Below are 144,179 nucleotides of genomic sequence, written 5' to 3'. Positions count from 1 at the left end.
CGTATATGCCATAAATAAAGTTATAATTTCAATAAAATAAATACCTAACCTTAATAATAAATGCATGTGATATATAAAAATGTACAGTCATATAGTAAATAAAGGTACATAAAGTAGTAGTCATTAAAATAATGTTTATTTTAACATTTGTAGAACTTACCAAAAGTGTGAAAATGGACAACTGATGATAAATAATTCGGAACCGCTTTTAATATGTGTTGGAATTCCTTCTTCATCTGCATTTGTTCCGTCATCTTGATTATCAGTATTAAGATATAGCCGCCACATTCCCTTGTAATGCCCTCTAATGTCTAGGTCCCATATGCCTAGGCACTAAATATACAAGCAAATATAATTATATTCAATGGTAGTTAATTATAATTTATAGTTTATAACCAGGGATGGGTAAGATACCGAAAAACTAGTATCGTGATACTAGATAATTGATACATACTTACATTGTAAGTATTTAGATACTCGATATTCAATACCTAATTAAGTTTTAAATATTAAGATACTCGATACCTAATACTTTGAATAAAATAAGTCATGGAATTTTTTAAAAATTTTATTTATATACATCAGGTGCATATTATATTTTAATTGGTTAATGTACCTAGACTACAAAAATAAATAACTCAGTAGTAATAATAATATTCTACAGCACAATAATTAATTATTATTCATGTGTATAATTTTTTAGATAGACATAAACAACAGACTACAGCTAATAAGTAATAATTTAACTATAAACTAGTAGGTATTAGTTGGTATATCTTATTATACTAATAAACTATTATAATATTATTATCAGGGCTTAAACCCGTTCACAGATTTTTACCAAAAACCCATAAAACCATAAATAATGATTATTTTAATACTACTTTACTAATTACTTGGTATTGAATTATATTAATAAAACTAATTTTAGTAAGCACCTACCTATTAATATGTTATAAATGTTTAGTTATATAATAATTCGCAAAATAAATATTAATTGTGATGGTAAAAATCAGAATTGTAGATAGTTAGAAATTAATTAATACTGCAATTAAATTATGATATTCTTAAGTTTAAATTTGCAGCGTCTCTTTTGACACATGATTCAGTAACCCTACGTAAAACTTCCACCAGACGCACTACTGTCCAATGCCACTTTTCGTAAAAGCAACTGTAGGCCTTTGAAAATAATCGTAAAAAATTGATTTTTCAAAGTATCGCATTAATGTAGGTATTGAGCATCTTTTGTTAAAATTTTTTTATGAAAGATACTCGATACTTCTTATTATTGTATTGGGATACAAAATACAATTGTATCGAGGATACTGCCCAACCCTGTTTATAACTAAGATTGGGATTTTGATGCATTTTGCATTGTTTTCCGAATGTAGTAACACAATGCTCGTTTTATAACATGCATGTTTCATGTATTTTTGAATCAGAATAAGAAGTTTTTTTGCATTTTTCATTTTCTTAAAAACCATTAAACAGTTTTTCAAAAATTACTTATTTACCTTTGCCAAAGGAATCCAAGCAACATTTGCTGCATTTCTATTGCCTCCAGATGGATCATCCATTTTTATGTATAATACAAATAATTTTTTAGATCTAATTGTATTGTCATTATTCTTCATTTCATCAATAACAAAAAATTCTTCGTCTGATTGATAATAGTTTCTATTTCCTGCATCATGCACTCCTCTATTATCATTATGTTTGCTACCTTCGTTATTCCACTGTTTTTTTCGGCATGGCCACCTACTGTGATCTAACAGTTGGCCTTCTGTCATGATCCTACGTTCCATCCACCCAAGGTATGTTATTCGAGTCATCCTATACATATAACACATACAAACTGTAATTAATATACTCATTTTATACGTATTGTAGAATTAGAGATTTAAACTAAACAATGTGTGAGAAAGTAAACCGCCAGTAAATACCATAATACAAAAGCATTATTTGATTTTTAATATACTGACTTGTCAATGTTCTTGAAACGAATCAGACCCCCTCTATCGTCATATTCTCCTCCAGTTCCACCACTATGAGATCCAGCACTTGCCCCATTTGTAGCAGCATTAGGGTTATAGAATGCATGACGACCAAAGTATGTACGTTGAAAATATGGATTCACATTAACAGAACGAGATGATCCAAAATGAAATGTTCTGCTGACTTCTGGTACTATACATTGTCTACCACGTTGCACTTTGGTTGATCGCATCCACATATCCCAATCCCAGGGCTAAAATATCATGTTGATACCAGTTAATTATTAGTTGACAGAAGAATTAGTAATTGTAAGTTTTTATGGGGTAAAATATACAAGTTAATAAGCCATATAATAAAATATTTGTCTTAAAAGATAAAAATATACAGCGATTAAAAAACAAAACTAAGAAATACTCCAAATTTGTAGTGATATTATAAAATTCTGGGGATTTAAAAATATTTAAAGAAAAAAGCATAAACTTAAAATAAGATTGTTTGAGATCAATATAATATATTATAATCAATATACTAACTTTCTCTACTGTTGGCCATTCTGATTCTAGTTGGTCCTTGTACAAGGACCTTTTAAGCATCCATCCTAATCCTGGCATCCAATCGATACGGTATAATACATCTGGTCGACTAGCAGTGTGCTCATATCCCTGGTCATTCCATGCAGAAACACAGTACAGCGATCCAGAACCACTACCACCATCTGTAGAGTCATCAGGTACTGCCAACAGTGGAAGAGTCTGACTGAAGAAACTAAGAAGCACAATAAAAATTTCACAATAATATATGAGAGTATAAATCAGTTAAATTCATACGACTGATCAATGTTAATATTAAGCCAATTTTCTTACCATCAGTAATTTATTATTTTAAATAATATATTTAATAGAATAATATAAGTACACACCTAAAAAAGTCAACAGAAACATCAAGGTCGTCTTCCAACACAATAGCATAATCAGCCTGCGGGAACAGTGAACCAAATGTGTTTGTTAACGCTGATTTGTAATGCTGTGTAACTCGACGGCGACGAGAATTAGTATTGCTTGCAATTTGCCCTCCACCAACTCCATTGACTGAATCACCTACAGCAGGCATATGTTGTACAGCCCTCACACCCAACAGCCGAGCTACTTCAACTGGTTCATCGTAATATCCGTCCACATGAACGGTAACCATATGTCGTTGAACGCCTCGAGCATTCAGCACAGATTTTATTGTCCTATTAATTATTAACACAATCATTTCCAATCATAGAGAATATTATACTGAAATTATATTACTTCCATAACAATATAATATAATAAACAGTAATACATAATAAGCATATAATATAAATCACTTAGTATGCCTACAAAGAATAATTGTTATACCTGTAAAGATAGTCAGCTCGATTACCAGCTATTATTACCACAGGCACTCGGTCAATATTTGAATCTGGTATCTGCATAAAAATAATTAAATTTATTATTATTTTCTATTCATTTTATTGAATTTATTCTAATATAAAATTATTCTGTACTCACAGGCAATGGATGGAAGTCTAGAGGAGCAGGATGTACACAGCTACATACATCACCATACCCCTCGATACGGCTACAGAATCGTTGTCGTCGTGCCAGTGGTGATTCAACTATAATGTCATCATCAATAATGGAGCCACTGTCCACAAAATCACCACCATCATCATTGTTATCTTCAGAAGCACCAGCTGTTATCCATGAATCACACCACTCGTCATCTACAAATCAAACATTTAATGTAAGACATAAAAATTAAATGTAAAGGCTAATTATGCTAAGATTATATTTAAATACTTACTTTGATTGTTATGACTACGATTTAGATCAAGTGGAACTTGTACGCGAAGTAAAACATCAGTGCCCCAAGAAGATATAGCTGGCGCACTCTTACTATTATGCTGTAAGACTAAGCTCGGGTTACTGTTATAGCTCTCACCATATACACGACCACCAATACCATCAACATTTCTTTCTCCTTCTGGATCATTGTTATGATGTTTAGCTACCATTGCCCACATATCACGCCAACCAAGTTCAGACAGCCACAATGATCCACCTGCAGCAGATCCAGATCCACTTCTACTAGCACTGCCACCGCTTGCACCAGTATGCATTTGCATTGCACGCCTGCCTTCGTTGGTGAGGTGGAATGACGCCTCATCCTAATAAGTGGCATAGAAAGATTAAATTAAATTCAAAAAATAAGAGTTAGGTACTATAATTTCACAATTTTACTTAGCTAACACAGTACTAACATATTGGTAGTAACTTAGCATGAATAGAACATTGAGAAGCTTTCAAATTACAAGTTTTATTTTTATTTATTAAGATACGCAACTATCAGTTAACACTGGAGTCAAAATATCATTTTTTTACATTAGACGGTAGTGGACTTGTTATTATCAATTAGGCAAGTTACGTGTTGATGTATGTTAAGCTAATTGACAAACTGAACGGTCTATATACTCATAATGATTTGGTGACAGTTAATGCTATCTAGTATTGACTTGTATATGTTTTCCTTATTAAGCACTATAACAGTAATTGTATTTACAATTTCTTTAAATAATTATGTCTACTCATCATTATTCATTTTTAATATCATATTCTCAGATTTTTCTCTATTACACTTTGTACAAAGCTAACTATTCTATGATTGTCATTGTTTTTAATAAATACGAGTAATTTTCATAAGTATTAGAGCAATTTTATTACTATTAAATTTTGAGAACAACTAATGATGTTTTAGATTGCAAGTGTAAATGACAAAAATAAAAAGGCACATTTTGAAAAAAAATGATTGAAACTAATATATACACTGTAAACTGTATTCAATCTCAAAGTGTATGATTATCATTCATTAAGTAGACATAATTATATTAATTATTCATGGAATGTTTTGTGCTTAGATAAATAAAAATGGTTTTGTGAAATAAAAATAAATTGTGGTGGACATTCAGTAAAGGAAAATTAAACACGATAAGTTAAAATATTACCCTATGGATAATTAATACGACCACTAGATTGCGTTAAGAGCTACTGAATTATCATTAGCACATTATTCTGCCACCTGAAATTGTATCGACGCGTAACCATTCTATCTTAAACTGTGTGCAGTACTAACTTTAACAGCAAATATCATTATACGGCCAGAGGACACACGATGCAAAAAACTAATGAGTGGTTCATCATCCATGTATGTATCAAATACCCGTTGAGCCATCACCATACCAGTGTGTTGATTCAGGACGACAACATGCATGCCTCTATTGTTTAATGGATCACTATCGTCAATCACCTGAAAATTAATAAATAAATATTTTTTTTTCTTAATAAATTTATTTTATGCTGTAAAGCTTTAAAGATGATGTCAGCGCACTAGTTAGATTCTCTCTTTGACCCTTACACAACATAGTAAATTTGTGTTCAGCTAAACCAATATTTTGTGGTTAGCTTTAATAATAAACCTGAGTATGTTATCGCGTTTATATTTTAAGTTTTTACGTTATTTAAGTTGTTTTGCAATAGGTGTATGAGCATTTTTAAGTTATAATACATACTTATAACTTACATAAAATTCTCAAAACTTATTAATTATTAGTTATAACTATAAAATGTTTATTTTGTGTTCTACTCAGTGCCGTATTAGAAGCTAGCATTTGAGTTACATTATAATTGTTTTTTTTCTCATAAATTATTTAAAGTTTTATTATGACTCATTAACTATAACAACTTAAAAATGTAAAAAATATAGCAGTAATTTGAACGTAATAATATAATAATATTATAAAAATTATACTAATAAAATGAAACAAAAATCAGCGCCAAAATAAAATTTGGGAAAGGCGCCACAGAGTGTAGTTACAGCACTAGTTCAACTTTAAGGTTAAATTATATTAAAAAGTATTGTATCATACAATATATTAATTATTATATATTAATTAAATAAAAAAAATTCAAATAAATTTATTTAAAAATGTGAAAAGCAACGTTGAGTGTTGAGTTGACACCGTTAACACAACATTTAAATTCATTACTGGAACTTGCTTTGTGTACCTACTTCAAAACTTAACTGTACCTACCTAATATTATTATACATTTTCAAAAAATAAAAATTAGTATTTTTTTTATCTATGCCCTATGGTTTCAATATAACAGTGTACACTATAAATGTGGGTAAATTTTACAAAGCATTTCTTATGCATAAGTTATGCCAGAACAATATTGATGTGTAAATAAAGTGTAAATTACCGTTGCATCGTCCACACATATCCTCACACGATTTTTACTAGACAGCACCTCTATAGATATGTACTTTGCTGTATCGCCTTGAACCCATTTACTACTGCTGTTGTAACCGATACCTGCTGCAGAAGTGGCAGAATCGACAGTTTGGCGGTTAGCGGTGAGCAAAGTCAGTATCACGTTGACCAGGACAAACAGGATGACAGAGCACACGAGTAACATCTGCAAGCAAAACAGACATTAGACACGCTGTTTTGTATAGTATTAATATATTATAATACTACAACTACAATGAACTGGCGGATACTCACCCTGACGCGCTTCCAGCAACAACAGTTGCGGCGCATGGCGGTTGCTGCCATGGTCTTTGTATAAATGCGCACGGAGAAATCGCTCATTGCTACGTTTCACCAGACCACTATAGAGGAGTCTTCTCCTGAGACCGGACTAGCTTCGGCACCACATCACTTGGAACAGTAGGACCAAATGCACGTGTGATGGTACGTGGATCCGGATTGTTTTGTCTTGTGTTTTCAAAAATATTTCGCCCTAGGTATACGTTATCTCTTCCGATTTGTGTTGGCACTCGGTACCTACGTATTTTTTTTTACCGATTCGAGCCACAGGACTTAAACCAGAGACGGACGCGGTAACGACGGTAGACGATACGAAATCCTAATCCTACCGATTGCTCAATAGTCAGTACTCACAATACGGTTAGACCACCACCACCACCACCACCGTCACCACCGTCACCGGCGCCGTAGATCGTCGTTCGTGCCCGTCAGTACGCGGCGGACGAATCAGTGATCACAAAGATTACGTCATGTCCACAGGGATCGTACGTACCTGTGATATAGTGTTTTGAACGGTTCTCGATTCAACGACAACAACAATAACAAGCAACAATAATATCAGTTTAGTGTTATTATCTAGTCTTACCCGCGGGAGTCGGTCGGTCGGTCGTGGTCTGTAGTATCGATAACCGCCAATAGTAAACAACTACACACTTTTTTGTTACTGCTGATAAGAGTGACATTAGCAAGGGCCCGGATGGCCAACTCCGACAGATGTCGCGTCACGTAATGCATGTTGACGGCGAAGACGCCTAGGTACGGACAGTCAGCCCTAACACCAGTTAACGTTTAAAATCGTGTAACTCGTAAAATGTAAGTTGTGAATACCAAGTACTTGGCTAATGCTAAGGTTGTGGTAAATATGTGGATACGACATGGCATGCATATGTGCTAGTCATCTCCCATCGGCATATTATAATAAATTATTGTGTCTTTATTTTAATTTCCATTAATTAACAACTTATAATAGGAACGTTGTATTCCATTTTCAAGTTTTTTGACTGAATGAACATTTTTTTATAGACAATCATTTGAAAAAAAGGTGGACAAGTGAATGTCACTGTGCTGTACAGTAGGTTCCAAGTGGCTCACTCTAATGAATGGTGTTAAATTTGAATTCAATGATATACCTAATTCTAATATAATTTTTCATCTGATATTTAAGTAATATATCAAGAGTCTTGTATTAAATTTTCACGCTTTTTTACACAACAAATAAAATATTATTGACAGTTATAGAAAAAAAATGTCCGTAAACAGCTCAAAAAGAGTCAAAATATTTTCAAAATGTTATGGTGTACCTATAGAAAATGAAAATATAAACATTCAGTGAAATTTCTATGTATCTACATTTATTTGTTTTTGAATTACAATCAAATAACAAAATCGCTACATACGAAATCGAGTAAATATCCAATCTTGTAAAAATATGAACTTCAAACGCTTCCGACGCTTGAAAACTATTGGGTGTTTTTAAATTTTAAACCTCTAAAGTACCAACTTGTTCCAATTTCCTGCCAGAAAAGATGCTGTTGTATACAGGGTGATTCATAAAGCGTAAAACACTCATTATCTCAAAAAGTGTTAATGTTTTTGAAAATATTTTTTTACATAGTTTCAAGTTGTTAAAACAATTATATTTTTAAATATTTTTTATCTATATTTTTTTAAGTTTTTACTTTTTTGAATGACAGCATAGAGTTTTAAATTCATATTCCAAAGCAGAATATTTTTCTAAGTATTTTGATTCATAAAAATCTAATTTAGGGTGAGTAGTTTATGAGGTATAAGCATTTAAAGTTTAGATGGACGGAGTGGAGTGGTATGGGGTTACCCCGCAAATGTGTGTCCACTACTCCGCTTGTCTTAACCTTAAATACTTATAACTCATAAACTACTCATCCTAAATTCGATATTTATGTATTAAAATACTTAGAAAAATATTCTGCTTTGGAAAATGAAATTAAAACTCCATGCTGTCATTCAAAAAAGAAAAAAAAATTAAAAAATTATAAAGATAAAAAATATTACAAATATAATTTTTTAATAAAAATGTTGTTTTTTAACAACTTGAAACTAAGTAAAAAAATATTTTCAAAAACATTAGTACTGTTTGAGATAATGAGTGTTTTACGCTTAATAAATCACCCTGTATATATAAAAATATATTATTTTATTTAATATATATAAAATATTTAATAATATATAATTTTTTCTGTCCCAAAAGTCAATGATCCAAAAAAAAAACACATAGGTACGTATCATTGTAATTTAAGAACATTCATCGGCACGCTGAGAATCTAAATAGACTGTTATATAAAAACTTTTTGGTAAATAATTCTTTTTTTTTATTAGGTAAATATTTTGATACAAATAACAATATAAATATTTTAGTATTTACATATTTTGACTTATTTATACATAATAACCCGTGCCCTAGACTTATATACAACTAAAATTAATTTTAAAATCATAGTCATTAGAAGTGTTGTTCCTGAGAAATTTAGATAGGGACTACCCACGTCATTATATTTACTACAATGGTACTTTTATACATTATATAATATCATTGATCATTATTATTTCCTTCAATTCACAGTCGTATTGATGAACTATCTATGTAGTAGGTAACTTCTACTGTTATATTATTTTCTGTCTACATTGTGTTTTTTAATCTATATTTTATTGCTGTATCAGTTGAATATACAAAGAGTTTTCAATATTTTTTTCATTTTTTGTGTATTTAACTGATTTGTTAATTTGTTTTTGTGTGTTATTATACACAACAAGATTTTTTAAAACTGTTGTCTTGTATGCAGTTTAATTGGCTTATATGGTATCGGGTGCTCAGCAAAGAAAATATAATACACAATTATGTTTCCGATCGGTCATTTAGAAGGTAACGGCAATCACATTCAAGGACAATTTTCTTGATCTCAAAATTATTTTTCAGCAGACGGCTGGAGTGGCAGGATTCTGCTGCGTTCCGTAGACCTATTATCTCTCAGCCGTCAGTATTTAGTCGGCATCCTATATTAATTGTAAAATCTACATTTCCCTTTTTGACAACGCCGTAATATTAATCACTGCTGTTCATCATTGACGCCTGACAGCAAATCTGTAACATATACACAGTCACACAGATATATATATATAAGACACATTATAATAATATTTAATTATTTATGTAGGTACCTTAATTATATATACCGTGCCTAATACCTATACATAGTATTATGACGCAAGTTGCTTATAAATAAAAATGTACTTTATTTTACAAGGATCTGTAAATATCAAATTGAAGAAATCCAATAAATTTCACTCTCAATAAATTCTCGTTAGACATATTCGTCAGTTGCAGTTCATCGGTATTTATTATATAATATTATTATATGTACGCGAGTTCGCGATATTATTGTAGCTGATATATAATATGTGCAAATAATATTTATTTTATATTTTTATTTACAATATCGTTTGTAATTTTGTAATTATCATAGTAGAATAAATACTTGTTTGTGTGCAAGTTATGAGTACCTATATAAAATATTACAATTTATAAGTGCATTTAGAATTACATTTGAATACATTTAAAATCAAATTTGCTTTCTTCCACAAAAACAAAAACAAACTCTACTGACATCCTCTTAATACCTACTTTTCGGTACTTATATGTAATATTATATTGTTTTATTTGTACAACATAATAACTTACCATATTATTATTAAGTTTTTATACTTAAATGAATGCATATTATTATATTATACGTATATTAATAAATTATTGATCAGTCCAGTTAAAATAATAGTTAATAATGACCAATGAGTCATGTGAGTCAGTGGCGTATTTACTGGTGGAGGGAGCAATGGGATAAATATCCCCCTCCCAATAGGCTGTATATAATGTGCAACATTTTTCGGAGTTAACTTAGGGTCTCTAGCTTTAAGAGCGGAGTGACTGGAGAAAATCATATCCCCCCCCCCCCCCCCCCATGAAACCAAAAACCTAAATACGCCACTGATGTGAGTAATCACTAATCAATGATAATAATATTAGGTACCTATTTTATGTTATTTTAGAGTATATTTATGCCATTATTATTAAAATCATAATAATTTATTATTATAGGTTATAACTAATGCGGTTTTTCGATTATTGCCTATTATGTTTTAAAATATTAAAAACAAAATTATTATTAGCAAGTACGATTTACTAAAGTGATTGTCTTGAAGAAACGAAAAGTAGGTACCTACCTATAACTAAAAACTAAAACTATATACCCACCCATATAATCCATAAACTAATATTATAAAATATGTGAAAGTTAAAATAATCAATATTCATTAATTTTGATATAGAGACCTTGGAGAAAAACATAGGCTTCTTCTTCTTTTTGTCGCAAAAATAAAACTCGAATGTAATGAAATAGGAGATGGTGAAATATGGAAATCCAATATTTTTTTGTTCACCTATATAAATGGTACATCTATAATGGCTATATAATGGTTCTCTATATTAATGGTTACAAATTATGATAATAATTAATAATAATAGAAATTAGTAGAAATTATTATTTTTTGTAAGTAACATTCATAATTTACAAACGTTATCTCTCCGTCATTGTGTCATGGAATAAATGTTATAAGGGTTTAATGGTTTATAAGGTATAATGGGTATAAGGCGTTGGGTAAGTAACCAACTAGGACACTAGGTGGTACTTTGAAAAAGATCCTTGGCGGAAAATATCCTTTTTGAATTTTTTTTTTAATTTCTTTACGTCATTTTTAAAATTTCCTACTATTAAAATTAATTTTAACATAGATTTAAAAATATTTTTACATACTAAGCTATATAATAAGCAAATATGATATATGGTATGGAGAATAACTTAGTATTTACAATGATATTACCATGAGGAGGCAGTCGAGGGACAGAACCTTCACACATTTTTATATTCTCTTCTTTTTAATTTAAACTAACCTATTAATTATATATTTTTAATGTAATATTTGTTACAAAATAAACTTTCATAATCGGTACTGTATGTTGATGCTAATATTAAAATTATGGAATGAGACATTATTTTAAAGTAGAAAATATGTTTGGAAGTGAGTATTGAATTTTCAAAATTGTGTAACTAGTAATTATATTATTTATATTTTAGAAATATTAAAGAATTTATTTTTAACTTTAATTTTTTATTGAATTAATAATTTAATGTTGGAATACAAATATTTCCACGCGCTGTAATAATTCGACCAACCTATCTATGGTATAAGAGGTACACACAATAAAAATCATTCGGCCAACTGCAGTCATTATTATCTCTTAAAAACCAAGTGTCCTAGTCTTTTATCGTACCGATTTAACGTATGGTATAAATGTATTATAAATACGGATTATCACTTAGGTAGGTACCTACTAATAATTTCAGATACCTATCTCATGGTTATTATACTTACCATATAAAGACTATAACGAGTCACTAATCACTATTCACCACAGCGATTGAAATGTGTAGTTCAGCCCTTGAGTCGTTTTGGTGAGACGTAGAGTTTGTGCACATATACCTATACTGTACCTATAGTACCTATAATATATATACATAGTAGTTATTGTGTGTACAATGCGCACTATGTACATAACACAACTATATATATTATACCTATATTGTATATACTTACTTCACCAATGTTTATGCATTATTTCGACAAAGCAATAATTATTTGCTGAATATAATTTACTTTGAAATAATAGGGATATAATTATTATAATTATATATATTATGTCAGTCATATAGGCAACGTATTATTATGTATTCAACGTCTCAACGAAACTCGTTTCTGGTTAGGTAGAGTTTTGATTTATTTCTAGAGGAAAATAACATAATTTAATTCTGCTAAATATTAAATGAGTAATGCCCGTATGCTAATTTCTTAGTCAAGTATGTGTCACATAAGACATGTTAAGCTATGCCTTATGTGAATATGTGATACATAAATTGATTATTCATATGGACATAAGTATAGTGGTAATAGCTGGTAATTATTGTCAATGTAACTATAAACAATGTAATATTATTTTGAAGTTTTGTCGTTTAAAAAACGACGGAGTGCAAGTTTCGAGATTTTTATTAAAATTAATTTATTTTTGCCCCTTATAATATATGTCACAGTATCCTCCATCTATAAAAATATTATTAAGAAAAACTAACTAGCTAGCTTGCTAACGACCGTGATTATTATCGAAGGTCTAAGTATTTCTGTAGGTACATGTATAGTATATATATTATATATTTCTGGGACGGCCCATTAAGTGACAACGAACACAATTTTTTAGCTGCTAGGTATTACAATTTACGAATCTATGTTATACTGCGACATTGCGATTGTGATGTTTTTATGTGATTCTAAAAAACGGCGTTTCTAATGTTTGTATGGCTTTTAATTGGTTTTGAGGATTTACCAATACAATTTTTCTACTGTCAATGATTTGTCTTTTTTTATTGCCACGTATTTTCTTAGTATACTAAAATATATTTTACTGTACAGTGTCTAACTTTATTGAAATAAGTCGTCTGCAGTAGAGAACAGTAATGTATATTACTATAATGGACGTTCAACATGTCTGGGAATAATATCCACGAGGCATTCTGAAATATAATATATGGAAACAAAGTTACGGAACAAAAATATATATCCACCGAGTAACAGCATATGTATATATTTTTTTCCGTCACGAAGGGATTGGGGGTGGATATAAACAGCCCACTTTAACCCCTGCGAACACGTCACTGCCAGTAGTGCACGATAAGTGAAAGTTCTGAACGAGTATTGGAAATAATCATTTATAAAAAGGAGTCTCGCTAATTTGATATACAATATAAAATTATCATTATAATTTTATATTTTTAGTGATAGAGTATATAATATATATAATATATAATGTTTGTACACATAATTTAGAGTTCACCTCTATAACCTTTCTATACCTACCACCCACCACCACTCCTTAAACTTGAAAACTTATACTAAACGTATATTTTGAATACTTAATGGAAATTAATAATTTCACTTTTAAAATACCTAATCACATAAATTAGGTAAACAAATTTCGTTTTTTGGAAATACGGAAATGAGGCCTAATACCTACCTAATCGTCAAACTGTTTTAAAGAAATTTTGGTTAGACTGCTAAATGTAGTTTTTATTAAACTTCGTTTAGAATCTCTTTGATCTATTGTTGTTATTCAATTATTTTATCATAGCCCACTGGATACCACCATTATATTGTGTGCTATAATTAAGACTTAATATCCGCACTTTTTCTTGTCAGGCTTTTTTTTAAAAATGTAAAACCACACAAATGGTATCACTAGGTAATAACAATACTAGTTTAATGCGTCAGGTTAATTATTATGTGATGACTGATGATTTAAAATATTGTTCAGATTTCAAAGACACGAAAGGGCCAGTTGAGGAGATGTATCTATTTGTCTACGCTGACACTATTAATTATATAACTGATCACTTATAGGTACGTTTTGAATTTTTCATAATACGATAATTTTATGCAAGAGAATATACCAAAGAGTATAACTTTTATTTAAATATATAATCATACTATAAAAACAACGATTTTGATTCGGATATAACTTAATTGAGCATCATTACACCAACACAAATTGTTCAATCGAATTAACGAGATACACCCGACGGCTGTAATAATGCTATGTAGGTACCTATATATAGATGTTTGAACATAATATGTAGTATAATAATATAATTTAAATCTGTATTGAGTATTATATATGCATATAATATTATTTAGACATTTGGTACATCGACCGCCAGCCACGATTGCCTTAGTTGTATTAACTTTTATGTCTTATCGAATAGGTACATCGAGTATGAGCATGTATAAATAATTATTAATAACATTATTGGTTTACATATTTTGTAGTATTATAATGTTTTTTTCGATAATAATCCAAAAATGTGTGTGTGGTTTAGATGTAAAAAATTGAATACACAGTTAAAACAAGAAATTACTTATAGTATCGTTTCCATAATATTATATAATATTATTTTAATATGCAAATAAATCTTACACACGGTAAACGTAAACCTTATATTGTATGACCTTATTCTCGTAACTATAACATAATATAGTAACATATTATGTACTGAATTACTCAAACATAATAACAGCCAATGAAGAAAATAAGCAATACAATTATATTTCAAAAAACTGTTAGTTTTATGTAAGTAAGTTCTTTAATACCTAATATTGTTTGTTTACGTGAAATCAATATAATTTATATATGAATAATAAATATCAAATAATATTATTACCGTCATCAGCGTAACTTGGAGATTTATTTATTCGATTGATAATTTTTATGACATTATGTGACTTTATTTATCAGAAAATACTTTTAGGTGAGTAAGAATAGTTAAAATGTTTAATGAGCATGGATTAGAAATCAAAAATTATGGAAGTTCGGTACATTAAATAGAGCTATTTGAGATTTCTATATATTTTTTAAAAAGACAACAATAAGCACCAGTTTCTAGACAAATATTGACTATTTATGTGCCATTGCTCTTAAATTCAAGGACACTCATTATAGCAGACGATTTATTTCTCATAACAGCTACTTTAAATGCAATTGAACATTGAACAATCATTGTGTTTCGGAGAAAAATTGAATACCATCACGTAAATACAAGTGTATTGGTATACTGATACCGCTACTTATTATTATCATAGTTAAATACAATATCTCAATATACTCAAATAGTCAAATGTATAAAACTTTAAATGAACAAAGGTTTAATTTATCACATTCAGTAATAAAATTATGATACGTTTAACAATTAAAACGCCTTATTTTATTAGGGGATTCGTTTATAGTTTGTAGAACATTAATATACCTGTTAGGTTGTTAGGTATAGTAAAAACTAAGGTTTATATTATAGTACATATACCTTGTCCAATGGTGTATTGGATTTCAGTAGGTACCGATATCCTCGTTTTGTTTAGTCTAGTGTTTTGACCCATATTTTACCACTTACGTTTACTCACGCTAGTCATTATGGTTAACTATATACGAAAGATGAGCGATGGCAATTACGGTCAAAACGTAAGACTAAACAAAACATATTATATTACACTACATTATAATATTATTATTAATTAGTATGATAATTAATAACTGCAAGGCATGTAACATAATCGAATAACTTTTTTAAATGAAAAAAACCTTAAATATATTGATTTTTTTGTTTTTTTAACATTTATATGTTTTTGAGCTGGGTACACATATTTTGACTTTTTACCAATTTTTCGTAAGACGTTCGTTGTTATGGTTACTGTTATTAACAAAAACATATATATGATTAACACATTTTCCTTGGAGTGAAAAATATCGAGTGGTTTTTTTATCAAGGGACTTCTACTACTAGGTAGTATGTTAAAAATTAAGTATAACAATTTTTGGTAGTTAACTATTTGTTTAATCAATTTAAATAAAATAATACGTGCTAGCTACAGTAGTGGGGGCATTGGGTCCGCCCCCCCCATTGCCCCATAAATACCTATTTAAACATCTAATATAGGTATATATAATTATATATTCTGTAACAGAGCCCCCCACTTAAATATATTTGGAAAATTAGCTAACTCCCTCCATGAAAAATCCCCAAATATGCCACTAACCAGCGACTGCAATAATATGGTAGTTATGAAAAATCCAGATAATTTAATTCTGTAAATATCAATAGACAGAAGGAACCCAACTTTCTATTTACATAGTTATTATAGGTATACCTATTTACCTATAGGTAACTATTAAACTATTCGTTAGATATAAGCTATATATCATAAATTATTTAAAAAAATGTACGACTTAAAAGAAACCGGTTGTAACGTTTCTTTTCTACTACCGAGATAATTCTATTCTAGTAATGTCATACCTATACTTATTAGTTATTACTATAGTTAGTGGTTAGGGACTTATAATAATAACCCTAACACGAACAAATATATATGGCAGACAATAAGATATGCAAGGGCACCCACAGGAGGTTTGTCTCCTGGGAATTTTTAACTGCATGTACTTTAATATCAATATCGCTATAGCTAATAGTAGATTATAATTTATAAGTAATTTTTACCTTGTCTTATAAGGTATTCTGCGGTCGCGCTTGATGGAGTTCTCCAAAAAATTACAAAATATAAGCCGTAAAGCGTGTAAAAATTTGTTTGTTCAGAAATGTTTGTTTTATTTTATTTAATATAAATTATTTTATTTTTGTATAATTTATTAATCCATGCAATATTAACAATATGCAATACTTACAAAAAAAATATAGTAAGTCAATATATTATGAAGATAGTATTCGCCGTAGTAAGAAGCGCAAATCTGATAGCAATGAAAAGCGCACACTATCTAATAGAGCCGGTATATTAATAATATACATTTTATAATATTATAGGCATTTACATTTTAGTATTACATTTTTAAGAACAATTGTTTTTTTGTTTTCTTTTTTGATAAAGCACCAAAAATCTAGATGATAATTTATAATGCATACGTAAATATGCTCTAATGAGCAAAATCCTTGAAGTATGCAAAAATGTGTGTACAAAATGTTTGATTTAGATTTTTTAGATTTCTTAATACCTTAGGTATATTCCAAATGGAATTTTTATTTGACGACCCAGCTATTTGTTTATCAAAAAACAAAAACATACAATAAGTTCGAAAGACTATATTATTTAGGTAGCTACAAAATTAAAATCCATGATATATTGATCCATGATTGTTTATCAGTGAACAATTTAATCTATAGACTTTATATTAGATATTATATGTATTATGATATTATATTATATTATTATTATGTATATTATGTATTATTTTGATATTAGTAGATAAGTTTTTTTTCTTTTCATTTTAAGGTAGGGAATCGTAAGCATTAAGCGTTCTCTGTGTAGTTGCTCGTATAAAATCACCACAATATGAATCAGTTCAATAGTATAAACTATAAAGTATTGACTATAAAATAGGTATGGTTGATTATTGAAAAACAAAATACTTACACTTTAATAATAAAAATATATATGGGTAACTATAAAACATTATGAGTAATGATAATAAATTATTCAGTGCATAACTAAATGAACCTATAAATATTAGTCACAGAAACCACCCACATTTTCATTATTTGGTTGATCTTTAAAGAAACCATATTATAGTTTTAAAATATATTTGAAACCTCGTCAACCCGTACGATTACATAAAAAATTTTGAACATTGCTCAGTCATATTTTCTGCTAGCAATCTATCAGTCGAGTATTATCACGTCGTCTTCGTCGTCGTTGTTCTCAACGGCTCGGTTGTTGTTCACCTGAGTGGCGACCGTGTTGACGGATTCGTTGTCGACGCGTTGTGAATCATTACTATTGCTCGGTCGGTTGTTCCTCGTGATGTTTCTCCGGCCTTCTTCTAGTCTATCCCGGTCCAGAGGCATGTAATACTCGACATTTGGTAAATCTTTCATGACGCACGCCGACAGCGCCGACCTGTACACTTGCATGCTTTTAGCCTCGAACCTTTATAATATTAGGTAAGAAATAAAACAATTAAATATTCCGATATTGATAGCGTATACGCAATGATCCATTTAAGCGGCAACTTCTTTGTATGCTTTTATGTGTTGAATAAAAAACCAAACAATTTACGCAGTCTGAAATATTGTTGTACTTATTATACATTACGTTTTATGTACATATATCCTATATTCCTATACAAAAATGATGAGACGTTTTATTTGATGCTCCAGAAAAACTATGCCCGTTATTTAGTTCCACATGGGGTATGTAGACATTTCTCAACTCAGAGCTATAACATACTTGGGAAACGTATGATCGGCAAGTTTAAAAAACGAAATAATATTATGTATTATTTAAAAATTTAAAGATCAAGTGTATATGTACTCTTACGCGTTTATTGAGTGAGTTTGAAGTTTAGGTTCCCCACAAATTATCAAAATAATCATCTATCATAGTTGAACACTCACCGTATGAATAATTAAACAACGGTCATGGTAATTTTTCGTGGAAGAGAAAATTAAGATAGCCTATTGTGTCTTATATTAGATCGGTTGGGAGAAGATGACATTTTAACCATTTACAAATTTAATTAATTTATGTGACGCAATATACCAGTAAGCTTAGCATATATATATATCAGCTTATGCCTTATATAAATGTTGATACTTATATGATAATATGAAATAGTAGGTATTAGATTTAGGTAGTAGTGTAGTACCTTCTGTAGTCTATAATAGTTGTCTTATAACAGAGAATGCGTGAATCGTAATATTATATAAAATTAAATAATATGTAAGTTTGTATTATGATTTACGAGGTATTGCGGCAATAGATATTTTATGAAAATGTGTATTTTTATAGATATATGAAAATATTTTATAGTTAACTCCATATTTTTACACTTACAAATATTAAAGGCAATAAAATGGCTAATAAATAATTTATAAGAAGTGAATTTTTACAAAACAAGATTGTGAAATGCTGAAAAATCGACTCTAAGATAGACATTTATTACTTACATATTATACCCACCGTACAGATATAAGTAGATACTTATACTTTATTTACAATGTTATACTTGCATTAATAATTATTGTTTAATGTGATACACTTAGCTCATTATATATATTTTAATAATTTAGTCCATTGTTATATTAGTTTTTGTACTGACTACCTACTCGTATGTATACAGTCTACTGCAGGGCTCGAAACCGTTTCAAATATTAATTACGGTTTCGGTTTTGAGAACGATTTTTTAAATTCTCATTATTTTGGTTTAGTTTCTAAAAAACAGTTTCAACCCTCGCTTTCTAGAGAAAAAAATCGTATTCGCCTATACATTTATCCGTCAAATCCATTCATCATATTATCTATCCATCCATTCAATTCATACCATCCATCTCGTTCTCACCATTCGTCCGTGCGGTCGTTGTAACACTCCACCTGCGCTATGGTGGTCACCCCGTTGAAACCACCAGCCACAAATATCATGTCGTCCAGCACCTCGACCGCAAAGTTACTCCGGGGATTGCACATGTCCACCACCGTCGACCAGTGGTTCGTGGTCGGGTCGAACTTTTCGCCGCTGTTCATTCTCACCAGCCCGTTGAAACCACCGATCACGTACAGACAGTTGTGATACGTTATGCAAGAAACGCCGCTGCGTCTGGTGTGCATGGCTGGTATTAGCGTCCACTCGTTGGTTTCCACGTTATAAGACTCGGCCGTATTCATACACTCTTGTCCGTTGAACCCACCGGTAATGTATATTTTGCCTGTGCGATTATGTTATATACTTGTAATTGTATGACGATTATGACGTAGGTACCTATCGTTGTCATTATTATTATTATTGGATGGTAGGCACTAGGCAATATACAGCGTATAATGTAGTAGTTACAACTTTCTGTAGTCTTAACACCAAGATAACTGCAATAGCTAACAAAGAAAGTTAAATGGTAGTAGGTATTTAGACATTATTGCCTGACAAAATTGGATTGATAAAGTTAGATGAATAAATTTTAATTTTGAAAACAGATTTTGATTTAACAAGGTAACTGTTATTTAAAATTATTATTATACTATTATACATCATACTTAGTGCTACCTTTTTACTGGATTTTTAAAAAGTGTCATTCGTTTCAAGTTTTGTCTTGTTTAGTAAGGACAAAATATTAAATACTTTCTAAAATAAAAATTTAAAAGTGGTAAAAAGCAAAAATGCCGAAAAAAGATTTAATAAAATATTATATCATCATACCTATATTTTATAATTATTATACTCTTATCTTTATTACTATCGTTATCTTTCTAGTTTTCCTATACTAAATAGGTAACTAAATTTTTCTTTACAGTTTATAATTATATATTTGATTTTATTCACAAATATTGGTGTTTAGCCGATATAGTTATCATGAATTACTTGAATTATCCAACGTTGCGCAAGTGGAGTTATATTATCAAAATTTAATTTATTTAATTAAGCACGGTACATATTATTTTAAATAGTTTAATTATCATCAAATAGGTTGTATAGCCGTATAGGTAGAAATAAATGAAAATTTTTCTACGCTTACACTACATTTCTAGTGCGCTATAGTATAGGTATTTTCACTATTTTGCTACATTGTGTGTACCGTAGCGTTGTTACAAATAAAGAAGATAGTGTTATACTAGAGCGTCGCTTCAATTAGCGCTACTCCAGGCCACAGCTAATAATTAACAAATTAACATAATTATTAATTATTTTACGTACTGAACGTATGCCTTTTTTTAAGGATTTAAGGATTTAAAGATTTAATTCCCCTTAATTTTAAAATATTATATTAGCTATAAAATATGTACCAATATTTATAAAAAATACAGCTTCCAATAACATGCGATGAAGATAGATTTTTCATACTTGGTACATAATATACTTACCATTCATCACGGCTGCACAAGCGTCACTCCTCTGAGAAGTCATCGGTGCTATCATTGTCCACTGGTTTCGTTCGAAATTATACTTTTCTGCGGAGCCTAGCCGGTGATGGCCGTCGAATCCACCCATTGCATAAATAATTCCGTTTAACAATGCAACGCTTACATAACATCTGCGTCGGTTAATTATAATCAATAATAATATTATAAACATTCATAATATCTTATTTATTGTTGCACCCATTTTTTTATATTGCTATAAAATATGTACTTTAATATAAAAGAAAAAAAATGGTGGGCATGTTAGTGTCGTTCTATTGTACAGTAAGTTAGTAAGTGGATCACTGTTATGAATAGTGATCAATTTGAATCCAATGATGTAATATCATTGTATACAAAAAATGATTCTGGTCAGTCAGCCTATGATATTACTAAGTATATTATATTTTGATGACATTGTGATTAAAGTAATTTATTAACCTATTTTCGTGGAACCTTGTTATACATTTTCAACCCTTAGCTATAAAAGTTGAACATTTTATACATTTTTAACTACAAAATAATAATTAAATTTAAAATTTGATAAATTTTGTAAAAAATTGAACTTTAAAATTTAAATGCTCATAAAAAAAAATTGTGCCTATGTATTTTTAATATTTTTCAAATTTCATTGTAACATTTTATTAGAATTCTTGTGTTGAATTTTCAAGCTTTTTGACTCAATGAAAAAACTTTTATTGACATTCATATTTTTAGTTTTAAAATAGGGCTGCCCAATTTTTTACCAGGCCACATTTTTCTACCACCAGGCTACAGACCTACAGTTATTACAATGAAAATTGAAATGTAGCCATGTTGGAGTTATTTCTAACCTTACTATTAGGGATGAAAAATAATTAATATTTTAAGTGATAATAACACCATGGTAAAAGTATAATATCATTATTCATTGATATACATTTTCTTTCTATAATATTTATATTCTTTCTTTAATATCTAAGTATATCTAAAATATTAAAAATACATAGGCACAATTTTTTTTTAAAAGCATTTAAAGTTCAAATTTTGACAACATTTATCAAATTTATAATTTATTAATTATTTTGTATTTATTTAATTGTATTTATTTAATTTCACCATTTCGGTCTTCGCCCTTCGGTGTTAAAATTTAAAATGAAAAGAACTACGCTGGACTACTTTTTTAAGCCACAAGAAAAGAAATCGAATATTTATGTGGAAATCAAAGATGTAAGATAAATTAAAATAAATTAAAAAACTATAATAAATAAACTAAAATAAATTCAATAATAATTATAAATTATCTCGTTATTAAAACGTATATAATATCATAATTATATTATAATATATAATGTAATACATTATTAATTATTTGTATTGTCCTTAGGAACGTCTTAATGGACTAGCACTATTATCTGTTCATCGTGTATCAATGAAGTAATTGATTAACTAGCAATAAAACAAAGAAAACATGATTTTGTACTACCATAAGTATATTAGTATAAAGTAAGTACAAGTATGAGTATGTAATTATTATTATTTATTATAGTAAAAATAAATATTTATGATACTATTATTTTTGTACTAAATGTATTATTGTGTTATTGAACATAGGTGGTGATAGTAGGATGGTAATTGTTAAAGAGTTAATTCTCTAAGAATATTTTTTGAGTGTAAATTAAAAATTGAAATTTATTTCAAATCTAATGAAAAATAATCAATAATATGTTATTGTTATTCACTAAAATTAATGATTAATAATTGGTATTAAATGTTGTGTAAACTGTACAGTATGTAGTGAGTAAGTATAGGAAACCTCAAAGGGTGGTGTGGGGGGCAAAGCCCTCCCCCACTATTACATATGTCATTCAGTGCCTCATCCCCTCTCTTTAGCATTTCCTAAATACGTCGCTGCCAGACGTACTCGTTTGCTGCAGGTATACACAAGAAATGACTTACATAATATTATTATAGTTTCATTATACAATAACGTTACCGCACCTCTTACAGTTCATCGGCGCTACTTCCTCCCAGATTTTCGTCTCTGTGTTGAACTTCCTACAAGAGTTGAAATACTCCAACCCGTCAAAGCCTCCAATTATGTAGATGTACGGCCCCATGACGATCGTACCATGGTACGCTCTCGGCCCGTGCGTGTCCTCTTGGAATATCCTCGTCCACCGGTCAGACTTTGTGTCGTACGTTTCAATAATTGCGGTCGGGCTGCCACCGCTCCATCCACCGATGGCGAACAATACTTCGAACGGGTACCTGGGACGTGCGAGAGTTGGAGCTATGGAATCGGTCATGTTCGACGTCAGCTGTAGGTCGTACATGAACTTCAAGGTCTCAATTATGTAAGGCCTACAATCGTCTCGGTTTTGTATATAATGGTGGTCCTTGACCTGCAATGATGTTATAAACACATTGCCACGTGATAATTAATACACCTAAGATACATATTAGTACTGCCGGACGATCAAGGATGGCCCTTTTCGCCACAAAGCGAAATTATTTACAAATTCTAATAAATCCTTATATTTTAAAAATTGTATTCTAAAAAATACAAATATATTTTAAACATGACAACATGTCATTTATTAAACTATTAATACGAAAAAATGGTTTTAGAGTTGGACAGTGCGGTCAAGCGGGGGCAAGGGGAGGATGAGGGGAATAGATCCCCCATGACCTATTTGTTTAAGATCTGATAATCATAAATTATATTTTTAATAACCAAATAGTGCATGTTCACAAATTAGTCATATCCCCACCCCCCATGATAAAATCATTTGACCGCCACTGAAGTCAAGACTGTAGTTATAGTAATATAATTTATATTAAATATTTATATTCAATTAAAAAAAACTTATATCACACTTAAGTTTATGTTGAATATTAATTAACAATGGCATGTAATTTCTAACGTATTTTAGGTAGTTGATTTTAAGGTCAGATTTATAACATGAATTGTACTAGCAAATTTTTTCAGCCGGTTAAAATAAATGTAATCTCCATCCATGTACAACTTACTATACACATACATATATAACTCCACCGATATTATAAAACAAATAATATATTATGTATTATATAAATAATAAAAATAATGGAATTTAAACTAAATTTTTCAACTATAGGTTACTATGGGAAAATGTAGTATTACGCTTTATATGCTTTATCCAAATTAAACGTAAACTTTACAAAATATGTACCACACGCATCATAATCTAAAGTGTTCTTAACCGGTGGTTCATGGACGACTAAAGAGGAGTCTGTAGAAGGGTTACTCAGGGGTCCACTGAGTAAATTTGAATTTTTTTTCAAATTTACAGAAAATTAATTTTATAAAATAATTACATTTTAATGATTACGATAACAATAATAATTACTCGCCTGTATTCCGCTATTAATAAATTACAAGGCTACAAATTGGTCACTATATACGATGCACATAGCCAATATAACAATAAAATACAATATAATTTTAAATTTAGATGTACAAAATGTTAAAATGCCGATACCAAAATTCAAAAAAAGATTACAACGCTATACACATGCGTCAGATAGGGTAGATTTGGTTTTTGGTGTTGGACAGTGCAATTAAAGCTCCTCAGTCCTCTTGTCCTCTATTTTAGTCAAAATATGATATTATACACTCCAGAATTTCTGATACGTCAACTGATATTTTAAAACAAATAATTTTGAATATAATTGCAACACATTTTCTACGCAGTATGCAATTGGATGATAATACTGATATCTTCTTAATGCAGCCAATTACTAGTTTTCTTGCGTTATATTTGTTCTTACAATTATAGTAAAGTAAAACTTTTATTTTGTAAACCACTTTTGAAAAATACAAATAGGCAGTAGATGTATTTAAAATAATCACAAATTTGTTTTTCAAACACGACCTTAATTATTCAGATAAACTTGGTTCGCTTTGATGGTTGATAAATCACCTGGTATTACATATTTGTTAAGGAAAGAAATTCCAGACATAATCATCGATCATTGCTTTCTTCAACGGCACGCGTTGGCATAAAAAATTCTAACAAAAGTTTTGAGCTTCATCAAAGTAAGAGCCTTATATCACCAAATTCTGCACGACAATAACCAAAAAAAATCAAATATTTAAGCAATACAATGATAGTCTATGACATTGAACGCGTTGTGTAATTAATTTTAACCTTAAATTTAAAAGGAAAACGAGTGTCAGAATAATTAAATTTAGTTATATTTCACAATAATTAAAAATAAAAATAATAAATGGTAAAATTAAATTGGTCAAACAATAATATCAGTGGAGTCATGAGCATCTATAGAGTTAAAATGTTGGTTGCAAAAATAGTTGGTTAGACCTGGTATAAGATCAACAAAAAGTTTAAATTTTGTTTATTTTTCGAAAGTGAAACAATTGTTCACTTGCCATAATATAAGTAAACCTGTACCTTCTTAACATTTTATATTCAAATACAATTAATTTCATACCATTGCAATATTGTCGGTACTTCAACCCATATTTTATAATCTAAAATTTAAATATTAACTGCATATTTGTGCAGAACAGCAGTAAAGCACGTAGTTAATAAGAAAAAAAGGTAAATTTACATGGTTAAAAATCAGTTACAATTTTAATAATAATAAAATTATTTTTTTATCATTAGCAACTTAACTATGAATAAATTACAATGAGTGAGCGAAAGTGTATGGGATTAAATTTTGTGATTAGATACTGTGATTAGTTGCATTTTTCTTTTCTCAATAATGTTTAGCCTTATAGGCTACAACCCTTCTGATTAATAACCATTATCTATACATATTATTATGTGTTGTGGATATACAGAAATTACACTATTATTATAAATTATATTACTTAATTCTTATAAGTTATAAGTTGTAACATTTTAGTTATTATATACTATACAGTATACATTGTATACGTACCAATACCTTATTTACTCGTTTCACATATTTTGTATAAATTTGTATTTATGCAAGGTATAGGTACGTTATTTTGATCATTTAATCACTACCTATTATAGAATTTAGAAATAGTTGGAAACAATGGACAGTACAAAGTAGGAGTTTATTGAGTATACATAATATAGGTAACATTATAATCTATGAAAAAAATTAATTGAAATTTCTGATTGTTAATTTTTTTTTATAAAAAATTTAAAAAACAAATTATATTGTAAATCCTAAGGGTTCTTAACTTTTATATCTGTATTACGAAAAAAAAATGAACTTAACGTGACAATAAAATTAATTATGTGATAAGTTAATGCATAACATGGAAAAAATTAATTCAGTAAGTTAGAAGTTACTTCTAAAAAAAAGTACACTCCGTACATTTCCTAAAAATTAAAACCATTAGTTTCCAAACTTTTTTTGGCGGAAACAACCAGTGGTTAAACAGTCAATATTATTTTTGCAAAAACGGGTATCCCCGAACGATCGCTATGTAAACACTAACACATGTATAATTACGTTATCGATGAAATATTTGGAGTCCATGAGGCCAAAACGGACTTTGGGCAGCAGAAACAACAAATCGTTTTTCCTATTTTCAGGATCCTGGTCCACCCATTTCAGTAGCACGTCCCAAACACACTCTTCCCGTTTCACATTCAGCTGATTATCTTCGATTATAAGTCTGAATTCTTCCTTTCGGAGTTTCATCAACTCGTCGCCTTGTTCCGCAATAGTCATAAATTCTTTGACGATGTATTTGTGCGCCGCATTTGTCAACGCTCCAAAGTAATAGTAGCTGCCAGATTATTATTATTATTAAAAGGAATGTTGTTGGTAATAATCTAAATTGTAACGTGATTCCGTGGGATTAAAGCGGTGTTTCTTTTTTATTAGGTTTACACATACTCGGCAAATTGCAACACAGAAACACAATTGTCAGGTCCTAAACATTCGACGACAAATTCATGACAGAGTTGCACCAAACCGTCTATGCACAAATAATCAGCTGTCCGCATAATATCCATTACATTTTCATAGTTTATATCAATTTGTCTCATATAAATGTACTGCAAAATAAATTCCATCGTAGTACTTTCAATCGATTTTAGGTTTATTTTCGTATATTCTCCTTCGTGCAACGTAGTGGTGAAGAGTATTCTAAAAACATGTCAAGTACAATAAACCTTTAAAACTCGGTTTAAACTTTAAAATATTACACTTTTAAGTGTAACCTTACCTTAAAATACCATACCTACATTACCTTAAAATAATCAATTGAACTACACAATAATCGTCCTTATATTGTATTCATTTTATTATTCTACGAAACCTAAATGTTACGTATGAAACAACAATGAAAGTAGGTCAGTTATACATAATAAATGTATAAGTACTAATAGCAAGTAATATGTAGGTACTAGAGGAAGCAATTTATGCTTAAAAAAGTTGGGTAAGTGGATGTCACTCTGCTGTACAGTAGATCACAAGTGTTTTTACTGTATAATGGATGGTATTAAATTTGAATTCAATGATAATATAATATGATTGTATACGAAAAACGATTGTGAGTGGTGATGGTTTGCCAGTGTGGATATTTTATATTATATTTATATTGTTATTACTTATTATTAAGACGGTAGCCGGTAAGTTGAATTAATATTATAAAATTACAACAAAATAACTATAATAATCGTTATTCTTGGTTATTTAATATGTTAATATGTAATTTCCTCCAAATTTGAACATAAAATAACTATAAAAAAAACTGTGCTTTTATATTTTTGAGATTTTTTTGGTTACGGAATCACCTACTTACGTGGAACCTTGTTGTAAATTTTCAATCCTTAGCTATAAAAGTTAAACATTTTATAAATGTTAAGCTATAAAATCATTAAATTTTAAATTTGATAAATGTTGTCAAAAATCAAACTTTAAATGCTTATAAAAAAAAAAACTGTGCCAATGTAATTTTAAAGTGTCTACGGTTATTCGATTTTGAATTACAACAAAATAAAAAAATCGCTACATGAGAAATCGAGTGAATATCCAATGTTGCAAAAAAATCAACTTCAAACGATCATAAAAATTTAATTTGACTTTCTTATAGACAATTTTTTTTTGATAAAGGTAAATTTCAATTTAAGGAATCTTGTATTACATTTTAAAATCTTATATTTAAAAAGAAAAATTTTTAGGAATTTCTATCTCAAAATAATTTACAAATTTTTGTGATTTTTACGACTCTTGTCAACATTTGAACTTTAAATACTTATAAAAAATAATTGTGATTTTTAATATATTTCAAAAGTCATTGTAAAAATCTATTACGAGCCTTATATTAAATTTTCAAGCTTTTTTACCCAATAAATAAAATTTAATTAACATTCATAGAAAAATAATTTTAAAAAGGTGGGACAATGGGTGTTGCTTTGCTATACAGTAGGTTACAAGTGGGTCACTGTAATGGATGGTGTTAAATTTGAATTCAATGATATAATATCATTCTATTAGAAAAACGATACTGAGCGTAAAAGACGGTCAGACAGCCTATGATATTACTAAGTATATTTGATGATATTATTGTGAATTATAAGTAAAAAATTTATATAAAACCTATTTACGTGAAACCTTGTTTTAAATTCTCAATCCTTAGCTGTAAAAGTTGAACATTTTATACATTTTTAACAACAAATTAATTATTAAATTTTAAATTTGATAATTTTGTAAGAAATCGATTTTTAAAGACTCATAAAAAAGAATTGTACCTATATATTTTTAATATTTTTAACCGGATATTGTAAAAATATATCACGAGGATTTCATTGATATATTATATAGAAAAATATAATTGAAAAATTTGAAATTAAAATGTCCGTAAACAGCTCAAAATATCTTAAAATCATTTGAAAATTTTAACAAGTATATTATTTGATAAAATAAACATACATTTTATATGATGTATATAAAAATTTTTTTTGAATTACAACATAATAAGGAAATTGTTACATGTAAAATTGAGTGAATATCCAATGTTGTAAAAAGTTTGAACCTCAATGGCTCATAAAAATTTAATTTGACTTTCCAACAAACATTTTTTTTTTTGATAAAGATAGAGAAACTTATATTGTATTCCTTTTAAAATCTTAGATTTATTAAGAAAAATTTTTATGAATTTCGATCTCAGAATAATTTGAAAATGTTCATGATTTTAACGTATTTTGTCAAACTCTGAAATTTAAATGCTTATAAAACAAAATTGTGTCTATGTAGTTTTGTTTTGTTTCAATTTTACTGACATTCGTAGAAAAAAAAAACTAAAAAATTGGAAACTGAAAATGTTCATTAACAGTTCAAAACAAATCAAAATATTTTGAAAATTTTATCGTCTACAGAAAATGTTAATATAAATAACCAGTGAAAATTTCATGTTATAGAGTTACACCAAAAACCAAATACGATTTGTCAAAAACTGATTTTGAGTACAAATTCCCTGTTTTCTTTATTTTTTTTTCTCGGCGCTTTTGAAAACTACTGGAAATTTTAAATGTTGACCTCCCTAATGCTCCAACTAGATTCACTTTCCCATCGAACAAGATACTGAAGTAGCATTATTTCAATTACTTAAAGTGTACAAAGACAAAACAAAATTATTTAAAAAGTTTAAAAATAAACTCATATCATTGTAAGGCTCCGTACAGAATTCAAAATATGAATGTTAGCAGTAGTATCTCTAAGCAGTAGTATCAATAATATCTCTAAGACTTACGCAATAATGTTTAAGTGAACAGGTGACTAATATAAAAATCGTATAAGTCACAGAGCCTTGGTAATCTAAAGTGATAGCCTTGATAGCCAAATTTGGTCAACCCTTAAAAACTGAACTATTTCAATAGAAGTATCATTTTTTAAAACTACTTTAATATACTTTATACAAATTATAAAATATATCTGGCTAATAGATATGTTATGAATTTCGTATCATCACTTAGTACTATTATTTATCATAAAGTGTTTACTATATATAATCAATGCTATTCGTGGGTATTATAGTTTTAATAAAATAATAAAATCATAATAATTATTCAATACTTGCAAAAATAAACTATTTTCCTGAACGAATATTATTTATTGAAAATTATAATAACTAAATTTTGAATTGTCTGTTCAACAATATATAGGTCCTTTTAAGCCAGAATTGATTCAATACTATTGTTGGCATGTTATAACAATATAATATTATACACAACTTATGTATAAGTTATTGCAACCAAATTGTAGGTACCATAATATATTCCGATATAGTTGCCTACTACTAAAGCGTATCGTTTTTAAACACTATAAATTATCTATTGCCTATTAGATAGGTATTGAGTATGTTAATTAGAGTTGGTAGTACATAGGTTATAATTAGGGCAGAGGACTTGTAGCATTTGCATATTTTTTTTGCACAGTCACAAAAATAGCAGAGTGCGAAACAAATGCGTTTCATGCTACCACAAAGCTAGTTTTGAAATTTTATTGTGCATATAAATGCATATTTTGCGTTTTTTTGGTTTTTAGGGCATATTTTGCTTTTTTTTGGTTTTTAGGGCAAATTTTTTCCATTTTATACTTTTAGATGCATATTTTAAATAATTATTAGGTTTACCAATATTTTTTCTTCGACGTTTTTATTTATTTATTTATACATCCAAAATAACGTCGATATTATCGACGATATTTCTCGAGATTTGTCGATCTAATGCCGCAATTTGTCGGGTTATTAATTAATTATATTATCAAATAATTAATTGTAAGTTGTTAAATAAAGTTGTAAATAAAATTTTTTCATCAAAATAATAAGTATCAACAGAAAAATTCTTATTTTTTATTCAAAAATATCCACTTTAAAATGCATATTTTTATACTTAAGTGCATATTTTTAATGCATATTTTGTATATTTAAATGCATATTTGGTGACTTTTAGAGCTACAAGTCCTCTGCCCTAGTTATAATATAATATTAAATTAAAGGTGAAGTTCGACACTTCTATAAAATTGACGTATTGTTTTACAGTCCAGATTACCTATCTAAAATATTATAATACAGCGTCGCCAAACATAAAATTATGAACTATATACGATTTTTTGTTTGAACGGCCTTGTCTTGTAATTAAGGACTAGTATGTCTAGTGTAGTAATGGATCGAGTGGGTCGTTTGGTACTGACCTAAAGTAATCGCTTGAACCACTTAGCACCGATCGATGTATCGGAAACGTGTCTCCGTTATCGAGTATCAATGACGCGTCGCAGAGTTTGACGTTCAGCCGGAGTTCGTTGAAGCCATTTAGAGTGTGCATGGACACTTGCCGGGTCAGCCGACGTCTGTATGAATCATCTCCGTCGATTTTCTTAATAACATCTATCGTGTGTATAATTTAGTTTTTAAAAAAAATGTTCCATTTGTTATATAATATTGTACGTCTCAATAACTTACTGCTCATGCTATAAAGGCTAAAACTATTGACTCGATGTTTGTATATCTATACAATTTAAAATATCAAAATAATATCTCTGTCGGTTATATAATCGTATAAAATTGATGTTTGAAAATTATAAATTTTTATTTTTTCTAATACGAGTGTATAAACACTCTAGTTAATATAGAAACGAAAACATACATATACAGATACAGAAGATATTAATCTACATGTGTACTGTGTAGGTGTACTGAATTTATGTTTATGTAAACGTTATAAAGTCTACAATCTACACAGGTACCGTCGTTCCGTTAAATATATAATTGGTCACTGAAAATTTAAATAGGACCGTACGACGGTAATTTTATAAACTTATAGCTGGTTATCTAAAATTATTACGGCAACGTAAATTGAGGAGGAGCCTAAGCCTAACCCTCCAATATTTCCCAACTTTACTTCGTCTGAATAAGAAACTACGTTAATTGGTGTTAATATTTAATATTTCTAGCTATCTTCCCCCCAGATTTTTAACCATATTCACACCATTGTGAGATATACCATAATATTATTATACCGATTGTAAGAACATCCAACTCAGATTAACCGCACTATCTACGTCTGTACATAAAATTATATAAGTATAGCCTATAGTAGGTACAACCTATAATTGTGGTAACATAGTAAGAAACACGTATCTACTGCAACACATGTCACGCAAAATAATCTATCGATGCCGTTGGCTCCTCCGGTGGAACCGGATTGAGCACGGTCCGTATTTTTTAACAATCCGATAGAGCACGGTCAAACGAAGCAAAGTTGTACATTTTTCTGTCAGTATGTATTCTGCAGTTGTGCACCGCATATTCGTGTCTTATTAATCGCTACGTTACATGATGTACATGTACATTACGTAACGTTCATATTTTGTACTATTAGAACTTGATATTATTTGTTATCTACACGTATATTATTCTATTTTTGTGATTTTTGAAAACTATCAAGCTCGCCGATATTGAATTGGGTTTTTGGATTGTTAACCTAACCAAGAGTAACTTGGAGTTTAGACTCAACTATCAGTCGTTAGTTGTTGTTTATCGTTCCTCGTTTCACCATTTTATTTTAGTATGAATAGATCTTACACTTTTACAGTAGGTATCTATAAGAAAACTAATTTTTTTTTATATACGCCGTTGAAAAATTGTTATATTAAACTTAATATTAGAAAGCGGAAAATAATTGGAAAATGTTGAACCGAATGTTACGTGAAAAGTTATTTATGATACCTACAATCTACATACATTAATTTTTTTATGGTATTTTCTTAAATTTGTTAGCTTAATTTTCCTCTTTTTTTACCAATATATGTTATTGATGTTAGAAATCATTAATTTTGTATATTATATATATTAATATATTGATTCATATCATCTTTATATATATAATTCTACTGTACGTGTGTATATCACGGCTGGACCGATTTGAATGAAATTTGTTGTGTGTGCTTGAGTGGGTCCTTGAATGGTTTAGATTCACAATTGGACTCATTAAGCTCAACCTGAGGAGGTGCTCGCTCAAACAGGGATTTTGAGATTGACGATGGAAATATTTGTTTATAAATGGCTGCTATTGGTTATAGGAGAAATAATTAGTAGAAATTACTAATTAGTATTTTATTTATTGTTGGTGGCCATAAGTTATTCGGACAAGAATGCATCAAATCGAATTTTCACACATTGTCTACCAAGGTGGCTGAGTTGCACTTATAGCAAGTGGATTGCCTACTTGATATGTAGTCGCAAATTTTCCGCGATTATAATATTATTTTTAATCAATAGCAATCATTTAAATATACAAAAAACAAATAAAATTAATCTATATATATATATATAAATGGACTGTAAAAAATGTCGTTACCTCATCAATCGAGAACGGCTGGTCCGATTTGGCTCAATTTTTTTTAAGTTATTCGTAATTGTCAGGAGAAGGATTTTACGAAAGAAAATTGTAGGAAAATCCACTGGAAAAGTAGGAAATCTGGATGTAAAAAATACAACAGTGGCGCAACAGTGTATTAAACCAGTGGCCAAATGATTATTATTACAGAGAACAACGAAAATCGCAGTGTCTATAGTTTTTAGTGAATAGCGATAAATCAGTGGCACTACCGCAGTACCGTATTCTATACTAATCTATAGTTGGCACCGATTATACAATTGAAATATTTATGTTAATTAAATCTAAAAATATTTAAGACTGTGAGAAAAAAAATCTAGATTGTTCCGCATGAGTATAGTTCTGTATTACCTACGTTTCATATCATTTTAAAAATTTCAATTTTAGAAAAAAAAAATGTTTTTATTCTTACTTTTTTTCAAAATTAAATTAAAACAATATTTACAATCTATAATTGTATTTTTTATTCATTAAGTAAATTTGAGATAAACTATGGTACATTTTAGTATTTTAATATAGGTATACTGCGGTACAATGAATGTACATGAGGCGTTGAAAATGTTGGCTTTATAAGTTCATATCAGCCCCCCTCCTCCACAATAGGTTTCAGGTAGTAAATTAGTGGAAAAGTATTTTAATTAACGTGGAAACTTAAATATAAAATATAATTTTTAATTTTATAGAATTGCGGAGAAATTTGAAAAACCAGGCATTGGTCATCTTTTAACAAAAACATATTTATGATTCATAGATTTTCCTTGTAGAGGAAAAATATAGGAGTATTTAATTTAAAGATCAGACTAGTGTGCATTGCCATCCCTGGTAAAAGCTTGAGCAATGTCTTAGAATATACCCAGGAAATAATTTATTAAAAGTTGGGTAGATTGAGGATTGTTTTAGCACTAAGATCGAATGGGTATTTGTAATATTTATTTTGGGATTCAAGAATGTGTAGAATAAAAGCATGATTGTTATTTTTGGAAGGGGCTAAGTATTTTGATTGTTATTAGATCGTACCGGGTGTTTAATATTTTTTAAATGTTTCCTGACCTTATACCTGTCTGTTTTAACTTTTAAGTCATGAAAAAATCATTTAATTTTTATAAATTTTTAAATAAAGATTTTTTAATGTATCACGAGATTATATTTAGTGTGCTTAATCTATGAATTGTGTTTACAGTTTGACTCCACTCTTGGAGAAACAATCTATAATATTTAAAAACCATTAAGTTTGATATATTTTGTGGATGCCGTATAGTATATTGTCACATCGCATACAGACGAGTTATGATTTTAAACGTAGATATCACGCGATATTAGTTGCTTCTCTCAGTTAAGGACAAATATTTAGACATAAATTAGCTCCAAACAAAATCCAAGAGGCACTCAAATATTCAATGGACAATGTTTAAATAAATAGTTTTAATCCATATATATAGTATATACATAATTGTAGGTGTATAATATGATATTTATTATATCCAGTCTATAGATTAAATTGTTCGCAACTCGACAGTCGCTTCAAAGTCAATAACATTTGTTTTTTTTTTAATATAACTATCAACCGTATTTCACATTCGCGTTAATCATTGAAATGTAAATATAATGTAATGATAGGTAGGTACAATGGATAAAACTATATTTGGCGAAAAAAAAAAATATACACGGCGGTATTATAGACGGCCTCGTATAAAAATAAAAATAAATATAATTAGCCCACAGACACGGGGCAAGTTAGGATTTTGTTTGCTGAACTCATCGACGACCGTCTCCGCATCCGATCCCGTCCTCGGCGGTCGAATCTTTTAGGTACTCCCGGTACCCTTCGGCGCCAGTGAATATGACGTCCACCCACACTCGGACTGCTTGGCCAGTCGCCGCCGACAAGTAGAACGTCCGCTGGGCGGTCTTTACCACGAACGCGCACCCCTGTCCCTTGGTGCTGTTTGTGTGGTCGACGTACACTTCCTCAATGTCCTGTTTGTATCAACACAATGGAAACAATAATATTAATAAAACATAATAAATAGCTGGCAATGCGAATAATACACAACAATGGTAGGAAACTGTTTGCGCACATTTTCACAAAACGTAGCGCTCGCTTGTGCGAATTCGAGCAACCCTGAGAGCACTGCACAAAAACAAAACATACTTTTTGTTGAAAACGATTGAAAAAGTAGGTACCTAGGTAAGATACTTGTAATTATAACGAAATCAGAAAAATGCTGGTTTGAATTTATACTCAATAGTTTTTATATAATTACATCGCATTGTGAAATTCATATTCTACAAAAATACCAGAGCACATAGGTTACGTTGTCATTAACTTTTTGATCGAATCGAGAATGTATGAAATTGATAGAAATCTAAAAGGTACCCTATTTATACGTAGCACCAATGCACATTTACTTAATTCGGAAGTTAGTTAATCCGGGTACACATATATACAATAGACGCATTTTTAATACGCAGTAAATACCTACTTAAAATGTGGTTTGTCAAATTGAATTAACTATGAGTCCGGGATATGGATAAAATCGTATAAACGGTTCATTTATATTTTTAGCCGGTAGGTATTTCAAATTCTGAAATTCTATATCCTTATAATATATCAATTCTAATTTTTATATCATGCATGAAAAAAATATTTGGTTTTAAAAATAAAACATTTGAACGACCGGAATTACCGGAATAATGACAAAATATTATATTATGAGTACCTAGTTAATGTTCTTTAACCAGCGCGGTAGTTTTTAATTTTATCATTATTTTAAATTTAAAAAAAATTTTGGCCACAAAACTTATGTATAGGCCCATAAGCACAATAATTAGAATAAAACGATTTGGGAGGGGGGCGAGCTTAACTCCCCTAATTGATTTTCTCAGTCCTCCTAAACGGTAATGTGGTTTCATATACTTCCTTAGTACGTACTTACAAACCGTATGAGGCCGATTCGCATTGAGTTATAATATTCACATTTATAAATGCGTATAAACGCGGAATACAACAAAATACGCACAAGTTGCTATCGGGTGGAGAAAATTGTTCAGAAAATTGTCACAACACACACACACACACACCTGAAAACGGATGGACGCCCTTGGTGGGATTTTTTTCTCAGTCGCGGCGGCGGCGCCCGCTCGTTGGTTGGCGGCGTCGTCCGACCGGCGGCGATAATAGGACAGGGTCCTCGACCGCCGGTCGAACACGAACCATCTCTTCAGCCACTTGCGTCCGCCGCGGCGCGCGTTCTTGCCGCCGGCACCAGACAGCTTTTTCAAGTAGCCTCGGCACGACGCGCTGTCGATCCAGAAGTGCCGGTCCACGCCGCCGTTGTCGTCGTCCAACTGGTGTCCCGCCGACTCGATGTGCGCGCGCAAGTCGAACGCCATCCGGTTCTCGGTCGAGCCGTCACCGTCGTACCGGATCGGCAGATATCTAGTCAACGGCCTCTGCAGCGGTAACACAAAAAACGCATCGTATACTCATCATTTATATGACATTATAGGTAGCCACGCGCAAGCAAAACGTGCAGTTGCATCCGTCAACACGCGAGTTGTTTATCAAAATTAATATATAATATTTTAGATGGATGTATATTATCTATGAAGCCATATAAAGCAACCGTGTAAGTACGTCTTGTAGTCACTATATGAGTGCAGGTGGTACTAACTTTTGTGATGTCCGACGGAGACGTTTTGTTTTTTGGTCGGAGTTTGATCGTGGCCCCTCCGTCGAAGATGGTCGACATTGACATTCGTGAAATAGAGTCATCCGATATCGGTCTGGTACAACCATCCTCCTGCAATAACACACAACGCGGAAACATTAATCTAATTTACAGTCGCCCGAGGCAATGGAATTTTGTAAATTGTAATTTATACATATTTCGTACATAATAATATAATACCATAAAGACATGCATAATACAAAAAGATTCTATTTCAATACGACGAGAAGAAGTTTCAGTGACAATTTAGTGTCACCGACTATATTCCCCTTTCAACGGGACTATTATAGCTGCAGGGGTAAGATCCGACCGATGGATGTCTATTTAACCGGAAGTAACCAGAAGTAACTGGTAGGTAACGAAAACAATTATTACCTCGCCACCACTGCTGCCTATACTGCTACAGCACGTAGTCGTCATGCTACCAGTCATCAAGCTATTGATATTATTGGCCGTCGTGTCTTCCGTCACGGGAGTGGCTGTCGAAAACCACGGTGACCTTGATGGCTGCATGTCCCACGACAACGACGACGGAGACCTCGATGACATAGGAGATTTTAATTGCTGGTCCCATGACCACTCCAAAGACTTGGGTGGTTGATGTTCCGCTCCTGATTGCATTTCGTAATGAAACTGATGGGGACGTCGGTATTGGTCTGATATGGCGTTTGTTGCAGTCGTCGTGCTGGCTACGGTGGCGTCCAGATCTTGCAGTTTCTTGTGACCCTATGATCACAATGATTGTACGTGAGACATTAAATAATAAGTTGTATATTAGCTATATATAATTTGGGGAATAATTTATTTGAATAACTTAATTATTTTTGACGAATTATCAAACAGATCAAGATAAACTTGTCTAATTTGTATTTTCAAAATATTATTATAATATTATTGCCAAAAGAAGTTTTTTATTATTTTCTTACACTTCAGACGAATTCAATTCCGCAATTTTTAACCAAGCATGTCAATAAAAACAGAGGGTTCTAAATAGTTAAAACAAACATTCGTTTACACTAAAAATAGATCATATTAATACACTATGCTCAAATTAAAATGTTCTATATCTATTCACCAAAACGATATCCTAAACTTTTGCCATAACGATATTGGTTATTTTTTAATTCGCCTAAATGAAATGCCCTCATAAAAGCGAATGCGACGTCGATCTATATAGTCAGTCCGGATTTAAGATAGTCTTTGCAGTCCATTGTAAACAATGATAATGTAAAAATTAAATCATAATTTATAAACCATGTATACATATCGTTTACCATACTACATATATTTTTTTGTTGAATTGTTAATATTACAACTATTTTAAGGTGTTGACATTTTTTACGTTCTTATAAACATTTTTCGCCGATATTAGTAATATGTTTTAAAAAGTCCAACGTAGAATTAGAATAGTGTTTTTCATTTATACAATTTTAATACGACGAGATTAAGTAGATAAACACAAAACACCCCCTCAAATAGTTTTGAAAACATCCAGTTTTAGGTTATTTGAACAAAAATCGTATATTCAGAAGAGAACTGCAGGACGTACAAATTACAGGATTTTTGATTTAAATCTAAGATAACCATACCACTATAAAACCACTTATAATACAGTCATAGTTATACAGACATCGACTTTATCATGCTTATATTATATATATTTATATTCTAATGACGGCTGTATTTTTATTATTTAACATTGAAATCGTAAAAGCGTGACTAAATTAGTTTTTTTTTGGAAAATGTCGATTGGCATTTGAGGGATATCGATTTTGAAAAGTCTAAATTATTATTTTTTTTTTTTTTTTAAGCGGGTTAAGGCTTCGACTACTAGGTCATTAGCCTGTGGTACTGTAGGGGAGGGTACTGTAGATTTGTTTACACGTGTGTGTTTGTTTTGGCAGAATTTATGATTTGGGCACCTGTAGGTATCTGCCATGCCCGGGTGGGAGATGGCGGCACTTATTCTCCGGACACCGTGACTTGCCCGAAGAAAAATGCCGCCCGCGACTGAGGTATCGAACTCGGGTCCGCCACTCCGTCCCCCTCTAAATTATTATTAGGTGCGTTTCGTAAAGTTTATAATCGGAAACTTCTATCCAAACAACATTCACGTGTGCTCAAAATACCTGTTGAATGGACAATGTCGCTGTGTTTATGTCAGTCCGCAGTGCTCGTAGCTGGTCATCGCCTACGCTTCGGAGCTGATCGAGCTGCGCGCGCAACCACTCGGCACGTGCCCGTCGAGCCCGCCTGACCGCCACGGCCGCGGCCCGGTCCCTGTGCAACTCTTCTCTGCGAGCCAGCCATCCGGCCTCCTCTTCAAGCAATCCGAATTCTACATCTTCGTACAACTGCAGGACACATATCAGCATTTCGTAAATATATATAATATAGGTACTATTAGACGAAAAAATAATCGTCTTAGTCATCGACCGTAACGTTGTTTTCATGAATCGTTACGATATAATGACGTGTTATATTATTTTGTAAAGTTGTTATTATTATTATATGTCTCACCTTCTGTTCGGCATCCAACAGTTCCGTCTGTTTGTCAATGGAAGCACGTATTTCAGTTTTCAGAACGTCGTTGTCCTCGATTGATTCTAACCGCTTCCGTAACCTATGACGATTACTGGTATATTATATTATATCAAAGTAGATTATTATTTGTAACTATAAACAACATGTACTACACTGTGGGTGTATACTATATGTAGACACTATAATTAGATTTTATAAATATGGTGTTGGGTGGGTAGTGTAATATAGGTAGTGGTGTAAACGACAATATTAGATCCATACGAGATAGTATCCGTAGCCCAATTATTATAAGGGAGCGGCTCGAGGGATGGATAAAAAAATAAAAAATGTTTTTAAAACAATTAACTATAAACACGATTATAAAGAACATAATATATTTCATTATAATCACGAGTAAAAAAATACCAGTGCGGGGTAAATAAACTATTTTTTTTAACTCGTTACTTAAGTAAATATACTATAGAAAAATATAAATTAAGTTCAAAGTTCACAGTTTCTTTTCTTTCATTTTAATTGATTGCCCTAATAACAGAAGTTATTTATTATTTAATTTAATTTTTCAAAAATATTATGGCACCAACACGTGAATATTGTTATCGGGTAGGCTGTGTTATTGTTGAAAGATTTGAAATTATTGTTTTTGGGTGAACTGTATTTTGCATGAAAATGTATATATAAAGTTGTGTTTGTATAGGTACTTACGTTATTTTGAACCCTGTAGAAATTCAGAGATAATAAATTCAACATTTCGACTATCTACAATTTAGTATTTTAGTATATTTACAATCGTTTACCTCTGATGCGATATTTTTTGTTCTTTGTTTTATTATACATGTTTAGCCCCCCCCCCCACCCGAAACTCGGGTAGTGGTTGTCTGTAGTTATGGACGACTACCTAGAGTATAATCATATTTTTACAAACTTTTTGTTATTTGAATATGTAATATTTTCCATCAATTCGTGTGCATGCACGTCCTTAAGTAGTATAATAACAATCAATTACCCTTGGAGTGTTCGCCGGTGTCCTGCCAACTGTGAATCAGCTGCTATCCTCTGATCCTGCTGTTTCACAGTACAGGCGTCCATTTTTTGCCGGCAATCAGCCACGGCCCGGTCCAAACCGTCTACGATGTTGTCCGACTGACGGGTTTCATCGTCGGCAACATCGAGTTCAGCACGCAGCAAAGCGGTCTCGATGATCAACTGTAATCACGCCGATGCAAATTTCATCTTATTAGTATCGCGAAAATTATACCAATTTTTTCCTCAGTCAAATTATTAACGAGGTAGATATTTTCTCACAATTATTGTTATTACTTATAAATAAAAACCAATAATGATGAGTTTTAAAATTTTTTAATCAAGACAATTAAGTGAATTTTGAAACTCTTTTTAGTGAGCACGGTGGGTTAAACTTTATTTAGGTAGAGTACACTCGTGATTATAAATGTATACAAAGGTACTTCACAGAAATATTTAATCAATAATAAATAATTATTTTAATATCGAATGGTGATTTCAAAGTTTAAGTTTAAATGCTATGTTTAAAAAAATATATTTATTTTAGTTTTTGGTATACCTAATTAATTACTATTATTTTATTTTTATCAGTTGATTTGATTGTTGCACTTGTGTCCACACAAACTGTTGTCACTGATTTATAGTAATATGAGCTCAAGTGCTATAGTGAAGGTTATGTGTAGATAAAAATATTTATTAATTGGTATAGTAAGAATAAACAGATAAAATACACAAACAACGAAATTATTATAAAAAATTTAGTGGCCATATTTTATATAAATTGCCAAATTTATTATTGAAATTGTTTACGATTTTCTATTTAAACGGTTCACGGTGTTGTTTAAAAGTATATTTTTTACCAAAATAAACGTATAGGTACTAAATATATTAGTCCTTGTATGACATACTAAAGTCAAGATTTTTTTTTAAATAATTTATTTCATACTGCAGTAAACTAAAATTTGAAAATTGATGAATAATTTAAAACGTGTATTATAAATTCAAATTAAGATGTGAATAAAACCCATGGCCACCGTATTATTGAGAGTGTACCTATCTATGTGAAAGAAATCATGTTTTTAAACAAAATCTAAGATTACGTCATCGACGCTGATTACATGATTAATCAGAAATGGTACGAATACAAAACTAGGTATAAATTACTGAATCGAAATAACGTCTTGATTATTCAATTCAATCGTAAATTCATATTATTTTAAAATATTTACTTTTACGGACTATTCTTATAGCTGCTGGGAGCGATACTTTTTTTTAATGTGTGTGTTAGAATACATTTAATTAGGTATGAAAAATGGCTAAATCAGAAATATTGTTATCGTTATTTCCTTATTTAAAAGACTCACAAAATAAAAATTGAATTATAAAAATAGGTTTAAAGTTTTATTTTTGTGACCTTTTAAAAACTATTTTAGTTTTCTAGGAAATATGTACTAAGTAGGTAGGTACTTAATAATAATAATAAAACGTTTATTTGATCTAATAAATCTGAAAAATCATTATCTTATGTGAATAGTAAAAAAAAGACTAAGGATTTCGGAATTGGATACATTCTCTTGTTCCTATTTTTGGTTTATTCGTGTATTATATGGCATTATAGCAATAAAATACTTTTAGGTACATCGATGGAAACACATTCATGTGGTAAGAGTAGGTATACGCACAGACAAACACACACACCAACGATAAATTTACTTATTACACAGTCGTCTAAATAGGTACTGTCTATATCGGACTCCACACGAAAACATTTTGCTTGCGATTCCGCTTGAGAATTCCCATACGAACGCGTTCAATTGAAATTTGAATAACAGCATAACAGGAGTATCGTCAAATATTACAATATATAATTTTTTTTAAATTCAAAACGAAGCTTCCATCGTATTTTCTCAATACGATATGCACTTACCTCCCGGTCGACTTCTTCGCGGCGCAAGTGCAACTCCACCAGCCGGGACTTGTGCGCGGACAATTCGACCAGCAGCTTCCGGCGTTGCTCGGCCACCTCGGCCACCCTGTCGGCAGCAGCAAACGAAACCGTCGGAGTTGTCGTCGTGTTACCTTCTTTGGAATCCACCGCAAACGGTGACGAACGCAGCCACATCGTCGTCGTCTGCCACGAAGGCGGCGGTGATGATTGGAGGAAAGGCGACTGCAATGACTGCAGCTTCATTTGTTGTAGCGGTCGGTCAGGCGATTTCGACAAGAGGTTATCTGCAGCGGTCGGTGACGTTTTGAAACGGTCGTCGGGGCCGTCGTGCCCGTTGAGCTGACTCTGACCGAGTTGATGGTCCTTGCCACTGTATAAATCATAATATTCAAAAACAGATGGATCGTTATACTCTCACTATCATATCCAGAAGCTAAGTAAACATAAAAATAAAAAAATAATTATGAAATGTAAACGTAAATACTCGTAAACAACGAGAGAGTGGACGCGTGCCTTGGTATATGTATTATAATATATTATAGCATTAATTTATATGCGCAACGAAGAAAAACAAGCCATATGTTCAATGTAAAGATAACACCTCTGGATAACGCTTCCGGTGGGCAAACGCTAACCGATGGTGATCGATTTCATTTTAAATCACGTGTACTTCGCTCGCGCACGTTGTCTATCGATTCTAATTTTGAAATAATCTTTTCTCGGTATAGCTCTGATGGCATCACAAGTATACATATATTAAAAAATGTATAAATTGTATATTTGTATCATAGGAACAAGCACGTGGGACGTTCAATTCAATCTAATAAGTATAGAGGGTTGGAGCAGCTTGCATGGCTCACCCATTATTGATCGTTTATCATATTATAAACTATACACAATAATAATATATTATACATACTATATTCTATAGTATATGTTGTAGTGAGTACAAATCGGGTTTACGAAAGTACAAAACACGTCGTTGAGATGAAACTTTTGTCAAAATCGAGGTAATATGGCTGATATCTCAAATACAAGTATAATAATTTGAATTCATATATTTTTCTATAGAAGCCAATATTATGTGCGGTAAACATTATGTTCTACTATTTCGTTCAACTATATTATAATAAAGTTTCTTGCTTTCAACGATATATTTGTGTCATTACTCATTGCAGATGCCGTTGTTGGGCGTCGCTCTAATATAATACATCGTTTTTACAATATTATTACAGTTGTTCCTGCAGATATACACCGATATATTATTATAATAGTTTTCGTGTAGTTGTTGTTACTTATGCAACAGGCGTCCCATGTAAGGTTATCCATGCGCTCATTATTATTTGTTCAACGTTCATATAAATATTAAATATATATAATAAAACACGTCGACTAGACAAGAAATACCCGCATGACACTGTGCCGCCGTGTGTATTGTGTATTTCATATTTTAAACAATAAAAAGAAATGATATCACACTAAAAACAATATATGTGTAAAAAAAATCTAAATAAAAACGAATCATTTAGCTATAACAAAGACGCAATAAAGTTGTGACAGTGACACCATTTTAAAAGTCAAAACTGAATATGAAACAATTCTTTTATGTTAGTTAATTATTATTTATTACACATATTTAGATAGGTATACAATATATATGATAAAAATAGCATTTAAAACATGGTGTGTTTTGTTAATGGTAATATTAAGTTTATAATTTTTTTAATGTACCTTCCAACTACGCTTTAGTGTACATAATTATTTATTTATTTGATACATTTTTTTTTATTTACTTCGCCGGGAACGTGCATATTTATTCAATACCAATAATACTTAATAGTCCCGACACAGTTAATACTATCTGGTATAAATAATATAATAAGATAAAGGCCATTAACTTACGTAAGCCATAATATATTGCAATTATTTAATTGCATTCAGAAAAATAAATTATTGAATGAAATCCATAAATAATTACACTTTAGCAAAACAGATTATGTAAATTTAAATTTATCCAAATATTATTAAATACTATACGTCTTTATCTGTTAAATAGGTGTAATAAATTTAATGTAATTATCTAAATAACATTAAATTACATTTTGTCATTTGAATGGGTGTAATTTAAACGTTGAAAATTGTTCTAATTAGGTATTAGCTTTGAAAATGTGTATTATCACTTGTTACAACTAATTGACGGGTCTAATTACTATAAAACAGTTTTTTTTTTTACACAAGGAGAGTTCATAGTGCATATTATTTAATGCGGGTGTGAACAATATGCGGTGTTAAGTTGCTGTGTAATATATTAAACTTTAATAATTAAAGGGCACCACCAGGCACCAGTCATAAGAAACGCTTATTACACCACACCACTGCCTTAATTATTTAGCCAGTTACAAAATATACAAAATAAATCTGGGAGGCTTATTTCAGAAAAGAAAATAATATATGATGATAAATATAATATAAATACACCTATTGAATATCCATTCTAACAATAACGTTGTAATAACATTTGAATATAGAAATTTCCATTTTGTGGCTATCATAACATTATTTACGGACTATAGTTTTGATTTATCTTCATACGTTAAGCCTCTCGAAGCTGCACTTAACCGGTATATGCAAGCCTCAGCAAGTTGATGATCATTTTTAATTGAGTTAAGTTAAGTTGATAGAAAACATTTTAAAAAGTTTAAAGTTTATAATTATTCTAAATTTTTTTTTAACTCATATTAGTTTAAAGTTATACGGAAACTTACAATTAACTTATTAATTTAAGTTAAGTTATTTATTTATTTTTAAAATAAATAACTAGCCAGTAATATGGTTTAAAATAGTAAAAAAGTCAATTATTATGCATTACATTATGTATCATCAATAATAATTGTATTATATTTATTATTTAATTATTTATAAATTAACGTAACTTGGAATCGATTAAAAGTAACTCGTTATTTATTAATTATATATGAATAAAAATCAGTTAAGTTATAAATTAAGTTAATGAATATTAACTTAATTTTAACTTTAATACTCGTTTATGCCCAGGCTTGGATATATGTAGTAATAATATACTAATAATAATCATTTTCCGCGTGCAAACAACTTACATATAAAGGTCACGGCCATCATGGGCCGGGCCATGTAATCACTAACCAGTTAATCAAATACAATTTTGAAATTTTGTTTGAACGTATACGAAAAAACTTATAAGGGATGCATATATACCGTACAGATAATCAAAAAATTCTTAGGACAAAACTGCACACGGTTTTTGATATGACTATAGGCCTATTACCACACGGTATAAACACAACACTTATCGAATTGTCATATAGATACTTATAATATTAGACACAATAATGATCGACTTATCTACCTCAACCCTCCACAAAAAATGTACCTGTTGTTGTATAAATCTTCGGTGACCGTCGTACAAGACGGGGCATGCATTCTTATTCTGGTCCTGGGACTTCCACAAGTTGCGGACGACGACGGAAGATTGTCGTTTTCCAAAAATACCGAGTCATTGTCTCCTCCAGCCACGCGCAATGACAACGGTGACAGTGTAGGGGGAGACGAGGTAGCCACGGACGGCCAGGTTGATGATGGGGATAGTGGCGACGTCATTGGCGATAGTGGCGATGTCATAGGCGATAGTGGAGATGTCATAGGCGATAGTGGCGATGTCGTAGGCGATAGTGGCGATGTCATCGGTGACAACGGTGACGTGGGTGAAGACGTTTCTGTGGAGGATTTCTTGCTATCTCGCGGGAGAGAACCGTTTGTTTTGATCCTAAAATTGGTGGAAAAAATATAGCATAATAGGTATAAGTTAGGTGGGTAACAGTTCAGTATGCCTACATATAATAAAAGGTAAATGACCTTTTTCCTGTATCAAATGCCAAAAAAGTATACAATTTTTATCAAGGGTCACAAAACAAAAAAAAAAGTAATATTTTATTTTTTTTATAGTTTGGAGGTGGTTATTTATACTTTATTTTTGTACGACAAACATGCATTTAACAAACTTTAGTTTACAGTAAACACTAAACGTGTGCACTACTACACACTGCAATAGAATACTATAAATTATTATGTATAATTACACTGCACGTCTGCACAAGTGCACAATTGAGTGCGTAAAGAAAATGATTTAGCAATACTGGTACAACATTAACAAAGATAACGTTACCTAGTCTATAGTTATGAACTATGTTTATTTGTATATAAATTATAAATTTATTACGTGGACTACAAAAAATATATTTTCAGGCTGCGGGTTGCCGACATCTGGTAGGCTAATTTTATCGGAAGTGTCCAAAGTTTTGTACATGGCCCACGAAAACATTTAGTACAGGGGCCCAAAATTGTATGTGGGTGGCCTGGGTATTAGTGGTACATAACACTTGGTCTTAGAAATTAGAATAGACACGATATCTGACAATTGGCATGCTTATCATGTATTGATGTACCTATAACAATTAATATTGATTCACGCAAAAGGCCAACGCGTGTCCATCGGATTCTATAGACTTAGTATAGTCTTATAGACTTATATATAACAATATGCTCTAATATAGTACACATAACTATACTAAACTACAACATTTCAAATAATGTTTTAAAATAACATTTATATGCGATCGTTATAGTGCGTTAGAATTAATTTGATTTCATCAATCGTATTAAATAATACACATTATTCTAATGCTAAATCCTATAACGATCCACTCCAAATTCACTTAAGCTAATGCATATTATATAGACGTGCGCGGGGTATATCACGATTGAAGAAATGGCCCATTTAATATTTGTGTCCCCCTATAAAGACCCTATATTCCGAAAAAAAAAACACAAAATATTTTTAAATTTGAAATATCGCTTGTCCTCGGAATTACCTATCAAAGAAGTTATAGACAAATTAAAATGCTGCTAAAAATTTGTTTTTTTCGATTTATTATTTTATAACAAATTTCATAGGTATTTCGAGGACGGTCATCTTGTATTTGTATACACTGCCCTACTGCACTTTTGTTTTCGGGGGCAATATTTTGTTTTGCACACCTGCCAATGAAGTCTGCACACGCTACATAATACGACGTAACTACATTACTGCATTAGCAATATTAGATGTATCTTACCGGTTTTGATACGGTGGCGTGGTCGTCGACGGCGCCGCATTGGCTGGCGACGTGTTCCCTGAGCTTTCAGACTGCGCCTGTTGCCGACTTTTGTTCCGCTCTTCGTAGTCCACACACGCCTGCAACACTTCGTCCAACTGCTGTTGCAGACATTCGGCTGTGTCCCGTTGCTTGATGTTTTCCTTGTCGTCGTCCCGCCCATCTGTCAAACCACCCGACTTGTAGTTGTGCCGCTGGTAGTAGTACTATAATATATATTAGGTTTACATAATATTATACACATACAAACATATTATTACAAGCAGATAAATGGTGAAGTACAAAATATGTTATATTATGAAGAACGTTTTTGGTTTTAATTTAAGCATTTTGTTTTTATATTTATTATGTAGGTACAGGTTTATAACATTAATGATTGACAAAAATATCGAAATTATGGAAGCCCGACGATTATACACTATTAAATGTGCGGATTGTTGGTTTATATAAAAATCGATATTTAATGGAACTTATATTCAAGTACAGAAAGAGCTAGGTCTGTTTTTTATAGTCGATGAAGAGCAAATAATTAATAATGAAACAATGAACAATAATGTACATTGATTTTATACATATATAGGTATTAGGTAGTAATAGAGCCGGTATCCGTATATTATTGTATTAATGAAATAATTCAGATATGAAATGTATATTAAAATTAATATAGGTATAGGTATAATAGATTCAATATATTTATGCGATTTACAGTGTGAATTATACATCCCGCACTATGTGGCCGATTATAAATATATATTTAAATTATATTTTCTAACTCCCATACAATTGTAATAACGGTATAGATGCGTAATAGCTATAGATTATAGGTACTAACTTAATTAATATAATCGAGTGATTTTTAATTTATAATTTTAAAGTCCTTTTTTAACTTGCAGGTTATGTTGTTTTTTCATACATGTTTATTGGAAGTAAATTGAAGAAAGTTTGGAAAAAATTATATTATCTATATTGCATTTTTGAAAAATAATAAGTACCTATAGACTATTAGACAAGCAAAACTTTAAATTACAATTTTTTTTTTTTTTTTTGGTAGTATATTATGTAAAGACTTGAAAATCTTAGATTTTAGATTTTGAATCGAAGAATATTAGCGCAAGTTGCAATGGAATTATATCAAAATAACATGTTCCTATATTCATGTACCAATTTCCAGTCTACTTTTGGACTGGAAATTTTCAAACCAACCACACCCTCTCTATAACTCTAAAAATCCCCCTTCTTATTTGTTACTCATAAATCAAACGCACCCACCAACTTAACATTTAGAAAGGGTGAAAATGAAGCCGATGAGGTGAATAAAAACTATATTAATATATTATGTTATAATAACTTGAAAGTTAATAACAATAGTAGATACTATTTAATATAGTAGAATAATTGGCATAACAATAAAGATGACTTTTTCTTTGAAATATAACAATGTGCACTATAAAATATGGTATAAGTTACATCAAACTTTAATTTAAGAAACTAATAAGTTCAATATATTTTTTTATTAACTCGTTTGAATTCAGATGAACGATATATAAATTTGGCATACTGAAATTTGTTAAGAATAGTAATATTTACATATTACTATTCAATATTATCTGTTTTAGGTTATAAACTGTACCTACGTTTTGCTATTAGTAGCTACTCGGTCTTACCTCCACTACGAGACACGCGTGGCGATGTGTAACGAACGAATAATTTTAAAAGAGTCCTGTGACTCACGAAACCCCTTTCACGCCGCCATACATACAACAACCCTAGCTATAACCGTTATCGACAAAATAGTCTAAATGACACGTAGTCAATCGTTATAAAATGTGTGTCCCTCCTATATAACAAAAATAAAATGCATTTCGATATTAGTCGTTCACTACTAATTTAACGGCGAATACAAATCCCGCATAATGTATTTACAGACGAAAATGGGCAGATATAATATATACCTATATATTATGAATAAAATTGTAAGTACCTCTATACAAGAGTTATTATCATAATATCCAAGAAATGTAAACGAGCAAAAACTTACTTTTGAACTGTTCGCGTGGTGCAGATCGTTGTGGTCCTGATGATCGCCGGTGGCGTACACGACGTTTTGCACGTTTCCCAGCGGTACGGTGGCGGTGATCGGCGGCGGCGACTTGGGGACATGGTGGTGGTGATGGTGGTGATGATGCACCGGGAAACCGATGACGGGATTCCGGTCGTAGTAAGGGCTGGGTAGTGACAAAGGTGACGGCGGCGGTGGGGTAGTAACCGCTTCGTCCTGCGGGCGTCCGGGTCGAGCGGCGGTGGCGGCGACTGTGGCGTCATCGGCTTCGGTCGGCGAACCGGTGACGTTGGAGGATACGTCCGACCGTCCGGCCCCGGTGGCCGGCGGACCCCGGCGGTGATGCGGGTGATCGTAGCGACTTGCCGTGTCGGTGACGCCGGTCGACCACGGCGACGTCCCGCCGGGCGGTGACGTCTCGGACACCGGCACCGGCTGGTCTAACAGGGCCTCGAACCCGGTGCGATCGTGCCGCCGTTGTGGTTGCTGCAGCTGCAGCTGCAATTGCATCTGTTGCTTTTTCACGTTCATCGAGACGGCGGTGGTGGCGGCGTGACTCTCTGCGTCTCGATACAATATTTTATGCCTACAGATTGAACGACGATTGTGTTATGTTATTATAGTAATAGTCTATTTTATACGTGCACAATAATATTATTGTTCACGCACGATGACCGACTGCGATGCATACATTATGCGACGACAGTTATATTATTATAATAAAGATCGTCTAAACTTAATAATAATAATAATAATAATAATATTATAATTGTAATAAAACGACGCGCACACGCACGCATACAATGATATGATATTTAATATTACGCGTGCGCGTCTACGGTACCTAATATGTACATTTAACAATAATTATTGCGTAATGATTTATGCGCAGACTTATCATACGCGTGTTTAATATTATATTATAATAATTATGATATTGTTATAACGACAATATATACCGTATCGTGTTAATATAATAAAACAATATTTATATAGGACATCGGGACTCGAGTACCGCTTGTGTGATGACGACAATAATGATAATATTAATAATAATATTATAGTGTTTTGTACTAATCGTCGACGGCTTTAATTACAACAACGACAGTTGTAAATTGTAATACAACGAGACCGATATAAATGATAAATTATAATGAATTCACCGACAACGCCCCGCCCGTCGTCTTCGTGTATTATAATATAAATATATACGCACGAATAAAAGTGACGAGCTGAATAAGAGATAACAATAATTATAACTATTTTATTGACGACGGCGGTACGTTTGACGACGATTGCAATATGAACGTTGTTTTTTTATTAATTTTTTTTTTTATTCGTACCTATATAATAATGTAATCGATTGGCGAAGACGCGGCACGTTTGCTAATAATATTTTATGTCTGCATCATGCCGCGCGGCTGCCACCACTTGAAAAAAAAATAATATTATATTATCTACATCAGAGACCAAACGTATACCTAATAATTTTATACCACGGGTGGTTTCGTATGGTTTTTCAAATGTCGTGAAATTATTCTACTCAAATGTAAAATCCCTCGGCAAACAAATTGGTTTTCAATTTTAAAACTATACAGGTATCTGTATGCTGCAATTTATAGTTCAGTGATACAATAAATTATAATATATCATTGTATACATTGGTAGGTACCTACATGTGTTTTTGGTATCACAAATATATCTTTTTCGAATTAAAAGGTTTTTATTTTGTAATCGTGGAAAATCTGTCGTGGCACTATTCTAATTTTATTAGTAACTTGTTAATGTCGTAATTTATATCGATAATAATATAAAATAAAAAAATTGTCACACATATAGTTGTTTATAGTAGGTAAGACTGTAATTTGCATACATACTGTAATAATAATTTATAATTATACATTACACATAACGAGGTGGAACATTTTTTATATTTTAACTTTTAAGGTTAACTGCCTACGTTTATTTCATAAAAAAAACATCTACTCAATACTAACTACTAACTATAGTGACTACAACGAAATACTAGAATTACAAATATATAGGTAGGTATTATAATATTATTACTATATTACAGACATTTGGCAAATCATTAAAATAATATGTTTTACGAAGAATGAATATTTTATATTTTAACTATTCATGAACATTCGTATAATAATTAAAACCGTAATTTTATAAGTATAATGTCTATACTCAGCATATGCTATAACAACAGTATACACACACTACGTCATATGCCGTCAGTATCTTTACGATAGGTCTGAGTAGTAACGACGATGATGGCTAAGTAAACGACAGTATAATATAACACAAACAACAACGCATACATAATTAATGTGGTTAAACGACGTTAATGTAATTACAGTGCATTTTTTTGTAAACGAGACACAATTAGTATAATATATACCTCCCACGGTTCTTCACGCATTATGTTATACATAGGCATTTATATAGGCACTAAAGAATATGCCTATAAGACTATAAACTGCTGTAATGCGCCATATATATTATATCATATTATATGTTAAATAATATTATATCATGAAGATTGCTGCGCACAATTGATAAATTAATTATTTGGCCGTCGCCCTCGCCGGTGCTGTGATCATGATTAATTGAAAAACCACGTCGTATTAGGTGCACACCGGTAGTCAGACACACGTCATGTAGTTTAATGTTGCTGGAAGACCACCCGTGTCTGTAGGTCCCCCCCGAAAACGGAACGATGGCTGCGTAGTATCCGACAATATTATGAACGAACCAAAATAGGTACATAGAAATATATTTTAAGCTACCAGCGTGCACCGGGTTGAGTGAAAATTTAGATCAAAAATATTTTCTAAAATATATATAATATATTATTCCCAATGTTTGTATACAATATACAACACCTCCGCAAAAAGTTACCGACCTATAAGCTTAGCCGGAATATCGTTGGTTTTCATTGCAAGTATTTTCGATCATCGCGTATACCAGAGCAACCGCGATCGAGTGCCAAACGATCGAATAATAATTATTGGCGCGTGCTGACCTATAATACGGATAATATCATTTACATATGTTCGCATATTATGTTAATGGGTATATACCTGATAATATATGTATATGATTCTCACACATTATTATAAATTATAATATACGGACTTGGGATTTATCACGTTGTTACATCCGTTCAGGAATTCTCTGCAGCACACATCTAGTTATTTTCAAAAGGTCTTTTGTCCCCGGCGGTGGATGTTGTGTACCTACCTACCTAAGTATATATAATTTACGTAGATATACGTGTACGTAAGAACATGTTACATTCGCCACGGACGGAATTTATAACACAGAATATATATACAAAGGACGGACAGACAAACAAACGCAAACGGAATTTATACATATTTACTTATCAATCGTCGACGGAATTTACACATATCCGAAGTGCATATTTGTTTATTATACTGCATCCGATAAACACAATCAATTACACCTATCTACGATGTTTTAATAATGAAATGTCGATTTTTGAATCCGATTGTTGTCTGCAGTTCCTCGTACGATTTGTTCGCGTGGGAACACTCGTCCGAGCTCTCTCACATGATATACATTCCGGGGGGATATTTTGATTTAGAATATCGTTTGGGAACGCGACCATAAACACGGTTTATACCTATATACGTGTATACTACAAAACCTCGCAGGCATTCCAGTCCGCCCGGCACACCTCCGTGTTTCGATACGCGTATAAAGGTTGCATTTATTTATTATATTACATTATTTATTTATTTTTGGGTTCTATGTACAGGGGCGAGGATTTAAACGCAGCGATGCGGTTCCCGGCCTGCAAGCGTTTACCACCGGAAACCCAACCTCGTCCACACGGTGCACATGCATTTTAAAAACAATAATATTGTGAATAGGTATACCACGCATAACCGTGGTAGCCACTTGTGGCTGTCGCCTATGGGCGCGAAATCAGTATTGGCCGCTTGTTCCCGCACGCATCGGCGTAGTGCAACGTATATTTTGTCGGTCGCCCGATTTGTGCTAACCGGTTCGTTTTGCCGCCCGCGCATCACCACCCCCCCCCCCCCCCTCTCCAGGGTCATCCGTCCCACGTGCGGGCTCGTTCTAAACAAACAAAATCGTGGGAAACGTCGTCGGAGCCGATACGGGAGCAGCCGCGGGGAACGCAGACGACAAATCGTTGTTATGAAAAAAACGATCCGCGGATCGCAAGAATCAGCGCGAAAACCGCAACGTCAGTCGTATAAAACTGCAGCAGCAACCGAGGTAATAACAATAACAATGTGGTACAACGATCGATTGTTATTGGAATGATAAATATTATGACGTATACGTAACGATGATGGTGTTGTTATTATTATATTGACATGGTCGCGAGACGGTTTTTTTTTTATTTTTCCGGAGCAACGGCTGTTATTGTTATACATATACCTACATAATACAACATGGCGCGATATTAGTTTTTGGTGTCCGCGGTAAGTGCGAGAAAAAAATCGTTTCGAGACGGCAAACAACGCAATCCGATCTGACAGTATATAACATAAAATATTACGGTTTTTTGCTTTTTTACAGAGGCCGTTTCGTTGTTGACCGCCCGCCTCCCGTCGTGATATATCATGTGTCACGACGATGGTAAAAAAGAGCGTTTTTTTTTAAAAATTAATTTTTAATAATATGCAAAAATTGAAACCTCGCTCGAGAGATTGCGTACGCTGCGTGTACCACACACTGTACACGCACTTTTAGTACCGCATTATGCCATATACGTATATAATATTGTGGTACTCGACTTTAACTCTTACAATAATAATAATAATAATAATAATAATAATATCGTCGTGCACGCACTAAAATAACGCGGGCCCCGTCATCGCCGCACGCCTCGCCGCGGTCGTTACGACCTAAATAAATCGTGTTAAAAATAATATAGATACCGGCGTTACCGTAGTAACAACTAGTTTTTACTAATTTTTTTTACATCTTGCGCGGGGACGCTCAATAAATAACGTTACGATCATACGCGCCGCCGATGTTAAATAATAATCGACCGAACAGCGGACGATCGTGACAATAATCAGTGGTGCGGCTAATAAAACATCAAATCGATGATACAAATCGACCGCCGAAAGAGACGGCCGTGTAAGTAACTGAGTAATAAGTGAAATGCAAGACGTGCAATACCTAAATAATTCGTATAATAAGTCAAAAATCGAGTAGAGAGGAAAGGCGTTATGGAGGTGGCCAAAAGGGGGCAGCGCTCGAGTCATTCGTGTCGAATCGTTTTTACGACGGTCTCAACAAATATATTATACGTATCAATTTTCAAACACAAACCCATAATCGTACCTATTCAAAAACTATGGTTTCGTCTCATATTGTTATAGTAACACAGTAAGTCGTCGTTAAACTACTCATTTAACGTCGTCTCGCTATTGCGTCGTAGGATTTCAAATCAAGTGTTCCGTTTGACAATTTATAAATCGACAGTTTTAGTGTACAACGTCGTTTATCAGATTAATATGTAATTTAATTTTAGTTTTTTATATCATGTAAACACATTTTACTTACAGTAAATGATTACAACAACGATGAAAATCGTTTCGATTTACGCGGTAAACTCGCGCGCGCGCGGTCCGGGAGGCGTATCCGATATAATAATTAATATTATATTATTGTCGCAGTGGTCGCGAGTCGTCGTGCAACAGCTGTCGGTCGGTTGTGCCGTCTCATGACTCGGCGGCGGCGGCGACGACGACGGCGATTTGAACGCGCGGACAGCAACGGAAAAGCCGGAGAATCGGCGCGGCGCGGACGGCGTGCGACTGGTGACAGACACGGTGCATCGGCGCCGTTGCTGGTTGCACACTGCTGTCCGCGGTCCGCGGTCCGCCGGTCGGCGGCGCAGCAACAAAACACCGCCGCCGACAAATATGCCTGTGAAACGCCTCTACGCGCGTGCGCGCCGCCGCCGCGGTAATAATAATATTTTCGTACCGCCGGCAAGGCAGCAGCAGCTGCCGCCGCGGACGCGGCAGCCGGTCCCACGCGGCGGCCCTACGGACGACGGACGGACGTCGACGCTGGCGCTCCTCCGCGAGTATAAAAAAAAAAAATAATAATAATAAGAATAACGAAGACGATCGCGGTCGGCGTCTACATTATTATTATTATTATTATCATATAGGTAGTGCGTGCGTGTTTGCGTGTGCGTGAGGTATGCGTGCGTGTGCGTGAGGTATGCGTGCGAGCAGTACGTGTGCGTGCGTGTGGTTGCATCCGTCACCGCTTTGTGTGCAGCGGCGGCAGCTGCGGAGATTATAGCGACGTAGTGCAATGCCGCCGCCGCCGACGGTGCAGCCCGTCGAAGAGAGGAATTTTCGTCGTCGCTGTGTGATAATATTATTATTATTGTCGACGACGGACGACGACGGGTCGCACCGGCAGACGATTTTACCAGCGAGATTGCAGGCAATTGGCACGACGCGTGGCGCGACAAGCTTGTCGACGGCGTTGACAATATTTTCTTTTACAATACTAATGTGTAAAATATGTTATAATATTATATTTTCATTATTTCTTTAATATCTACGGGATCTGTACGCGATCTTAATACCGTTATACCGCGGGTACATGGCGGCTGCATAGTTACTCACTTATCATAATATTAGGGATATATAGGTATGATTGGTATGAACCATGAGGTATAAATCATAAATGAATTATAATAAAATATTGTTATGGTATTTTATCGAGAAAAAATCGAGTATCCTTCACTCGCGTTTGGAAATATTTCGTTGGCAAACCACCACGACCTACAAATCGAAAGAAAATTGATTATTTTCCCCGCAAATTATAAATTAAACGAGTGAAAAAAGAATATATAATATGTAACTACTAACTACGCGTTTGAATTCGATTATAATATAATATTATAGTGTTTTCGAAACGAATTGGCCGAGATTACGTAATCGTCGATGATCACGAAGCAGAAATGCTAACGACGAAACGATTCGCGTTTGTTGAATAAAATAAATAACGATAAATAAATAGTTTTTTTTACGGACTGTGTATAATAATATAGTCTTGTTGAACACGTTGGTATTTGTATTGTTAATTAATTCTATTTATTTTTTATCATTTCAAGATTGGAGCCGGCATAAATAAAAGTAATAATATATTCACCAATTATACCTATACCTATAATAAAAAACATATTTTTCACCGTCGGTATAGAAAAGTCAAAGAACCTACCTAAGAAACACATTTGCATGCGTGACCCGTGTAAAATGTTATGCTATATTATAGTAGGTAGGTATACCTATTACTGTTATTACTACCTATTTAAACATCCATATTATATTTATAATATTATACTCGATGGCGAAGTTGTAAATATACATAATATATTCGTAGCCAAAAACCGATTACCTACTTTCCTCTAAAAATTGAATACATATACCAATTTACTGATACATGCTAATATTATGTATATTATATGATTATATATTTAAATGTACCCAAATTTAAACATTAAATAAAACCAAAAAAGTTTGCATTTAATTAACGAATGTTCAATCAAAAAATTTTTACTCAAAAATTCTTATAATTTTATGAATATAGGTAGTTGTGTTATGTTATATTATTGTAATAATAATTTTGTACGACCTATGATGTCGACGTACGCTAAACATACATTTCTTACAATAATAAGTTTAATACTTTAATGTATATTATACTATACGTAGGTATATAATGTGTTAATGCATCAAATGGAAAATTCCTTATTGGAATTTTGAAGCAGAAATAATTTTAAATGATAATAGTCGCATCGTGATTATCACAATAACAAATAACGAAAATAGAAAAGATTACCTATCGGTTATCGGTTTTATTGGTTTATAAACGATTGGTATATATTCTACACGTATATGGACTATAACGGTGAAAAGTTGAGCGCACGTGGTTAATGCGTAGGTATACAGTGTAGGTACTGCATAATATATAGTGATATGTAATAATAATAGAGGTATTGAGTATTAAGTATTAACTGTTATCAATAAGATATTCATGAAAAAAAAAGTACAAAAAAAATTTTGGATCATGCAATTTTTTTGATAAAGATAATCTACCAAGTTATAAAATGTTGTGTTAAGAATGTGCATGTATTAACGTTTTTATTAAACATTAATAAACGATGGCAGCAGAGTAGTAGTAGTGTTCACACAGATCCTCCTCTGCTATCGGTTTAAACGGAAAAAAAAAAAAGTTATAAAATGTTATCCTTATTTTAACTATTAATTTCAAGCCTCTTGCTAATTAAATAAATTAACCAAGAAGATCACTGATCAATTAATTAGGGTTCATATAATATTATATGACTAAAGAACATTTTTACATTTCCATATCTATTAAGTTTCCTCAAGCCCACTCATCTGCAGAGGTCTCTGGCCTCTGCACTCTGATGTCTGCGGTATAACTAGTAACACCGCACCAACTAATATTAATACCTACCAGTCCTTCATCAACATCTAGTAAGAAAATGTTCTCTCTAGATGATATCAAAATATCTATCATCAACCCACTTCTAACACTCTTAACCTCCGTAATTTCGAATAAACTAAATGGTTTATTTTAAATCATTCGTCTTTTCATACCCCACCCATGAGCACTCCTCATACTAATGATTCTAATCGTGTGGAGCAGGGGTCGACAGCCAGTTGATCGCGATTGACGGGTCGATCGTATTAAAAATAAATTATACCAATATCGATTGATCCCGTGATGCGTAATCTTAAACACACTTTTACGCTATATACAAAGTAAAATATAGACAAAAATGCAATTTTCCTAAGGGGAATATTAATAAAAGAAGAATATTATTATACAATTTTTTATTATACTGCATGTAAATATAAATAATATGCCTAAATAAATAGTGGTCGAACCCTGTTGTAGAGTATAAACGGTGTATCTATAATAATATACTTATACTAATCAATTATCATCTACGAATAAACTTAAATAAAAGGTGGAAAAGTGATGGGTGTCGCTCTGCTGTACAGTATGTTACAAACTTGGTTGGGCATATCATAGTTACATGTAATTAAGTTATGTAACTCGGATACTTTTGTAACTTGTAACTATATAAAAGTGTATAACTTTATATAAAAGCTACAAGTTCCAATTAAAAGTTACATTGTGCTTTTTGTGCTTTGATAATTCATAAGTGGGTCTGAAAAACAAAAATTAGGTAAACCCTCTGATGATCCATCATAAGTTTGTCTACCTTGATGAAAAAAATATCTACTGGAAAGTTTTAAATTACATTTTTACGAGCGCTTAAAGTTATACATCGGATATTTACTCGTAAATGAACAAATTCTCATACAACGATTTTCTTATTTTGTTGTTATGCAATATCTAATAACCGTAGATACTTGAAATTTACATCATAATATGTTAAATTTATCATTTTTATACTTGATATAATTTTCATAATCTTTTTGAGTTGCTTACGGAAATTAAAAATTTTTTTTTTATACATTTTATTCGTTTGGTCAAAATGCTTGAAAATGTAATACAAAGTTGAGGCTCCTCACACATTGGTATAATACCAGTTTAAAAATAATTGAAATACATGGTCGAGATTTTTTTTTTATATTCGGTCATTTTGGTTTTCACAATAATTAATCTGGCCGCTGGATATTCAGTGGTTGTACGATTATATTTGGTACATATTTTCCCCTAATACAACGACCATAACGTGATTTTACCTAGCCCTGGTCAGTCAATAATTCTTTATACATTTACCAATGTAACTTTTAACTTTAAATTTAACTTAGTTACATATATCTGTAGTCTGTAACTTGAATCTAGTTACTGAACATAATTGTATCTTGTAACTTGTAACCAGGACCGGCTCAAGCAAAAATAGTGAACAATACAAAATCAAATTTTGGCGCCCCTAACAATATAATATGATCAGTATTTTGAAAATACCGCCCTGGGCGTGGGCCTATGTCTCCTACCCCTTGAGCCCTAACCTAACCGGGCCTGCTTGTAACTAGTTACATAGTTTTTGAGTAACTTGTATAACTTACCCATTAACAATTAGTAAATTGAGTAACTTGTCCAACCCTAGTTACAAGTGGGTTATGGTAATGGATGGTGTTAAATTTGAATTCAATACGATGTAGGTAATAATATACTAAGTACTAACATACTAATATCATTGCATACAAAAAACAATTCTGAGCGAAGACGGTTAGTCAGCCAATGATATTACTAAGTATGTTACTATGACATTATTATAAGTATATATTTGATAATATTATTGTGAATAAATTTATTTATCTAACTATTTATATGGAACCTTGTTTCAAATTTTCAATCTTAGCTATAAAAGTTGAACATTTTATACATACTTAACTACAAAATCTTTTTAAAATTATAATTTTGGTAAATTTTGTCAAAATTCAAACTTTAAATGCCTATAAAAAGAATTGTAACTATGTATTTTTAATATTTTTCAACTTCCATTGTAATAATATATAGGAGTCTTGTATTATATTTTCAAGCGTTTTGATCCAAGGAATAACATATTATTGACTTCTATAGAAAAAAACTAAAATAATTGGAAACCGTAAACAGCTCAAAACAAGTCAAAATATTTTGAAAATTTTTTTTTTTTATTATTGATCTTGAGCCCGGCAGCTGAGGCCATTAGCTATTTTTGGTTTTTACTGTAGGTTATTAAGTCGGTAGGGGGAGGAACACGTATGTGTTTAGTTTGGCAGAATTTTTGATTGGGCACCCGTAGGTATCTGCCATGCCCGGGTGGGGGATGGCGACACTTGTTCTCCGGACACCGTGACTTGCAATGTCCGAAGAAAAATACCGCCCATGGCCTAGGAATCGAACTCGGGTCGACTGCGTCGCAGTCGACGCCTTAGTCCGCTCGGCCACTCCGTCCCCTTTGAAAATTTTATCATATATAGAAAATGCTATTATAAACATGCAGTGAAAGTTGCGGTCATTCGTTTTAGATTTACACTAAAAACCAAAATCGATTTTGTCAAAAACTAATTTTTGTGTTGGAATTCCCGTTTTTCTTTAATTTTTTTATTCCCCAGCGCTTTTGAAAACTACTGCAAGGAATTGGACCTCCTCAATACACCAACTAGATTCACTTTCCCATCGAACAACATAGGTACTAAAATTGAAGATCGAAGCATTATTTCGACTACTTATCGTGTATACACACTACACAAATAAAAATAAAAATAAACACACATCATTGTCACTCAATATAATATACATTTATCGCTTCTCTCAGAATCTAAAATAAAAATAGATGTATGGACATATGGCAACTTTAATAAACTAAACTTTAGGCGTTTCGCCAATGGTTTTTCTCTATTCATAAGTTATTTTCCGTATGCCTTATAAAATGTTAATTAATGAATCACATAATATATAATTTAGTACATGGTTAGGTATAATTATGTGTAGATTCTATATTTCTACAAATTATTATCAACTTTACAAAAATATGCATGTGATTAGAAGATATTTTATTTATTTTAAAAATGTCACTATGTCAGTACATGCAGTGTTCCTGCAGTGTATTTAAATTTTTAGTTGATATGTTTATTTAAATTTGGGTTTTACGCTAGGCGGTTTGACCGGCGGATTTATATTCACACCAAATAAAAAACATTTGTCTTTTGCTCACCAATAGCTAAATAATTATATGTCATGGGGTCAAATCCCATCTGTGTTTTCTACTAAAATAGACCTAAATTATGCCGATTATACTGACTATCCTAGTCATCAGATAAAACTTTTGAAAACGTATTTGAATTAGTCATGAAGTTCACTTGAAAACAAAATTTCCACTTTTTAAAGTTTGAATACTTAATTGTAAATAGTTTGAACACTTTTCAAAATTAAGTTTTAAAATGTTAATAATATTGAAGTAAAAAAATTAACTTTAACATGTAAGAAAGTTGTTTTCAAATAAATTTACTGACACAAAAAAACAAACTAATTAATATTCATGTAGGCGTGTAGCGCGTTATTGACACGTGCGTGCACATATTATACACTATTTCTTTTACATGCAGTCACACATAATATAACACACTAATGATCATTTACTACACGGTAATGTACAGTGTACACACACATAATATTTCACACGACCAGGTCGACGATCTTAGAAATTGCCTATATCGAACTCCTTAAAAACTAATGTTAACAAGTTAAGAAATTAGTTACATAACCATGGTGCAGTTATTTTACGAGGGATCTGCAAATGATCGTTTGAAATGTTAAAACAATTAATTTAAATCACGTGCAGTTATTTGAAATTAAAATATATGTATTAAAGAAGAAGGTGGTCTTAGAATATGAGGTGTTGGTTGTAGGTGTCGAGTTGGTCACTACTCACTGTAATGGATGTGTTAAAACCTAAATTATTTAAATCAACGAAATTCGATTCCGAGTGAATACGATCGATGATCCTATAATACTAAGTATATTTTATGATATTATATTATTATTGCTATTAAAGACATTTCTGTTACTACCTATTAATATTTGCCGAAAACATTGAATTTAAAAATGTCATTGTGTGTATAAAATATAATCATATACTTTAAAAGTTTCAAGTACTGACGAATAGTATTTTTAAAATATAACAAAATAGGTACCTACCAAACTAAAATCTTTTATTACTTCGTTAAAATGTATAGTTTCAGATTTTAAATTAAAATGTCTATAAAAACTGTGTTTATATATTTTTAGATTTTTAGAACAGTTTGAACTATTTATATGAGATACCATGTCTTATATTCTCAATCCTTAGTTATAAAAATTGAATATTTTATACATTTTTAACTACAAAATTATTTAAAATTTAAGTGATTTTGATAAATGTTGTCAACATTTGTAAATCAAATGCTTATAAAAGAAAATCCTTTATAATATAAAGTATATTATGTATCTTTAATATTTTTGAATTGCTATAATAATAACTTATAAGGAAACTTGTATAACATATTCAAGGTTTTTGATCCAATGAAAACAATTTTATCGATATTGTGAATTTGTTAATGGTAAATTTTTTCATTCGTTATAGATAGAAATATTATGTAACATTTTGTATTACATTTTCAAATCCTAGGTATAGAAATAATATTTTTATAAGCTTTAAACTATGATACATTCTGTACATTTTGGCAATTTTGACGACTTATGTCAACATTCTAAGTTGTGTAATGCTTATAATAAAATATTGTTTCTATATACTTATTTTCGATATTTTTAAAATGGTATAATATGGTATATGTACAACCTTATGTTAAATTTTCAAACTGTTGGATCTAGCGAAAAATGTTCATCGAAATTTAATGAAAAATAACTAAAATAAATTATACAGAAATTATCCCCAAAGCTGAAGTTGAAAGAATTTTTTCGTACAAAACACGTGTCTACCGATAAACAAAAAAAAATTGCGTACTTCATTTGTTATCAATACATTCATTGCTCCGCTCAGAATTTAAAAATGTTAAAATACAATTCATATATTACTGTACTGCAACTTTTAGTATCTACATTCTACAGTTATTCATTTTTGAGTAACAAAAAAAATAATAATACAAATTCGATTTTGTCGAAAACTGAATTCACGTACAATTGCCTAAATCAAATTCTCCTAACCTGACCTTAATTTATTGTTTATCTTCCTGGACTAGAGCGTTGTTTTAAGTTCTGGTAATTTTCAATTTTAACCGCTATCAAAAGTACCAACTAGATGCAATTAGCTATCAAAAGGATTTATTTCAATTACCTATAATTTTCGTGTATACATACAAAAAATACAAATACACTCACACACACAAAAACACACATAATTGTGAAATAAATAGGTACATTCATCCCTCCACCCAGAATCTGAAAGTACCTAGTGCTATTATATTTTTAAAACGATAAGCTATTTGAGCAAGTAAACAAAGATATTTTATTCATAGAAGATTGAGTAAGTTATTATTATTTAATATATATTATATTATTATATTATAAAATATTATATTAATAGTATTATATTATCATTAAGAAAACAATTCTCATTGATATTAAACTTATGGATGTTACATTGTATTAAATACTTATATACAAATCTGTGAGCCAACACAACTGGTACATTATCATTTATCATTACATCTCTTTTTGCCTTATTAGAATGTACGTTTCTTCATCGCTCAGAAGCTCTTATGCGAGTGAGAACCATAAATAGTTTATCTCTACGCCATGACGTCATGTTGGTCCAAAAGTGTTTAGTGATGATAGGGATGTCGTAACCATATGTTATATATCAGTGCGAATCGAGTCATCTTGGTTACACTTTTACTGATTGCTTATACCTATATAACTTATAAATAATTTTCATAATTTAATAAGCAGGATGAGACAATACAGTACCTACTATAACCTACGTAGAAAAAATTATAGAAACCATAATATATTAACATGGTAATAACTAATAACTAATCAAATATACTATTAATACTATCTGCATATTTTTTGTAAAATATACAATTTTATTCGATTGTTCTTGATTTTAATTGGGTGGAATACGAGCAGCGTGTTGAACGTCCGTCCATCGTATATAGCCACAAACTGTCAATAGCTTAATTTTATTGTATTTTTTGTTAAACCGGAAATATCAGTTTGAGTGACATTATTTCTACGTTCATTACTCATAATATAGTCAGAACCTTTAATATAGGTACTAGTTATTACAGAAAATTAATACTATTATTATTTTCTGTTATACATTTATAGTTGCATGGTTACATAATATATTTTATTATTAAGATACTGCAATGAATTACTTTGGGAGTTTAAATTACGTAGTACGAGATTTAGAGTACCTACCTACCTAATATAATTTGGTTGATTAAAGGTAGGAATTTGTAGGTGTTTAAGCTTTATGAAGATTTTTATCGGTGAAATACCACGGAGACGGTGTTATTATCATTATGTATTGTTAAAATTGAATTCATTGAAAATATTTTATAATTACTCTTTAAATTACTGCCATTAACTTAAAACTAATTGTGTTAGTGGTCAGTGGCGCCGAATGAAATTAAAACCGGCAGATCAAATTACAAATAATTTGATTGACCCACCCACCCCTCCAAATGACTGTGAAACGGGATAACTAATATATAAATAATTTAGTGACATTCCTGTGTTAAATAAAATGGATATTAGTTGTCATTATTATAGTGGTCTATAATTTAGAAATTCTAGTAGTCCGTCATCATTATCAAAGTTATAATATACCTAATATGGCGTATGGTGGTGCACAGTTTAATTAAGAACATTTATTATGTCTAAAAACAGTTCCTAAAAGAAACATGTATACCTATACAATAGTATACAATAATATTCAATATTGTACATAGTGTAAAAACCATAGCTATATAGCTGAAATATTGACAATATATCATATTTAATTGAGTTATATATTTTGATTATCATGTTTCTTAAATCTATACCCAATGTAGTAATGTATATATACTAATATACTGTATAGTATATAGGAATAGGATTTACAGTTTCTTGTGTGTATAGCGTAGATACATATAGCAAACAAGAGCCTACAAAATATCTGATTTAATTCAAAATTATTTTGGATAACACCAACGGTGTCGGTAAGTTGGTACATAATATAATACCTACCTACTTATATAGTATATTAGATTATTTTATCATCCTACTCTTTTGTTAATATTTTCAATATGTTATATTTATTGTTTATCTTAGGTAACTCAAACGTTTTTACATTTAAAATTCAAACAAAAAAAGCCAATTTATCAATGTATTAACGTGTCTATAATTTATTATAGTACTATGAATTATTATAATTGATGGTTTTGGGTTATAACAATATTGACAACTGAAAACTGATAATGTTACACCGGTGATGCGGTAGGTTAGGTTACTATAGACGTTCAGCCGATTGTCATCGATCGTAATGGTTAAATTGGCCTTCGGATGTATAGTCCGGAGGAAAAAGGTCCGAGGGAAAGAAAGTCCGAACAAAAATACAAAAAGTTCGGAATTATTATATCGTGTTTGAAAAAAGTTAATTATTTATTGACTGTTGGATGGAAAAATGTCATTATTCGGCAGCATTGTATTAAAAAATAAAATAAAATAGATTAAAACTGTATTATAATAATATATAATATGACTATTCAGACTTAATTGTTATTTTGTCTAATCACTTAAAATTTAACTTGCTAATTAAATATTAAATTACCGGGCCAAGGGACCTGCATATGTATAATATGTTTGGATGTATGTATGTATTTTTGCAGTCAACCCAGTGAGTATGATAAAAGTAAAAAAAATGCTAAAATTAGTTTAATTAAAACTAAAAAAGGTTTTTTAATTAAATTTAGTTATAATTATAAATGTAATTTAAATAATTTACAATAATAATATTTTATACGGTTGCATGTGATATAATATACGGTTAACGAGGTTGTCTTTTGAAAGTCAACCAAATCAAATTTTAGAAAAAGCTCTTAGTCATGCAAGACTAGAGATCAACCGGGTTCAGAATATACCAAGTTTATCCCTGTACGTTTAGCCGTTGTCGAAAAATCGCGTCGACTAACAGACAAGATTCGGAGTTAAATAACAACTTTAATAATCAATTAAAAACAAGTCTTCAAAAAATCAAATAAAGAAATTGCTCCTATATTATGGTCATACGTCCAAACGACGCGGACGTATGTATACATATTTTAAAACATGTATTTAATCCACGCTAAATAATAATAAAATAGCTAGAAAATAACATTCAGCCATAGCATAGAGAATGCATTTTACTTTAAATATATATAAGATGCCAAATGCCGTCAAATGCGTTGCTGATCGATCCTCATGACGCCAACTTTCGGCAGTACGCGGTCAACGTGTAAAAATAAGTTTTAACAAAAAATAGTGCCTGAATATGAGCTAGGTCGTTATATCCGTGGGCACTTGCTCCCAAATTGTTTTAAACTTAACCCAGAACCCCCCCTACCCCCACGCAAAGCAAATAATTTAAATTGCGTTCAAACATGTTATTCCATTCTATCTACAGGCTCATACAAAGTCTAATTATAATAATAAAATAAAATATAATAAATAATATTAAAATAATAATAATAATAATATATAATATAGTATAACAAAAAAAAAAAAATAATAATAATAATAATAATATAATTTCAAATAGTATTAAAATACCAAGAAAAAAACATACATCATTGTAAAACCATTTAAATCAATACTCCGCAGTCCGCATTATATCGCCGCTCATAATCTAGAACAATAAGAAACATAGAATAATAAAAAATGATAATCTTTAAGAAAAATGAATGCATTCAATAATAGGTAAGTTTATTTTATTCATTTATTGTATTGCTAGTCTAGTGATTCATTTTACTGCTAGTAATTCGATAGGTTGAATTCGTTTTTACCGAAAACATCGCATTCATTATAATATTATTATTGTTACCTATTACATTTTGACTTTTTGATTCAATGATCAAATACCATTATATTATAAGCTTACCGTAGAACGGTGTGAATAATTACAACTTAAATATAATAAATTAACAAAACCACCAACTACCAAGGTGGATTGATCAATGAATCCCCTTGGACAAAACCTTAAAATGGATCTAATATTTTGAAAATGTCATTGTTCATGGAAACCTAAAATTTTATATCAAGTATCAATACTTAAAAAAAATCAATACCTAAATTCTAAAAAATTAAATACTACATAATTAGTTCAAAACTGAGAAAGAATGAAGATTGGTGAGGATATAAAATGATAATTTAAATAGAAGTGGAATGTTTGAAGTTTCTACGATCAATATTTTTTTAATAGATACCTAATAAGAAAATATTAATATAATTGGCTCAGAATAAATCGTATTATATGTACATATATAGGTAGGTACATTTAAAATTTAGATATGCAAAATACTCACTCTTGAATTTCAATCGTACATAAAAAATTATTATGTCTAAGCTAAATTGTTATTATATTTAATTTCCAGTAAATAATCTTATGAGGAAAGGGAAACTTTTATCTATGGTTTATAACTTAAGGAAAAAAAAAACGGGTAAGTGGATTTTGATCTGCTGTAAGTACAGTAGGTTACAAGTACATGGGTCAATGTAATGGATGGTATTAAATTTGAATTCAATGATATAATATCATTGTATACGAAAAACGTATACAATCGTATACAGATACCTATACATGCAGTTTTCAGCGAACATTTATATTAGAATTTGCTATACACCATAAAATATTCAAAATATTTTGCCTTGTTTTGAAATGTTTACAGACATTATCAATTTTCAGTTTTTTTTGGTTTTTTTTTTTATGATTGTCAATAAAATTTTATTTGTTAGGTAAAAAAGCTTGAAAATTTAATACAAGGCTCTTAATATATTGTTACAATGTCATTTGAAAAATATTAAGAATCCTTTAGTCACAGTTTTTCTTTATAAGCATTTAATGTTCAAATCTTGACAAAATACGGAAAAGTCACAAAAATTGATAATTCATAAAAATTTTTCTTTTTAAATCTAAGATTTGAAAATGTAATACGAGATTCCTCATGAGTTTGTCTAATTTTATAAGAAAAAAAATCTCTACCGGAAATTCAAATTAAATTTTTATGAACGTTTGAAGTGTTCATATTTTTACAAGATTGGATATTCACTCGATTTCTCATGTAGTGATTTTCTTATATTGTCATAATTCAAAAAACGAATAATCGTTGACACATTGGATTTAGGTATATCATGTTTATTTTATCAATTCCTATACTTGATAAAATTTTCAAAATATTTTGAGCTGTTTACGAACAATTTCAAATTTCAATTTATTTAGTTTTTTTTCTATAAATATCAATAACATTTTATATTGGAATTTTTTCTTAGTTTACTTTGCCACAGTTTAGGTTGAACAATATTACTAATACATTTTTTTTTAACTACATTCCAATTGTTCCATATAATATTAAATTACTATTTCAAACAAATTACAATCTTGTAAAATTATTTTTAGTACAGATCTCAGAGGAATAAAATACATTTGAACCATTTTTGGCTCAAATAAAACCCGACCTCCCATTATTCTATCGTTTAATTCATACCCAATATCTACCATTCTAGATCTAACAAGAACACCCATTTAAATTCAAATTTATATAAGAAAAAGGATTTTCAAGGGAATCAAACATAAGCAACATATCTTCAAATAAAGTAATAACAAAATTATTGAGACTTATAATTTCGAAGAGTTTTTTTTTAAAGAGGTAAAAATGAATGATTAAATTGTTGTACCTATATCGTCAAACAAAACTTGTATTATTTTCCTGGGAATCACACTATTGTTGTAACCACTTAGATGCCAATAATATTGAGTTATAAATTATAAAACAATGTATTATTAAATTGTTTAACTGTTATTGGTTCTGTACAGTGCTGACTAGAAGAAATTTCATCATTTAAAATTGGGTGGCTGACAAGGTGTAAAGCTAAAATTTTGTGTTCTCTAGTAAAATTCAAATTATCATAAGAAGTTTAAATATCTAGTAAATTTGTATGCTGGGTCAAATGATTTTTATATGAGTGAAAAGTAGTTAAAACTCTATAAAAATTAGGCTCCAAATATTTGAGTTCTATCAACGATTTTGGATCATGAAAAATATTTAAATGAGTGATTAAATTAGAATTTAAATTGAATGTATTTTTACATATAAAACACAGAGGCATAATTGAGTGCTTAACTTGTGTTGTATATGTAAATATATTTAAAAAATAGATAATATGTTTATACTAATTAATAGTCTGTTCTTACACTGCAGGGTTAAGTATAGTTAAGACAGAATTGAAGTTAAATTTAGAATAACAAAAATAAATCTTTTTAATTATATAAGTAATATATAGTAATATATTTTAAGCAAACATCAATCACAAATGATGAAAATCATTTACCAAAGTTTTCACAGACAAAATGAATTTATCGGATCCAAGTTTCATTTCAAAAAAATAGTGTTGTATTCACTCATACCTGTTCACACTCAGCTGGATAGTGAATGTTCAATGAAAAGAATAACTTAAACATACATCCACTACTTTAATTAGTGTTTCTAATATGTAGTATGTATTATCAACCACAGTATAAAATTCAGTTGAATTAATAAAAATCACAATAACTTTAGCCCAAATTGAAAAACTTTGTCAACTTTTACTTTATGTGCTATTTTTAATTCACTTACATCCTAAAAATGTCCATTAAATATTAATTCTTGTACTATTTTTAAGTTAAATCATGTTTAGTATTACATACAGATATAAACGTGATAAATGCTCCAGCTTGCTCTGCTTTAGAAGGTCTCCAAACTGAGTTTATCCCATAAATTTTACGTTTTATGTGCTTAATGGTTGAAACAATAATAATGGTGGTAGTAATTTAAAAACTGCTATGTACTCATTACCTTAAAAATGCATAGTATCAATTAATTTTAAGAAAGTTAAATAAATAATATTTAAGATGTATGATTTTTTATTGTTAAATGATATGAAGGATTTTAATTAATATTTACCAGGCATTGATGGAGTTTGCAGTTATTTTATTACACTAGGTCCTTGGACTCCGAATTGAAAATTAGCACTTTTAATTTATTCATTTAGCTTTACTATGAAAACATCTATTTTATTTAGTATTTTGAAGTCTTTTTCTGGATATAAATGGTTAAAATCAAGTTCAATCTAAAATAAATATAATCAGTACATAAATATTATAAATCAGTAACTTAGATAATATACCTAGTATTCTAAAATATATGTATACTCATGAGTTATGAAAAACATTTTACACGATTTACAGGGTATGTCTATAGGTAACTAGTTAAAGTAAATTTAATTAATTGAGATTATTAACATTAAAATACCACACATATTAAGACAAGTAATTAAAATAGTAAATATTTGCTTTAATTTGTTAAAAGTATGCTACTAGTTAGAATTTTAGGGTTAAAAATCATAGGTATTATGCATTTAACTAATTATACTAAAACTAACCAATATTTTATCCTAAAGGTTTGTCTAGAGCAGGATATAGTTCCATTAAATCATGTTTTTTTATGATGCCGATATCTTACCGTTCCTACCCAATATGTCTGAAGTGTTTGGCTTGGTTGAGTATTATTTTTGAGTCGTAGAGTTTTATTCTCATAATCTATTAAGACATTAAGACATTAATACAAAATTAATATAAATCAAAGATGTATTTAAATCAACTTGAATCTATTAAGTTGTGATTATTATCATCAGCAGAATGCGTAGAAACATCATTGTTTGAGTTTATATTAATTTTTTTAATATGTTTTTTTTGATTACAATATTTATCATATAACTTAATGAATTTGATTGAAACAATATATTAGGAGCCTTCTATTATATTTTCAAGTTTTTTTAATGGGTAAAACTACATAATGTAAACTCAACAATCAACAATAATTCAATATGTAGTTTTACCCATTAAAAAAACTTGAAAATATAATAGAAGGCTCCTAATATATTGTTTCAAAGACAGATGGAAAATTTTAAAAATCCAGTCACAATTTTTTTTGATTAGCATTTAAAGTTTAAATATTGACAAAATACATACAATTCACGAAAATGTGCAAATTATATTGAGTTAGAAACTCATAAAAATTTTCCATTAAAATCTAAGATTTGAAAATGTAATACAAGATTCATAGGTTTGTCTACCTTTATCAAAAAAAATGTCTACAAACAAATCAATGTAAATTTTTATGAGTTCATATTTTTACAAGATTGGATATTTACTTGATTTCTCATGTAACGATTTTCTTATTTTGTTGTAATCAAAAACAAATAACTGTAAATACATGAAAATTTCACTGAATGTTTATATTTTCATTTTCTATACACCATACAATTTTAAAAATATTTTGACTCTTTTTGGACTGTCTCAATCTTAAATATTTTTAGTTTTTTTTTTCTATAATTGTCAATAAAATTTCATTTGTTTGGGTAAAAATGCGTGAAAATTTAATACAAGGCTCCTGATATATTGTTATGATAGCAGTTGAAAAATATTAAAAATACATAAGCACAATTTTTTTTATAAGTATTTAAAGTTCGGATTTGGATAAAATTTATCAAATTTAAAATTTAAAATTTATAATTATTTTATAGTTAAAAATGTATAAATTGTTCTACTTTTATATCCAAGGATTAAAAACTTAAAACAAGGTTCCACGTAAATAGGTTATATACAAATTACTTTATTCACGATATCATAAAATATACTTAGTAATATCATATAGGCTGACTGATACAATTGTTTTTAAATATATACAATATAGGTACAACACATTTTTAAAAATGTACTTAAAATAAATTAAAAAAATTAGTCAGATGTAGTGCTGGAGTCGCCTGATGATGTATCTCTGATTGTCGTCGTTTTTTTAGTTTTTACTTTTGCGGATAAAGCGTCATCTACAATGAAGTCAATTTTCCAAAGTTTGTCTTCTTCTACCTTTGTCTGACTGATAAAATTTTTCCAAATGTTTGGCGTTACACGTTCGACGCCCTCAATTAATAATTGTTCGACATCGGTTAATTTACTAGTTGTTTTGTTCATACTTACATAATTTTTAACCAATGGCCAAGCCAATTCAATTGGATTAAGATCGCAATGGTATGGCGGTAGTCTTAGTATAATACAATCATATTGTTTTGCTAGTTCATCAATTACATATTTATCATGATGCGGCTTTACCCTTTTTACTATTTCAAGAAGTTGTGGGATAACCATAGGTTCGTCTATAGTTTCATTCTTATCCTTCAACCAATTAATAATATCAGCTTTCTCGGTTTTCGATGTAGGTGCTTCGTCAATCTTTACAGAATTATATGAGGCATTGTCCATGATTATAACACATTTCTCTTTTAATCTAGGCAATACACTCTCCATCCAGTTGTTAAATATTTTGCTATCAATTTCATTGTGATAATTCTTAGTTTTCTTTTTCGATTTTAAACATAATAATGCGCCGGGAACAAATCCGTCTTCGGAACCTATGTTGAGAACTATAACACATTTATGTTTTCCCGATGAACTTACAGCTTTGGTTGTTGGGTTGTCTAAACAGGTGTCACCCAAGTAATATAAACGTCGACCCTCTTTTTGGTATTTTCGTAAATCTCCAAGAAACCGTCTACGCCACAAAACTATTTCAATATTTTCCGTCAGTGCACTGTTCCTGCCTCGTTTATTGTTCTTGAAACCCATATCTTTTAAAAGACGAAAAAGGTTGGGCTTTGAGATGGGTGGTAAAGACGCATCGCTAGAAACCGTTTTATATATTTTGTCGATAGTCGGAATTTGACGTTTAAACCAAAAACTATGGACGTGCCTACGAACCACATTTCTTTCGAACTCTTCAAATATCATGAGGGCGGATGCCTTAACTCGCGTTCTACTTGGAGATATCACAATTTTCGAACGGTTGTATACCATGATTGTTTTGGAAATTGTAGTTGTTCCAATACCTAGTTCTTTAGATATCTCTTGCCGGACTGTACTTATAGACTTTTCTGGATCTGCCTCCAATTTTGATTTGTACGCATTTATTATCGTTAGTCTTTTACTAGAATCTACTCGCTGAAATTGAAATAGTGTTTTATTATAAATACAGCATATTACATAATCTAGGACAATAAATAAATAATAAAACCAAAATATTTTTGTCTAGTAGGGGAGTGTGTTTTCTGTATTTTTTTTTCAATTACCGACTATTATGTACTTTGTTTGTTGTCCAATTAACGCCGTAAGCATTATTAAATAAATTACAAAATTAATTTTGTACTGACCTTTCCCTTTGCATTTTTTTTTACTGGAGAGCTGGAGCGACTGGAGTCTGTAGCTCGTAGATGTTTCAGGATCATCGAACAATTACAAGACATTGTCACAATAATAACAATTGGAATATTATAAAATATAATGTATAACGTGGAATGTAAACAGAAATCGTAAAATTGAACGTATCCAAGCGGGAGCACTGTTGCACGGATGAACACAGAACACGATGACGGTGATAATGTGCTACTAAAAAACCTCACTACGTATACGACTACCCTTATTACAATAGGCTGCCTGTGTATAATTACTGAGGTTGTCGTACACCTGCAGCCGCGTATTATAATTGTCCATTACACTTCGATGTGTGTCCTCTAAAATCCACTGATTTTACTGGCCGAATTCCGCGGCTTAACCTTAAATCAACTATTGTAATACGGGCCCCAAACGCAGCTGCAGGTGTACCACAACCACAGTAGTTATACACACACACACATCACTGTAATAATAATACACACCTGCATTGTAATGGCGGCTGATACTAACGCTCGAAGTGGGGTTCGTCTAGTCGTGGAGATGCGCTGGTGCGGTGAGTTTTGGTCATGGCTTTAGGTAAATTTATCTTAAGCCATGATATAGTTAAATATAAATAGAAAGATGAAAATTATATCAATTGACAATAATTATACCTATATCTATGAAGTATTCAAATATCTAAACGTACAACGGTACCTATAGGTATTATGATTAGGGGACGGATTTATTTGTGTGAAATATTTTTATCGATATTAACAGAAAAAAGAAATCACCTTAAAAGTTGAAGATGTAGTAGATATATTTCTACTACAAAATGTGTACACAAATGTGTATGCAACACACATCTTTGTAAAATAAATACTTATCTATTCTGAAATAGGTACTTAGTACAGGCAATAGTAGTTAAATAATAGTATAAATTATTGTATTAATAATATGTGTGTATAATATGTATTATGTTCCTTACACATACAATGAACGTCTGTAGACCACATATTATACACACACTACACACAACCTGACACCCATGTGTCTACAATCAACATATTCCATTTTTGTACTTAAAAACTATAAATATTATTCTAGTGACAATAATTAACTAATACTGTTGATTATAAATACTATAGTATTCAATGCTACCAATCTCACAATTATGTGGTACACACGTCAACCATAGATAATGGGCTTTATATTAGTGTATATTCTATTATACTCATATGTATAATGCAGCTTATAAATTAATTTATTCATAAATGGTAGTTTCAATGTTGATGGTGATAAATTTATTTAATAATTTATTAGCGTATGCAGTGTCTCTAACAATACGGAATAATATAGACCATATTTAATACTATGAAATGTAAATACGTTTGGAATTAAAGCTATACTTGAGTGTTTGCTGTTTAGCAGGCTATATCTGTTATAAAAACAGTGAAACCTAAAATGTCTTTTTTCGTTATCAATTTATGTGATATTAGAAGTGTAATGGTTTATAAAACTACATCAATTCATTGATATGACAAACAATGCATCGGCTAATGGGTGATAAATTTAAATTTAATAATTTATTTTTGGACACTATCTTACAAGCGAATAACATACCAAATTTATGTTATATAGTTGTGACCGTACAAGTGAAACACCTATTATCAAATATAAAACTTATCTGTATTCTCTCTGAGGTTTTTATAAAATATATATTTAATTTTTAACACGTTCACGACAGGGAGTAAATCCGAGTGCTCTTTAAAAGAACCACACATAAAATGGATTTTGACATAAACCCAATTTCAAAAATAACAAATAATAACTATATTATTGTCTCCAAAATTGAAACCATCTGTAAAAAAAAATTGTTAGAATAGACCACGTAAAATTGATATTTGTTAAAATAAACCAGTGAAAATCAATCCCATATAAAACAATATTTACCATGTCACAAAAATGTGACACCGGTCCACTAAAGATACCCCCATGTCACATATTTGTGAATGTGTTAAAGCAATTTATGAGTAATATTTTTAATATTTATTTATTAATAATTTTATATCTTACAAACGTGTAGCTCACTTAAAAGTTTATAATATTGAAACTTCTTTAGAAGACTAGAAATAATTTTTCTGTTTTTAAATTTGAGAAAAGGTTGTCATTTGATACTATGTTGAATGGCAGAATTCCTCTCAAAACTGAATGCATTGTGCTTACATGGTATTACAATATATTATAGGAACCTACCTACTTACAACCAAAATATAATTTAAGAAATCATTAAATTGTAAATCACATAATGTGAATTATGAGTTGTACTACTAGATAAGAAACAACAATTTAGCGTTAGAGTTATTAATTCAAAGAAAAATAAATCACATATTTTGGGTTTGCTTATATAATTGTGGAATTTATTTTTTATTGATGTATAACTCACATAACTCCACTTCGTATACAGTACATAAATATAAATAATATGTGGTCATTGTTAACATAGATACTAAACTATATAAAATATTAATACAATAATTATTTGTCTATAACAAAAATGTCAACAATATAATTAGACTTTAAAATTTTTCATGATTTTTTTTTTTTAGAAAATTAACTACCCTGTCTACCTAAAAAATGTCAGACTTAAAAAATTTTCTTTTTTTTTTTTTTTTTTATAACAATTTAACTACCTATCATTAAAACAATTATAATATAAATAACTGAATTCTAAGTACCCCATGGTTTAAGTATTTACTATTGCTAATCCCATTAGTAACATTGTTATTACAGGCATCTCTGTGTGCGTATTGTATTGAATAATTAAAACAATTTGTGTATAATTTTTTAAGAACGTTGAATATGTTTATGCTAAATCTGGCGTCTCATAATATGCCCACTTGATTCTGCTGACGTATAACATTGACTCTACTGCCTCCACCAACCCCGTAATATGCACTGGTTGAATTTAATAGTCCAATTCGTTGTCGCTGTTTTCGTTGTTCTGTCATCTAAATTATACAAAATAAGATGTAGAATAAAAAGACAAATAATACACATTTTTACAGGATGTAGTGGGTATTAAACAACAACAGAATCAAAACCACATTTCATTTAAAAACTCCCAGTAAAATAGACAGATAAAGATTTTATTAATGTAGTATGTCAATGGTGATTGGATCGGCAAATATATACCTGTTCTTTGAGTTCAGAAAGCTGTTGTGATAGTAACGCCACTAAAGTTTGTGTAGTTTCTAACTGTGTTTGTAAACCTCTAAGCTCAACCTGTTCGCCTTCGCTATCCACCTGGGCAGCCATCAGCAGTGACATTGCTCTTAAACGTGGAAACCAGTCTAAATTACGGTCCTGTTGGGATTTTTAACAACACGACAGATAAGAAATGTATATTAATTATAACTCGGAAAAATAATTTCTGCTTACTTTGACCATAGCGTACACATAACTTTCAGGGCCAGTGAACTCAGTAGGGTCCTTTACTTTTACCAAAACAATAAAATATAAATAGTGCCACATGTTGTGTTCGCACTTAATATGCTCTTCGAAACTCACGGTTTTATTGTCAAATGCGGATCTGTTGAGTCCTGAAACAAATTTTTTATACAAATGTATAATAAATATGATTAATTTTTAACCAAATGTTGTAACTTGTATTTATAAACATAACATTCATTATTATATAATAGAATAGTCATGTATGTATATAATAATAACAATTAGTCATAAGTGTATTTATTTTATATTTAAAGCAGGGCTTGAAACCGTAAATATTTTTTCCTATTTTGATTTCAGTTTAGGATATCGGTATTTATTTTTCCCGATTTCGATATCGGTTTTGAATACTGGTATTGGTTTTTTTCGATTTTGTTTTCGGTTTTGGTATCGATTATGGTTTTTGATGGATTAAATCGGTATTTAAAATCTGTATCAAATATCAGTTTTAAGCCCTGTTTTAAAGTATATGGGTGATATTGTATACTACATACCACACACAAAACATGTGTTTTTTAGTATCAGTTCTTTTTGTTGCTTTTCACTACGCAAGTCAGCAAATGTGTCGATTATGACACCAAAAATCAAGTTCAAAACGATAATGATGACAATGAAGAAGAATAGCAGATCATAAACAACGCGGGCCACAAAAAGGGGTTCCTGTATATTATAAAATAATGTTTTAATAATAAATTATGATGCAAAAACAAAATTATTCAAATCTTAATTTAGTTTTAAATGTACATAATATTAATTTTATATATATATTAATCAATGATACAATTATAATCGGTAATCACTATATACCTGACTGCTGGGCGCTCGAAGTATGTCACCTATGCCACCACCGTTCCTCAGACCCTGGTTTAATGTTGTTACTATGCACATGATTAACGAGTCACAAGCTCTTTCTTTACGGTCACCACCACCTGCATCTACAGACACCGAAGATCTTGTCAAGCTGCTACCACTATCGCCGCAGTCAATATCATCTCCTGCTGCTGCAGCTGCCGAACAAGCTTGCTGGTCGTCACCGCCATTGGTGTCTAGAAAAGCAACCGAGACAAAATTTGAAATGGTTATTAAAATACGAATATATATTATAAAATATATTGCGATCAATACTCAAGAGAGAACTGCAAAACCTCTTCAAAGCGCTAATTTTAATTTTTATAATAATGTTCAGGGGTGTTAAAACGTCTCTTAGCCATTTTATATTAGTATACTAATATTACATGATTTCATGATTATTGTCACTACAAGGAAGTTCAAAATAATCCAATGTATAAAGATAAGTAACACTCACCAAACACGACATCATCATCAACTTGCACAAGGAAATCGTCTTTGAAGAACATGTAGCCGATAATGGAGAATAAGTAGACCAGTATGAGAGCCAGAACCGCGGTCAATATTATAGACCGTCCATTTCGCGTAACTGAACGTATGACATTTAACAATGTTTCTTCGCGGTAAACAACATCCAATAACTAGAATACATGATAAATATAAATATACAATATGTAATAATAATATTATTATATATTATGGAACTAGAATTATTATGATAAAAATTAACACTCACAATCCTATATTATCATCATAATGATTCAGTATTATAAAATATAAATTATAATGTTGATGGCTTACCAATACGCTATAGAAAAACGGATGCATGCACAAGCCGAGTATGCAAAACATGATGTACATCAGATGGTAGAGTATTTCGGCTGAAGCCAAAATTTGACCCAGACGTTTGGTAAACGTACCCTGATTGCCCATGATACTGATAATGTGCACACTTTTCATAACTACCTGTAATCAAAAAAAAAATCTTTGTAAGAAATACTTTTTATTTTGTTAAGATACGAGTGAGCACCAATCAGCGGTATTAATTTAAAGATTGAAAGAAAGCAAAACTAAAGAAATTAAAATTAAACAAGGTGTGTCTAATGTTATTGTATGCGAAGTTTTTAATGATTATGGATTAAGGATTATTATCAATAATAATAAATTACATAAAATTTCATGTGTTCCTTATTTTTAAAGCTCAAGAAAGCGTATAATTTTTTCGTTGTTTTTTCTTGAATTTGGACCAACAAGCGGAAGAAAATTACTATCTAATCTAATTTTATTTATGTTATCCAAATAAAAAAAACGCTACAACACAGATAAAGTTGTTCCCTATGCTTTGTAGAATTTTGGTAATTCTACTATAAATCCCGAGGGAGTAGTTCTATCCTGCGCAAAACAGTTTTTTGCTATGTTGTACATTTGTAAGACAGAGACGCATGCGGGTATCAAGTCAACTTTGATATTGAAGAAACTGCATGATTAAACATTTTGAAATGATGATAAAAAATTTGCTAGTTAAAAACAAAAATACAATTCTTTTTTTGTTTTTTTTTTTTATAAAAACCAGTGGTCATTGAAAAACAACACTTACAACGACACTTTGTAATCTATATAATATAAACTATATTATTTAAGTAACAGGGGCGATGTGGTTACATACTGTAATCGCACCCAATAGCCAAAGTGTGGGTTCTGGGCCAACGGACAATATCAACCGAAGGATGGCAGTGACCACCAGAGTGGTGCGTACTGCAGCTGTCCACCTTCGTCGGCTTGTCCGGGTAGTCAGCAACGTACGTCTGCGCCTACGCCGGCGCTGCTGTCGGCGACGTCGAGTTGTTTTCCGCTGTTGTTGTTGGTCTCGGTCTCCTCCACCGCCAGTATCTTCGTCTTCATCGTCGTCGTCTTCGACATCGTCGACGTCATCAGCGTTATCATCGTCTCGAGCCCACACTAAAAACGCAGCTGCACAGACCGAAGCCAGTAGTCCGAGCCATACAGCCGCCGAAACGTGGCCACCCAAAGCTGCAAAAATGTAACACAAAATAATTAAACGTTAAATTATTACTTACTAAGAGGATGTCAGTGCACTATTTATTTTCTCTCTCTGGCCCACGAGCAGCATAGACAGAACGCATTAACGCAACATCATTTTATCTATGTTTATAAGTAGTCTTAGAGTAAAATCACCCATTGCAAACAAATAGAAAATAATATTTTGAGGGAATGCCATAACGATTTTATATTTTATTGTTATTTGACTTTGTAATCTACTTTCAAAATAAACAAAACATTTTTGTACATTTAAATGGTGTTTAAATTATTTTGAGACAATATTTAGACAAACCAATATGACATTCCCTCAAAAACATTATTTTCTATCTTTTTTGTAATGGGTGATTTTACTCTAAGAATACTAAAAAACATAGAAAAAATGATTCTGCGTAAATGAGTTTTGTCCATGTTATGCGTGGGCCAGAGAGAAAACAAATAGTGCGCTGATATCCTATTAAAGAAATTTTAAATTCTTGGTTTTTTAACCTTGGTTAACATAATATATCATGTTAACAATCGGCTAAAACATGTCGATTTAACCTTTGATTTATAATCTATCGGCTTTGTCATGACGTGAGAATAATATGCAAATTATCCTTATTATTATTTAGCATCGTTGATTTTTTATCAAATAAACGCTGACTTACCAGATATCATACGACGGCGTTGCCCATCGTCAACATTGCTGCTACTGCTACCACTACCACCGTTGTCAAATGGATAGAAAAATGCCACGATAAGATTAATGATCACGGCGCAATTAAACAAAATGTTACTCCACAAGGACATGAAGCTGCTAACCCAAAACAGCGACGACCGAGCTACACACAACGTCAATATTATTAATATTATTATTAAACGCATACTTAATATTAGTTATATAATGTAACTAATATAACTTAAATTATTAATACTTATATTTGATTAATTACCTCTCAGCTTCTTTTGCCACATCATTTCATTAAACATGTCGTCCGTCTTCTCGAAAAAGTCAGAAACTTTTGAACCTTGATCATCGCGTTCAGCTGTATTGTAGATCTTGACTTTAGTGTCGTGGGTCAAGTATTCACAAATCTCCGGTATAGGAAACACAATTTGTTCTAGGGTTCTATCATGCCGGACAATCTGCAAAAGAATTAAATTTAATCTACGAAATAATAAGGCCACCAAAATAGATACTATGACTAATTAGTGACAGAAAATTTAAAACAACTTAATTGCATGTAGTCTACATTACACTAAGTACTCATAATATGACCTAATCGATTTAATATACCTCTATTTGGGCAGTATGTGATGCATAATACACTAGGGCTCGGTTGACTCGAGGATCAACTTGGTTTTGTTGTTGTAAAAGCTGTTGCTGTTGCTGTTGCTGCTGTTGTTGATTTTGTCCGCCTGTTGCCTGAACGCCTTCGACTTCACTACAGTACAAGCTATTGGGTTTTAGCAAACCAGCCAACTCTTTATTATGCTGCGCTAGCTGGTGGCACAATATGTAAATGTTGTGGCCCACCTAAACCGTGTATAAAATGGTATTAATGTTTGTAAGTTTGTAACAAAAAATGTTATCTTAAAAAATTAGATAGATAGAAATGATGTAGAACATAAAAATAGACCGATACATCATATTATACTGAAGTATAATAAGTATTTGTGTAAAGCATTTTATATGTTATTGGTAAACTAGTTTTTAATTCGTACTTCTTTTGGCGACACACCGCTATCTTCGTCGTCATCGTCATCACAGTCACCGTCAACACCTCTTGTGACACCGGTACCACGACTACGGCCACTGCCTATGGACACTCCTTTGCCAAGTTGTACATCTTCAATATGGGAATCTTCTTCGTCACAGTCTTCTTGGTCATCGTCGTCTTCTTCATCTCCATCATCATCATCATCATCGTCGTCGTCATCACAATAATCGTCGTCAATACCGTACGCTAGCCTACCACCTCGACGCCGTCGGCGTGCCGACGATGCCGTCACGTCGTATTGCTGTTGATAGTACGCTCGACATGCCACATCCACCTATAAAGAAAAATTAATATTTCGAAGAAACAAAATGATAACATGACTGAGCCTGTGCAACGGTGTTGTAAATATACATTTGTCGGTTGTTGCACATTGTGTACCTTACACTAGTGGCATAATATGATTATCATTGGATAATATTAATTACCAACTGCTTAGGATTCATGTTGTAAAGAATTCGCTCAGCGTTTTCACCGTCTCCTCGGCTCTCCATGATGGCCAACAACAATTTAGATGCATTATTTTTCAGCTCCAGTACCAGGTCCATGCGCGTTTTGCCCAATGGATTAATGTCATTTAGTATAAGTGCTGTGATTATATCCAAACCATTAGATTCATGCGTAGCTATACAATTTTGATTGTCATGACAGGGTCCCTAAATAAAATGCCATTAAGTATATTATTTATATATATTGATAAATATACGAAGTACAATTATTAGTTGAGCCATGAAAAAACTAACCTGACAGTATTCTGTTAGCGTTTCAAGCGTTTGATTAATGAGTGACACATTGTTTTCGTTGATATATAGACCCAACAAGCCTAGGCCCCCAGTTGTCGACCCACATATGCAGTCCAAAAACATCAACGTTTCGGATACCAGGTTATAATTCACTTTGTTATTTTGATTTCGAAGCAAGTTCTGCAAAATACCATTATTGGTTCAAATCATGACAGCATAGTTAAAAACATTGCTTATGGTTACATTTGTAGGGACTTATATCCACCAATATGGGGTAAAAAGATACACAGATAGATACACGAAAGGTTATAAAAAAATTTTTTTTTTATAAAAACAAGTTGGTAGGCAATTATTAAAAAATATCATAATATATCCACTATCAGTTTGTTACCAATAACTCAGTTTATTTCAGATACAAAAATATCTATTAAACGATGATGTACTTTTTAAATGTCGAGGTCGACAATATATCGTGGATATGTAAAAAAGTGAATGTGGACAAAAATCATTAAAACACAATTAAAGAGACGAGTCAAACCTGTAGATCACGGTTGTGGTTTTCACATAGAAGTTGCAAGAAACGCAGTATAGGTTGCATGATCAGGATTTTAGGCGACAACAGCTGTTGCTGTTGTTGCTGTTGTTGTTGCAGGTACTGCTGTTGCTGTTCCTGCTGCCTATGGTAATAGTAGTAGTACGAATCATCAGCTCGCTGAAGTCTATCAGCTGCAGTGCTGTTACCATCATCAGCTATAGACGATAAGTGTCCTTCATCGTCGTCATCGTTGTCTCGTTCACCTACAATAATGAATTAGTTTGTTAAGTCTAAAGTTGTTATGACTTAATGAGTTACTTTTCATGTTAAAATATATGGAATTGTTTTTATATTTTATACAAGAATACATTAATAAAAATCATATACCTATATTATATAATATATTCTAATTATTAGGTAACCTTACTGACAATATAATTTTATAGTACACTATACATGATTTAAAACTTAAGTAATTTAAAAACACGTTCTAGGTAAAACTGTGAAAGAGGTTATTATTTTATTGTAATTAAATGAAGTATTTTACATACCAGTGGCAGAATTAATTGAAGACGCAACAGATAAATTTCGAGCACCAACTGCGTAAGCGTGGCTAGTGGCTGCTGCAGCTTGCGCCAGTTCTTCACGCAGCTCATCTGTCATTAATATTCGACGCGTCCCGCCAACACCTCTGGATCGTGATGTAGTTTTACCTATACGTATCAAAGTATCACAAAGACGAATTTTATATTTTACAACCATGAAATATAAATCTCATATCAAATCGTTGTACTTATGTTAGATGGCTATTATGGTATATGCGGCCCTCGAAGCCTTTTTTTTTTGACCCCCAACATTTAAATTAGTTATAACAAAATTGTACGTAATAATATGATCTTAAAAATTTTACATTTTATTGTTAAATGGTGGGAATTCCCAGGAGTCGGTTATATAAGACGCGATGAACGGCGTGATTACTATTCACAATCGCATAATCGCGAGCATTGAATATAAATAGGTAATAATATAATATTTTTTCTTCTGGCGGCCTTCGTTATTTTCATGAAAGTGTAGATTGGCCCGCCAACTAAAAAAGGTTGGACCACCCGGGTCTAAGGTATACTAACACTACTGAAAAACTACTGCAAAAATGTTATAGGTATAATAATGCGTACCTTTTTTACCGGAACTCCGATCAAAACGGTTGTTTTGCCGTCGCTGACCACCATGGTTTTGTTGACCACTCATAGCTGGCATACGTCGTCCACCTGCAGCCATCTCAGCTTCTTGCTGTTGCTGTTGGGCTGCTTGAGCTGCGGCTGTCGTAGCTGCTGTATTTACCGATACTATAACTGTTGACTTGATTTCGTTTTGGGCATCACGCATTTTGTCATAAAAAACTCGGAAAAATAGTTGGCAGCAGTTCACTGATGGGTCAGTTGGACTTGCGCCACCACTTCTTCCACCACCAGCACCACCACCGGCTGAAGCCGCAGCGGCAGCAGCAGCGGCCGTACCTGGCGGCAATGGTGACAATAGTTTGTTGTAAACGCTACGCTGAACAACGGGGTTGCCACCTTCCAACAGGGCAACGCCCAGCTGCACAGCTTCAACAAATATTGAGTAAGACGGGGACGCAGAGAGAGCTGCAGCTGCAGCCGAAGCTGATGGTCCAAAACCACTTGATCCCGCACCACTACCAAAGTAGTAATTGCTACCGAAAAAATTACCACCAACTCCACCGATGCCGATTGAACCAAAGAATCCACCGACAGAACCACCACCACCACCACCACCACCGCTTCCTGACATTGATGCCGCGGCTGCTGAAGCTGCAGCTGACTTTATAATGAGTTCAACGACCAAATCGGACGCCCCTTCTCTGTCTAGGTGTGTTTGTACTTCATGTAAAGTAAGCCCAGCTCGCTGCAAGAATTTTGCTGCAAATATAAATAAAAAATATGTCATTAGAATATAAAATATATTAAGGAATAGGTCTAACACTCTGACACATAAGCAGGTAATATAATATTATACAACCCGTGGTATTGTCTTATTGCCTATCACCATGTTATTTTTGTGTCAGTGTGTGAAGATCTCATACTCAGTTTTAGAAAGATAATAATTATTCACCACCCGGTCCATGAGTGACTCTGTGTTGTTGTTGCTGTTCAGATCTAAACGATATTGGGGGTGGGGGCGACCATGAAGTTGTTGATGGTGGTGGAGGTAAATGTTGCTGATGATTGGCAGTCACCGTTTTTGTCGAAGAATCTCCAGTAGCAGTGGAACCGATGAGGCGGCTGCCAGAAGTCGTAGACGCGTCATCATCATTACCTTCATCGTCATCAGTAGCATTGGTGCTGCCATCGTTGCCATCTAGCTCAGACGTGTCTATTCCGCTATCACTTGAACTATCCATACCTATTAAGCCTATGCCACCATTGAAGTACCTCACTAGCAAGCTTTGCCTCAGTGCATCACCCTGTAATCAACAAAAAAGTTATAAATTTCACAATAATCAAACATTTTTTTCCTGTCAGAATGACATTTAAATAAAGGAAAAAATATGACAATTTTCAGATCCACTGTTTAGAGTTAGTCAATAATTGATATTCTCAAGCATTTTTCATAATTATTTTTAGGTAGGGCTGGTATTTAAATTAATAATATATTAGTATAATATAGAACATTTAAGTGTTACAATTACTACTCAGTGATATAAATTAATGAAAGGAAATTATATATATATATATTATTAACATCAGCATAAATAAAAATTGAAGAATCACGACAATTTGAAATGAATACATTTGAGTAACGTGGAATTATATTTACACTACATAACTATATGTGTAAAAAAGAAGTATTTTTGCATAGTATATAATATTATGATGATGGAAGTATTAGGTTGTGGTGATAAATACTACGCTAAGGAGTGATTACCTTGTCACTGTAATCCAGGTCTATAGCCATCATTTCTTGTAAAGTTTTCAAGATTTTAACACATAATTTGTCTTCTTTTTCTTCTAACAACTGTTCTGTATGTTTAATGAGCCTAAGAAAAAAACAATTAGTACAGAAATATGATAAATATAAAACAAAAACAAAAAAATACAGAAGATGATTAAGAACAAATGGGATGTGTAATTTGTAATACCTGTTGATGAAACCAGTTACGCCACACGCTGCGGCAGCTATTGCTACTGAAGCTGTATCACCAACAGCTGCGGCTGCAGCGACGGTAGGAAATAAAAGTTCCGGGCGATATAGTATATCGACAAGTAGTGATAGTTCAGCTTGGACTAATGGCCTGAGTTGGTCTTCTAATACCAGAACTATGTCCTGCAGTCCCTCAACAATGCTCTTATCTAATCGGATTAACTGGAAAATAATAATTAATTATTTTTAAAATGATGATGATAGGTAGCCAATATGATTAATTATCTGATCATCAATCATCTTTGTAACATATATATATATATATATTGTTTGATTTATAAATGTTTTACCTGTGATTGTGATCTTTCAATCATCTTTTTGGGTGTTGACTTTGCAGCTTGCAACCATTTAGTTGTTTGTCTTCGCAGCAATAGCGCAGATGGTGACGAAGTTCCACCTGAGACACCTCCACCAGAGGTCTGTGATTGTTTGTTGAATATACCATTAATGTGAGTTTGCAATTGTGCAGGCAGGTCAATTGACATATTTTTGGCTATTTAAATAAAAATCTGAGCATTAAATAGTTTTCGTATTGTTTATAATTTAAAATAATTATAAGTAGTTGAATAGGTATTTTACAATGGATTGAATTCCATATGAAACTCACCGTAGTCCGAAAGTGTGCGTATCGTGTTTTCTACATTGAATCGCTGTTGGATGGTCAAATGGCCAGCAGCAGTCAGTTGCTGATGTACGCGAACTGCAGCTTGTAAGAGTTGCACGAATATTGGCTGCCTAGCCTACAAAGATGATGAAACGAACATCCAATTAATACTTGGAAAATGTTCACGTCTATCGTAAAACATAATTGAGTAAACGTTAAGCACTATTACTTGTACAACAGAGGCAGCATTAGTGTTGGCGGTAAATGTAGCAGACGATGTTATGGCCGACGAAGAACCACTGCCATTGTCGTCAGCACCAGTTTGCAGCCGGTGGTGGTGATGATGATGATCTGGTGATGATGCAGTTGATACAGCTGCTGCCGCAGCAGCTGCGGCAGCTGTCGATGAAAATGGACTACCGAAAAACGAACCAATAACAGTGATCAGAGCGTCGCATACGTATTTTACCAGCTTGCTATGTGATTTGGTACGGGTAACGCTGGCGATGGTTGGCGGCGAGGTGGTTATAGCTGCAGCGGCCACTTGGTCTGCCACACGGTTCATGTCAGGCAAGAAACTCTTTTCAAATACTGTCCACATGTGGTTGGATGCATAAATTTCTTTCATCTCAACCTCGGTGTCCACGTAACAGTGATTCAAAAAGTTGACATATGCCTCTTTTACCTGTTTCACAACAATTTATGTTTATAACTAATGAGCTAGAAAACACTTAAATTGTGATCACTACAACTGGAGTATGATTGAAAATCATAATTTACCTCTGGTATACAGTCTGGATGAGACACCATTGCGACAATATCGTCCAAAGGCAATAGGCTGTGACACTTGATTTCCGTGTACACGTTCTTACCCATAGTACAATAAGCTAACAGTTTAACTAACTCAACATGGTATCTGTAAAGGCAACATTTAAATTGTTAATATTATGTATAATATATTTTATAGAATAAATTGTGTAGAGATAATAATCACAACTTCCTGAATATCATTTTCAGAAATAATGTACACACTACATTAAAAAAACTGTTCAATAGATAAATAAACAAACCTCAAAGCATTATGATCGTTATTGTCTTCATTTTCCGATTCTTCAGCTGCCGTCACTCCTTCTTGTAAAGAACAGTCTTCTGTAGGCACAGCTTCCCCGACATCTATAGTTGACTTAGGTAAGTTTTGGTTGACTTCCTGTTGTTTATCAGTGGATCTTCTACAATCTACTGCTGTCACTACCAGCATTTGCACATCTTCTCGGTACTGTCGATCACGCTCACTTCGCATCATTTCCACAAATTGTTGGAACGATGCCTTATTGTCATTATAAAATACCAACACGTCCTCACCAGCATTAAGTAACTATTTATAAACACAGAATTTATTAAATTTTATGTAAGATTATAGTTAATGGAAAAATCTATATTGTAAGTGTAGCGATTATATTTTAATCTACTTACCAGGGCTTAGCAATCGAAAAAGGGTTTAGGATATTGGGTGCTGCATGTATTTGTTATTGTTATTTTTAATAAATACTTTTTCAAATTTTTAATTGTTTACCATAATGTCTTAATATTGTTATTATCAAACAAATAAAAAACTATAAAATTAAACTAGCTAACTAACTTTTCCCTAATGGGAACTCATGGGCCCCCACACGAAGAAATGAATAACAACAATAAAACCACATAAAATATATACCAAATAATATATCACATGAAGAAATAAAAAATTATTCGGGTTCCAGGTTAACCAGAATGTTTTATTTGGGTTTTGGTTACTTTGTGTGTTTTTAAAATAGAATATTTTGGGTTACATGGGTTTCATGTGTTTGATTTTTTAATGGTTTTTATGGTTCTGGTTAATTTGGGTGCAAGGCTCTGCTATAATAATAATTTAAAATATTATTGTAATACTAATATAAACGTACTTCTTGCATAACCATGTCCTGTGATTTCCTGATAAACTGCTGCTTCTGTATGGCAGCGGCCGCAGCTGCAGCTGCACCATGACGCTGCTTCATGCCACCACTACCATAGTAGTAATTTTCGGGTTCCTGTACCGAGGCATCAGACACTGAGGAGGACCCTGGAGCCGGCGAACAACAGCCTACTATTGTCTGAAAAAACTCCAAATACTCGACCCGTTTTCCCTGTGACTCAATGCAGTGTATAAAATGCTGGACGACTTTATCACCACCACCGCCACCAATCTCATTACACAACACTGGGTTGTCTTTAAATATAGCACACACGGTACGCGCATCCCGAATCTAATGAAACAATACAATAATTGGATAAATTATTTTGTAACGTTTAGTTACTATTTTTGACAATTAGTATACCTCAGGGTTAAGAAACAGGTCTAGGTGTGCATGCAGTAAATGCTGGTTTTGCGGGTTACCCAAGCAAAATGATTGAAGAAACTCATGTGCCAACTCCATTAGACCATCCATACGCCGGTCCCCTTTTCGATCGTACGGCACTTGCAGAAGGTCCAACACTACTGTATGTACGCCAACATTGCGTAATAGTCGTTGTTCGTGCTTTTTGGGTTTTTTTAATAGTGCTGTTGTGGCTAAGCTAGTTGGAGTTCCAATGGATAAATTTGATCTAGAAGATGATGTCTGTAGCCCAATACCCACTGATAAAGGAACGCGTGTAACACACAGTTCATTCATTCGAATCAGAATCTATAAAGCACAAAATCAACATATTTTCATTCATTAAAAAAAAATAACAATAGTTGATTTATCAATTATATAAGTATTATTATTACTATTATTATTGTTAATTAAAACACCAAAACGGCAATTTTAAAATAGTTTATAGTTGATATGGTAATAAGGTGTAGGTGTGATTATATAGTTACATAATTACATAATTAAATACAAAAATAATTTAGATAGCATAATTCAGAGTATACATATAATATGGTTAATAGTACTTTAGTAAAAGTAAAAGTAGAAATAGAGTAGTATTAATAATATTTAATTTATTTATACATTATACAATGTACATGCTTGTTTCACAATGTTTGTCCCTGTTAGAAACTTATCCAATTTATTATTTTTAAAATATGAGTGGGAAATGAAATAGAGAGCAATAACTTAAAATATTATAACTATAATATTTTAAGGCTTCCAAAATGTATTAAAAATGGTTTATAAAAGTTGTATTTATGTTTTTTAAGTTATGTACATGTAAGTAATTGTAAATTTTAAGTTCAATTTGTAACAAATGTTAAGTTTTGAATAGTAATGCTTCAAAAGTGTGGGCAGGGCCGCATTGGCTGCAGAGCAAGTAGGACCGAAGACATGCAAAGATAATCATGGAGAAACATTTATCAATCCCTACAACACTGGAAACTGTTACCTTTTGTATTTTTTTGTATTCATCATCTTCAAATTCTTCTTCACCACCGCCACCACCACTAACTTCAGCTGTAAAAATATCAAAGGATGCTTTTTCAGTAGTATTTGTAGGTTGTGCCACACGGGTGCCTTCCACTACTATCGGTTGTGATTGTGTAGTTTTGTTGGCATTCACAGATGACGACGAGACTACTGGTGTGGTACCATCTGTCGTCATCATAGGTATTTGGGTGGTAGACACAGATGTTTGTTGTTGATGTTCATCACTGCCATTATGTAACTGTTGGCTACCACTAGCAGCTACTGTAGCAGCAGTCGGTTTATTTGACTTGTAAACCCACAACTCAGATTTCTCGACACTTTGACGTAGCACATCTAGATCTGATTTTATCTGTTTATAGGATTCAACATCAGCGTCTGACACCAGAAGTTGGACCTGTTTTAATACACAAGCAGTTAGTATTAAATAAAAATATTATAATATACTTATATAAGATATTTTATATCCTTATGACTAGTATATCATTGTAACTATTATAAACATCATACTATATTTGTCAAACAAAATTAATCATTATATTAAATTTAATTTATACTGTGTATGTTATACACAAAATATTCAGAAATAATTTTGAAATTTTGATCCTGAAATTATCATTTTGAGACGTACCTGTTTGAATGCTTGTAACACTTCCTGCCGTTGGCTAAAATGCCGGAATAACAGGTGCAATGCTCCTGAGACTAGGGCAGGGTAATCATGCATGGTCAGGTGCAGGAGCACGCGCAAAAACATTCGGCCGCCGTTGTCGTCTAGGTCCAAAGCAGCACCACCACACTCTTCGCTATTGTTAAATTAATCACACACACACACACACACACACACACACACACACACACACACACACACACACATACACACACAAACGTTAGTCCATAGTTAGTTATCATGTTTGGGTAAAAGAATGGGACAAGAATGAGAATAAAAACTACTACTCAAAAATACCAAACCAAAAACTCCAGGATTAAGTAAGTCACAAGATAAATAAATACCTTTCACCAAATATTCCTTCGGCTTGAGCGCCTACCCGCTCCAAATCGATTGACTTATGGTAGTGATGATCGATAAATGCTGATGAAGATACAGATGATGATGATGTTGTGGAAGATGCCGTTGTAGGACTGGTAGATGTTGATGATGACCCTGTACCCGTTGTCGTCTGCTGTGATAGGCTTGAAATGGATGCTGCAGCAGCTACCGCAGACCTTTCAATTTCATCAAATTCCCGTTTGAAAATTGACAGCAAACATCCGATGCGGTAATCTAGGCGGACGTCTAATATAAACTGTAGACACAACATTTTTGACATGAGTAATATTATAATCACAATAAATATAATTTTTCAGTAGGGAACATATAATTAAAATTAAACATGAACCATAGCAATAATTATATAGTTAGCATATTTTAAATATAAATATCAAAATACAAAGAACACCAACCTGTAATATTTCAATAATTTTCAACTTTGTGTCCATGACCAGAGGATATGCTTCACCACTCACGATTGTTGAACCACTGCTCCCAGTCTGCTGGTGTAGTAGCGATGAGGATGATGAACCCGTCGTAGCAGTGGTAACCATACTCAATGTGGATTTTGATTTATTTAATAGCGGTGGGGGATGCCTGCGTCCACTACTTCCACCAAGCGTTAGTCCAGTAACTACAGCACCAACATCTCCAATCGCTGATCTCATAGCACCGATTCCTTCAGCTGTACAAAAGTTTGCAAGAGATTCCCAATTATGAACTTTTATGATAGATTTTTTTACAGAATTATGTCACATTTAGATACATATGTAATAACAACAGCTATGAAGTTAAGAATTGTATTGCTCCTTACCTTGCACATCTGCCGATGTTGTCGATGATGTTGTTGTAGCGGCAACTGCCGCTGAAACACTATTAACAATATCACTCCCATTACCACGGCCAACAGCAGCAAAGTCGTTTTCTGACACACAATCTAAAATGCTCAAAAGTGTTTTTGTGAGTCGGAGTAAGTCACCAAAACTGTAGAATCCAAAATAAATCAAGTCTCTGGCCAACTTGACAACCTGTATACATACAAAAATCATTTAAAACCAACAAATAGATTAATTAACATAAGATCTTAAAACTCATATTAACTATTAAAAACAGGACAAGAAAAAAATCTGAAAACCAAACTTTTAAAAAATCCAAAAACAACCCTGTATTCCAAAGACACTAATGAAATATTTAAATTTGTAACTTTGAATTTTTTAAAAAAGCCTAAAAATATTAATATAAATATATGTAAATAATAACCTTTTAATTGTCAGGATTTTTTTTAATAGATAACATGTAAATATTCATTATTATTTTCTTTATGATTTCTTTGGCTCTTGGTTATATTATTATGACAAATAATTACATTCTATTACTCAGCTTAATAAATAATTCTCAGATAAACATATAATATAAATTATATTAATTGATAACATTTTATTTTTATTTGTACAATATTATTTTAAATACTAAGTTAAATAAATAAAGGATTTGGACAATTTGTAATATAAATCTGGTTAAAAATATAATTTACACCTACATTTTATCATTTAAATAAATATCCATGTTCTAACGCTAGGGTGTCATAATTAATATTCAATAGATAAAAAAACAACTAACCTCAAAAGTTAACTTGTTTTGTTGAGCATCTTGGAAATTCCACATTTTTGCAACTACGTTGAACAAATAGTCTTCAACGAATGCTATGGTAGAGCTGAACCTGGTGCGTACTTGTTGAGCGGCGGCCGTATCATTGTTTAACCGCCTATTATTATCGTAGCTGTGACAATTGTACAATACTTTTTATACTCAATCATTATTATTATTATCATTATACATGATAAAATCATTCTAAATTACTCACTCATCAATGCTTATTTTTAACGGGATCTCGGACCACAGTCTGGCGTATTTGACAGGAGTGACAGGTTCTTGAGGGTCACGATCTACATGCAAGTGCAACATTAGCCGACAAAATGAAGCACGTAAATCATAACGGACATTTTCATCGGCCATACATCTGTTGATGTAAAAATAATAAATATAATTCAATGTAATCAGTGTATAATTATGTAAAAAAATAAATATAAAAAAAAGTATAACATAATATAGTAAAAAATAAACTTATTTGGAAACAATATCTTAAGCTAAAGTATACTTTCTTAAATTATAAGTTAATAGTGGTACTAGATCAGCGATACTCAACCTGCGGCCCGAACAAAAAAACTCCAACGATTTATATGTGGCCCGAACAGAACTCGTTGAATTGATAAAAAAATATAAGTTTCAAAACTAATATTATTATAAATATAAAATATAACAATAGATAAGGATGATTATGTTTTTGGTATTTTTTCTATTTATAACGATTTTGATGTATTTTAAATCTCGAAGCTATTTTCAAAGAGAAGAGAGAACAAAAAGAATACATAGAATTTTGGAATTTAGTGCCAGGAAAATACAAAACCCTACAATAATGTGCCCATTTTTTGATGACAATGTTCACATCAACATATCTATGTGAAACTTCATATTCAAAAATGAAATACGCAAAGAATGTGTACAGAAATCGGCTTACTGATTCACATCTTGACGACTTGTTAAGAGTAGCATGCAGCAACTACAAACCAGATATGTCCAAAATAGTGAAAAAAACTATCTCAATTTCAAAATTCACACTAATTAAATATAAATATTTAATTAGTGTGAATTTTATTAAGTTTATTAAGAATAAATATTTAATTACATTTTTTTTATAATAAATTTTCAAATGTTATACAATATACACAATATATAAATTTATTTTTAGTTTTTTTTTTTAATTTCCGTTCTATTCATTTCAACTTGCGGCCCGCGTAATATTTTAAAATATTTTATGTGGCCCAAATAAAAAAAAGGTTGAGTATGGCTGTACTAGATGGATAAAAAAATTCAGAATCGGTTATAAAATGTTTACATTGGAAACAAAATTTAACAATTTAACCTATGATTATTTTTAAATTTTAAAAATGTTAAGTTATAATTAATTATGTATGCAGTTTTCAGAAATTGTAAAAAAAATAACTTAACACTAACAAAATTAAGACTTAATCAAGAATAAATCATTTAATCATTAGTAAAAATTAATATTGTAGTAACAATAATTAATTATGTCTCGCATAGCTATGTCCATATCTATTAACAACTCAAGAATGAAATATTCAACAAAAGTGTATGCAAGCATTGTTTTTAGTCTTGTATTCTTGAAGAAAATATTTAATGTTAAAAAAACATAACATAACTAAGTGACTATTATTTTTCAGTTTATTATTTGCTCATGCTACATTAAGGGGATGTCAGCTCACCATTTGTTTTCTCTCTCTGACTCACACGCAACATACCAAATTTACATTCAGCAGAACCAACTCTATGTTGTTACTTTTAATATAGGAGTGAATTCACCTATATTCATTTTTAAATTGTAATAATAATTAACATGTTCATAACGAAGGCAAAAGAAAATATCCTAAAATAGCTAACATCAGGAACACAGATAATGTTCTTAACTTAAAGTTTGATGATAGATGGATTCAGTATAATACTAAATGTAACAACATAAGATTGGTTCTGCTGAATGAAAAATTGGTATGTTGCATGTAGGTCAGAGAGAGAGAAAAAAATAGTGCACTGACATCATCTTAAAGACAAATAATAAAAAAAAATATTTTCGAAAAGTTAACTACATTTATTCTAACTGTGTTTGAAATTAACTATTTACTGTTGCATTGGTAAACCAAAAGACAACTATGATGTGATATGCTATATAAAATTATACACACTTAAGTATCAAGTCAATGTCTAGGTGCGGTGAAAGATTGTTTAGTGCTAAGTATTGACGGTTTAGGCACATATTTGAGAATAGGTCCAATTGATGTCGGTAGTATTCAAGCAGATGCCAATCATCATAACCATTGCAGTTTTTTGATGCCGCTGTAGCAGCCGCACCAGCTTTGTTATGTTGGTGCAGGTGCTGTAGTTGCTGCAACTGCCAGCGACGGGCCTCTGCTGATAGGTCAACCAATGATTTGGAATTCTGTTTTCAATATATGTATTTACATAAATCCATTATTACTGTTTATCAATAGTTTTTGTAGTTTTAAAAATCTAGTAAACCAACCTTTCCATTATTCCAGGATAACATGACCACTTGGTCATCATTTAAGCCAGAATCAGAAAAATCAACGTCAGTCAGTTCGTGGATATTTAATGGAGGAGCTGTTCCGCCTTTGCTGCGTTGATGCTGCAGCAATTGCTTCATCATTCTTTGGTATGAAGAATATTAAACAGAAATATTAAACAAAAATTAACACAATTACATTATTTAATTATATAAAGATAAAGGTAAGGAAATTACTTACCGGGTTTCTATCAGAATGTCCCGAGAACCACTTAACAGCACACTTTTACAGATAAGTTCCTGTGTGATGGCAATGGCTTTCTTATTCGATATGCATAAATCACTTAGGTAATCAAGGAATCTGGGTGCTGACTGACTGAATCCTCCTCCGCCGCCATTTTTTAAACGTACTAGGCCAACAAAAGTCTCGATTTCAGCAGCTGTGATGTGTTTTTCTAGCAGTTTTCGGTTATTGTGCAACAGCGCTGTTATTGTGTCCTCGGCAAGGATGTCAAGACCTATTTGTTTTTGCATGAACCCAAAATGTTTAGCTATGTATTCCTGTAAATTTTATTTTAATTACAATATTTATTTAACGGTGTCATAAGTGTAGGATAATATAATCAAATATATATTAGTTTATAATTGAACATGTTATAATATCTTTGTAAAATATTACATTATATTATATTATAATATTTATCTGTTAAATCATTGGCCTGTTTCTGGTATACAAATAAATAATACCTAACATGGTATGATTAAAATGTATCATGTATAATAAGAAAGTAGGCAACACCTGATTTTTCCGATAATCATGCTGACTAAGTCGTAGTATTCGATAACATAGCCGGAACATATATTTGTACGCAGCTGCATATTTTTGATTATCTCCATCTGGAGGTTCTGTTGTTGTTATTAATACGGCAGCAGCTACTCCACCACAACCCTCTCGTACACCACCAATTCCACTGTTGTTTCCTCCACTATTAGAGTTAATGACATTATCCATGACAAATGGAGCTTGTAGTATCTTAAAAAGTTGCTTGAGTATGTCTTGTTCGCGGAGCAATTTTTGCCTGTCTCTATTTATAATAATAATTATTGTAATAACAGCATATAATATACTTATAAGACAAATTAGTAAAAAAAAACTACCTGTTTGGATTCGCTACCACTAATTCTAATGCTTCTGATTTGTTTTGTTCATTTTCCATATCAGCCACAAAGTACACAATGTCCTGAAGTAACGTTGTGACGGCCCTTTATTTTCAGAGAGAAACAAATAGGCAAGTACTGTTATAACAGTAACAAAACTGTTGTTATCATTGAATATTTTTTTTAAAAAAACTTACCGTCTTTCATTAGCTGATATCGAACCGTGTTCTAATAATTTAGCACTGTTACATGCCAACACTTTACATGCGTCATTGGCAAAGTCCAAATCTCGTACCTCAGATGGGGATACTGGTATTAGGGCAAATGCCTCTTTGTCATCCTTGACTGGAGCACATCCAACCTTTTTTTAATCAAGTGAAACATTTTTCATTATAGTAATTACAAAAAATTATAGTTTAAATAAAAAAAAACTTTAGTTACTTTGGACATGACCGGCTTATCTTCATCCTTGTCAATGGGAATCGAAGTGCTGTGGACCCACGTATTGGTACACAAATGATGGAGACGAACATATGACGACTGCGGCACTACTGAATCTAAGTTGGCTGGTTGATGATGTTGAATTGCAGCCATTGTAGCAGTGCTGTAACCACCACCATAACCTGAAATTGCTTGTGTACCAGATGATCCACCATATGCTGGAGTGCCACTCGATTGTAATTGACGTGCAGCCATCCTACTTTGACCGCTTCTGCCCTGATACAGCGTTGTAGGGTCAAGTTCAAATAATGAAGATATCTCGTTGGAATGCGGCACTGACACCAAGTGATATACAGGTCCACCATGAACATCTATGTGTATAAATCACCACAGAGAGAATTAAATATTTATAAATGAACCAATTGAAATATAAACAAAATTGAAGAACCTCTGAGTTTTGATCGCATTTGATCCATAGTTTCGTCGTCGTCTATTTCAGCAGCTAGATAGTGGCCCGTTGCAAGGTGCTTAAACCGAAATAGACAGTTCCAATGGCCGGCACCACCACGACAAGGATCATGCTGTACTACCTGCGTAAAAAAAAAAATTTGCATTTATAACTAATGTATTGCTTAAATACTATTTAAATACAATTAAACATAATAAGGAGAAAATAGGACTTCGGTAGTGACAATTATGTCTGTATTTAATTAAAAAATATTAATTTTAAGAGGACATAAAGAAATAAAATATTCATACAAAATAAATGTGGGAGACAGTCCTTCGTGTAAAAACAACACATCGACAACTACTAGGTCTACTAATGCCAGTATCATACATTCTGCCAAGATGATAAAGTCTGTAATCTGTATTATATATACATATAATGATATACACGGTCGTGCATGAACTGAGTTATCGTGATTCATATTGACAAATTATACTCAAGTGACACTTTTACGATAAAGAACTATATTAAGATAAATCATATAATGTAGAATGTAGATTATAAAGAGCCGCGTAATTGTAGAAGCAGACAATAATCAGAACCGTATTAAAACGATTTTAACCACATGGACTTGTACGATATAGGTGCTTATATGAGATAAAATTACAACGTCTATATCAGGGATACTCAAAATTTTTGAACAGTCAAAAAATAAAAAAGTACAGCGGGAAAAAAAACGCCATAAATTTTATATTTTTTAGTAGGTATCCTGTTTATTTTTTTACAACCTAAAATTATAGATCGCGGCCACATTCAGGGAGGCAAGATTATAATGTTTTAAGGAGTAATATTGAGGCAATTCACATGACATGCACATTTAGGCTATGTCTAAGTGTGAGAAGTAAATAAACATTAGTGTGTTTCCGAGAATCGCTGTAATGCCGCGTCGGACAACCGCCGACGGATGCAACTCTAGTACGCGCACGCGCATGTCAATACTTCGGCGAAAAATCAATTATATTCTTGTTTGCAGAATAATAAAAATTACTAAAATCGGTATTAAATTAATCATATTACCTGAAGTTCGATTTTGATATTGAAAAAATGCTTGAATTTATAAGCTTCTAGACTACCTATGCACTTTATGAATCACTTTTTTGATTTAAAATCAGATGTGCCCAAAAAATATACAAACGTAATGCAATTATTTTATGGGATTTTTGAAAAAATCTTTATTTAATTGTCTTTTAAAATTGAAAATCGAAAATCAACTACCTAAAAAGACCGGATATTTTGTCAAAGAGTTCATACATGTATAAGAAATTAAAATTAGACATTCCGAAGTATGTGTAATTTACCATCTCTTATTGGTCTAAAACGTACGAAAAATACGATTCTCTTAAGTGCAGTCGTGAGTTAAATTTGTCCCGCGAGCCATAGTTTTCCTATCACTGGTCTACATTATAATTTATAGTTAACATAAATCATAATACTATTATACTAATGTTTTATAGTTAAAATGATAAATAATATATAATGCATTGTATATTAAATTAGTTGTAATACTATATTTATTAAAGTAATGTTATCATAGAAAACATTAATATTGATTTACATAATATACATATACAAGGGTTCACCTTCGACCTCCTATTAAAAGAGCGAAGTATATATTAATGGTTTTATTAAAATCGGTCGTTTCTAATCAGAGGTTCCCAATCAGTTGATCGCGATATACTAAGAAATCTATATAATATAATATAAGCATATTATTTTATTGTAATTAACATCAAATTTTACAAAATATGAACGATTTAATAAATAGACGCCGATTAATAGAAACTTCAGATTTAAGTGTGTACACTAGTTGAAAAATGAGGACCCCGTCCCAAGTTATAAATAGTAAGAAAAATAAATATTTACAGGTATTAATAACTGTGTTTTAATTTTTCATAAGAGTTTAGATAAAAATATTATTATAGTATGTTTCAATTAGTTTTTAAGTACCTACCTAAAAACAGGCGCTCGAACTATATTATGGTCAAAAAAATTATTAAATATATGTGTATACATGCACTAGAAACATCTAAATAATTCAGTATAATATGAAATCATTACATATTTATTATTTTTATGGAAATTCACATGTAAAATGTGAGAGTGGGCACTGCTCTATTCAACAGTTGTAGGTATCTAGAATAAAATCATTGTATACGAAAAACGATTCTGAGCGATGACAGTCTCTCAACCTATATTAGGTACTATAATAATATTTTATGATATTTTTGCTATTAAAGTAATTTATTTTACAGATAACTAAAATCGTTATTTTTAGTTTAGATATCTACCAATACAAAAGTTGTGATTAAATAATTTTTTAGATATTTTGTACATGTATCTTTAATATTTTTGATATGCTATTATAACAGCGTACAAGGAACATTGTATTATAATTTCAAGCTATATGATCCAACGTCCGTAGATAGCACAAAACTAGTCAAAATATTTTGAAAATTTTAACAAGTATATGGATTGATAAAATAAACAAATGGTGTAAATTTCAAGTACCTACAGTTATTCGTTTTTGGATTACAGCAAAAAAGAAAATAGATACATGAGAAATTGAGTAAATATCCAATGTTGTAAAAATTTTAACTTCAAACTTCTAAAAAAAATTGAAAATATCCGTAAAAAGCTTAAAACATGTCAAAATATTTTAAAAAATGTATGGTGCATAGAAAATGCTAATATCAACATTTATTGAAAATTACATGTTTCTACGGTTATTTGTTTTGTAGTTGCACCAAAAACCAAAATCAATTTTGTCGAAAACCTATTTTGCGTAAAAATTCCAGTTTTTCCTTAATTTTATTTTTGTTTTTCACGGCACTTTTTAAAACCTATGGGAAATTTTTACTTTTGACTTTACTAAATTAACTTAGCTATCAGAAAATATGCTGTTGGAGAAAATCTAAGGATTTATACTGTCCTAAAAGGTGATGATGGACACAAAATTAAAAATTAAAAACATACATCATTGTAAAGTCAATAAGTACATTCATAGCTCAACTCAGAATCTAAAATTTAAATTTTCAAACGTCTATAAATAGCTAAAACAAATAAAAATATTTTTAAAATTACATTATTTATGAAAAATTATAAAATACGCATTTGGTGAAAATATCAAGTACATACAGTTATTTGTTTTCGAATTAAATTAATAAAATCGTTCGATGAGAATTAATTAATTTACAAGTGAATATTCAATATCAATACAATTTGAACTTCAAACACTCATGAAAAATTAATTTGATTTTCTGTTACACTTTTTGTTTGTTAGAACTTAGAAGTAGAAAAACTTACGAGGAATTTTATATTTAATTTTCAATTTTTTGATATAAATAGAAAATTTATTATGAATATCTAACTCAAAATAATTTGCAATACTTCATGACTTTGATGAATGTTGTCAAAATTTCATTTCTTCTCAAAACTTTAAATGTTAATAAAAAACACTATTGTAAATTTACAAATTTTTTTTTTTAAATTTTAGTTACAACAAATTTAACTCGACTATAATTTAAAAAAATCCACGTAAAAATCAAAATGCCTGATTTCTTTAGGCCTATAAATAGTTCAAAAAGAGCCAAAATATTTTGAAAATTGTAGGTGTATAATAATGCTTATGTAAACATTCGGTGAAAATTGTATGTATTTATGGTTATTTATTTTAGAGTTTCAAAAAAACCAAAATCTATTTTTCTTAAAAATTCCCGTTTTCCCTAGGCTTTTGAAAACTACTGAGAATTATACTTCCTTAGTCTATTGTATCATTTATATTTTTAATCAAGTTACTCGGCCTTGAACTGTTATAAGAATGTCACCTTAGGTCTTGTGTAAATTTCACCCAAAGGTTTTTGGTTCAAAATTCACGGTGAAATGCACCTAGAACTACAGCTACAGCCAATCTGTTTTTGTGTCCCAGGGAACACCAGGCTCCAGGAACCCTTTTACTTACCAAAAAGTCAGTCCAACTTCGCTAAAAATGCTCCTACTACTAAAGTTTTTAACTAATACCAACCAATGATCTTTCGTACCAAGACCACATTTTTTTTATCTTGTAATTAATATTGTTTAAGTTTTATGTTAAACTTATCTATCTTTTTCTTAAATCACTAATTTTAAAATCCAAATGGTGTTAATTTATAAATAAATATTTAATTAATTAACATTTAACAAACAGCGGTAATAATCATTGACAATAACTAACTTCAACTTCCCAAAGTGCCTTGCTTGACGTTGCCGCCGTGGCTGAAGTCCGTCCAGTTGTTCGTAAAAATACATGTTGTTGTCTTTTATACTCATCCATTGTAAGGAACTTTTCCTGTTCAGCATGAAATAAGCGCAGAACATCTCCTCCCTTCAACACATCGTCTTGATTGTCGCGGTGCTCCATGAATAAAGTTACCTTCCATGACTGCTGCTGATACTGTTGAATCTGTTGATTGTTACCGTGTTGAACATGATGATGGATAGACGAGCCTGTGGCAGCATTGACAACATTTACCTGAATTCCATAACATTATAATATTTGATATATTAATAACTAATTGTATCATGAAAATATTGAAGTAAATTTATAATATAATGATATATCTTATAAACGCTTATTGTATAGATAACACATAGATAACCAATTTTTTTTTTACTGAGTAGTATTTTTAACTATCTCAAAAAATTAAAATATTATAATTTTATTGTTTATTTCAAAATGTATTATTATTTATTTACAGGTACCTAATTGGTTTAGCTTATGTTATTGTAAGCGGGATTTTAAACAATTAAGGATTGACAAAAGTTTATATTTTTAGATAAAATAATTTACTATGAAATTTAAAATTTAAAATTATAGTTTAATGTAAAAAAAATAAAACCATTATCATTGTTTGAAATTCTTTTTTATTAATTCATAATGTATTATAAAAATCCAAGTGTATAATAAGTAATAACATATAATGCACTGTATAGTTATTACATATAAAGATTAAAAAGTTTAATAAGTTAATATTAATTTTAATTCATTTAAACTAATTGATTGATAGATAACTATCCACATAAATATATAACAGCTATAATATGTTAATTTTAAAATTCATAAAATGGTTTGTTTTTATATTAATGATTCTTGTGTTATAATCTGTCGATACTATTGTTATATTCTTATGTAAATTAAGTATGAGATATCAAATATTTAATTAAAAAAAAATTATTGATTTAATATTACTCTAATTATAGCATATAATAATTAAGGTTAAGACAATATGACAATATAACACTATTAATATTATCAATGATATTATACATATTACATTCCAGTATACTCTCGAGTATACACATACAAAATAAAATTAATTAATTAAAGGAACATAGTCATAGACATATAAATAAATGGACGGTGCTTAGAGAGAAATCATGAAACCGACATTGATGAGAGAGATAAAAGCAGTTGGGGCAACCACGGAGGAAATAATTGAATACTCAAATTATTTGATGATATTATTTATGACATTATCAAATATCAATGATAGTTATCACTACTTATTAGTTTTATGATCTATAAATTACAATAATTTCATGGCATGAATGAAATATAATTAAAAATTACTATTTCTTTCATGGTTGTCCCCAACTACATCCATCTCACTCATTCAATGTACATTTCTGTTTCTGATAGATGAGGGGTAAGGAAAGCGCAATCCATTTATTTATATGTTTATGAACATAATATGGAGATAAAAATATTACTGACCTCTTTGCAACCTGGATTGTCGGGAAGCTCATAATTTCCAGCAACATGCAATGCAACTTGTTGTTGTTGATGATTATAGTAGCCACCACCTCCAAAGCTGCTACCGCCAAATGAACCAACGCCACCGAATCCTCCTCCTCCACCAAATCCACTGCCTCCACCGAAGCCAAATCCCATTGTACCACCCATGGCACCTCCCAAACCAGGTGTACCGAGTGATGCACCACCGCTGCCAACACAGGCCGGCACCATGGTGACCTTATCTCCGAGAACAACATTATCACCGGTAGAACGCAGCTTATAAAATGGCATCACATACCACCATGAGCCCTCGTTACCATTTGCATCAAGGTAAACACGCATGGCATTTTTTTCCAACAGGGCAGGCAGGCGCTTGTTTACAGTCAAGTATTTATTGGATTTTAAATGTAGAAGCTGTAACAGGTAATGGTTGTAAAAAAAAATACTAAAAGTTGATATAAATGACATACCTGTACAACAGTGCCATACTGGATTACAGTCCCCAATAGTTTTCGGTTCTCTGACTCATTCTGGCGTTTCTCTATCTCAGCAGCATGCTACAAAAGTGTTGTAGTTTAATACAGTAATCTTTGATTTTATATAGATGTTTTACAACCCTCCAGTAATTTTTAAAGAAGTATAATAATGTAGCACTTCATACAATTATATTTTACTTTGATAAAATGTTCTAGATATTATACTAATATGTATAGCACTATGTATGTCACACTTAACAATTTCTTATTTAATGTTTCCCATAGAATCATGGTAGTTTGTATAATTGTATGTAAAACATGAATTTTCTGACATATAATATAATATATATGTATTCATGTCAGTGAGTACCAGTAAGAAATTAAATTAATAAACATGCTATTATTCACTTTGTGCCAACATATACAATAATCTAGTCTGTAATTATAACTTATGTATAATATAATAGTAATATTTTATTCATACTAATACCTACTAATAAAAAATCGAGTGAAAAATATATTAAATGTGTAAAAGATACTTACATGTAGACGCTTGATTAAAACAGTATCTGTGGCTATCGGAGGTCCTACTGTTGTAGATGGTCCTAATGGTCCTATCCCGGGTGGAAATCCATTGCCACTCAAACGCTGATGCTGCTGCAGCTGTTGTTGCTTTGCTGCCTTCCAAAATTGTTTTTGTGCCGAATACCGATTCATTGGGCACATCATAAAGAGGCAGTCTGAAGGAAAAATATTAGAAAAAAACACATAAATTTCACTCACAAAGTCACAAATATTATAGTATTTCTATTAACTATACTATATTATACATATATATACATACCTCGGAACTTTTTTGGTGGATTGTTTAAGTCACCGGCTTCAGGACAAACAACAGCTCTATCATCCACCAGACTATTAATGAAAAAAAAAATGTCTTAACAATGTACAAAAATATAATGGGTAGGTACTAAAATGTGGTATATTGTAATTACCCCAAGGTGCTCAAGAATCCTGACACACTGCCTTCTGAGTACAGCGACACCACATCACCTAAGTGCAGAAAGCTACTTGCAGCTGAGGAAGATGAAGAGGCAGCCGCTGCTGCTGCAGAGGATGCTGCAGCTGCAGCCGCAGCAGCTGCCACGGCTGCTGCAGCGGCTGACGACTGGTGTCCGCCACCACCTCCTGGTGAAATCATCATCTTAATGACTTGTTTTTGTTATTTGTAGTTTTTGAACATGAGCTATATGCTACCAACTTGCACTGATGATGAAATAATCCATGACAGTCAGTAAGCACTGTAAAATACACTAATGGTTTTTTTTTTTTTTTTTTTTAACAAAGCCACACAGTACAATACTCTATTTAATAGACCATAGTACATTAAATGGAGCCATGAAACTGTTTAATTATAATAATTGGTCAAGGGAACATTGAGTAACTCAAAGTAGAGTACCTATGTGGGAAAGTGGAGAGTAATCAGCCAACACTAAGGGCCATTCTTACAATGTTCGGTAAAATGTCGGTTAGCAGTAACTGACTGATAACAGATTTTATTACCGGCAGAATTCTATTAAGCCAGACATTGTAAGAATGGCCCTAAAAGCATTGTGAACTGAATTGAAATTGAGAATGCAAACTAAGTCTGCAAACGCTCAGTTTATTTTTCATGTGATCATGCAGGCTTTATAATAACTGTGAGGAGGTCACATATTACAATACTATTTTGAATAATTGCTTACCTGTGCGTGGACGTATCGGAGACCGCAACAATGTGCCCGAAAAATACAGATCAGAAAGAAAACCGTAGGGTATTGCAATCGACGTGTAATTCGATTATTACTGTCGTACCTTAGGCGAAGTGTGATGAGTAATTTTCGCTATCGGTTACATCCGTTTGTTCTTTACTTCGTTATCGCGGCAGGTGCCACCGCGTTCACCGCCAGTTCGGGTGTACACGTGCGCGTTAAACCGGCACAACAAGTCCGATCCAAAGTCCATGGACGAGCCAGCGAGCGACCGCTGCACCACCAGGTCAACGTCGCGCTAACAAGACCCTCCGCCGCCGCTGAAGTCGTAAGCTGTAGACCGAAGGATATTCGACGTGCGGAAAACGGACACAAAAACAGCAGTCCAAGACGTCTTGGGCGTTGTACACCTCTTGTACCTGGCGAAGTCTTAAGACGATCGAATTAAATTAAGACACACACACACACACACACACACAAACACACACACACATACACGTATACATGGACATACACACACACACACACATACACACACACACACACACACACACACACACACACACACACCAGACGCACGCACCTGACGATATATTATTATAATCACGTCGACGACGAGTTTAATACGCGTGCCATCGAAGCCAAACGTATTAGTTATATTTTAATATTAGGCGTTATTAATTATTATTGTACGATATTATGATGTTCATAATATTATTAATATTCCATGTAAATATTATATACATATATAATGTGTAAGTATGCGTGTATGTGATATCAGATACAAATCGCTCACCGACTTTATCAGGTTCGCAGTCGGACGGAACGCGGCTGCCGTCGAGTCGGCGACGTGGTTATCAATCGCTACTGTTATCAATCACGATGTTGACCTACATACCTTAACTATTATTATTATTATTATTCGTTACTCCGTTCTTATCACCACCGAATACCGATTGACGGACAGAATAATAATATGGACTACCTACGACAACTGCAGATTACAGGACGATCACGGAGCGGTCTCTCTCGCGGTTCGGAGCGTAAAATCTAAATAGAAACTCCGTGACGGTCACGACCAAGTACAATGATCTTGTACGTCGTCGCGGCGGTAATAACAATCACATCGTTGTTTGTTTATTTGCTATACCCACCGACAAGGACGACGGTGGCGGTGACGGCGACGGCGACGGCGACGACGGCGACAGCGACGACGAGTCGTACAAACAAACCGGTCAACATAAGCCATGTTATGTAAGTGTAAACTGGGTACGTGCGCAAGGCCAATCCGTAAAGGAAAAAACTAACATTTTGTGCGGGCGACCGGCGATAATCTGAGAGCGTGTTTAGTGTACACGCGTCTGGATGTTTGTATTTGTTTGTTCGTTGGTTCGTCTGGTTGTCAACATCACTAACGCGCGTTTATCTGAAAACTAAAGGTCGACTCGTTTTTTACGACGATGCGATACGTGTTTAAGTACACAACTGACACAGTATCTCGTCGTCACTAACACCGCCGCCGTCAATGTATATGAAAATAAGAACGTAGTAATCAGCTAGCCACAAGTCATCAGCGATAACGACGTAATTGCTCGTGCTTTGTAACAACGCAGTAATAGTGTTATAATAATATTATGGAAAAAAAATTGTCATCAAAGTAATAAATCATATTATTGTTATCATGATAATTATATTATTATCATCGTTATCGAAGTGCACGTCCGCCCGCCGGTGTGTTGTGATTAGCGGGGACAACGTATGGAGGCGTGAATGATCACGGTCGGTTGGCGGAGACCGTAACGGCAGGCTGTGTTGGCGGCACCGGTGTATCGGCATTCGGCGGTCACTATCGATATCTCTTTTTCGTTTACAATCGAATGTAATTCCATAATTTAAATACTAGCCAACGATGTGGTCGTGTACATTACGATTACATTAAAACAATCGGGCACAATGTCGTTTGTCATATTTAATGTTTTGATCAATGTACACAAAAACCACATGCTTTAACATATTTATATAATGTATATATTTTTTTCGGATCTAAATACAATATTGAAATTGGAATGGTCCGTCGCTCGTCGATTTTATGACTGGGTTCGTTATTTTTATGACTATCGAATTTTCTGTTTCTACTATATTATAATATCGAACTTTTCAATAGAACGATTCGATTGTGCCTGTGTCACTAGCCCGGTGAACTACTGCCGCCCGTCAGGAAGGAGTCATTCGAATCGTCCGCGCTGTACAGGCAGTTAGTGCATTCCTCTCATTCTTTTTTTTCGTACGTAGTTTTCCCCTCAAAATTTTCCAATGATCCTATTATGTAGTTTTTTCCATAGTTGTAGTGCGTGTAATCGCTAGTGTGATCTTATAGCTCATTTCTGGCCAGGCCACAATCGTTTACGCTGGAAAGGGCCGTGTCACTCGATCGTATCGTAATTTTTACGATTACATTCCGGTATCGTTTCTTTTCGTGGATTTTGGTTCTCAATTTCGGTTTTCCATATTCGCCTTACACCAGAGTGCTGTTTCGCGCCATCTTCAACGGTCTGTTCTCGAGTCACGCACGCCTTTCCCGCATATCTGTTAACCGACGGCGTCGTACAAAATACCGGCCGTTCATTCACGTAGGCGCTCGCGTTGAAAATTTCATCTCACGTTATTTTTAAACTTCGATACCACGGTTACTAATTACAAAAAAATAGCGTCACCGTCGTCACCACTAATACTGATGGCACCTCTAGTCACTACTATCCACTACGCATTGGCAATGCATTTTATTTAGATACCGAAATAAAACAATTTCGTATTACTATAATAGGCACAAACGAGTTGACGACGGGGCCTTTACCAAGGCCAGACAACGATTATCGGCCACCACCTGGGTTAAACCGATATTCGTTGCACAGGCCTCTACCGGGGCTACTTCCGTTGCAGACGAGACCAGCAGTGAATCGACCTCTGCCCGGACTGTATCGGATATTACCACAGCAACTAGTAAATCAGGATCCACAGAGATCAGCATTTCGGCCACCACCTGGACTGCACCGATTACCTCCTGGGCTGCACCGATTACCTCCAGGACTTTCGCCAATATTACCACAACAACCGCAACCACCACAACCACCACAACCACCGACATAGTAAGTATGCCTATACCATTTTTTCACCGTAATGATGAGCTTTGGGGTGATGACGAAGAGCGAGAACGTAGACAACAGAGATTCTCTTTGATATACTTAGATGACTTTGTGCGAATGGAAGAAAACGATTACCGCCGTCGATACGGCCTCCGTGTCATACAAGGACGACCCTGGTTACTCCGGGGTGCGGGTCAAGGTCCGCTAGAATTATATGAAAGAGGGGAAGAGCTTTACACACCACTATTTACCGTCATGTTAGTGCCGTCCAACCTCGAGGACCCCAACGAAGAACTCGAGTTTATGCACGGCGATCCGCTTGATCCAAACCATGGCCTACCACTCGACATGCATGCCATCAACACCGCGGAAATGTTGAACGAACGCTTTCTCCAAATGGAAAATTTGATAATCAACGACCAAGAGACTGTAGACGCTATACAAAGGTTGCGGAACACGCTTTCCGCCCAGGACTCTTCCAACTGGATCTTGTTGATTGTAATAATAGCCACGATGCACCCGCATCCGAACGACCCGCCAATGGTTCGGTTTAACCCTGGCAGATTGTCGATCAACCGAGCCGCGCGCATGTTGGTGGGCTCCCGTGGTATAGTGCATGGTTGGTCTGGTGACATGCCAAACATAATAAACGCGTTACAACAACACGGTGACTTTTCGCCATTCATATGGTCGTACGAATGTTCTATTGACGCTGAGACGGATGGAGACAGTTCGTTTGACTCAGATTCCGTCGGTTACGAGAGCGGCAGTTGGAAAAGCGGGCCGCGTGGTGTGGCCCGTGGCCGCCCGCCGGTTACCGGTATGTCATCGTTGAGCGAGGCGTCCAGTGTGATTACCAGCGACGAAGAATTCGTACATCGGATGGACACTGTGAGTAACGCTGATGACGCGGACGGATCTTTCAGGCTTAAGAGATTCAAGGGCTACATGAGACGTTCGGCCATCGAACGACGTGAGCGCCGAGCCATGAGGCGGGCGAGACGTGAGACGCGTAACCACTACGACTGGCAGCGACGACTGGAAGATCCTGCTTACGACATGGAGGCTAGACGTGCCGAGGTATTGGCTGCTGAGAGTTGCCGCAACGAGAGTCGCGCCCAAGAATTGTTAAACGCCGAACGGAAAACGGAACGCGTCTTACACTGGTGCCAGACCCAGCAGGGCATAGTGGCAGGCATGGACAGCCAGTTGTCTCCCAGCGACGAGCTGGTGGATTACCGGCTGAAAGACTTGAGACAGTCACTTTGTGAACAGGTTTCTCATACTTGGATGCAATTTTATGGAGACCAAACGGCCGCTGAAGCGACACCCGAAGAGATGGACCAATTGGTATTTGACTGCTGGATGACGCCTGTCCGGTGGATTCGCCAAACTGGCCCCAAGTGAGTTCTATTTTATGATATTATACCTCATTACTTGTATATTATAACCCAGGGCATTGCACTCGAGTCTCGAATAATTTATTAAGTAATATACTAAAAATATATTGCTAAAAATTATTTAAAAATAAAATACAATTCGTTTATAATGATATTTTTGAATAATTTGATGTATTCGAAGTATTCATACATTTTTTCAACTGATATTTTGTTTGACAGATATTTTCATTACTAAATGTAATCCTGTATTATTTTATATTTGTATTACTAATTAAAAAATAACTATTAACATAATTTTATGATTTTTAATTAGACTGTTTTTAAATTAATTATCGGTCCCGTAGATCACATACTAAATGAATAGGTATCAAAAAATCAAATATAGGTCTTGTATTCGTTAATATGGATGTAAACGAGTTTTAAGTAGTTCAGAAAAATCTGAATTTAGAAACTATGTAGGTACCAATTTTTTTAGATTTTATGATATTCCTAAGAAGTAATATTATTAGATCACATCAAAAACAAATATTACTTATGGATAAATATTTTGACTCGTGTCGATGAATAGAAATATTTAGTAATTAATACCAATTTAGTGTAAAATTATTCTTATTTATTCTTATTTATTTTATACTTTATGTTTATAAAAAACTAACCACAAAAATACATACAAAATGACATATTATTAAATACAATTTGTAAAATAATATTAATTTTTACAGTAATTTATAAATACATAGGTTTCGAAATTCGGAAGTTTTAAAATGAAAAATCATCTTAGTTAGGTTATGGGGTTTTATGAGTGGTATGGGTCCTAGATTAATTCTAGTTTGAAGTCCTTTTATAATCCTCTTGTAGTTCAAAATGAAACATTAGTAGTTACTACTATATGATAATTTTGGTGAGCACGTAGGCCGCTTCAGATATATAAGATGTACAGTGTTGATGGATAAATTATAGGCGATCGATGATGTTTCACGGGAACACGTCAAATACGTATTATAATATTATTATATACTAAAATTAAAAAAGGTGGGTAAGTGGATGTAGCTCTGCTGTACAGTAGGTTACAAGTGGGTTACTGTAGTATATGGTGTAACATTTGAATTCAATAATATAATAAATGAAAAACAAAATTCTGAGCGAAGACGATAAGTCAGCCTATGATATTACTAAATATATTTGATGATATTGTGAATAAATTAGTTTATATATTCCCTATTTACGTGGAGCCTTGTTTTAAATTTTCAATCCTTAGCTATAAAAGTTGAACATTTTATAAATTTTTAGCTACAAAATAATTATTAAACTTTAAATTTGAAAATGTTGTCAAAATTTGAACTTTAAATGCTTATAAAATAATTGCGACTGTATTTTTAATATTTTTTAACTGCTATTGTAACAATATATCAGGAGCCTTGCATTAAATTTTTACGTTTTTTTACACAACAAATAACATTTTATTGATATTTATAGAAAAAAAAACTAAAAAAATTGAAAACTAACAATGTCCGTAAACAAGAGTCAAAATATTTTCAAAATTGTATGTTGTATAGAAAATTAAAATATAAACATTCAGTAAAATTGTCATGTATCTACAGTTATTCGTTTTTGAAATCGTTACATGAGAAATCGAGTGAATATCAAATGTTGTAAAAATATGAATTTCAAACGCTCATAAAAATGTAATTTGACTTTCTTGTAGACATTTTTTTTTGATAAAGGTAGACAAACTTATGGATAATCTTGTATTACATTTTCAAATTTTAGAATTAATAAAGAAAATTTTTTATGAATTCTCAACTCAAAATAATTTGCTAATCTTCGTGATTTTTCCGTTTTTGTCAAGATTTGAAATTTAAATGCTTATAAATAAAAACTACGACTAAGGATTTTTAATATTTTTCAAATGTCATTGTATGAATATAGTAGGAGCCTTGTATTAAATTTTCAAGCTTTTTTACCTAACAAATAAAGTTTTATTGACATTTATAGAAAAAAAGACTAATCAAATTTGAAACCGGAAAATGTTTCTAAACTAATAAAAATATTTTGAAAATGTTATCGTATATAGAAAATGCAAATATAAACAACCAGTGAAAAATGCATGTATATACGTGCATTTGTTTTAAAGTTACACCAAAAACTAAAATTCGATTTTGTCAAAAACCGATTTTGCGTAAAAATTCCCGTTTTTCCTTAATTTTTATTTTGTTTTTCCGGACGCTTTTGAAAATTATTTGGAATTTTAAATTTTGACCTCTTAAAAGTACCAACTAGATGCACTTTCCCATCGAACAAGATACCGAAGTTGAAAATCTAAGCATTATTTCGACTACTAATCGTGTACAGAGACACAAAAATAAAAAAATAAAAAAACACACATTATTGTAAAATCAATACATTCATCGCTCCGCTCAGAATCTAAAATATAAGAACTAGGTATGTTTACTAGGTATGAATAAAATAATACAAAATTATGTAAATTTAATCTTTAAAAAAAAAAAGTGAGAAACGGGAATATTTTCAACTAAACCAATTACATTTTTCATAGAATTTAGAAAGGATGTACCCCTACAAGCTTAACTTTTTCATAATATTTTAGATCTAAGCTAGCTAACTATAGATATAAATTTGTTGAGAATAGTTCATTATAAGTTTTTCTTTCAAAAGGTTTTAATTATTTTGTCGTACTTAATTAAATATAAATAAATTGTAGAAACTTGCAATATTTCCCTATATTATATTATATTTTATGTTATTATTTATTATACACGGTGCCTAAATTTTAAAAATATTTATAGGTACTCACTTTAAGGTTTTTATAGATATAACTAATGATTTTAAATCAATATCTATTTTCGTAAAAAAAGTTTAAAAATGTAATGCAAGAATTTTCATAAGTTGTACATATATGTAATAATTTTAAAATAATGAAAATACGAGTAGCATATTATATGTTACAATAATTGTTTTTATACATTGTTAAATAAATTGGTTATTTAATCAAAAATATTGTTTTTTCGTCTATTGATTTGGTTATTTTATTTTAATTAAAAATATATTAATTATCAAGAAACATACTACTAACTTTTCTCCATTACGAATATTATTATTTTCTATACACAATGTAATTTTAAAAATGTTTGGATTAATTTTATTAAATTCATTTTTATTTACATATTTATTTTGGTATCCACTTCATTTTATGGTCATTGTCCCTTGGTATTCATTTTTAAGTAATTTTCAGTGTTTAAGCAAAAATCAGTTCATTCTACCGAATTAAAATTCAAAAAATAATAAGCGTGCCAAAGTACTTAATACGATAAAAATGTTTTTTTTTGACATAATTTTAGTTATAGGCACCTATAATACCTACTTATATTGTTTTTAATTGATTTCATCATTATCACGGGTTGTGGTTGGGTTTTCTTCAACACCGACATTATTACTATAGGTACGCGTGTAGAGGGATGCGCACTATAAAATTACCAATCATAAATTTAATGAAAAACTTACAATTCTCTCTATACAACGATATTAAAAACTTTAAATGATAACGTACCCAATTGTTAGATTTTTATGTATAAAATATCATTTTTTTTATAAGCTAATAACAGTTTGAAAATGTGTTATCAAAAGGGTAACACGTTCGCAGTTGTGTAATACAGGTTTTTTTAGTTCTTATATAGTTTAACTAAGACTACTGGACCCCCAAGTTACAAAAGTATTGCCTTGGGTACAAATTCAAATTAAGTTTCTAATATATTGACTTTTAAGTCTTTACACTGTGCTCTTCATATAATATTAAATAAATTCGATAAATTGTAAATTGACAAAAAATCATAAGATATCAAGACTAGTAGACTATTTATAAGTTTATATGGGTACTATATTGTCATATCACTCGTATTGAGCAACACGCGCTAAAATCAACAAAAATCTAATAACTCTAAGTCAGGGTGATCTAACCCGAGGCCTTCAAATATTTTTTTTGAGACTGACATAATATTTTATTGTAAATATATTTAATAATTTGAAAAACAACTATAAGGTGGAGGGAGACGGTGGTAGTCGGTCATATCGCTGACTAATAATAATAATAATAAGTAATAACAATAATAATATAATATTATGTTAGGCAGTGGCTCTCGGTGTTAATACAATGTGTACCTACATTGGCCCGCTAACTACAAAAAGTATTGGACCATCCCGCTCTAAGTTAATGACTTAATCCAAAATTAAATATGGCCTACATTGTTAATTTATGGTGAGGTACGTTGACATACGTTTATCGTTTTACGTCCGTTCCTTTTAAGACCACATTGACGCATATAGTATGTTTAACATAGGCGCAACTAGGTAATTTTTCTGGGAGGGCTAGAATTGTATCCGCGGCACAGATCATCCTGGTAATTGATATCTTAAATTAAAAAATGATTAAAAACCTGGAGGCTACGAATACAACTAGGAGGGGGGCTAAGTTTTTTAGAAAAGACGTACTTGACTCGACTCATATAATATTTATATCTCAGCGTAAGTTGTCTTTGAAAAACCAACGTAATACAAATTACAATCGTAAGATAAACAAAACAACATTTTTATGGTCGTAAACATATTATTTATTGCATTGAAACGAACGTGAAGTATGCCACTGATATTCGAGTGATATCCGTTCACCACTCAGCGTACGACAGCCACACACACACACACACACACACACACACACACACACACACACACACACACCTAATGAACTCTACAACAGTAGTGGGATTCTCCTAACCGCACTGAGACGGCGGCATTAAGTAACAAAATATTTCTGTGAGTTACACGGTAAAATATATATTTCAGTATAATGATTAATGAGTATATTGTAATATTGTGTCCATATGCCATATATATTATATTATAATGATTCCGTAATATTATGCCGATTTAGTGACAACTTATTAAAAATACCATAGATGGGTGATGGTGGTGTTGGAAGGGGGCACGATCACTACGCGTCACATCCTTCGACCTTTCAATCAGCCATCGGTATGCTCAAAGCGATCCCTAGGGCCTCGTGCCTTCACCACAGTTGGACAGGCCCTGCTTTTATAGATACAATAAAAAAAGTCAAGTTAATGAGCAAAAAAAAAATGTACCATTTATATTTTATACATTCAATTGTTGTAATTTGTACTACCTATACCTACCTATACTAGGTTGACGTCAAATAAATGTTATTAATTTTAAATGATTTAATGTTTAAAATTCAGTTATCAAAGGGGAAAATTATAAAAAAACTATCTTTGAAACGCTCTGTCCCAAAAAAGAGTCACCAATACTTAGCTATAATATCTAGGTATAGGAAAAGAAATTGCTGATCAACTAAAATATAATGATATTATTAACACACTTGATAATTTAAGACACATGAAAGTTAATTTATAATATATTAGATTTATAGCGGAGCGAATGTATGATTTTACAATATTAATGATGTGTAGGTGTTTTTTTTCTGTCTTGTCAGTAACATTTTGGTTAGTAAAAATTGTCCAATTTTTGAGATTAGATACTTTTATGATAGAAAAGTGAATCTGGTTGGTATGTTTAGGAAGTCAAAATAGTGGTAACAAAGAAAGTGGTAATTTTTATGCAAAACCAATTTTTGAAAAAATCTATTTTATTTTTTTGGCGTAACTCAAAAATGAATGACCGTAAAACCTTGTAGTTTCCACCAAATATTTATATTAGCATTTAAAAAAAATATATATATAGGTTATAGAGGGTGGTTCTTTTATCAGGAAACACTCATTATTTCAAAATATTTTTTACCAAGTTTCAAGTTGTTAAAAAACAAAGTTTTTATTAAAAAATTATATCCTTATAATTTTTTAAGTTGTTAACTTTTTTGAATGACAAATTTTATTTCATATTCCAAAGCAGAATATTTTTCTAAGTATTTTTATTCATAAAAATCGAATTTAGGACAAGTAGCTTATGAGTTATAACTTGTAAGTATTTAAAGACTTAAAGCTTAGATGGACGGAGTGGAGATACCACGAAAAATGTTTCTCTAATACTCCGCTTGTCTAAACTTTAAATACTTATAATTCATAAACTACTCGGCCCAAATTCGATTTTTATGTATCAGAATACTTAGAAAAATATTATGCTTAGGAATATGAAATTAAAACTCTACGTTGTGATTCAAAAAGTAAAAAACTTAAAAAAATATAAGGATAACAAATATTTAAAAATATGATAAAAAATTTTATTTGTAAACATTTTTTAAATTATTATCGATAAAAATTGTTTTGTTTAGTTAAACAGCTTGACAATTTGATGCTAGGTTCCTTATAAATTTCATCGATGGAATTTCAAAAGTTTTAAAAATACATATATTAAATTATTTTTTATATACATTTAAAGTTAACATTTTGATAAAATTCATCAACATTTTCAAACTTTTTTTCAGTTACAAATTCATAAAATTTTTCTTTTATAGCTAACGTTAGAGATTTTGATAGAAGATTCACCACAAAAAGTCCTAATTTAAACAAAAAAAAAAACTTTTACCGGAAAGTTACATTAATTTTTATGAGAGTTTGAATTTAACATTTTGACGATAGGTATTGGACTTTCATTTTAATAATTTTAGCAAATTAACGTATTTTTATCTATCAATGTTTGATATATTGATGTAATTCAAAAACTAATAACCGTAAACACATGCAATTTTAACCAAATGTTAAAAATACCATTTTCCATACATGATAATATTTTTAATCAATTTTGACTCTTTGTGAGTTATTTATAGCCAAAAAAAAATTTTAAAATATTATAAATTATTTTCAAAGGTAAAAAAGTTTTTCTTTTCATAAGATTAAAAAAAAAGGTCGGTATAAGTGGTTGTCATTGCTGTACAGTAGGTGGGTGGGTACAAGTGGGTGGTTAGGGTATTAAATTTGAATTCAATGATATAATATCACTGTATACGAAAAACAATTCTGAGCGGTGACGGTTTGTCAGTGTGGATATGTTATATATAATACATTTTGGTATTTGGTGTGACTCTAAAACAAATAACCGTAGACACATACAATTTTCACGGAATGATTATACAGTGAAACTTCCATATAACGAACTTCCATTTAACGAAATTTTCTGTTTAACGAAATATTTTTAAGAACTATGACCTTCATTGTTAATTACACGTAAATTTATCTCCAAATAACGAATCTGATGTTTCTATATAACGAAATAATTATTCGATAAAAACCAGTTTTTGTAAATGTTGTCACTATCAAATTGATAGTTTATGTCATAGTTCTAAAATTGTACATGAACAATGTACCCGATAAAGATAAGACACCGAAACTTGACAATATTAAAACTTTTTACAAAAGAAGGACAATTTTCAAAAATAATAAGCAAACAAAACTTACTGATTATTTCTTTTAAATTATATTTAAGGTTAAAAATTAAATTAAACTGTAATATGATGTTTGATGTTGTTTTTACATACATATAATATACATAATAAAAAAATAATAAAAAAAAAGTTGAAAAAAATAAGTAATTCTATTTAACGAATTCCTCTATATAACGAATTTTTTTTGCTGCTTATTCGACTTCGTTATATGGAAGTTTCACTGTATTAGCATTTTTGTACATATTCAATTTTCAAAATATTTTGACTTGTTTTGAACGGTTTGAGCGGAACAATATTAAAAATACATGATCAATATTTTTTGATAAGCATTTAAAGTTCGAATTTTGACAAAATAAGTAAAAATCAAGGAAATGTGCAAATTATTTTGAGTTAGGAATCATAAATATTTTTTTAATAAATCTCAATTTTTAAAATTTAATACAAGATTCCTCGTAAGTTAGTCTACTTTTATCAAAAAAAAAAATATCTACTGGAAAGTCAAATTACATTTTTATGATTCGGAGCTCACATTTTTACAATATTTGATATTCACTTGATTTCTGATGTGGTGATTTTTTTAGTCTGCTGTAATTCTAAAATGAATAACCATAGATACTTGAAATTTCCACCATGTGTTAATTTTTTTATCAATTCCTATACTTGATAAAGTTTAAAAAATATTTTGACTCGTTTTTAAAATTTTTTCAATTCTTTTAGTTTTTTTTTTTATAAAAGTCAAGAATATTTGAAAAGTGTGAAAATGTAATACAATACTCCTGATATATTGTTACAACTGCAGTTGAAAAATATAAAAAATTCATAGGCACAAATTTTCTATATAAGCATTTACAGTTCAAATGTTGATAAAATTTATAAAATATTGAAAATTAAATAGGTGGGTAAGTGGATGACGCTCTGCTGTACAATATGTTACAAATGGGTCACTGTATAATGGATTGTATTAAATTTGAATTCAATAATAGAATATCACCGTATACAAAAAAAAAAAATTCAGAGTGGTGACGGTCTTTCAGTGTGAATATTTTATATTATATTTATATTGTTATTACTTATTATTACCGGTAGCCGGTAAGTTGAATTAATATTATAAAATTACAACAAAATAACTAAAATGGTTATTCTTGGTTATTTATATGCATTGCATTTTCAAATGTTAGATTGCAAAATAAATATTTTTATGAATTACTAAGTCAAAATAATTTGCACATTTTCGTGATAGTTGTTTAGTCAAGATTTGGCTTTAAATGCTTATAAAAAATTTGTGACTATCGATTTTTAATATTTTTTCAAATATTATTTTAACAATATATAAGAAGAGCCTTGTATTAAATTTTCAAGCTTTTTACCCAACAAATGAAATTTTATTGACATACATAGAAAAAATAACTAAAAAAATTAGAAACTGAAAATGTCCGTAAACAGTTCAAAACAAATCAATATATTTTGAAAATTGTATCGTGTATATAAAATGCTAATATAAATAACCAGTGAAAATTCAATGTATCTACGGTAATTTGTTTTACCAAAAACCAAAATCGATTTCGTCAAAAACAAAAAATTCTTGTTTATCCATAATTTTTCTTTTCTTTTTCCCTGCGTTTTTGAAAACTATTTTGACCGCCCAAAGTATCAACTAGATTCACTTTCCTATCAGAAAAGATACTGTTGAAGAAGCATTTTTACTGTCCTAAAAGGTAATGACAGACACAAAAAAAAAATAAACACAGCATTGTAAAATCAATACATTCATCGCTCCGCTCAGAATCTAAAATGTAAATAGAAGATTTCACTTAAGTTTTTCTAAAGAGTTAACTTAACTGGAACATAATTTTGTATGGGTGTTTGATGTTCTTCAGTAAATTATTGAATTCCCATTAATCAATTTTTGGTATTTTGTTTTATTTCGAAAACAAATAGCCATAGATTCTTGAAATGTTCACCAAATATTTATATTAGCATTTTCCATTCATAATACAATTTTTAAACAGTTTTGACTCTTTTTGTTCTATTTATAGCCACGATAACTTTTCTAATTTTATAAATAATTTTTCAGTTAAAAATTCATAAAAGTATTTCTTTTCATAGCTACCTAACATAAGCAATTTTAATAAAAGGTTCCCAACAAGTGTTTGTAGTTTGTACCTCTATCAAAAAGAAAAAGTTCACCGGAAAGTCACACTTTATATAGCCGTGAGATATTTTCGACCTTTTGTTAATTAATTCTACTTATTTATTTTTTCGTATAAAATGATATTTATCACTGAATTAAAATATAGCACATACATTACAACGATATGCTTGAAACTTAATGTACAGAAGAGCGGTACCCACTTGTCCACCTTTTTTATAATGTATTTGATACCTACTATATTTGTTGAATATTTATAAACTATTATTTTAGATTTCAGAGTCTCTTTATTAATTAAATATAGATCCTGTAATATATGTAGGCTTATTATATAATATTTAATTAGTTTTCGATATAAAATGAAAATATATAAAAACAGATTTGTATATTTAGTAATCCTACCCACCATCACATTAATTTTATTTTACCTTTACTTTCATTCTATATTAAAATCGAGAACAATAAATCGAGGTAGAATAGTAGTATAATTTCAAATCAGGGAAAATCATAATACATTTCATGATATATTTAAAAAAAACAATAAATATGTCACATAAAAACCAAAATATAACTAACTTCAATAATAATTTATGAAGTGTCGGGTATTATATTTTATTTTAAAGTAAAATTGTATAAAAATTTAATAAAATAATTATATCATCCCCTTTTTAGTATAAATTTAAAAAACTTACAATTTATAAACATTTTAACGTTATTCATTACAATACGGTACATATATTTTATTAAACAGTTTTGTGTTTATTTTTATCTCAATTTGTATACGTTGAAAATATAATAAGTACCTAGTCCAAATGAGATATTTCAATTATGCTAATGATTCACAAATTTATTTTATGGATTAGGTATAATATTGTAATATTTCACATTTAACATAGAATATTCAAAATGTGGGTTAATGTAAAATATCTGTGAGATATTTTATTACAGACACCATTGTCATTGGCTGGGTGGCTAGATTATCTAGCTTCAAGATATAGAATATAGATATATGTTCGTGATATGTTCACCAGTATATTATAACGTGCTAAAATGTTTTCTATTTTTCTATAAACAGTTGTGGATTGGCAGTGCTTGCTATGGCTGCACGTCCAATACTGACTTGTGAGGCAGCGATGGGCAGTGCTCGTGATTGTGGTGATAACTACAATGGATTAGAAGACGTTGATGAGCTAAATGAGGTGGTGAAAAAAGCCATTTTGGATTCCATAGAAAAAGAGCGACGAAAGGCTGTACACTCTACAAACAGTACAATCCATCCGGCACCAGACATTGACGTACCTAATTTAGCTGATATACAAAAGGAGGCTATAAGATCCGGGTACTCTGGCCGTGGTGAAATGTTTAGCACCCAGGCCATGGCCAGTCTGGCTAAAACGCACCAAACCGGACGATACAATGTGACGCTGGTAAAGCGTGATTTATTGGATATGACAGACGAAGTTAATGAAGATGACGTTGGTACTGAAATAATAAGATCTGAGATTGAAAATGCTACTATTGGGCCAACCAACCTCAACATGGATGATGTTATTAACGAATTAGATCAAAACATCGATTCACGTACGAGGTCGTTCGAGAACGTAAATGTACAACCATCGTCATCGGAACTGACCGTAGTCCAGCGTCTGATGCGTGGTCACCTGATCGCTGTTTGGTAAGTATATTTTGTTTTCATTTTATTTTTTCGTAAACAATATTGATATGGTTGGAAATACATAAAAAAATTAACTTATTTACTCTTATTGTTTTTATGTAGTTTTGATTGCGATAGGAGTATGATGCCGTCTCTGACAAATGGCGGAAGCACAGCACATTGGGCACTTTTATGTGGTGTTATCATAGGAAAGCCCCATAAAAGACAAGAAAAGAAAATTCAGCAACACGACGACGAGTTATCTGATGAAGATTTGTTAAAATATGGATATCTATATGCATATGATCCAAATACGACCGAGTTTATCCCAAATGGTTACATCGATAGAAGAGTACTAGACATTGAAAATCCTATTGGTAGAGCCACTACTCAATCCAGTCGAAGTCATTTGGAAAATATTAATGTTGACGATGCTAGTATAGCAGAAGAAGATTATGATGATACAAAACAAAGTTTCACGGAGGACGCAAGTTCTTATAATTCTTATGACATATCTGATCTGGACTTGAAGCGGGATGCTGACCGTGTGTGGGTGATAGCCCGACATGGAAAAATAGGCGGTCGGTATGCTGTGTGGTCTCTCAAAGAGCTTGCTAAAAGTAACTATCAGTTACGTACTCCTTCAGATAAGATTTTGCATAGTATTCCGTCACAAGTAAAAATGCAATGGGACAACAAACAGCAGCCCATCGATTGTAATACTGCCAATTTATTCTTGGAGAAAACGGAATCCATTTTGATTGACAATAATCACGATAGTAAGACCTATTGTAATTTAGATCCAGCCGATACTGACTATAAGTTTCTGCGTTCGGAGAAACCTATGGTCGAGTTACCGGTCGAACCGTGGCTGGAGGAAAATATTATGGTGATAAAGAATCCAGTTTCAGAACAGATACACGTAGAAGAACTATCACCACCACTAATGCTAATACCAAAACCACAATCACCACTTCTTATATCACCACCACCAACAGCACAACTATCTCTACCACCTCTAAAAACATCACCATCACTACAACCACCGGCTCCACCTCCACCACCGACACCGCCAACACAACTACCTCCATCATCTCTATCAACATCACCACCAACACAGCCGTCACCTCCACCTCCACCACCACCGCCAACACAACCAATACCACCGCCGCCGCCACCACCACCAGTAGCAAAAACAAACATGTGTGATGACTACAATGAACCACCGTTTGTGTTACCGGAAGGACCTAGACTCGATCTGTGTTTGGCCCATCAGTTCATTTCATTTGAACCAGTCCGTGTGCCGACCATAATATCCGAAGAGGACAATCAACAAACACTAAACGTGAGTAACATAGTATAAGGTGCATACTAATTACGATCAGTGTTTTTTAGCATTCATACGAATTACCCATGTTTTTTGGATTTAACACTAATTAAAAGTTAAAAATATAAAATTGGGTAGGTATTTAATGTATAAAGGTATTATGAAACATATAATTCCATATTATCCTAAACTTAAATTCTACGCAAAACCGGTATTTAAAAAAACCAATTTTGATTTTTTTCTTTTGTTTAATTCAATAACAAATAAACTTGAAATGATCATAACAATTTAAAAATAATTTAGTTTTTTTTCAATAAATGTTGCTAAAAATTTAAAATGATTAAAAGTAAAATAAATAATGCAAACTTAAATTGGTGAACTAAAATAATTATAGTTACTTTTTATTTAACTTTACAAAATATGTAGGACGTAGGTAAAAGGTATGTCTTACTATGGCATAATCTACACGATCATAATCAAAAAAACAAAGATTTAAGAACAAAAAATTATAGCCAATGATATTGAACGTGCAAAACTTCTAGCATTTGCATATTTCTTTTGAGGGGCCGTAGAAGCGTCTATGTGAGCTATAATTGTGTTTCAGAAAACCAAGAAGCTAAATACGAAATTTTATATTGCCTATTTTTGCATATTTCAAAATTAAAATGATATTTTGCTTTTTTGAGTCTATTTTAGTACCTTTAAAACGTTTAATATAATTATATTGTTATATAATATATACATAAGTAATACGTGACGGACCGAGAGTGTACGCTGGCAACTTGTTTATCCCATCAATAATGAACTATAATTGTAGGGAATGCACTAGTATTTTATTTTATAGTTTATAGTTGTTCCGATATCATTATTTTATATTTACCTTGAAAACAGATTATTACTCAGTAACATTTTGCAGTCGTTTCCGATTTGTTGTATTGTATGCATGCTGGTGCATTTTTTTATATATAGTATGTTTTAGATTCTGAGCGAAGCGATGAATGTATTGATTTTACAATGATGTGTGTTTTTTTTTTATTTTTTATTTATTTATTTTTTTGTGTCTGTCATTACCTTTTAGGACAGTAAAAGTGCTTGGATTTTCTTCAATAGTAACTTTTCTGATAGGAAAGTGAATCTAGTTGGTACTTTAGGGGGGCAAAAATAAAAATTTCCCAGTAGTTTTCACAAGCGACTTGAAAAACAAAAGAATAATGAAGGAAAAACGGGAATTTTTACGAAAAATATGTTTTCGAGAAAATAGATTTTGGTTTTTGGTGTAACTCTTTACAAAACAAATGACCGTAGGGACATGAAATTTTGACTGAATGTTTATATTAGCATTTTCTATACACCATAAAATTTACAAAATATTTTGACTCTTTTTGAGCTGTTTATGGACATTGTCAGTTTTCAATTTTTTTAGTTTTTTTTTTCTATAAATATCAATAAAATTTTATCTGTTGAGTAAAAAAGCTTGAAAATTTAATAGAAGGCTCCTAGGTTATTGTTTCAAAGGCAGATGAAAAAAATTAAAAATCCTTAGTCACAGTTTTTATTTATAAGCATTTAAAGTTCAAATTTTGACAAAATACAGAAAAATCACGAAAATTAGTAAACTATTTTGAGTTGAGAATTCATAAAAAATTTTCTTTTTAAATCTAAGATTTAAAAATGTAATATAAGATTACTCATAAGTTTGTCTACCTTTATCAAAAAAAAATGTCTACAAGAAACTTAAATTAAATTTTTATGAGCGTCTGAAATTTATATTTTTACAACATTTGATATTCATTCGATTTCTCATGTAACAATTTTCTTATTTTATTGTAATTAAAAAACAAATGACTGTAGATACTTGAAAATTTCACTGAATGTTTATATTAGCATTTTCTATACAAGATAAGATTTTGAAAATATTTTGACTCTTTTTGAGCTGGTAAAATAATTCTGATATATCGTTCTAATAGCAGTTGAAAAATATTAAAAATACATAGGCACATTTTTTTTTTATAAGCATTTAAAGTTCAAATGTTGACAACATTTATCAAATTTATAATTTATTAATTATTTTGTGGTTAAAAATGTATAAAATGTTTAACTTTTATGGCTAAGGATTGAAAATTTAAACAAGGCTCCACGTAAATAGGTTATATATAAATTACTTTATTCACAATAATATCATCAAATATGCTTGGTAATATCATAGGCTGACTGACCGTTTTCGCTCAGAATCGTTTTTCTTATACAATGATATTATATCATTGAATTCAAATTTAACACCATCCATTACAGTGACCCATTTGTAACCTACTGTACAGCAGAGCGACATCCACTTATCCACCTTTTTTTTTTTTATTGAATATTTTAGTATTTTAATTTCTTAGTGCATATTTAAGCGTTTATATGAATATTTTTAAGAGCATGCTAGGTATATCACGCGTATAACAATAACCTTTTTAGATCTATAAGTTATGAGCCCTGGTAATAAGCCTTCCCTAAACCCTTTTATAGCCTCACCACCACCAAAAAAAACCCCAAAGATTTTCGGAGAGTTCGAGTTCAGTAAAGTCCTAAGCTTCAGCCCCTCACCCCCCAAATTACAATAACTATTTGCGCATATGGTGTCATTATAATAATGTTTAGGTGGGGTGGTGGCTGCAATCAGTCACGGAACGTATTGGTGACCACCCGGTCTCGTAGTGGCAAACACCTTGTCGCACATACCTACAGCATACCTTGATAACCAATCGTTTCAACCAGACAAACCATTCCAACCTTAACAACCGTACAACCTTACCAAACGTAATCCCTACAATAGGTAATGGCCATAATTGCCAGGCTAAAGACCGATAAAAAAAAAATAATAATAATAATGTATAGGTTTAACTTAATATTTAAAAATAATATCGGTAGAGTCAAAAGTTAATACCAGTAGAATTCACATGCTTTTACGAGTCAAAAAATCTTACCAGTGGCATTTTCCATACAAAAAAGTTAAAATTTACAATCACTAATTTAATTGGACTTCAAAACTTTAACCACACATATAATGCACTAATAGGTACCTACTAATCATATTTTTTTGTGTTTTTTTTTATTTCTTCATACATACAGCCATTGTCCACGATCCAGTGTCACTTTTCATTTAAAATTAACCAGGATTTAAAAATATTGGATCTTACCAAAAATACTACAGATCGCTGGCCAAGACAACACCGTCGCCAGCCTTCGATGTCATCTTCAGAAAGTAGTACGTCACCAGATCGGCAACAGACGCGATCAATAGAACACTGTCCAGTGGACCAAATAACAAATCCAGAAGAACATTTTGTTCAGTCAAAATCAGCGAAACAAATAATTCAATCCCAAATGGATATAAAATGGCCTCTGGAACTAAAACAACTGCAGCCACAGATTTTCTCTGAATCTAGATTACCACCGTCCAAGTTGTCAAAAGCTATGCGTTTGGTGATTCGAAGACGACTACAACTGCATCAAACTGAAGAAGAAGAACGTTGGTCTTAGATACTTCGAAAGACGATAACCTATCTTCTACAACTAACCCACTACCCTAACATCCATCGACGCTAATTTCTTCATCACGTCCTTAATAGGAGGTTCGTCAACAACACCGTTCCTCATGATTTGAGTTCAACTAGTCCCTAAATTTTCTTTCGCATTCGCCAACGTCTTACTAGATGCTCTACTTAGCAAAACACATTTTGCACATCATCTGCTATTTTAATGTTTGTAACAACTCCATTGGATTAATTACGACATGCAACTTTTAGTAAGTAACAAAGTATGTTGCATGAATTTTTATAATTTGTATATATGTAAATTGTATTATAAATTGAATTGTATAATTAATTTATAATTTTCAATATTTATATAGGAAAACTATAATGTATAAATATATGATAATATAATAGTGGTAATTATAGTTTGTAGTATATAGTATATAATACACATATTGGCAGGGGTGGATTTATGGGGTGAGCGATGTGGTGATTTCCACCACCCCCTGGAATTAAAATCCAATTGTTACTTACGTTAAAGTCTTCATTGTATCTGGTACCTTATATGTCAATCAAACATAGCCCTGTTCACCCTCCCTTAAATTAACTTAAGATCTTCTCCTGCACATTTGTCGGTCTCGGAAAATTACTGACATAGAACTATTATTTAATGGTATTGTAATAGGCGTAGATATCTATATTATACTAGATAGCCAACTATCTTAAAACCAATGACGCCTAGCGGTCATATGCAGATAGGGCAATGTTAACAAATAATTATTATAAACTATTTCTTATCGATAGAAAATGATTAGTATAATAATGATAATTTATAAAAGTTAAATCAGCAAGATATTTGCTATCAAAGATCAAACATACCAATTATTATATTTGCATTAACATCAGTTTGTTAACATTGTCCTAATTGCATATGGCGACCTACTTGATATATGAGTGTATAATATTATAACATTTGGATTCGGCTTTCTAGTATATTAGTATAAATAAATAGTATATTATAGATATCTGTGTTAATTATCATAGTATAACTTAAGTTTATCAATTTTAAATATGTACATTCGTCATAATGTGACTAATTTCATTTTGAACGATGTAAATTAAACTATTATTTAGGTACTAATATTTTTAATAATACTAATATTGAAAACATGCATTTCCATCCTCCGGCGAGCAGTCGATTATTCGAGTGATAAACATTATACTCAGTACCGCCGACGAGTAACTTAAATTGTATTATTTATGTATCTCATAACTCTATGAACAAAATCCGTGATTAAGCTACAGGGTAAAAAATAAATAGCCTAACATGATATTAATCCGTACTAGTGACGAAATAAATATCAACATTCAACGTCATGTATGATATGTACAAACAAATTGTTAATTAGCTTATTCCTAAGAATAGTAAATACTAACCTTATATTATATAAGTTGCAAATTTATTATGGTTAATGTTAAGGCTAGTATAGTTGAACATAGTAGATAACTATAATATAAAATAATATACAACTAATTCTTATATAGCATCAATAGCATCCATCAGGTACATATTATGCATGAGTTAACTTTAAGGCTGAAATAATCACACATACGCCATACGCGTCGATTATATCAACTTCGTAAATCCTGCATAAAACTATATAAGTATAATTTATTCGTAATAACTAATAATATACTTAAGTTGAATAATTAGGTATATCCACAATAATGTGAATTAATTTAAATGAAGTTTAGATTTTTAAGAATTATTATTTACGTAGATATTTACGTAGGAATACCTATGGATTAGGAAACCTACCTTATATAGGATTTATTATATTTAAAGTTTAGCATAGTTTATTTAATTACAGTATATGTTAGGGCGTGGGCGTTCATCAGAAAATATATATGTCACTTCCCAAACATTATTTCAATATAATATACTATCACAATAGTTAAAATAATATGCAGGTAGGAACTTAACATTTTCTAAGAGAGAAAATTTCTAATCAACCCATATTATTCTAATAATTTAAAATTGAAAAAATAAATTAATAAATCATAAACACGTATCGTGCATCTGCAGCGTATCCAAGTTAAATAAATTTAATATTCATTGATATACTAACATTTTGGATTATCTCATTGATATACAATATGCCAACAACAAGTTAGTAATACATAGGTTTAGTTAATTTTATGTTCTAAGGTAATTTCACTACAAACTCATGTTTTATTTACCACCCTAAGATAATAAAATCAAATGTGGGCCCTTTCATTGTGTTTATTATAATAATATGTTATATCAAGTAGTTATAAACTAGTTTTTAATTATCATAATCACGTAATAACATACATGTAATGATTATAAACAGATTGTCATTGGTCATTCAAATATCAGTATCATTTTTTTGTACAAAATGGTTAATGATATTTCATAAATTTTACTATATTAAAATAATAATATTAATAATTAATATCTTTAACATTTTTTAAGAGAATTTTTAGAGAATTTTTCACTACAGATTCATGTTTTTTTATTCAGCACCCCATGAGAAAGTAATCGGATGTGCGACCTTTTATTGAGTATAATATATTTTAATACATTTAGTAGTTTTCAGCTAGTTTTTAATTCTTATTATCATATTATCATAATATACATGTTAGGATAATACGATTATGAACAAAATTATTTTTTGTAAATAATACTAATAATAATTCATTGATAAAATACCTTCATTATGGGATTCATTATATTTATAGTTTATTTACCTATAGTAAATTTATTAGTATAAATATATAAGGTATTCATCAAAAACTAATCATGTCACTTCATAAATATTACATCAAATTGTCTTACTAGACATCGGTTTGGTTTAAAAATGCTTGTCGAGTCGGGATTGGGGTTGGCATGTATACTTTCTTAATTTTAATTTTTTGGAGAAATATTAACCTATATGTATATATTTTATTAACATAAGAATAATAGGATTAAACCAAATAGTGCTTTAGGCAGTACTAAAAATGGAACATTTTCTGAATCAGGAAGACTATTTTTCAATTATGCAAAATTTTAGTGATCCGTTTTTAAAATTATAACCCTTTTTAATAAGTACTTCAGTTGTATATTATCATGGAACTTACCTCGCACTTATTAGTACCCCTAAAATATTAAATTAATTTTTGCCTTTAGGTTCTTAGTTCTTATCTGCGAATTTGTGTGTGTGTGTGTGTGTATTTTTATAATGTACAACTGTAAAGGTCTGTAATGAATGGACTATTAAAGATAAAAGTCTAAAACTCTTCACAGCACTAATTATCTTAGTTAATGTGATTCTAACAAGTATATAAACAATAAAATCCTTTATCCAGTTTCTGAGATCTTTGTTGTTAAAGAAAACCCTAGCTAAAGTGGACTACCTCTTCTTTCAACTGTTTAAAAATAAGAAGTTAATTCATTTTTATTACATTTTTTAATTTATCATTTTTTATCTACATAACAAGCACTTTTTAATGGGCCATCAGCCAGCTTTCTAGATTTCATCAATCAAGAGAAAATATAAAAAAAAATAGTTTTCATTATTAAGTTACATTTTTATAATTTTTGAAATTCTAGTTTTCAAAATTCAGATTTTTTTATTTTTCAATTACCATACTTTCTTGAATTATAATCAAGAAAACAAAAAAATTATAATTTTTCTATCACAATTTTTAATGTAGCTCACGTTTTTTTAAGATAGGATTTTATAATTAAATCATATTATTGTAATGGTTGAAAGTTGAAAAAAAAACATTAGCATGAATGTACGTGCAATGTAATGTGCGTATACTCGCTAAACTAAATTAATATGTCATTGATAAGTTAACCTGTTGGAATATCGTATAATAATAAAAAGTTTTTAAAATATTTATATTTGGTTAATTTTGTGTATTAGGGTTTCTTCACAACAGACTTGTTTATTTACTATCCTATGAGCAATTAATCATATGTGCTCCCTTTTTATTGTGTACCCATACTATATATGAGGTATCTACTAGTTTTTAATTTTAAAATCATGTTGTTTTAAATTCATTAATATATTATATATTATCTGGGAGCATATAGGCAAACCTCATTAGAATTTCAGGGGGGGGGGGGTTAACATTTTTAACAGTGAGCCTTGGGGGTTTCGATCCTACACAACTAAAAATCTGTCTGTTTTTTTGGGGAGAGAGGGCTATTGAAATATCTAAGAGGTGCTTAAATCCCCAGACCACCTCATTTCCACCTGTGTGTGGTAATCTTAGAATAAAAATGAAAAAATATTTTTTTGGTCGAATTTGTCGCAATATGAATTTGTCGCAAATTATACTTTATTTAAAATATGACATTTATATAATAATCTTAAAATTCAATTTAATTAAGGTTATAAATAAATCTATAAAACATTTAAAAAAAATGTACTTCAAAATTGTTTAATTTATTTGTTGGTACCAGGTATTATATACCTAATATTAGTATAGTTAATTAAAATATATATATATTATATATATACCTATAAAATATCACGAACGAATAATTGATAATCGTATTTCATAAATAATATTTAACAATTTAATATAATTAATTAATAATAGTTTTCTTCAAAATGTCTTGAATTCTATTCTTTTTTTATTACTGTAAGATCATCATTTTTTTATAACTTAAATATTCGTATTATGTTATTATAATAGTAGACCATTTTAAAATTTCTTTGAATATATTTCGTGTGCCTATTTTTAGTGTATGAGTTGTGTAACTATACAATTTGTTAGCATATTGCTTCATTTGCTTATTACTTACGTAATACTATACGTTAATCATTAAATAATATAGGCGCTACTAAGTTGTGGCTTGGGGAGGATTACCCTTACTTTTATATTTGTATAAAGTTGTAGTTTATACTTACCAACAATTATATTAATTAACATGTGGGATTTTGGGAGCAGGGCCAAATTTAGTGGAGAAACAATTGTCTTGTGTTGCCCCTAGCGGAAATTTGAAGGGGCAGCACATTTTCACTAGCCTAGCAAATTACATCTAACATTTTTTTTAATTTGTTTTTATACAAAGTAGTTTTTTAAAACTGTTTAAGGGGATTCGATACTGTGAATTTCTGTTTTTGTCTAACATACACGCGACATAGGATTTTAGACTGGTTCTTTGGCAAACATACCAATTTATCTAATGATGCGATCAGAATTCTAAAAACAGATTTGAATTTGACAAGTCTATTTAAAATCGACTTTCCCACTATTTAATTTTTTGATTTTAACTTCTAAAAAAATTAAAATACGACAATTTTTAAATACTCTTTTTTAATATGACATTTTTAGGAATTTTGGGGGATAGTATCAAACATGTGGGAAAGTTGATTTCAAGTAGACTTGACGATGAATTCAAATCTGTTTTCAGAATTCTTATCGCTTCAATAGAGCAATTGGAATATTTGGCAAAAAAACACGTCTAAAATACTATGTCATGCGTGTGAAGGACAAAAACAGAAAATCACGGTATTGAATCTTCTTTTTATTTATTAGAATATTATAATTTATAACTAAATATATTTATATCTATTTTTGCATAGGAAATATATGGGTACGTTTTTTTCTGTTTGTATATTTTTGATTTATTCAAAAAAATCAGTGTTGGCTTATTTGATAAGAGTTGGGATAGTAATATCGTGATGTCTTTGTGGGCAAAAAGCCTAAATACGGCCTTGTGATGGAGTCTCAATAGAAATATAAGTATAATTTATTTGTACGAAAGTTTTTTCGTAAATGATACTAATTTAATTTATGATAATATAATTTCATTCAAATTGAATTATGAATAATTTAGAACTATTTTTGACAAAAGTACTAACGTATGGTTTCTGGATGTCTCTAGTCATTTAGTGTTATTGCGTTAATTTTATATTATTTTTATAGTTGTATTTATAGTACAATATTAAGGACATCATTAGAGAAGTACCATGTCATACTATAAATAATATTTCTGAACTTAAAGATTTCATTTGAATTTATAGAATGAATAGTACATGATTATAGTACATTTTTTAATATTGAAAAAAAAATAAACATAAATATAGATATGTGTGCGCGTAAATACATAATGTATATTGGTTTATGAAACCAACGAATAATTCATAGGTAATCAAAAGTTAATACAATATACCTAGTTAATATATTGTGACGATGTTAATATGTTGTATGGATGTTTTTATTTTAAGACTCGTATTTACTGTCATCCATCTTAAGCTTCATAATATGTGTGTCCATTTATATGTCTACATTGATTTTATTTGTAAATTAAAATCATTTACAAAAGTGTATTCGTTTTCCGGTGGACTATAATACCTATCAGTATAATTTATTTGTAAAAAATCTTTAATGATTTTTCGTAAATTATACTATATTTAGATAGTTGAGTATCAATTGTAAAAGAAATATAAAATATTCATTTAGTTAAACTAAGTTATAAATTAAACTTTTAAATTTTAATACCGTACTTAAGTAAGATTTTATTGTTTTTTTTTGTTTTATTTACGATAAATACCTATTAGTATAATTTATTCCCATTAATTCATAAGCTATTTTGTCTGGCCGATTATATTATATGTATTCAATCTGTTTAATTTCTTGAAAATGTTGGTTTTTTTCATCTTATTGGAAGGAATTATCATTAAGAGGATGTCAGCGCACTATTTGTTTTTTTTCTCTTTGACCCACTCGCAACATAGACAAAACGCATTTGCGCAGAATCATTTTTTCTATATTTTCAAGTAATCTTAGAGTAAAATCATCCATTAGAAAAAAGATAGGGAATAATATTTTTGAGGGAATGTCATATCGAATTTAGATTTTACTGTTATTTGACTTTGTATTTGAGTTTCAAAATAAACAAAAAAATGTTGTAAATTTAAATGATGTTTAAATTGTTTTGAAACAATATTTTGAGAAATCGATATGACATTCCCTCAAAAATATTATTCTCTATCTTTTCTGTAATTGGTGATTTTACTCTAAGATTACTTAAAAACATAAAAAAAATGATTCTGCGCAAATGCGTTTTGTCTATGTTGCGCGTGGGCCAGAGAGAGAAAACCAATAGTGCGCTGACATCCTCTCAAGTGTCAACGAATATACGATGTTACATATTATAATATATTTATATTGAAAATATTTTATTGCATTTCTGTTATAAATAAATGAAAATTAACTAACCCGCATCCTAAATTTTTGTATGTATCTGACATTTTATAAAGATTACATTTTTTTTTATTACCCACGTTACTTTTTGTTTGATTTATAATAGTTTAAGTTTATAATACTCATATCTACAATATTATAATTATTATTTTAACTATATTATATAATTGTGTATTTATTCAAATATTTACGTTATAATCATAAAAATATTTTATGCTCATAATATGTTTGTTGCGTGTGTTTGGGTACAATATATACTACGTACCTACCTACTTATAACTATGTTATTTTTTTCGATGTTCTATTTTTATTTTAAGTGAATGTGTTAAATAAATAATTTTATTCATTAATATTATTTGAAAAACATTTTTTATTTTTATTATGTACCTATACTTAGGTACTGAACCCATTCAATATCCTTTATTTGTATGGACATTGCTATTTTACTGCATAGTACACATCACTATGATTACCTATTAGAGGTAGAAGGGGTGGTAGTTAACTCTGCTGATTGAATGGTAAACTTTCCCGATTTTTAAAACTAGTAAACTCTCCTGATGGTAAGCTCTCCTGGGTTAATATCATGTTTACCTTAAGGAAATGTATAAACTTTCCCGATAGTTGCTTTCAGTGGCGTACGCAGAATTTTTCAATGGGAGGGGAGGGGGGCTTGATAATTAGTTACAATTTTATTTTTATTTTGTCCAGTCCAATAATTGCAAACGTTTGTTTGAGGTATTTTAAAATGTTTGTAACTTTTCAACTTTTCTGGTAGAAAAAATGCTCTGATCATAAACTTTGATGCCCGATGAATGTTTTTGGAAGCAAATTGTACTTTTAGAGGTCGAAATTGAAAATATTCAGTGCTTTTTAGAATAATTGCAGAAAAAAATGAAAATTTATTTAGTTTAGTATAATGAGTAATACACCCGTGTCCTGCTGATGCATCGAGTTGGCCCGCATATAGAACAGCTACTTAACAGCACGATAGAATATGAATCGGATAGAAATTGTACGAACTCGACATAGCGAAGTTTCAGTGGTATAATAAGAGACTAATAATATTACCTTTAACAGATTTTTTTTAAACTTTATTTACAAAGCTGAAAAATACATTAATATAGTAAATACTGAACACGATTTAGTGTCTAGATATAATATTTATTATATACTTATTTTCTAAAATCATAGCAAAAAAAGACCAAGAGGGGATTGATCCCAAAAATCTCCCCCCCCCCCTCTGTAAATACGCCGCTGAAGTGGATACGCGTGATATGCGCGCCCTGCAGTTTTTGGGATTTCCACTTTTCCACCAGCTTGACTGAAAAAGGTCGTTTTCCAACGCTCGACCGTCAATGGAAACTAAACTTTCGATGCAGACGTGACAAAAATATTTTTAAATTAAATATGTTCATAATTTTTGAGTGGTATAATACTGCCATCACATTTTAATGACTAAATTATGAACAATCTTCACGAAATTTGTAGTGTATTTTTAATACTTAAAACTATATTATTGGTTAATTATTATAGAACCTAAATATTTATATAGGCTTCTTCAAAGTATTTTATTGAACTTAATAATAATAATATGCTAAATAATGAATAAATTATAATATACGATGGGTAAGAGGCAACATACCTATATATAAATAAATATATTATTTAACAATTTTTAAGTCTTCAAATTTTAACATTACTGAATAAAGGTTTTTACATAGCTGCAGTATCTTACGTTATCATCCCTACCCGATTAAAGAGGATCAAGTAAGCTCCAGCATGACCCTGCAGGAGGCTGGAGCCCATCACTTTCCAGTGGAAAGTGGAAAGTTGAAAGTTTCCACATCATTTTTTTAATGAACATACTCATAATAAGTTTCAAAAAATAAAATATAGCTATATAGGTATCAATAATATGATAAAGTGTGATCAATAATAAATTATAAATAATTAGTGAATATATATGGGAGTTGTGTGTACAAAGGTATACAATATATTTTTTTTTATTGTGAAGAGGATTGTCTGTATAGTTGTTATTTATTTATGTAAATTGTATGTTATTGCGTACGTTATTGGTTCATAAGTAAGTAAATTTACCTATAATAATTAATAATTACATATTTTTTTTATAGTCTAAGTAATTATTGTATTTTAGATTGAGTGAAGCGATGTGAGTGTACCTATTGATTTTACAATAATGTGTGTTTTGTTTGTGTCAATGTATGTATAAGTATCATGATTATACTAATTTGCTATTGATGCTAGTTCGTCATCAGGCCACCAATAATTTAGAAGCACAGATAAGAGCGTCAGCTAAAGTCGTAATATTGTTTATTTTATTATCATTTAATGCGTTATAGGTATATAGCATTTATTCCACAATAAAATTACCGCCAATTGGAAAATTTCCCCCGGGTTTATAATTGTAAAATGTATTGTTTAATTGTTCAGTATTTGATTTCATTTCTATTTGGTTATCGTTTTTATCGGTTTCATTACTGTTGATATTAGATATGTCTTTTTCTATAATATGATGTGTATTGTAATTGCTTGATAATTGAGAGTCATTGTAATCACAGATAATTAGTTGGATATTGGAAGTTGAAAATTTAGAAAATAAAAGTTGTTTAATGTTAGACTAATTACATTTATCTAGACACGCGGATAATTTGGGTACCGCTAGTTTATAATGTTTTAATTTGTATATTTCATTAATTAAACTGCTTATTGCAGTTTGTATATCATTATATTGAGGTTTCTGATAATAATATTGCTTAGTAATAGGATACAAAATTAAGCTATTGTTGGTTATTATTGTTATAGCGTTAACGACATATATATTTTAAATTATAAAAAATGCTAGAAAATTTGCCGTATTTTTACAAATTTCTGCAGCTCATCATTTATTCATTCTCATATTAGCTGAAATGCAATGTGTTATAGCATAATATTCTTGTAATAAAATAAAAGTATATAAGTATATAAAATAAACTTTTCAGTTTTCTTCAAAACTTTGAAGAAATAAAAAATAACTTGTAGATTTTACACATAATACACATCATAAACTAAGTAGCAATAAAAAATAGTACGTTAAGTACCTAGTTAAGTTTGTTAGTTTGAACATTTTATTTCGAAATAATAACTGATGATGAAAAAACAGTATCTTGAGTATTAAAAAAATTTCTACGCGTTAGCACGGGTTTTTTTTTATTAAATATATTAAACATTTCGTCACTGGTGTGTAGCTGCAGGTAGTAGAGTTGATGTCGAAAAAGTAAAAACATATATTATGGCAGTATATGCCATCGATCATACTTATAAGATTAACAGTTGGAAGTTATTGCAGTAACAAAAAATATATATATTAAATTGATTGAAATATTACTGTGAAAAACACTAAATTTGTGATTTAATATTTTGTTTATTTGTATTCATACAATACAATTACATGTTTAATCGTCAATGGTAACAGAAATAATAAGTACCTACCTATGATGGTGTACACCTTGTGTCTTATAATTTCCATCAATAAGGGTTATTGATTGGAAAATATTATGCTTGTTGTATGGCTCATACAGTTTCTAGTAAAAAATACTTATTTTATTTATACAAAAAAATTTATGAAAACATAAATGCATAAAAAAAATAATTAATTTTATGGTTTAATACAGTTTAATGAACCGATCGTGGGCCACTAAATCATGTTTAAGGGACCATAAAGCCACTCGCTATTGATTCAATAAATATTAGTGATTGTTAACGCAAGTATGCAACCAGAAATTATTATTAATTAATTAGTATGTGATGTTTTTAGATTTAATTTTTTTAAGCAGTATTTCCATTATAATCATAAACTATAAAAATATCTGTAAAATTGTATGAAATATGTAGATACAATTGCAACATAACCAAAAATTACAAAAAAAAAAAATCATTAATAAATTCGTCTTCGCGTATACCTAATAAGTTGGTAAATAATTTAACAATAAAATCGATTGACAGTAAAAAAACATGCAATCGCAATAAAGTGGGAATGCATTGGGAATTACGGTCAAGCGTTCGGGGCAGTTAAAATCCGTGATCGGTAGTATTGTGTTTTATTGTATCGATTACGTCAATAGTCGTTTTCGTGTAGGTGGAGTCTTCGGCGGCAGCGGTGATGTTGTTGGTGGTTGTGGTGTAGGAGGAGATGGTGGGGGGTAGGCAGAGGCGTTGGTATTATAGTGATGTAGCAACTCTCTTGGCTTCCGTCCGAGGCGCTTCTGACGACGGCTGATCGTCGTTGTCCGTATATTCAAAGACCGGATTGTAATCGACCGGTTCGCTTCGATCCAGGCAGGTTGCAGTTGGTTCGTTTCGCGCAACTCGTCCTCGTAGCGTACGTTTTTTTTTTTATAATTGTATAATAACTTTATTCATGTTTCACGCGTGGTATTTTGGTTCTTTTAATCACTAACAGTGTGTTTTTTCTTTTGACATTTTCTTACAGTTTTTTTTTTTAAATTCTTTTTACTGTTCGCCATAACGCCCCACCGCACCAACCTCGTTCTCACTTTGCACGTGTCTAGGGGTGGTACGTCGATTGTCATCTGATTACTACTTGTGTTTTGACCACCATCCGGGCTGCGCCGGATACTTATAGACTGCTACCAACAACACAGCTAGTAAGTATGCAACAGCCACAACCCTTTAAAAAGAAAAGGAAATGTGTTACCGACCTTGACAGACACCGGAAACATGCCCTAAAATCAATAATCGTTAAGGATTTACCCATACATGATATCCGATGGAATCTCGGGTACCTTACTGAATTGTGTGAACCAGTATTGTGTAAGGGACCTCCTGTAAACGGGTTTAAGTCAAGTGCAGATGTATTAAACAAAGTCATCTTTAAGGTGTTTATGTCGTACTCGGATGCTTTCCAGCTAGGATCCACAACCCATCCACTTAAAAATGTTATTCTGAAACCAGGAAATTATTTAGAAGGTCCAAAACCTCGTAGCCTTAAGAAAATGAGTGACACAAGTCTGCTTCCAAATGATTATAATATTTACGAAGTGCATATACCTGAAAATAAAACACTCGAAGACATTAATACCGTAAAAATGATTAATTGGTTATGGGTAAATCAGCGTCATAATTATGACGCCTGGATGAAGATGATAAGAGTGATGGTCTTGACTCAACGCCAAATGCAATTAGGTCCAATTGAAAATGACTTTGACAAAAAATGTATTTCTACAAGGGCATCAGTGAAAGCATTGATCGGTGACCGAGGCCTATGCCATGGTTTATGTGATCTTATAGTTCCGAAACTTTTAATCGACCGAAGCACAGGATTATACAATTGGCCTGGATGGGCCTTGACTTTTGATACGGATGAAAACAGTTCATTTCACTCGAGTTCACCCGGTAATAGTGACTTCGACACGGACAGCGTCGACAGCGGACCCATCGGCGTAGCATGTAATCGCCCCCGTATAACGGGTTTTACGTCTTTTACTGAGACATCCAGTGAATCATCAAGTGAAGCTTCAGGTAAATCAAAAACTAGCAGGCTGGACGTTTTTATTAATGGCCACGGCGGGAACTACTGGGATCAACGTATGCGTAAACGGTTCGATTTGTACATGCGCACATCGTTCAACGAACGGCGTAATCGTGGAGCCATTCGCGAGGCGAGGCGCAAGGTGCGTCTCCAATATGACAGTGAACGTCGTTCGACGGAGCCGCTCTTCAACGCGGAAGCAAAGCGCGCTGAAGCGTTGGCTGCTGAGCGTGTGCGTGCCGAGTTGCGACACCAAAACGCCACACAACGAGTCAATAATAATCCCACACCAAGGGGAAAATCCATTGAACATTATTTGTATCGGTATAAACAGTTTAATCACAAATTAAAATCTCAGTTGGAGTGTTCGTGGACACGATATTACGGAAAAAAGTTCATTCCTACATATTTGAATAATTCGGAGCACCAAAAAGATATATCGTTGAAATGTTGGGTATCACCAGTTCCGTGGATTCATCAAACCGGAATAAAGTGAGTTATATTGTGTATTTACAAAAATTATTGTACTTTTAGCAATTAATTGTTTTTTAGAGTATAGTAGTTGTAGTAATAGAGTAGTAAATAATTATTGTTAAGAGGTCGTCACCCCTGCATATTATCGTCCCCGTTCATGCAAAGTTCAAACATTTTTCCAGTTTATTATTATATAGAATTCAGTTTAAAAATATAATCTACAATATGCTATGTTCAACTAAGTCCCAATATTATTTAAAGATTTAAAATAAACAATTTAAAATGTCAACTAAGTCCAATCGATAGTTTCCTTAGTACGCAGAACACACCTGTAGACTCAATACGTTATGACTTGTATGAGTCGTTGGTAATTCATAGAATATATAGTTAAACTCATATGCAAAATTGATTAAGTCCATTTTTAATCTATAAAATATTATTTTAATAATTATTGAACAGTTAAAATTAAATTGATTAGGTTTTATCATTCATTATAAACATATATAAAAAATAATTATATTATATGAAATAATTAAAAAAAAAATAAAAAAATAATATATTTTTATTTTAACAAAATAGTAGTGATATTATAATAATAGTACTAATTGTATGAAAATTAATTGATTTTGATTAATTTAGGTTGTGCCAGGTCAACAATTACATACACGCGAAACACACTAAGTCCAACTTAGTAATTTGTATTTTATCTATAGTAAGAATTATAAATTTCACAGTATCTTATTATCTACCACCATTCATAAGCAACTACTTTACTTAAAATAAAATCAATTAAAACAAGCAAAAACAAAATTTGGCTACATTTGACATAAATTAAAATTTTGAAAAAATTGCCAAAGCTGTTCTCAAAAGTCATGTTTTTGGACTTAGTGTGCATTGCATAAAGAGGGATATATTTATATATATTGTTTCCGCCTTCCGCACGTACAACACAGCAAATTTTTGTTCAAAAGTTTCAATAGTGTGCTGTTTTGATATTAGAGTGAATTGACCTATTATCAAACTTTAAGGTAAGAACATTATCTGTGTTTTCACTAGGGTTTTTTACGATATTTTAATTTTTGAGTGAATTATGAGCATTTTAAAACATTAATATATTTTAACTCACTTAAAAATTAAATTACCCTAAATAACCAACGAGAAAATATGGACAATGTTATCATATAATAGTTTTATAATAGGTCAATTCACTCTAATATCAAAACTGACTGCACAAAATTGAAACTGGTGAACGAAAATTTGCTATGTATTGTACGCGTGTAAGACGGAGACAAAACTTGCGGGTACCACGTCTTCTTAGGTACAACCAGTTTATTGCAAACATTTAAAAATCCTATCATAACATATTTTACCATATTATTCTAATTATTGCTTAATATTCTTTTTGTGTTCGTACAGTTTAGCGTAGTAGGTACCTAAGTACGTTACATTACCGACCATCACAATAGTATTGTAGTTCACTGATATTTAAGTGGCTGTGGCACTACCGTTTGCGGTGTAGAATTTATTTGAGAATAGTTTCGTCCTTTTTGTTCTATTTACAGGTACACGGAAAAAAATGTAGTTGATACAACTGTTTAAATGGTTAGGCCAACTATAATCTCAGGTTAATATAGTGACACAATAAATGTATGGTTGGGAGTACTAAAATGAATTAGTTGAATCAATGTAGTTGGAATAACCATAAAATAATAGTTGGAATAATAGTATAATACTATAAAATAAACAGTATAATCAACCATAATGAATAGTTGAAATTACTATTTTGTATGGTTAAAAAATTGAAAAAAAATGTTTAAAAAACCTATCCCGGAAGATTGGCCCCTCCACGAACCCTCTTACCGGCAAGCCCTATTCGTTCGAAGTCCTACCTACCTAACACTGAATTAAAAAAATTGTGCAAAAGAGAGCTATATTTAAACGAATGGTTTTTTTTAGTAACTGAATTTTTAAATTGTATTATTATTATTTGAATTTAAAATTTTTATTGTTATTTGTATTATAATATTTTATATGTAAACAAATAAGGATGTAGAATTAGTATAATATAATATTATTGAAAGCCATTAACCCGTAGAGTAATATTAATTGACTTATCCTTTATTAATCTTTTTTTCTCTTATATTATTATGTTGTTTTAATATCTAATTACTGTGTATTATCCGATATGTCAAAACTAATGATCTGGAGTTCACTACAGTGGCAGATCCAGGGCTTAATTTAGAGGTGGAGGGGGGCATCGAGAAAAAAAAGTTCAAAAAGTACAAAAATTGGCTACAAAATTGGCTAAACACAGTGTAAAACATAGGTAAACTATGACGATTGGGAGGAGGGGGACAAATGCCCCTTCCCACCCTCCCTAGATCCACCACTGGTTCACTAGGCCAATGCTTCTTAAACCATAAAAATTGTCAAATTATTGTAATTGTTTTAATGTTTTTTGAGAGTTATTAATTTTTCTTAACGTTTTAGATTGAGTTTTGTTTTATTTGGTCGCGTTGGGTAGTCAATTTTCCTTAGTTTTAGTCCCTGTGAATACATTTGAATACTATATAGGTATAATGACTACGGCGTATTCAAAATATAATTTCCCGCGGGGACTTAAAATATTATTGAAATAAAAAACTGATGTTAAATTTCTAATTGTACGTAATCTGAGCAAAATATTGGGAGGGGGGTCATCAACCCCAACCTCACAAAAGTACTGCGTTTGGTAGTCAGTTGTACTATACTTGTACTAAATTGTATGGTTGGCATAACTATATTATATAGTTAAAATTTTAACATTAATTATAGTTGCTGTAACTTTCCAATATTTGTACATAAACCATTTTATATGGTTGAATTTGAGTTACTATTTTATATAGTTGAAATTACTATAAAATAAGTTGGTGCAACTATAACTTTTTAACTAATTAATTTTAGTACCCTCAACTAAATAAATTGTTTGATATAACTAAATAAAACGTTACGCCAACTGAAAATTATCCAACTATTTATTATAACCAATTTTTTTTCCGTGTATCTTAACTATTCGACTTTTTTCGATTTATGTATAATACTATTATTGTTCGGGGGTAAACATTTTGAAAATATAATACATGATACCTCATAAATTGTCCATATACATGCTTTTTAAAAAATGTATAAAATACATAGTCATAATATTTTATGATAAGCAATTTAAGTTAGAATTTTGACAAAATTCGTCAAAACCACTAAAATTTACAGATAATTTGGCATTTTAAAATTCATTAGGATTTTATCAAAAAAAATAATATAGAATTGATTTAATTAGATTGATTTCAAATTTTTATTTTAGAATATTAGATGGTTATATTTTGACTTGTCTTTATCATTATAACCATTTCTATTTTTACGATTTTTAGTAATTATTGACTTAATGTATTGTGAAATATAAATTTATTTAAATACTTATTATGATTAATCTATGTCATGACTCATATTATTATTAATATGAATAAACATTCACAAATTTGTTTAATAAATTATTAACAGTAAATAATAAATGTATTCTATTTAAACCTATTATATTTTATTTGTTACATTATGTTACATTATGACTGTCCCTCCTACCAATAAGGCATGCGCCTAAAGGTACGCCCGTTTAAATATACAAATAATTTATAAATAAATATTTAAAACTACTTTTTAGAAAATACACGTTTTGATTCAAAAATACAAAACAAAAAAAAACTTTAAACATTTAAACTTCTTTAAATAATAAGAACTTCGTACTTATAGGTAAAATTTGATTATTAATAAAAAAAAAAAATTTCGGACATAATTTACATATTGTACTTTTTTCACCTATAGTTTTTTTGGGAGCAATTTACATATACCTTATTTTACCAGTACTTCATTTTGGGCAGAATTTACATGCTAGTTGGAAACCGGATGACGCAATTTGACGACAGCACGGGAAAATGGTGTCGCGTAGAACCACACGAATTTTTTGCACTTTGCTATGAATCTAACCGATGACTGTGTCAGTCGTAGTCAACTGCGTTACCACCACGCCATTCCAGCCCTACAAATTTTAAATAGTTATATTATTTAAACTTTTAATGGATTTGTCTTAAGAGGGTAGAGTGAGCGTAGCTCATGGATGTAGGGTTTGACTTTGTATTATTTTAGGTAGGGGTTAAAGTTTCAGTTTCAAACCGCATTGTACTCA

The 144,179-nt window shown here is 31.1% G+C and overlaps 7 protein-coding genes and 1 pseudogene across 10 annotated transcripts in view; 2 read left to right on the top strand and 6 right to left on the bottom strand.

Annotated features, from left to right (window-relative positions):
* Positions 1-7,253, bottom strand: part of LOC132935637 (protein O-linked-mannose beta-1,2-N-acetylglucosaminyltransferase 1-like) — an 8,561-nt gene extending 1,308 nt beyond the window's left edge. The window contains exons 1-11 of the mRNA XM_061002230.1: positions 6,587-7,253; positions 6,282-6,497; positions 5,155-5,328; positions 3,829-4,192; positions 3,534-3,748; positions 3,381-3,451; positions 2,915-3,229; positions 2,529-2,760; positions 1,983-2,248; positions 1,515-1,833; positions 161-333 (exon numbers count right to left, since the gene is read on the bottom strand). Coding sequence (XP_060858213.1) covers positions 161-333; positions 1,515-1,833; positions 1,983-2,248; positions 2,529-2,760; positions 2,915-3,229; positions 3,381-3,451; positions 3,534-3,748; positions 3,829-4,192; positions 5,155-5,328; positions 6,282-6,497; positions 6,587-6,673 — 2,432 coding nt within the window. The 5' untranslated portion in view covers positions 6,674-7,253. The remainder of the gene's footprint in view (positions 1-160; positions 334-1,514; positions 1,834-1,982; positions 2,249-2,528; positions 2,761-2,914; positions 3,230-3,380; positions 3,452-3,533; positions 3,749-3,828; positions 4,193-5,154; positions 5,329-6,281; positions 6,498-6,586) is intronic.
* A 10,729-nt stretch (positions 7,254-17,982) lies between these two features.
* Positions 17,983-31,575, bottom strand: LOC132935638 (kelch-like protein 10; the record flags this gene model as incomplete). Its single annotated transcript, XM_061002231.1, has 7 exons — positions 17,983-18,250; positions 19,662-20,025; positions 21,173-21,342; positions 23,189-23,592; positions 26,684-26,963; positions 27,074-27,325; positions 31,376-31,575. Coding segments are annotated over 7 exons (1,938 nt in total), but the record flags the coding sequence as incomplete, so codon positions are not given.
* Positions 31,576-35,029: 3,454 nt separating this feature from the next.
* Positions 35,030-56,100, bottom strand: LOC132934105 (uncharacterized). Its single transcript, XM_061000381.1, has 12 exons — positions 55,654-56,100; positions 50,050-50,656; positions 47,973-48,217; positions 46,232-46,624; positions 42,802-43,192; positions 40,858-41,057; positions 39,831-39,933; positions 39,440-39,664; positions 37,686-38,036; positions 37,254-37,382; positions 36,661-37,032; positions 35,030-35,556 (listed from the first exon to the last, which is right to left on the bottom strand). Exons 2-12 carry the CDS (start codon positions 50,599-50,601, stop codon positions 35,335-35,337), a joined length of 3,183 nt encoding a protein of 1,060 aa, XP_060856364.1. The 5' UTR covers positions 50,602-50,656; positions 55,654-56,100; the 3' UTR covers positions 35,030-35,334.
* Positions 56,101-70,146: 14,046 nt separating this feature from the next.
* Positions 70,147-71,611, bottom strand: LOC132934283 (uncharacterized; annotated as a pseudogene).
* Positions 71,612-72,616: 1,005 nt separating this feature from the next.
* Positions 72,617-74,175, bottom strand: LOC132953567 (uncharacterized). The gene is made up of 2 exons (XM_061025959.1): positions 74,083-74,175; positions 72,617-73,873 (listed from the first exon to the last, which is right to left on the bottom strand). The coding sequence occupies exons 1-2, from the start codon at positions 74,173-74,175 to the stop codon at positions 72,617-72,619; spliced, it is 1,350 nt and encodes a 449-aa protein (XP_060881942.1).
* A 2,562-nt stretch (positions 74,176-76,737) lies between these two features.
* LOC132934110 (inositol 1,4,5-trisphosphate receptor) lies at positions 76,738-106,833 on the bottom strand. 4 transcript variants are annotated; one of them, XM_061000387.1, is made up of 49 exons: positions 106,092-106,833; positions 105,342-105,659; positions 105,191-105,261; positions 104,890-105,086; positions 104,341-104,427; positions 103,850-104,284; positions 102,311-102,607; positions 98,041-98,182; positions 97,593-97,963; positions 97,349-97,512; positions 97,152-97,256; positions 96,793-97,078; positions 96,235-96,554; positions 95,994-96,138; positions 95,656-95,909; positions 93,702-93,857; positions 93,458-93,617; positions 92,652-92,865; positions 92,251-92,522; positions 91,801-92,093; positions 91,421-91,592; positions 90,752-91,186; positions 89,722-90,069; positions 89,308-89,649; positions 88,435-88,739; positions 88,145-88,280; positions 87,594-88,049; positions 87,368-87,500; positions 87,051-87,253; positions 86,699-86,922; positions 86,485-86,596; positions 85,672-86,023; positions 84,714-85,478; positions 84,090-84,251; positions 83,542-83,801; positions 83,004-83,183; positions 82,689-82,916; positions 82,208-82,537; positions 81,780-82,019; positions 81,436-81,628; positions 81,151-81,324; positions 80,109-80,473; positions 79,244-79,408; positions 78,900-79,083; positions 78,401-78,639; positions 78,088-78,253; positions 77,525-77,685; positions 77,279-77,449; positions 76,738-77,094 (listed from the first exon to the last, which is right to left on the bottom strand). In XM_061000387.1, the coding sequence occupies exons 2-49, from the start codon at positions 105,548-105,550 to the stop codon at positions 76,969-76,971; spliced, it is 11,505 nt and encodes a 3,834-aa protein (XP_060856370.1). In that variant the 5' UTR covers positions 105,551-105,659; positions 106,092-106,833; the 3' UTR covers positions 76,738-76,968. The 4 variants fall into 4 exon arrangements, with proteins under 4 accessions (XP_060856370.1, XP_060856369.1, XP_060856368.1 ...); XM_061000386.1 differs by having other exon boundaries at positions 105,342-105,647; XM_061000385.1 differs by having other exon boundaries at positions 105,342-106,833.
* A 379-nt stretch (positions 106,834-107,212) lies between these two features.
* On the top strand, positions 107,213-131,150 carry LOC132934111 (uncharacterized). Its single transcript, XM_061000389.1, is given in 6 exon segments — positions 107,213-107,351; positions 108,922-109,179; positions 109,182-110,643; positions 121,288-121,887; positions 121,990-123,211; positions 126,308-131,150. Coding segments are annotated over 6 exon segments (3,960 nt in total). The 5' UTR covers positions 107,213-107,344; the 3' UTR covers positions 126,719-131,150.
* Positions 131,151-138,513: 7,363 nt separating this feature from the next.
* The window catches only part of LOC132936922 (uncharacterized), a 13,516-nt gene continuing 7,850 nt past the window's right edge, over positions 138,514-144,179 (top strand). The window contains exon 1 of the mRNA XM_061003733.1: positions 138,514-139,981. Within this exon, the coding sequence (XP_060859716.1) occupies positions 138,612-139,981 (1,370 nt within the window). The 5' untranslated portion in view covers positions 138,514-138,611. The remainder of the gene's footprint in view (positions 139,982-144,179) is intronic.

Source organism: Metopolophium dirhodum, chromosome 1 (assembly GCF_019925205.1).
Source record: "Metopolophium dirhodum isolate CAU chromosome 1, ASM1992520v1, whole genome shotgun sequence".
NCBI classification, from domain to species: domain Eukaryota; kingdom Metazoa; phylum Arthropoda; class Insecta; order Hemiptera; family Aphididae; genus Metopolophium; species Metopolophium dirhodum.
Note: the sequence above shows the minus strand (reverse complement) of the source record. Positions and strands in the feature narration are given on the sequence as shown.

What these genes read in the sequence shown, in the direction of transcription:
- LOC132934105 (XM_061000381.1), bottom strand. Translation starts at nt 50,601, where the DNA reads ATGAACGTGAAAAAGCAACAGATGCAATTGCAGCTGCAGCTGCAGCAA. An exon ending in CACCGGCGAACACTCCAAGG is followed by an intron (nt 39,934 to 40,857) that starts GTAATTGATTGT and finishes TAATCGTCATAG; the next exon opens with GTTACGGAAGCGGTTAGAAT. An exon ending in TAGGCAGCAGTGGTGGCGAG is followed by an intron (nt 37,383 to 37,685) that starts GTAATAATTGTT and finishes GTGTTATTGCAG; the next exon opens with GAGGATGGTTGTACCAGACC.
- LOC132953567 (XM_061025959.1), bottom strand. Translation starts at nt 74,175, where the DNA reads ATGTCTTGTAATTGTTCGATGATCCTGAAACATCTACGAGCTACAGAC. An exon ending in AAAAAAATGCAAAGGGAAAG is followed by an intron (nt 73,874 to 74,082) that starts GTCAGTACAAAA and finishes TTTCAATTTCAG; the next exon opens with CGAGTAGATTCTAGTAAAAG.
- LOC132934110 (XM_061000385.1), bottom strand. Translation starts at nt 105,550, where the DNA reads ATGATGATTTCACCAGGAGGTGGTGGCGGACACCAGTCGTCAGCCGCT. An exon ending in AGTATGGCACTGTTGTACAG is followed by an intron (nt 104,285 to 104,340) that starts GTATGTCATTTA and finishes TACCTGTTACAG; the next exon opens with CTTCTACATTTAAAATCCAA. An exon ending in GGCTATTGGGTGCGATTACA is followed by an intron (nt 79,409 to 80,108) that starts GTATGTAACCAC and finishes TTTTGATTACAG; the next exon opens with GTAGTTATGAAAAGTGTGCA.